The sequence below is a fragment of the Coloeus monedula genome (assembly GCF_965178545.1).
Source record: "Coloeus monedula genome assembly, chromosome: 1".
Taxonomy (NCBI): Eukaryota; Metazoa; Chordata; class Aves; order Passeriformes; family Corvidae; genus Coloeus; species Coloeus monedula.
Window position 1 is genome coordinate 130,759,199 of NC_138781.1, and position 144,179 is coordinate 130,903,377.

Sequence of the window (144,179 nt, forward strand, 5' to 3'; positions counted from 1 at the left end):
ACTAATGACTGATATTGCCATTGATTTCTTATCATCATTTTTAATAACTTGATATATGTATATATTCATGTATATATGTATATGTGTATATATTCACTTTATTAATCATATAAACTTGCTATTATTGATTTTTGTGCTATTTGTGCTAACCTGCAATAAGGTAGAGAAGTTTAGAGGATAAAAGTCTCCATGTCTTTATGTATTACGGAGTCCTACAAACCACAGCTGTGATCCCCACCCACCCACAAGCCTCATAGCCCATCAGGTTGTGACATATTCCCAGGCATGTGCTTAGTTTCCCTAAGCATGCTCCATGGTGCCTTTGGGAATACAAGTGAACCTACAGGTAAGGACGTGGCAAAATGTTTTGCTGGATGTGCATGAAGCTGTAAAAATCAGTAACATCCCACTACAGATAGGATCACATAGGAGGTTCAAGAAAGGGAAAATACAGCTGCATTAATCAAATGGCTTGTCACCCACTGAAGATGTTTGAGAAGAGGCTGCTCTCTTCACTCAGATTTGTGGTGTTGCAGGGTTCAGCTGCTGAGCACTGAGCTACTCACAAGGCCAGAAGCAGCAGGTGATCTGAACACTTGTCCACTCTGGGACAGAAGCTGGGGAAAAGGGACTGTTTACCAGAACCACCTCCTCTTCTCTGGCATGGTGTTGGTTTGTCACTACTAAAAGTGGAGGCTCAGGGATTTAAAGCATTTTGGTGGTCATGAGTAGAAAATAATTGGCACAAGGTCTCCTAGCCTAGCCATGAAAAAAGCAAATTGATGGGTAATAGTTAAATTAGTATTTATCAAGTTAAAGTTTAAAAATTTAAACTTTATCATACATGAATTTGTACAGGAAATTTAACTTTTCCAAATGTGGTTTTTTTTTCCTTTATATATGTGGATATTGACTAGGTAATAAATATGTATGATATAGATGCATTGAATTTTCTCCTCGTGCTATCTGGAGTCATTTCTGTGGCTCCTGAATATGGCAGCATGAAATCAGCAGAGTTACACATAGAACTACCTTGCCCATCTTTCCTCCCCTGCCTTCAGTCACCTAATTAGTTCAAATTGAATCAACTACAATCTGGCTTAACATGACGAAGTACCTGCTGTAGGTCTCTTCAGGCCCACCTACGTACCTGCTGTGAATGTGTTTGCTTTAAAAAGCAAGTGAACTGAGAGCCAAAATTAAACCAAACCAAAAAATTCTGTTGCACGAATCTTCCGTTTACCCAAGTATCTTCCTTCTAATGGAAAGCTATTGCAAATTGTCCTCTCTATCACTAGCTTGCAAGATCTCTGTCACCATAAGTCAGCCTCCCAGCCCCCCTTTACATGCCCTTTTCAAAACTAAATGCATCCTGTCAATGGTGTTGCCACCTGAGTTCATTAAGTTCATGCTGTCTCTGAAGTCATTGATAGAAGATATTGCAACAGGCCAGGTGGGAGTGGATTTACAGTTCCTGCGCTGCGTTTGGAAATGCTAGGGATAAATTTTCACAGACCGTAATGGAAGAGTCACACATCTGAGACACTGCCTCCATGTGTCATCATGCATATGTTGGAAGATATGAAGCAACTGGGGAGAAAAAAAGCCTTCAAATGAAACAAATTTTTAATGAGCATGCTCAGGTAAAGATGAACAGAGCAGAAAAATCTGTTTTCTTTTATTTGATTTGCTGTCTATGTTATCTCAATAGCTGTAATTTGATTTGGGGGTTTTTATTGTAACTGATGCCACTTTCAGAAAATCATTAGTCTCTTTATAGGTTAAACTGTAATTGAGTTTTTCCCGCTTTCTTATCTTCAATTTCATCTTCTATGCAGATGGTGCCTTTTCTTGTGAAAGTCAAGCCAATTAAATAGCTTTAAATATTTTTGGAAAAACTGACTTTTTAATTATTTTCATAGATGTTCCACTAAAATAAAATTATTTTTTAAAGAGATGCAAATATCTGCTTTCCAGGAAGCTCACTCTAAAAGCTTTACTATGGATTACATCAGATCCACAGGGCTCTCTGTAGGTACAGACCCTTCTGGAGCAGAGCTATGTGTGGAGTTGGAAGTAACTTCATTTAGTGCTCATTTCAAGTAAATCAAGTAAATCAAGAGATATACTTTTGTGGGTTTTTTGGGGTATTTTTTTTTTTTCCACTTCTTGAAGTTGTGTCATTCTGAAATGGAAGAGAGGAGGGTATCCTATCCCAAAAAACTCCAGTGAAGAATGTTTATCTGAGAGAGAGAATGGGGTTGTGATTTCTCTCTCTGCTTCCCAACCTTTGAATATTTTGTCCATAATTCTTTCATTTAAATAAATTTAAAAAAAACCCTAGGCAATCAACTCTCTATTCTGGATTAGAAAGGAGATATAATCCACTTGACTTCAGCTGAGATGCACTGAAGATTGCAATGAAAACTTTGGGAAGAAGAAACAAACACTAGTAACAGAGTCTGCTGAATTGGAGGAACTAACTAGAGTATACAGTTGGGTGGCATTTCCTAAAATCTCAAGTATTAGGCTTAACAGTTGGCAGGTACAAGAGGCAGAAAGAAATCCCTCTGACAGAGTCCATTAATTATTAATTTCCCATGATATTTAAATAAAAGATAGGAGAAATTAACTAAACTGGAAAGTGTACTGGTGGAAAACATATTTTCTCTACTAATTGATTCATCTGACTGAATAGCAGTGTTTTTCAGTGCCAGCCACACAAATGACTGTTGATGGCAACCATTAAGTCCAGGTTTCCACTTCCTTTCAGTGGGAACTGCTATTAACATCTAAGTACCTACAGAAGCAAAGCTTTTAACCTCCCCCTGCTATGACAGTTTGTCATTATGAATTCCATTTCAACACAGTGAGCTGAACAAGGTGCACAGATGAAGTGGGGTACAATTTACTTTTACACAGCTAACACATTGCTAATTACAACTAAATAAATATTGAAACAGGAATTTCTAATAACATTAACCATTACTCTCTTTTAAATGTGTTTTGCTGGAGGACTGTTGAGAACTGTAACCACAATTTCAAGTATAATGAAGCAGAAATAAAGGGTGTTTTTATTATTTTTAGTTTTCAGTAGTGAGGTGATTGTTTGCCTACAAAAGGCCAATGCAAACATCCAGTAAAGTTGAGGGTTATTCCATTAATAATAAATAAAGTCATCCTGATGAACTTTTACACCTGAACTTACTTATTTTAATTCTGGAAAAACTATAGAAAATTGAAAATCCCTACAGAGGCTTTCTAAATACCTCTATAGATGTCATCATACCTGTTTGTCATGAGAGCTGAAAAGAATGACATTTCTAAAACTAGAAACATTCCCTGCCGGTACTAATATAACTCGGTACCAAACTAGGATCTCCTGTCCCTGCTGCTGTTGGCCTGTTCTGGCCAAGTCCCTCTCCTACCTTCTCCAAGATCCCACACCACAGCAATCCCCAGGTCAACACATCTCAGCTGGGACCCTCTTTCCACAGCTATTTGTCCTCAGCCAAGACACCCACGGCCAGAAACAGCTTTAGGAGCTTTTCTCTTGTCCAAAGGGAAATTTGCAACTGAGGAAGGAAGGACAATGTAGCTGTCTTGCAACACCATAGAGAAGTCATAGTAGAAAGGAGATATACCATACTGATCCTCACTAGAGTCACTTATTTTAATTCACTCTGACCTCTACTAAAGGGCATTGCAGACAGTACAGGACACACCTCTCCTTTCACTACTTGCTTTTAGGAAGCAGAGTATCTTGGGGCCCCCCCGACAGCCTGTGCAAATGTACTCGGCAGCGTCCTTATGTTCTGCATGGTGCGCTCTGGCAGGGCATCTCCAGATGTGTTACAGGGAGGGCAGGAAAGTCTTTTCCTGAGAAAAGTCCTTTCCTGGGAGACAATGCCTCTCAACAGCCACACTGAGATAAAGAGTGAGCCTTTTGTCAGTAATGCATTGGCACTTAACCTCTAGGCCACTGCCTTTGTAGGCAAGGTCATAAATACAAATAAACTTTTTAACTTTTTACAGGATGTGGCACAGAGACCTGTGAAACCTTGAAATGAGGGGATGAGTTACCTATCCATGCTTGAGCAGATCCTGAAAAATATAGTTTCAATATCCTATTGTACAGGGACAATACAGACACAGCTACTATAGTTCCTTTACATTATCACAACGCATTTGGAGGCAACATATTGAGCTTGTGTTCTCTTTGGAAAACATAACAACTGCATCTCAAAAATCATTAAGACCTCCTTTTTCTGTGTCTGGGTTTGTTGTCCCAGGGCTGTATCTGCATACGGGTTAATACATGAGTGCCCAGAAGATTATCTTGTAGGCTTAAAAGAAAGGCTTTTAAAAAGGCATGTCCTAATTTATGACAGAAAAAAACACAGGGGAAATTACTGTAGCCTTAAATGCAGTATAATCTAAGGATTTTTATGGCATTTATCTTATTTTAGAGTTTAGATTTGTGATCTTTTGTGATACATACCGGTCTTCAACACTGAAAAGGAGGGAATATTAATTCTGCTGGCACAAGTCCTATTTCACACTCCTTCTCAAGTCACAGAAAAACAGAGCCAAAGTCCTCAAAAAATTTTGGAATAATTCTTCTAAATAGTTCTCAGCTATTGTATCCCATAAAAACTACAGGGAGCAGAGCAGGATGGAAGTGAGCCGTGGAAAAAGGAATGCTCGCTAAACCAAGGGAGCGCTGGGCCTCCTCGTGTTCCCCTGACTCCGGCTGCCATCTAGTGTTGTGCCGGGAGCGGTGAGGGGCGCGGCTCTTCGGGGGTTTGTGCATCTTCCCCAAGACCGCCCACCGCCTGCGTCCACGGGCCGCATAAAACAGCACGGAACCACCCCTCCCGGGACAGCAGCAGAGGAAGATGTAACCCAGAAAGCTGAGGAAGAGCGCCTATGAAATTATTTATCAATATTTGCAGTACAACCACTTCTAAATTAAGTGCTTCACATGGTTGTAAACGTAGTCTCTGCTGAGCTAAGGAGGGACATAACAAAATGTAAACCTTAATCTTCCACTGCATGAAAAGGGGAGGTTGGCTTACTTATTGCTGTGGCACAGCCATTGCTATTGCATTTTCTTTGTCTTTTCGTTTCACTTTAAGGGGAGTACAGAGGGCCCAGTTCCCAACTAAAGCAACGTTTGCACAGAGAGAATCACCTCAGTGTAAAAGTCATCCCCGGGATTGTGCAAGAGTATGTATGACACAGTGTATGCAGTCAATGTACCAGTCACCAAGAGAGGCTATAAGCTTCTGGAACAGGATGTACAGTCGCCATTATTTTTTAGCGTCTTAATAACTTGAATTGTGCTTGAAAATTAGTTCTGCTTTGCTTTGGGAAAGAGCATTCCATTCTTTAAGCCATTCTCCTCCTCAAACAGGCGGGAGTTTGTAGCTCTCATACAGTGCCATAATATGCTCTTGGCTGAGCACAGGCCTCCAATTTGTTTGTTCCAAATGCTGCACACGGCTTTGAAGTGTGTCAGATTTTCTTTGCCCTGTTGTTTTAGCAGGCAGACAGCAGATAGTGGGCACAGAGGACATGTCAGAAGCTCCTGCTGATCTTTAAGAAGCTGCAGATCTTTGTGTGAAGATTGTACAAACTGGAGAGTGATGTGACAGACTACATTCACTGTTGTTCTTGGTGCTGGACAAGCAGTAATTCAGAGATGGAATGGATTTTGCCATCCAGGAGATCTGGCTGACACTCTTGAGGTGTCACATCATTGACATCCTTGTGATGCTTGGAGTTTGTGCAAATAAAGGCAGCCGTGCCAGCTGCTGTAGATCCAAAACTAATGTACTGTTGGAGAGCTGCCTGTCAGCACTTTAGCAACAGGATCAGATTTGTGAAGGAAGCAATTACCTCCCTCACAGGTAATGAATAGAACTGAATTAGCTGCTGGCTTTAGGAGGATGGAAAGAAGCTTGTGAAAAGAAAGAGATGTTTGTTCCTTATTTAAAATGCTTCATTACCAAGGCCGCAGGATGACATTTTGTTCTAGTCAAAATGCCCAGTTCACACTGACATTAGACTAAGTAAAATTAAACCACAGCTTTAGGTCACAGATATTATGAGGGATAGTCCGTATTCCACAAGGGAAGGGGATGCAGAGGAGGGATTTTCTATGGGGCTATTTAAGAGGGCTGGACGAGATCCTGAAGCCTTTTGTGACTTTGGCAATATTTCATGCTGGGAAAAGCTCTGCAGGATTGAATCTACTGGAATACTCTGCTGTGCAGCTAGAGCGAAGCTCTGCAGGTCATCACAGGAAACAATCGCAAATTATCAGCAAATCAGTAAATGGAGATGGCCAGTGATGGGTGGTAGCCAGGACAGCAGGCTAAGGATACCTCCCCTCCTGCATACACATCAGTGGTAGAAGTCACCATTACCTATTGTGTAGTACTAATTGTTTTAGTGTCAGGCTAAAAATCAGTCCCCTACTTCGAAGACCTTTGTTAAGACGAGCAGCAGGCTCTACAGTAACTATATAGTGACAATGTTGGCCATTTAAATTCTCAAAGTAAAGGCAAAAGGACTGGTTAAATTTGCTCATGTAGTCCTTTAATTTCCAGCAGTATTTTTTTTATTTTTTCACTTGCTCCAGTTGCTGACTCTGTCCACTTGATCTTCTTGCACCTGTAAGTTTTGAGTGTTCTTCACTCAGAGCTGAGGTTCAAACCACAGTGGTATTTGCCAGCTGAAGTCCTGGGTTGTTCACTGAAAAGTTGTGCAAGAAAGTTTCCTGTGTACTGGCCTGTTGATACCTTCATGAGGAATATTCATTACTTTAATCTGACAGTTTGTCTGTTCAGTCTGTGGTAACTGGCCTTTCTTTCCAATTGTCTCATTGCCCAGCAAAAGCTCTTGTAAATACATAATTTTATCTTAGATTTTTTTTTTAATAATTTAAGAGGATTAATTTTGCCCCTCCATCTTTTAAAGCAACAAAATCATACTTTTTGTAGTTTTGAACATTCAGGGACTACCTCATATATACTCTCAAAAGCATTTTGCATACACAGAAATCTTGACCTGTTTCATTAGAAAAGCTGGTCAAAATCGCAGGCTAGAACAGAAGCAAAATGTCTAATCTTAGTAATTACATTTCAGTGTCCTTTCACATGACAAAAGAAGTGGCCACATATTAAAGAGGTACCTGAGAAGATAATGCTTAGCAAAATAGCAAATTAGGATTTCTGATCCTCCTCAAAAGGTGGCTGAAATTAAAAAGAAAGAAGACAGTTGATAAAAACTGCCATTTAGAGAGTGAGCAAAAAAAAATTGCACTAATCTCCAACATAAACAGAGTGAAGAAAGCCAAGATAAGAAATTAATAAAAATTTTTCCTCTGATAACATCATAAGGAAAGCTAACAATGAGAAAGCTACATGCTTCAACCAGCTGACAGATCTCCAACACAAATGACAGGCAAGATAACCCATAATGTTTGAGTCTGAGGTTGAAAATGATTAATGAACCATGATCTCATTGGAACAAGGGGAAATATTTGCTCCAAAAGCCAACTGCAGGTGCATACATAATCCCACATACAAAGGCACAACAGTTTTTGATCTATGCACATCAGGGGCGAAGAAGAAAAAGTGTTCAACTCAGAGAGTTTGAGGCCCACAGATCCAGCCTGATGGGTCACAGCACTGCAGCCTGATGAATGCTAAGAAAGGAAGCACAGCTGAAGCCACACTGCTGCTAAAGTTATTTATTTCTAACATGTTCTCTCATCTTAAGTACTTTTTAGACATATCTCCATTTCACAAATAAAGTTATGCAGATTTTGTTAAACAAAAGCCACAGAAATGGTACAGAAGACATTAAAAAATAACCATGTTCCCACACACATTGTTTACAGCAACAAAGTTACACTGAAATGCTCAAAAGTTTTCCATCCTTGTCAACAGGAATTTAAAAAGTAAAATAATTTTAAGTCTGGCTTTTTGGGAGGACCTTTAAAATAGCAGGCTGACCTCATTAACATTAATCATCCAGCATTAGATACATCTTAAAATTAAGTATTTCTGAAAAATCTGCAGAAATCAACTGATTAAAAACCCTGACATTTATAATATGCACTCTGTTGAAACTTCAGTATACCGTTTTTCAAAATAAAAATAGTGGGACAGCAGTACAAAAAGTCATACTTTCCATTGCTGTGTCTTGACTAAACAACCAATGAGACAACTTTCTTTTCAACACAAAAAAAAAAAAAAATCAGTCTAAAAACTGATCTGAGTGACATCTTTTTTTTAAAGTGCATTAATTATTTGAACAGTGCACTGATGCTTTTAACAATCTTAAATACAAAAATGCAGAGAACCAGTATAATTTTCAAAGTTTACAAAAACTGACACCTAGAATTAAATCACTAATATTTCTTAATTTATAAACCCTTTAGGTAACTGTGTAACTCTCTTGGATTTAACGATTCCTTAGACTTCAAAACACACTCATCCATGAAGAAACTCAACCAAAATTAACAAAATGAAAATCATACTGCATCTTAATTTCAAGTAAGTACATTTGGTGCTAGGCGTGCTCAGACCTTAATTCTGGAAGATGCACGTATTTTCTGGCACAATAACTATTACTTTTGAAATTGCAATGGGTTTGCAAGTGTACTGGCCACATACGAGGCTAAAGAAGAGACTGTGTCTATCTACCATCAGAAAGGTAGGATGGCTACAAACCCAATGATACCTAAGTACTAAAAGCTTTAAACTGTAGCCAAAACTATGAGCAACTAACAAGTTTGGAAATGTGTGAACTACCTTTACAAAAACTGCAATGAGGTATGGAAATGGATACCACTGGAAACCAGACAGAGAAAGACTGGATAAACAGTAATGCCTTCATCTTTTTGGGTTCAGGATCAGCTGTGATGATGTGGTGTTAGGACAGCAGTTTTTGGTTTTGTCACTAACAGAACTAGAGATCTTTATTGATCTATACATCAAAGAGTCTCTTGCTATGTGTTCCAGTGTATACTAGTTGCATATATTTGCTTCTTTTTCTAGATTTTTATCTAATTGTGATGTTAAATAAAATACTCAACAGTTAAAGCTTACTTACAATATTGTTCAATCTCAAAGCTCTACTTAGCAGCCACACCAGTACTGAAAGACTACCATCTATTCAAGGTGTAGAACAACCACCATGTGGGAATACGAGACAACATTAGAAAACAACATTTAAGGTCCAGCTTTGGTGTTCAGTTGGTTGCATCATCTCTTCTCAGAGGAATTACTTGAAGTGCTTTCGCTATTCTCTCTCCGATAGCTTGACTGCTTGCTGCAATTATTCTTCGAGACATCAAATCAAATGGTCCACCTAGAAAGCAAAGCAAACAAAGCAGCCAGTTTTATATATGGAGAAAATTAAAAGCTGGTATGAAAATAAGCACTGAAAAAACTAAGTGTAAATTATACATTACAATTTAGAACCAAGTTTTGCTGGACAAAAATGCATTTAACACAACAGGTATCTCGTATGAGCTGCATTTAAATTCTCTTCGGTGTACATTTACTGTCTTTTTTCACTTTTCCAGGAGTCCAGCCAAGGCAGTAAAGGTTGTCTTGTTGCTTAAGAACATAAAATTAACCTGTTCTTTATCTATTGATGGGTTGGGAACTGTTCAGTAGTGGTTGCTGGAAAGAGGACTGAAAAGAACTTCTTGGCTTCTCATTTCAGCTACATTTTGCTCCGTTAGTCATTTAAAAGGGTAAAGAGTATTATGCAGGCCCACGTATTCACCTGTTACATCCAGCAGGACTCCACCAGCTTCAGTAATAATGATTCCAGCTCCTGCCATATCCCAGCAGTGAATCCCCATTTCATAATAGGCATCAGCTCCACCTGTTGCCACAAGGCACATGTTCACAGCTGCTGTACCAACAGCTCTAATGCTAAAGGAGATACAAGATGTTGTTTTAACTGAGAAGAGTTTGCAAAGAAGTTACAGTGTCTGTGTACACTGCACAGAGAACGCAGAAATGTCCTGATGAACTGGAGAAAGGATGATGAAATGCTGCAGAGAAACATAAAAAAATGGGCAGGAAGTGTTGCTTAAGTAGCTTGAAGAGTTTTCAAAATACAGCAAATTTTCAGAAATTACATTTACAAATTCTGTTAATCAATTTTGGTTTAAATACATCTTAAATCATTTCTTAAACTACAACATATCGTGGAAGATAATTTCCCATGAAACACTAACAGATAGTCTATTTTGCTCTTTGAATACAAGAATTCAAGGAGAGTGTATACTTTCCAGTGCTGAAAAACCATTTTTGTCAGTTTCGCTGGTGATGCTCAGTAAACATCTCTGACTTGCCAAACCCTCTAACAGTAATCACAAAAAATAAATTACACAGCATAAATTTGGTCTGGTTAACTTCACCAAATCCTTGTGTCACAGATTCCAGTTTCTTTTGGAAGTGTCAATGCACTTAGCCAGTAAGTGTGACTTGTGTAAATGCTGCAGTTATTTCAACTAACAGTAAACTGTACATTAAATTGTAACTGATAGCAGCTAAACTACTGCAAGATGCAACTTAAATCAACTCCAGTCTCAAATTATTGTTTACAAATAAAATGACCAAGTTGAACTCACGACACTCCTAAAACGTGTTTCCTACTTTCACCCTAACATATATATTCTTTAGCAGCATCGGAAGACTTTCTGGAAGTAGAAAAAATCTACATGTTAAGCATGTCAAGTGTCAAAACAAGAATCCTGAGAATCTCAGCATAATACTTGTTAGAACAAACATGAATATGGTTGAGAAACAAAAAACTGTCTGCTGAAACCAACTTTATACAAAATATTTTGTGGAAATTAGACTTTGGTTTATCTGGAGAAGAGGAAGCAGGGAATGCAACCAAAATAAGAGCAGTTCATGGACAATTTAAACTACTCAGACAAAGTAGTATGGTTTTGAAAAAGGAAAAGGAGATCTATTTTTGTCTCCTGAGACATACATGTATATATATATTAAAAAAAACAACAACAATTTTCATTACTACAAGGAAAGGAAACTAAGAAATGCAACATAGCTTCTGTTCATCCAGTTTTATTCCTTGTGTGTTTCTAGGGGAAAAAAGTGCACAAAATTGCACATAATTTTTTAAACTAGTAAATATAACACTTTGCAGTCCTACAAGCCCAAACATGCTTTGCTTCTCAATACTGATTGTTAGGGTTCTCTTCCATGTATCTAAGCTTGAAAAAGCTAAACACAGTTTCTCTGTGGAAGCTACTAGACAGAAACATTTAAACCATATTTCACATTTAAGGTGTCAAATATAACACAACCAAAGCTTTCTATAAATTATCATATTTACAATAGTAACCATTGTCAGTACATATAAATACATATAGAAAATATAAGTGTCTTACCCATGAATAGGAATACTGAGAAGTCTTTCCATATTAGAAAGAATTATTTTTATAGCCTCTGGATCACGATTTGACCCCAATTCTGTTACTAAAAGGGATTTTGTAATGTCTGGAAAAGAAACAAAACCTCACTCTTCCAACAGCACAACTTAAATAGCCACAGTGACTAGCAGAGTTTACCTCATTGCTTTCTTACAAGACTGAATAAAAGTGAGGTATCTTAATAAAATATTACATATATCAAACAAATAAAGATCTTATTACTTGGAAAATGGCAGGAAAATATAAAATACAATGAAAAAAGCATAATCTGCTCCAACTGCACATATGCATTAATCAATGACATCACTAAATAAAATTCTATTGCTAGAAAAATTAAAAGTCTTGAGATACTTAAAGATCCCATTTGAAGCACAGATTTTACTTGATGTAGGGTTGTAAGCATAGAGGAGTGCTACTGACTTAAACCTACAGGTCACACCTGGGAGAAGTTGAATTGTTTGGCAGATTTGTTACACTCTGAAGAACAATCTCAAACAGATTGCAGATATATAGGGAATTAAAAACAAAGAAACAAACTAACAAAACAACAATACACACATGGGGAATAAAATCTTCAATTGCCAAGTCCTGATTTTGCACAGATGACATCATATGCATCAAAGAGAACATAAAAGGTGTTTCTTTTGGCCCATGGCCAAAGAAAGTCTTGCAAAACAAAACTATGAGCTAAGAAATACCAATATATCCAGGTATGAAATTTCTGCTGTCTCATTTGCAATCTGGTAATTACCAGAAAGAAGCTACTCAGTTCAGCTTACCTTCTTGGCCCGATACTTGAAGTTTCTGACCATTGCAAAATGCACCTTTTCCTTTTCTGGCAGTATACATCTTGTCTTCTACACAACTATACACAATTCCAAACTCTATCTGCAAGAAAAAATACCTTGAGGTTTTTTTCCCTGTGTTCCTATTTACTATGAAATAGGAAATTACAGAACTTAGTTGTAACTAGAAACAAGCAATTAATTTGGGTTTGATTAGATATTAAGTAATAAAAAGTATACCTTTTTGTTTACAACAAAGCCAATTGAAACTGCCACAAATGGAAACCTACAAAACAAAACATTTCACTAATTTATAGTGAGATACTAAATTTCTTTCATTACCATGCTTACTCTTAATAAAGACAGTGTTCAGTTAAATGTAATGTATATTTCAAAAACAAACTTGGACTATATACAACATAGGTTTCTGGAATTTGCACAGTTTAGCTGAAAATAGAGCCAATAACACTTATTACCATTTGAAACACAAACTTTTCTATGCACAAGGGGCTGTTATTCCTGTTACAGCTGTTCCTAGCTTAGGGACTGTTTTTTACAGCCAAAGAATGCAAACAAGCCTCTATGCTACTAACCTTTCTCAGAAGGAACAAGCTGGTCTCATAAGAAGAACCAAGTTACCTCTGCCCCTACCTCCCCGTTTTCCACCAAAGCCATGACCAAGACAGATACTGAAGAATGGAGGAAGAGTGAAGACAGTGGGACTATGTAAGACATGGTGGATTGCATCTCAGTCTAAGTTTGAAACAATCAACCAGTTAATTTTTTTTCAATTCCCAGACATTTGCTTTTGTTCTTTTGGCAAAAAATACCAACTTTTAAGCCTGCAGATTCAGTAGAATGGGTTCTTTTCTTGTAAGTTTCTGAACATGTTATTTAGCAGGATTCAGAAGCTGTTTAAAAGCCATTGTGCACACAGGAGCAGTCATTTCAAAACTGAAATCAAGCAGACTCAGAAAAGCTCACTGGGGCCAAAATCTATCACATTTAAAAGACATAAGGAATAGGCTGTCAGCATTACACTGAAAGTCCCCTCCTCATCTTGGTGCAAAATACCATTGATAATTACTGGCAATATCTTGCTTTCTTCTTTAGCTGGGGCTCCTAGATCTCAACGGATTTGAAATTTCTTAGAAATCAGCACCTGAAGCTGTTATTCCCTCTCTGAAGATGCTGCAACTTCTTACTCTGAGTCCTGCTCCTGTTGAAATCTGCCCATCTATCTTTGGAATCCATGCCAAAGGCTGCTGACCCCTGCTATATAATACAGGCCTCTTATGGAACAACTGATGTAGGTAACAGACCAAGACTATTAAAATACTCACAGGAATATTAAAATGCTTACAAAAACTGCCCAGTAGCTCTCAGTAAGTAGCAATTTGTAACCATTAACAAGTTCATAGTATCTCTTTCAAAGCAATTTAAAAATTTAAAACAACCTTACTTTCAGGGAACTGGAGAAAGAAAAAGGATTATCAGTTGAGGTTGCTAACAAAAAAATGAAAGGTGGACCTGTGTACAAAGTTGGTAGTTCCATCAATTGGGTCTATAATCCATGTGGGGTTGTCTGTCAGAATGCTGCCCTCTCCAGCTGCAACAGATTCCTCTCCAATAAAGCTACAGTAGAAACACATTTAAAAGACAGAAAGAAATTGTTAAAAATGTATTAATTACAACACTGTCCTTGACACTGAAATTCTTAAAAGTGAGATGAAGCTTGGAGTACCACCAGCGATCATACATAAAAAACTGAGAAAAACATTATTTATCCATAAAGCACCAACCATATCTGACCAAGCTTGCATCAGTATTTATGATGTCAAGGATAAGCACAATATGTGGCAAAAAGAATTTTATGTTTCAATATAGAAATAATACCAGAATTTAGCATTCAGAACATTGACGTTTTCATAATTTTTTTCCAGTAACAGCATCATCAAATTTTGTTCAAAATACCTATAGCTATTTACACCTTTCAGCTTATTTGTGCTACACAACATTATTTTTTAGCTTGTGTTTTCAGTGAAAAAAGCCTTTGTGGTCTTGTGCATCTGGTTAGAACACTGCAGCAACTATTAAATTTAAAGACTGATTTAAACCCAAATATGATAAAGTTGTTAATCTCAAAATTTTAGTTTTACAAGCATGAAAAAACAGTAATATAGTAATGGAATGGAAATTCAAACCAGTTTCTGAAGAAGGGTGAGTGCATGCTCAGCCACAGTATTAAACCCCAGAGACACAGAAGGCACAGTGCTATAGCACTCCAAAGTTCACAATTTTTGCTGCTCATGAAAGCATTTGTTTTGGACTGCAAAATTATTAGAATGAGTCTAAGTGGGTGGAATTCTTTTCAAGGCCTTTTGCAGGCTGTCACAATTTATCACACATTACTCAACCTATGAAAAGTTTGCAGCAAACACATGCTTCCCTCCACAAACATAAAAAATGAGAACTACCGAGAGGTAACAAACGAGGTCCCTTTAATACTGATTAGAGTTTTATGATTAACTACAGAAGTGAAGATGACTAATCAGAAAGAAACAGCATGTTTCCAAAAAGCAGCAGACCTTCAGAAAGATGAGACTGAATATAGCTGATGAGTAATTCACTAGAAAAAGAAGTTCAGCACCATTATGTCTAATGCAACACTGGCTACCTAAAATAAAAAGAAGCTAAAATATTCAAAAATGCTTATCAGTGTCACAGAAACTGTTATTTCAAGGTCATTCCACAAGTCTGTATGATTATACTAATTTGGTTACTGAACTTTTGCACCACCTCCGTTGCCCCAGTTCTACACAGATTTCTTATATTCCACATATACAGCTACAGTAACAAAATCTCCAAGAAAATGCAAGAAAAAACCAGCAAACTGACTTTAAGGAAACTGTATTAAACTTGAGCCATTGTGTCAAAATGCTAAAGACAGACCCATGTAAGCAAAATACATATAGATCACCCGTCATGAATACATTTTTCAAGGAGTGGAGGATAGGGATATAGAGAGAGGCAGGGGAAGAGGAAAAAAAGGGAAGAGCAATTAAGAAAGCAGTATTTTGTATGACAGCCTTTGTGTTATGCAGAACAAGAAGATCCTGTCTTCTTTTAAGGATGTTTTATGTTGTCAAACTGTATGAGATTTGCCAAAGGCACTCGGTTCCACAGGACCCATCCCACATAGACAGCAAAGGCACATTAGTTTCAAAAGCAGACAAGAAATCTGGGTTCCAGGTCTCCTGGGGACACCTCTGATTTTCCAAAGCAATAACCAAGAAGTTTCTTTCAGTTGGCTCAACAGCAAATGAAGTTCAGTCTAAGTTTTGTCTCATGTCAGTAACCTGGGGACACCTTGTTTTGTTGCTACAGCCCTGTGCAAAACTTCAACCTGCTAGTACTCTAAAATACTTAATTTATTGAAGGTAAAGGAGAATGCTGCAATTTTCCAGCATGCCAGTTGTACTAAAATTTTACCAAGCAAAATCATAAATTTTCCATTTTTTTTCTGTCAAAAGCATACTGGTAAACAGCCATACCTGTGAGAAGGATACTTTTCTTTTATCAAAGAAATAATGAAGTTTTCTACTTTTTGATCAGTTTCTGTCACTAGATCTACAGGTGAACTTTTAGTCATAACAGATATTTCTTCTTTGAGTGCTCCACGGATTATCTGTTAAAACAAAAACAAAAAAAATCTTTCACTGTTAACAATATGGAAAATATTAGTTTTCAAAAAAAATCTGAGCATCATTTTTACAGCCATTTTCTATACTGCATATACAAAACACAAACACAAGCAGTGACATGGATTTAACTGCAGGAGCTGAGACTTGCATCTCTAGTCCCTATTCACTACAAAGTTTTACATGGCTTTAAATCTAAGTACTATAGGAAGATCTCCAGGTAGATGAAACTGGGGTCCATTTTGTTAGGACAAGTTTTAAATTTACAAATTTAAATACCAAAGTTGAAGAAAACACCTGACACTGAGCTCAAATCAGCTATTTTTAGCCAGACCCAGCAGTTATGATCTTAAAACTATCAGTATCAGCTTAAGCAGGAATCCATGCCTCATAGCCCACAGAATTATTTTACTATAACTCAGAAAGATTTTCTGAGGGAAGACTTTAATGAGGTCGTTGCAGCGACAATGTTGCACAGATTTTGCAGCTCCAGGGGACAGAATTAGTACATGTGTCATCTTGTCTGGCTGCCACAGCCTTCAAATGTACCAAGTAGAACTACTAAGTAGAACTGAACGTTTGGTAACCACTCCTGCTGAGGCTTTGCCAAGATGTACGAACTTTTTCTTGTTCTAAGCCGTCTTAGATCTCAAATGGCAAAATGTCATCGCTGTAAGGGATGGTTTTTATTTACAGAAGCAAAGCAGTTAATGAAGAGAAACAATCATAGAGTGGTTTGGGTTGGAGGGAGCCTTAAAAACCACCTAGTTCCAACCTTCCTGCCATGGGCAGGGACACCTTCCATGGACCAGACTTAGAGCTCCATCCAACCTGGCTTTGGACACTTCCAAGCACGGAGAGAACACAATATGGTATTGTGTGCCATCAACAAGCCACTGTATAAAGCTGATTGAAGTGTTCACAAGAAAGAATGTCACCGACTTTCAGGCGGTAAAATAATAAGGTAGACAGGAGTTGTTTAAGGGTGATGCTCTTTGTTTACCACAATTCTGAGTTTTATTTTTTAAATCAAACTCAAGGAACCAAAGTTACTCCTTAGTCTTTACGGACTTTAACTCCAGGCCAAGGAAAAGCACAAAGTTGTTTTCTTAAGCTAGCCAAATTGCAAACATAAAAGACAATCTAATCTTGCACTTGACCATCACAAACTATTCTGCCCATTTACGTTTTTGACAAAACACTCTTAGGAAGAGATTCTAACATCAACCTCCTTCAAAAAGCTATGTACATATTAAACTCAATAAATAACGTTATTATTTATAAAGAGCTTATACATACCTCCCCAGCTTTCCTTGCTAAACCAACTGCATAATCCATACATTCTTGCCAGGGATCTGCCATCTTTCCCGAGATAAAGAACCTAGCAAAAGGAGAGATCCATGCAAAAAATTGTTACGTCTTCTTTGTTTTCTTTTTTTTTTTTTTACAAACTCGAAGTTTCTTGCTTCACCTGGTTTATTTTTAAGCACTGTTCAAGTGAGCGCTGAGCGCACGCCCCGCCCCGCCCCGCCGCGGGGCTGCGCGGTGCCGCGGGACGCGTCCGGAGCGCGGCCGGCACGCGCAGCCCCCTCACGGCGCCCGAAATGGCGGCGGCCCCGCGCGCCGCACTCACCGCCGCCGCCGCCGCCTCCGCCGCTGCCGCCCCGGCGCAGGCGCAGCGCGCGAGGCCACGGGCCCGCCTCCTCCGCCGCCCCGCTCGGTGGCGGCCGCGCCTGCGTGTGAGGGAGCCCCGGCCCGCGGGCAGCCGCCTCCGCGCCGGCGCTGTCAAAGTTTACCGGGGAAGTGTTGAAATTAGACTTTGATGTCGACTTCTTGTTAATAATTGGACGTGGCAGGGCGGAGATACCGTAAATGCTCTCCCATGGAGCACGCGATTGAAGTTTATCATAGAATTGAAAGGGTGGTTGGGGTTGGAAGGAACTTTAAGGATCATAAAAGCAACCCCTCTGCCGTGGCCAGGGACACCTTCCACTAGATCAGGTTGCTCAGAGCCCCATCTAACCGGGCCTTGTTCACTTCCAGGGGTGGGGCATCCACATCGTCTTGGGAAAACTTGTGTCAGTGCCTCAGAAACCTCACGGAGGGTGAGTTCACGGTGTTCAACGAGTTTTGAAAGCAATTCGCCGTTCAGCTGATGCATTTTAAGTATTAATTAAAATCATACAGAGAAGAAAAACCTTCCAAGCCTGACAGATACCAGTTTCATTTTTTCCTGTGGCCTTTTGAGCTTATTGTCTGTCATCAAGCAAAGGCAAAACACTGAGGGCTTGTCTTGTCCTCACAAATTGCAGCTGATGTAACTTACTGTTCTATGTAAAATGGTGATCTGGGTAAACAGGGCAAGGGTTGCAATTTGCTTTATGCTTAAAATAATCATAAAATGTCTACAACACCAAAAGAAGCAGTCTATCCCATTGCCCTAATGCCAACCCAAGGCACAGCTGGGCCAAAGGGGGTTAGTTTTGTCCTTTCCACACCAGAAGATACAGTTTCCACTCTGACCGACCCTGCTGTGTGGGACAAGTCACTGTGCAATTCCACATTTCCTCCTTCCCTTCTCATAAAAAGGAATAAGCCTGCTTTTTAAAGTATTTACAGTCATTAAAGAACTACAGAGACGATAAGTTGTGGTTTTATTGATTATTTTGCAAGTCGTTCTTTGCAAGGTTATACGAAAAGCATACAGCCCGTTCAAAGAGGCACTTTGGCTCAGATTCGGTTTTTGTTGAGGCAAGCACCTGAACACGCCCCAGTACAACTTATATAGGACTGCATGAGTGTTATGAGAAATGGCTTTTTTGACATCATTGATTGTATACTTAACATTACAGCAAGGGTTTTACAGGAGATTTCAAATTCTGCATTCACCTTAAAATCAGCAGAAGTAAAACAGGAATGCCTGAAGTTCTCTCCTAACAAGTATAAGAATTTTCCTAATCCAAACCACAATTTCTATTCTGGCTGAAATGAAATTTTGTATTTTACATATGAGGCTACTAGGAGGAAAGCTAAGCTGCAAGGTGTATTTTTATGTGTCACCTGATAAACTGAATGAACAGACATGACTTATTGATAAGAAGTCTGCGAACTAGACTGATCACACCCCAGCGTGCATACTTTTCTAAAACAGACACCGAAACAGAAAATGCTGAAAATAAAAGTATGAGAGATTACTGCCTGCTTTCTTAGTGTGATGTATTCTGGTTTACTAAAGCATTGCCCAGCCGATCTAACAGCTCACGTATCCACGCAGAATTGCACTTTGGGTGTTAATACAGTCCTTTCCAAACTGTTGCATATCTTACAAACATGCCAGGCAACTTTGTAGCAATGTTTGAACTGGAACAAGGCCGGGAGCCGCTACCACAGCATCTCATAAAATGTGAAGCCTTGACCTTGTGCATTCTCTAAAATTACAGCTAGAACAACCAAAATGCTTGATATTCACCTATTTTTGTAGTTTGGGAGAAAACATTGTTTATTATCAAATCAGCAAGTATTTGATAAATTCCTCTTCTCACTTGCATAACTTCACATACATTTTCTTTGCATCTCCTAGAAGTTAAAGTTTTATTTATTAACTTTGAAGTGAAACAGTTCAGCACCTTATAAACACAGGCCTGTAAAATTATCAGTGGTTTCAAATGCCAAATGACTCCTCCAAAGTGTTTTCGGTTTTTTTTTTCAAATGCAGTTGTTCAAATGCATTTCCCTATGAAAATGTGCTAGGATAATAAGTTTTAGAAAAAAACAACAAAAAATGCTAAGTAAAGATATGTTTGAATCTAAACAGGTGAAATGAGAGCAATTCTAGCCTAGGCAAGATACTAAAGGTCAGAGAAAGTTTCTGCTTTTGTTCCTAGCATCATTGATTAGAGTGGAGTTTTCACCTCTCCTCTACTATTTATCTGTCAGACTAGCTTAATTTGGTTTTGCTTCTGTTTCTGAAAACTACGTGGAATGAGCTTCTGTGTACCATCTTAGACACATTCCTGGAATAAGATGATAGTGAAAACTTTTTGGATTACTATCAACTGTAACTTGCCATGTTTGTACTGTCAGTTACAGGCTGATAGCCCTTACCCATTACTGGCGATTGATGAAAGCAACGACCCTGGTAAAACCTTTGAGGTCTCCCCAAAGATTAACTTCCTGCATCCCAAGTCTATCTTCTCTCTATTCACAAAAAAGCGTTATTTCAATTATTTTGCCTGAACTGCTAGGGCAGAAAAATCAGGGGCAGGAGGAAAGGTGTAAGTAGAGAATGGGGATTTTCTGCTAAAAAAAAAAAAAAGAAAAAGACCCTGTTGCACAACAGCATTTTTCACTTGCTTTTGTAGCAACAGTGTGGGGAACAAGTTCTGTTTAGGGCTCTTCCCAGCGCACTGGTTCCACAATGCTGGTTGGCCTCTTACAGCATATTCTGACAGCAGCCTAAGATAAAAAGAAAGATGAATAGACAGTTGCAGAGGAAAGGGAGGAAAATAAACAACAAGAGAAAAGGGAACTGTTCCTTTTGTAGTGGAAAGCAAGATAACAACTGGAGAGACAGGCAGGGGAATGCAGAAAAATGCTCCTATCCTTTCTGCTGGCCAGAGACAAAGATTTCCAAAATATCCAGCCACTGAAAGCCCTTTCCTTCATGGAAACCAGGAAACACCTTCCTTTTTGTGGCATCCACACCACATCCAGTAAAGTAATTTATCCATACCTAAGTCATGTTAAAACTACAGTAAAGAGTACTGTAAAGCAAAATAAGTGACAGGCTTACTGAGATCTTTTATCCCCCACTAATCACACAATGAGATTTACAAACAGGAAGACACCTGAGTGAATTTTCTTTTGCTTCATAAAGCTTTCCTTCTAAATGTCATTAAACTATTACAAGAAGAAAGCGTGGACCTGGTGTATGGACAGTGCTGGTTTCCAAATGCAATGAAACCTGTTCTTGTAGATGTAGAAAAGATGCTGCAATAGTGTATTATGTTTCTTTCCTTCAGAAAACTGTCATACTGCAAGTTTACATTTTCATTATTTTATTGAGACATACTGTCCCCACCACTTACACAAAAATAAATACCAAATTTAAGAAAACATTCTTGATATTATACAGCTCAATAGAGCAAGAATTTATTCTAGAATGTGAGTATCTGTAATATTAGCTACTATAATTTTCCTTTCAGGACATAGGTCTTCTGTCAGTCAAGCAAATGAGAAATTGATGGGAATTGTGTCTTTACAATGGAAGATAGATTCTGGCATACCAGTGATTTTAAAAGAAAACTGGACTTGCTTGAATACCATGCTTCTAAAAAATATTGGATTTTTTTGTTTGTGAAAATTTATTGAGTGATAAAGTAGGACTCTGGATCTTCTATAAACAGAACATCATTATCAAGATACTCCAGAATTATATTCCCTCCATTGTACAGTGGATAGTCTTTATCAGATAGCCATGTTTCCAGTGTGTGTTCAAATGGCAAAGCTTCTCCAGAGGCAGTATGGCATAACCTCAGCTTCTGTAAGAAAAATAGCACAGAAATTAACATCAAGATTTCCCTATCCAAGATGAAAGAAGTGGAGTGGGAGAGGGACAAAAGGGTAAAGAAAACTAAAAGCTAAATACAACAACCTAGAAAATGCTTGTTATTGCTGACTTACCTGGGATGTTGATTTGTTGTTGTCATTTTTAAGGCTTGCTAAGGAAGCTGCAAAATCTACTACTTTGCCAATACTCCACTTACTGCAAAAAAACATGGGTTTGCTTTTCTCTTTGTTTGTTTTTGGTAAAAATACTTGAAAGTAAATTCTTTCTGTCTAGAAAGACATGAAAAATAAACACAAAAATTTATCCACAGAAGAAACACATCATTCCAGTCACATACATCTAGTAAGTTTTAAGTAAAACTTAAAACTTTTTTTTTAAGATTTTCAGTAAAAACCCCCAAAATTACCAACTGAAATTTGTTTTATTCCATCAGGACAATTTTACTGCAAAACATAAATGACCAAGATCATCAAATCCAGTCCTCTCCAGCTGCAGGCACATATATGATGGACAGTAAGTTCTTGAAGGTGGAGAGAACATCTTTTCCCACCAATCCCAGAGCACAGTTATATACAGACAGACATGAAAAAGTATCTGCCCTCGTGAGGAAAAGGTGAGTTTGAATAAGCAGTATTTGTTTTTGGCAGCAGTATAGTGTCTCAAACTGGAATGCGAAAGCAGTTAAAACAGAGCAGTTCACTGTATTAGAAATGCCTGCTTCACAAACCAACATTTAGATCATGACCAGCTAATCCTTTATCCTGTACTGTATCCTCATTTTATGTACTAAACAATCTTTCTACTAGACTGAAAGATTTTTTTAAGAAATGTCAAGAGTAATCTATGAGGGAGAGATTCTGAATGGGATTGGGGTAAAACATAGCAAGCATGACTACTATGTATTCATCATTTATGATCATCCTTGCTGAGTCAAAGCCAGACACTATCAAACAAGACACAAGTCTTTTTAAAGGATTTATTTATGTGTTCCCTAGGAACATATGGAACGACCTCAACCATGTTCATAAAACTGACTCTGAATTTCAACCTGTGCATTTTCCTCTAAATTTGAGTGTTCTTCACACAGAAGAAAAGAGAATCATGTCCTGGAGCTATCCCTCTGAAACATCAGAAAATATTAGCAATTGGAGTAGACTGAGCAGTAGTTTCTTATTCAATTGTTAAGGTAAAACTGGAACTCCCTTTTGCCTCCCTCCATCCCCCAAAACCAGCAAATGCAACCAGGAAACCTAAATACATTCAGTATGGATATTCTCTGCTGGAGTCAGGGGAACACCAACTGGGCTATTAAAACTATTGATGAAGAAACAATGCCAGGGCCCCAGACAGGAGGTCACCTTTTCTGGGGACCAAATGGATTGTGGGCAGGAAGTAAGCCCCCTGGTCCACTTGGCAAATTAATTATGTTGGACTTCTCCCTTGAACACCCAAGGGATGGCGTTATACCCTTACTGGAGATAAAATAAGGAAGGCTTAGGGAAAGCTTTTGCTTGTGGTAAAGCTGATGGTCTTACCACTCTGGCAGGATTTAATCAGTGGTTTGCTGACACTCCCATGCCCTCTACTGTGTAGTCTGACAACGGCATTCATTAAAAAAAGAAATCCAGGAATGGTGTGAAGATCACGGAGTTGCCTGGGTGTTCCACCTGTCCTACAAACCTCAAAGTAATGGTGCAGTCACAGAGTGGACTGGTCCACTAAAATGAGCTCTAGGGCAAAGCTTCCATAAGGAAAATGGGGTAAAGCCCTACTTAAAATTGTCTGATGTTTAAAGTAACCAGCAGATACCCACCAGATGCCCAGTGGAACAAGCTCATTTTCCTGCTCTCCAACCAGTAAAATGTCTAACAAACCCCCACTGTCAACCCTTCTCTTTTCTCAGGGTGACAATATTCTCTTTTCTCAGGGTGACAATATTCTTATTAACTACCCTATGAAGTTTAAAATACCTGTAAGTATTTTATACTTCCCTTAGTAAAGGGCACATGGAAAACAGTTTCTAAATGGGGGCTCCATTTAACTTTCACTAAGCTTTGGATAATTCCCAAGAGTGAGTAATTTCTTACCATTTCAGATAATGAATGGAACTTGGACAGGTTCTTTGGCCTGAACAAACCTGGAGTGTGCCCAAGGAATCATCACTTTACCTTTGTAGAACACTCAGCTGTGAAAAGATGATCACAACACCTACTGTATTGTACTGACCCTCATCTGTACCTCCTTCCTCCCTATTTCATGAATGGGATAATAATTGCATCATTCAGTTTATGAAAATCATTTCTCTAATGGGGTTTTTACACATACAAATGGTATTGTATATACAACACCCTCAATCTTCAGATGCTGATTCTGGGTGAGTAGCTGAACCTGCACCTGAAACATCTTGGTACCAATCTTAGTTGGCACAGTCATCCCTCAACCCTCCAAATTATCAAACTTTTAAGGCACATTCTTATGAAAAGACTGTGTTGTCCACTACAATGCCCCAACATATGAATTCAATCTGGGTGGGAAAACCAAGCAATTACATGTTTCAGGGCTAGATTATCTGAAATATTGATATTGCAAGCCAAGTATTAAGATATGACACAATCTGCAGAGCGTCCATGTGATAAGGAAGCACAAGCTAAGATGTGCTATAAAATTCTGTGCTGCACTACTTCAAAATTGTGCTACAGTGATTCTAAAAATTCTGTTCTAGTCTAATAATAAAATTCTATGCTCTGCTGATCATCAAATTCTGCTAAAATAATAAGCTTTAATACAACTTAATGCTGTCATCATTCTGCCAAGGATCCCCAAAAGACCCCGTCTGTCCCTGCGGTGCTATGTGACAGCCATGTAGCAGGCAAATATATTTCTGCTATAAAATAATAGAATTTGACTCGACTGCTCTGAACCCCACACAGACATCTTACAACAGAGATAAAACCAGTGAGATTGCTTTTGGGTACCAGCCTGAAATATACATTTAAGTGAGTGTGGTCCTGAAAAATTAAATCCAATACCAAGCTGAGGGAATTAGATGATCAAGCAATTTAGAAAACTTTCCATTTCCTTTGAGAATTCAATTATTGAAAACAAACATCACTGACCTGAGGCAAGGACTTGTCCCCACATGCATGCATTTTCAGTTTCATTAATGCCACTTTTGCTGCTGTCTCACTGTTTTTTGCTCCTTTACGTTTTTTGCTTTTTGCTTCGTCACTTTTTTTAGAATCTGAGAACAATATTATTCCTGTTAGTGTGATCATTCTGACTGTTTCCTGTGCATATTGTATGACATAGACCCACTTAATCTGTTGGGTCTCATTGTATCTCCAAGAGTGCCATCCCTTTTCATGTCTATTCATATCCTCCCAAGGTCATGTATCAGAATTTTTACAGTTCTAGCAGAATTCCTTTACATTGAAAGGTAGATGAACACTATCACCAGGTAAACACAGGCTGCAAAAGCCAAATAGATACAAATTCTTTAGTTTCTACACCTGTGGCCATCACAGCATTCATATGGCAACAGTTTCAGGTCCTCCTTTCTACACATAACCCCACTGTCCAGCTGGGCAGTGCTGTTTATTCTCTTTCCCATCCTCAAGCTTCTTTAAATCTGCAAAACATTACATTGTAGAATCAGAGTTTTCTGGCCATCTTGATTGTGTAGGTCTGATCCCAACAGATTGACATGCACATTTGACACAACTGCATTATTCGCACATGAATGAACATGTAAATAATAATGGCTAGATAAAATTCATTATATTATAATATTTGTAGAATGACACCAAGACAATAATTCTGAAAGAAACCTGTGCCCTATATACTCTTTTGAGATTCTCTTCATACTGTTGTTTTTGTTTTGTCTCAGTTTAGATGAACAGTCTTAAAGGCTGACATGTAAGTTTAGGGCTATTTAACAAAGGAACACTCATCCTTTCTTCTTATTTGGTCAAACTTGACCCCTCAAAGGAGGTCAGAAGCTCAAATAGCATTCTGAAGAAAATACAAGAAAAAGAGTATCTATCCCTCTGTACTTGCCTATAATATGCTGAACAAGCTGCTGGGTGGCAGCCATTCGAGGTTTTGGTGTGTCCAGCTTCTCACATTCATGGTCCGATTGATGACGATGTCTGTAAACAACAACATAAAACTTGTATTGCCTGTTCCATACATTAATTAATGAATATTGATGTTTAAACACTCTGTTTCACTCACCTGAGGCAAAAATGTTTTTCACAGTAAGGACATAACACCGGCAAAAGCTCTTTTCCATTGCAGTCCTTGAATGAGCACGGGTAAGATCTGTGCTGATCAGGTTTCACAGAATTGTTTCTTATATTCACCTAGGAATAAATACAAAATATTTTGTGTAAAGAAACAGATACTAAGATATAAATAACCATCCCAGCTTTCTAAAAAATATGTGCTAGCTCTCCATTCTATGGGCAAACCTGGTCCAGCTGTTCTCTCCTACTTTTACCCTGGTTATGTTTAGCTCAGAGGTAGAAAAAGAATCATCATTGTACTCAAAGTCTATTTACTTCTAAGAGACAGAAAAAGTGTAGATTCACTTTTTAAAGCTTTTCATATTCTCAGTTAAATAATTCATACTTATACACCATATGCATTTGTCTAGTCTGAAAACACACAGCTAAGTCACATGGAATTTTAATTTAAGGCTGTCACATATTATTAGATTACCTCAGAACACCCATGAGCATCCCGGCTCCTGTGCTGAAGGCTTTGTGGAAAAAGAAGGAAAATATCACACTGTTATCAACATTCCAGGAAAAAAAGCCTGCATGTAAAAACATTTAAGTGTTTAAAGGGTAATCTGACAAGTTTTATCATGGGAAAACTTCAATTAGATAATGAATCTTCTCCCAAGTTTTTTCTATCCTATTTCAATTCTTGAATGGATAGATCATATTCTTTCTCAGTACGTAAAACATTTACCTTTTGGAACTTATGCCTCAAGGTAAACAAACCATTTCAAGAGAATGAAGACATTACCATGCTTAAGAGTTCAGTTCTATGCAACCAGAGTTTGTCTGTTTTAACAAATTTTCAATCACCTTCCATAACAGCAGAAATCCCTTGAAGGCTTTTGATATGTTAGAAGTGAAATCTGCCCCCAGTCTCTTTGAGTTTCTCTCAGCTGCCCTCTACTAATCTGAAGTGTAAATCAAAGTGCAGGCCCTGATTTCAAGCTTGCAAGAAACCTCAAAATTTTTTCTAGAACACAACATAACCAGCCACCTCCTTTTATGACAAGGTCACCCATTTAGTTGACGTTGGGAAACCAGCAGATGCATTTTGCATTTTAGCAAAGCTTTTGACACTGTCTCTCAGAGTGTCCTTCTGGACAAAATGTCCAGCACACAGGTAGACAAGTCCATAGTATGATGGGTGAGCAACTGGCTGATGGTTTGTGCTCAGAGAGCCACAGTTAATGTGATTGCTTCAGGCTGGTGGCCAGTGGAGTTCCCCAGGGCTCAATTTAGTGCCAGTGCTCTTTAATATCTTTATAAATGATCTGGATACCCGTTAGGGCTACCAACCATACTAAACCATGAAAAGCTGTGAACTCCCCTGAGGGTGGAGAAGTCATACAGAGAGATTCTGGATAGACTAGAGAGCTGGGCAGTCACCAACTGTATGAAATTAAACAAGAGCAAGTGCAGGATTCTTCACCTGGGATGAGGAAATCCTGGTGACCAGCATACAACGTGAGGAAATGGAAAGAAGCTATGTCACGGGAACTTCAGGTTGAACATTAGGAAAAGGTTCTTCTCAGAGAGGGTGGTTGGGCACTGTAACGGGCTACCCAAGGAATTGGCACCAAGCCTGTTGGAGTTCAAGGATTGTCTGAATGACACTTAGTCATAGACTTTAGTTTTAGTCCTGAGGAGTAGGGAGTTGGACATGTTGATCCTTGTGGGACTCTTTCAGCTTGAGATACTCCGCGATTCTATGAACTTACCAAAAGACACCTGAACAGCCATCACATACAAAGGGAAGAAAATCTGAAACAAAGAGATTTGTTTTCAGTTAAGACAACATGGGTGTTGTTTTGCTAATAGTTTCTAGCTTAATTTTCACATGATTAACTTTTGCTTACCAACATCACTGAGTAGATATCTTCATAAGAATACTTAGCAACTGCATCTACACTTTAGCTAGAAGTGGCTTTTGTTAACTCCCCTAATTAGTATTACAGAAAAACATACGAGCAGGTAAATTATATACATTCCAGAAGTTGGAATTAGGCTTTAAATTCACTTTTTTTTTTTCAATATCAAGCTATGACACTGGAACATTTGGCTATCCATCAAAGTTACTAGTTATGTTAAAAACTGAATTTATTGCAAGACCACTCAGAACCCTATTTACTGACACTGGACAATTTACATTTTATTTTATGGGTTACCAACTGGAGGAGATGCTGGCTCTTAGGAAAGGAGAGCATCTCCTCCACTGGAAAGTCATGATGATCCTGCCCCTTCTTCACATCATATCGTACATACTGTCCTTGGGTGACTTAAATTGCACACATTTCCTAAACCTCTGTACGCATCCCCTGCCTACCACATAAATTCTCACAGATAAAATCACTTCACTGTCTGCCGAACTCCACCACATCACCAATGACAGCAAATGCCAGGTCCAGCCCATTACTCCACTTCTCCATCCTTCAGATTTTATGTTAACAGACCACCACGGAGCTCAGGTCACGATCTTCACGATCCCTTCATCTCTGAGTGGTCCCAACAGAAAGCTTTCGCTACAGGCGGTTCTGCTGCTTCTTTCTGAGAGGTTACATTTCCAGTAACACTTTCCGAGATCAGTGAAGGCAAGCAAGTGTGAGGAAGGGGCAAGCGGGCTATTAACCACCCAGGCACACAACCGGGGCGACAGGCGCTGGCAATGGACCGTGCAAGGCTGCAGCGGCACAGAGGACTCCCCGAGCGAGGGGGCACCCCTCGCAACCCCCGCACCGCCCCCGGCCCACCATCCCCGCCTCCACCAGGACCCGCCGCGCTCTCCCTTACCCAGCTGGCGGCAGTCAGGCACCCCACAGTGCTGCCCCACCTCCAGCTCCGCCATGTCCGCGACACGCAGGAGGCGGAGAAGAGAAGAGGCGGAGAAGAGGCGGAGAAGAGGCGGAGAAGAGGCGGAGAAGAGGCGGAGCCGGGAGCGGCCGCGCTGCGGAGGGGCCGGCGGGACCCGCCCCCGGGAGGGCGGGACAGAGGCGGGATCGAGGGAGATCCACCCGCGCCGGGCTGAGCCTGAGCCCGCCCCGCCGGCTCGGAGTTCATCATCGGGCTCAGGGCAACCTGCGCTGACCAGTCCGTGTCGGCCCAAGTGACGCTTCAGACTTCAGTGAGCCTGGAGCCGCGGCTGGTGCTCCGCGGGTTGTTCCAGGGGGGAAAAAAAGGCACGTTTTGTGTCTTATTTGTGTCGCTATTTGCATCGTCCCTCGATGCCTGTTCCCGGAGGCAGAGCGGAGGTTGACCGGCTTCCCGAAGCATTTCGTGCACCCTGTAACCTGTTGGTGTCACTCAGGTTTCCTTAGCGGCGCACCCACCACTTTTGTAAAAAGCCACATTCCTTCAGAATTCAGGGTTATTTTCCCAGCCTTCACCCACGTGCACGCCTGTGCCCAAGTGTGATGCCCTCCCAAAACACCTTTATGCAGCATGTCTCCAATTCTGGCCTCTTCAGTACCAGAGACATCGAGCTCGTGGAGCGGATCCAGCAGAGCGCTACAAAATTGATCAAGGGACTGGAGCATCTCCCTTCGGAGGAAAGACGGAGAGTTGAGCCTCTTCAGCCCTGAGAAGAAGCAACTGAGAGGGGACTTCACCAATGTCTATAAGCATCTTAGGGGAGGGTGCCAAGAGGCTGGAGCCAAGCCCTTCTCAGTGATGCCAAGCAATAGGAAGAGGCAACAGGCAGAAACTGACACAACAGGAATTTCCACCTGAATATGAGAAAGAACTTTTTTATTGTGTGAGTGACCACACACTGGAACAGATTGCCCAGAGAAGTTGTGGATTCTCCCTCTCTGGAGATACTGAGCCGCCCGGATGCAATCCTGTGCCATGTGCTCTAGGATGACCCTGCTTGAGCAGGGAGGTTGGGCCAGATAACCCACTGTGCATTCTGCGGTTCTATGACATGGGAAAAAAGAAAGGGGGAAGCATAAACTCGGCAGCCGCCTAGGCAGCGGCGGCCCAGCCCGGGACCCTGCGGCTGCCCTGCGGAGCTCGCCGGCTCCTCCCGCCGCTCTGCCCAGCTCGGCCAGCCCGGAGCCGCCCCCGGGCCCGCCCCGCCGCCAGGTGCGGTGCCGCCGCCGCCCATGGGCTCAGGAAGTGCTGTCACGGCGGAGGTTTCTGAGGACCGGGCTGATCAGACCTTTCCGTCGGCGGGTGCCGAGCCGGGATCGCCGCCATGAGCAAGATCTCCAAGTTCTTCAAGGGGGGCGGCTCGGCTGCCTCCAAGGGCCGCGGGGGTCCCTCGCCGCAGGAGGCGCTGGCCCGGCTGCGAGAGACGGAGGAGATGCTCAGCAAGAAGCAGGAGTACCTGGAGACGCGGATCGAGCGGGAGCTGGCGGTAGCCCGGCAGCACGGCACCAAGAACAAGCGAGGTGAGTGAGGGCCGGGCCCCGCGAGACTAAATCCCGGGGCTGGAGGGACTCGGGTCTCGCCGGGGCTGTGGCTGGGCCGGCTCACCTGGCTCCGCAGGCGTACAGTGTGATTCGGCTGTGGGCTCCGAGCAAGTATCACCACACGCGAGGCGGGATGGTGGTTTTGGGTCTTTGGCATCTGTTAGTGTTTAATGAACTGTGGATTCATATAGCGGGATGGGAATTTGTTATTCCTCACAAAATTTAGTGTCTGTGGTTTCCTGTGTGATTGTTCTGTTCGTGCTTTGCACCACAGTCGATGCAGGTATTGGCTGTATACACAGAGGGCAAAGTACTGCTGCTCAGCGAGGGGAGGGAATCGCTGTTTGGGGGCTCAGCATTGGCTGGGCAGGTGGCAAAGGGGATGAGGGATGTGAGGATCTCCTCTATATTCATGAATAAATGCACATCATCCCTATTGCTGACAACTGAGGAACAAAGTGATGCAATGATTCGTCCAAATCATGTAAGAAGTATATGTGCAACCAAAAAAAGAATGATAGCTTAGAGCATTAGTGACTGGTCTGGGACGCTGTTAGCTACGAAGGAGAGGATGCTAAGGGGTCAGGACGTCTGGCTCCTGTGTATACTGATGTTGTCGTTCCTGGGAAGCAAGTGATGGTAGTCAGTGTCTTGGGGATATACAGACCTCTGAGAAACAAGTTAATTACTTCCTAAAGTCACAAGGAGGCCTATTTGTCTACTCTGAGCTGTATTTTAATTCAAATGCTTCAAAACAGAAGAAGAACATTTTGAATTAAAATTTGTGATGTAACAAGAAAGTAGGTCTTTTGCCTGCTCTTTCTGTTACTCAATAATTTAAAAAATAATGCCATGTTACTTCAAACTTGTGAGGAGCTGTGTGTGTTAGAGGTGTTTTGGTTAGCCCTCTAATGTATTTGTAATACTTTAGTATTTAATAATTATTAGCAAAAGGCAGTTTAACTAAACTAACTTTTAGTTAGAAGGGATTTAAAATCATGGGTCAAGATGGGACAGATTTGAAGGCATGGTCAGGGGAAGTAAAGTCAATTCAGCAGCACAACTGAGCCAGCTGGTCGAGAGCATGGGAGCTGTCAGTGTTGTCCCAGTCCTGCCTTTTCTACTCCCCTGGCTTCAGCTGGAGTGTCTCTTGGTTCCTTGTCGAGGTACTGGCACCTCTGTGCTGTCACAGTGAGCTAGTTCAGGAAGGTGATCCAGCTGGAAGCTAATTTGCTATGGAACAAAGTGACCAGGTAGCTCCTGGGGCTGAATTCATTGTGCAAAAGCCTGAGCTGCGGGGCTGGTGCAAGAAAACAGGCTGGTTCCTGTGACTGTAGCAATTCCTGGTTAAATCCAGACACGCTGTTCTGGAATTTCATTCCAAACCCCGGACTATAAACTGGCACATTTGCAGAGAGAAGAAGCATTTCCTGCCTCGCTGCTGCCCTTGTGCTGCTCCCTTCCTTTCCCTTAGCAGAGCTCCCTGAAGGGTGTGTTTCAGAAAGATGGATGTTGTAAAATATTGTGGTTTTCTTTGTCTGGGTTATTTTTTTTACCCAGGATAGTTTAAGTTCCACTTATCCAGTTGACCTGCTAGCTGCATGAGTGCTCGTGCACCTGCGACGGAGAAGGTGGTGCACAAACAGGAATGAGAACTTGTTGGGAAAAGGTGGATCTGCTTCTCCTTCAACTCAGCTGGTTGATGGTGGTTTTAGGTGTGTGTTGGCTTTTTGCTTCAGGCATGCAGCATTTGATATGTGAACGTTTTCTCCCAGATCGTTGTTTCCACTGCAGTACTCAATATGCAATTGCCCTAGCTTTTTATCTGTGAAATTGTTCATGGAGTCATATTGCAAATGGATTGTTGAGCTGATCGTGGTTAAAAATTACGCTTTTTATTTTGTCATTTGCTCAGGGACCAACAGTTAAGGACAGTAAAGAGGCAAGAGTAGGGCAAAAAGTGCAGTGTGGCAGTTTTTATTCATGCCAAAAATGGTTCTTAAACCAAAATGGGATAGTCTAAGTACAGCCAGAGGAGAAACAATATAAACTATGTATTTTTAAAATATAACCTTGCTGTTCCAAACTGCTTAAATTTAGCAGGATAATCAGTGAACTTAAATCCCCAATAATATGTCTTAACTTGATATGTCAATTGCTTTACAGTTTAATTACTGTTGATTTACATATGACAGCATATTAGCTGGTGTATGGTACTGTATAGCTCAGAGAAAATCTGTGTGAACCGGCATCTATTGTAATATTATGTAAACATACACACAAATGAGAGAATAAAGGTTTTAAATCTCCATTGCCTTGTTGAAGTGAATGTTTCAGAGGGACATCACTGGTAATTTTTAATGTTTTGGTTTTTTTTTTTCTTAATTGCATCTATGTAGAAGCCTATGGAAACTAAAATGGGGCTGTCTGCAACTGGAGCAAGATGTATGTAGGGATAGAAAATGCACCAAATTAGCATGATCACACATGATTTTTAGGTGCATGAGTCTGAGTCACACCAACACAAGAGGGAGCAGATTCAAGCACCAGCAATTTCTCATGACTTCATATGACTCTTGAATGTGTTTCATGGGACGTCAGTAGGCTTAACTTGAATTAAAAGCTGTGATGTGTCATTTGTGTGCTAGATGTGAAACATCACTGAAATACTCCTGGCTTTTCCTTTATGAAATATCTCTGCAGTTCCTGTACCTAATCTGAAATTAGCTATACTTTTGAGCTGATACATTTCCAGCATTCTCCATTAATATCCCATTGTAGCTAGACCACTTCAGGTTTTTTTGTTTGCTGAGGTTCCTCCTGCAGAGGTTATGTCATGAGAAGCAATATTTTTTTCACAGTTAGCTCTGACTTCTAATATCTCTCTTTTTTCTATCTCTTGCTGTACTTTTAGGGGGTATCTCAGTTTCAGCCAGTGCATAGCTGCCAACTCCATCTACAAATTGGCCTTTCTTCTCCATTATTTTGAAGGACATAGAGGAAAATTTAAAGAACAGGAAGAGATACTGAATTTTTGAGAACTTTGTTTAAAAGGAAATGTGTTTTCTGAAGCAGGCCTGTAATTTTGAAAATAACATATACGTGAATGTGTGTTGTTTCATCCCGGTGTCTTTCACAGATCCTAAAAAACCCCAAAAACTTAATAAAAGGAATAAAGTTAAGATAAGTCATCCAGAATAGGATTAAATCTTAACTATAAAGAACCACATAGTATTACTGAGGATAAAACCTATGAAGAAAGTTGGAATAACAGGGAGGGTTTCACAAGTAGATGCTGCTAAAGACATTGTGTGTTACGGTTGGGCAGGGCTTATGTAGCCGTGTAGCATTCCTTTTCAATGAGTTAGGTGTAACCAGCAGGCTGTGTTTTGAGGGATAGGACAGTCATGCCTACGGCAGGCTGTGGGACAGGTTGGGAGTGAGGCTTTCTGGCAGGGACATAAAGGAAAGCCCTTAGTGGGTCTCTGCTCCGTGAGTTACAGTGATTGTTCTCTGACTTTAGTGAGCACATTTCGAGTGTCTTGCCATGAACTGGAATGCTTGTAACTGGTCCAGCTCATTGTTGTTCTTGATTTAGCTCCTCAGTTGTAACTGCATATGGCTTCCTCCACAAGGCTTTATGGAATATGGATGCTGATAATGAGCCTAATTAGGGTCCTGTGATTTTTATGGCCTCAGCAGCATTGTCTTCAGTTGTCCCTGGAGTGAGGGAGATCAGAATCTGCAGTCCATCAATCCCTTGCAGGCCTGAGGTGGAGGTTTGTGAACTGTATCCAAGAATGAGATCCAGTATTTTCACAGTGGTGTTATATTTTCTGAAAAAATACTCTTTCCCTACTTCACCAGTTTCCTCATGGGAATTATAAGGATTATTAGACAATCTTTTTATTTCTGCTTCAGAAGATGAGATTGTTGATACTTTCTGTATTGATGGGTGTTGGTGGTGGGCTTGACAGGTAAAGGGGGTATTACTTCACTGTTGCTTTTCAATCTGATCTGTGATGGAACCATGAGAAGGGTGCCACAACTCTTCCTATGTCATTACTTCTGTTTGTCCGTTTGAAATCTGCATATTCACTGTGGCCAGGATTCCAATTGCCCAGCTGGCCATTTCTGCTTCCTTAATAAAGTGTCAGCATTGTAGTTACAATGGAAAAGTGCCCTTCTGTATGCTAATAAAAGTAGTTCATTAATATGCAAACTTAAACTGACATCTGTTGTTCCAGACACCTTGACTATAAAATAAAAACTATAAAATAAAAAATAAAAGCAGTGGTTCCTAATCTGTGAGCTGTATCGTGCTTACTGGACTTGGGAGTAGAGGAAATGTGCTAAAGCCCAGCCAACTGCTGACCATTATAAAATTCAGGAGTTGAATTGGCTTCTTTGGAGCACAGCGGAAAAAGTGTATGAGACTGCTTTTGTTTGTTTTTTCATGGAGAAGCCCTCCACCTCTTCCTGAATGAATTGGGGTTAGTTACTCTTGCTTCCTCAGACTCTACCTCTGCTCAAACTCATCCTCCCCAGTCTGTGTTCCTACTTTGAAATCTTTGGAACGAGGAACACCATTTTTCAGTGCCATTCTTAGACCATTAGTGAAGTGAGTTGTGTTTTCTGCTCAACTTCATTCTATTTTAATAGATAATGTTCTTCTCCCGTTTGATAATTAGAATGTGGGAGCATTATAAAGCAGAAGCATTTCAATCCTGTAAGAGTTGCACAAAGATTTTAAAATGCTTGTAATATGCAGTAGAAAAGCACCAAAAGTTCTTGATACTCTGTGAAACACAGAAAAATAGATTTCAAATAACAAGGAAATTCTCATAGCTATAGGAGCTACTATAGCAACATACTCTGCAATAAAGGGCATTAATTTAATACAAATCAGGAAAATCGTATAGTGTGGTGTGAGAATTTATAATGCTTTAGTTGATAAGGAAGGAGTATGAATTAATTTTCTATGAAGTTCTGCTAGTCATGGGTAAAACTAAAGAGAAGGAAGATAATATGTTGCACCACAATAGTTAGGAAAAGCTGTTTATGAATAGGTGAAGTCATAGAGAGTTTAGCTTCTCCTGTGTTTTCTTGATTTGGGTGTGGTTTAATTAAATGATCTTCAGGATTTTGAAAGCAGCTGCTCTGTGTGTAACTGAGGAAATTCATTTTCCCTGTGAGCAGCTAATAATAACAGCACCATTGCAGAGTCCCATTTCTGAATAACACTGACTAGAAAGACTGCCCCATGGTAGATTCTTGCTCCAGCTGAAGCCTTTCTGCATCAGCTTGTTAGTGCTCCTCAGTCCACAAGGCCTCGGAGTCCTTTCTGGCACAGCTGGTGTTATGCACTGTTTCAGACTGCTACATTTGTCTGGAATCTCTAGCTTCCTAACCTAGGAATCCCGGATCAAATTTGATCCAATGGCAGCTAAGAAAGGAAGTGGCTGGTGTCCTAACTCTACCAATAATAAGCATAAATAAGTAGGAAAATAATAAGTAGGTAAAGATTGTTTGGGAGTAGATCAAAATTATGTATTTTAGAATTGCCAGTGAGAATTTTACAATGCTTACATTTGCTGTGTGCATGACATTATCTGGTGTTTGTGCATCTTCTTCAGAATATGCATGATCTTTGAACCATCCCCCAAAACCTGGGAAATTCTTGGATTTGAATACTGTGATTAATCTGTTGGGGTTGTGGTTTGCTGTCCTGAAATATTTTACTGCCGGTGGTGGAAGGCCTCTAAGCCTGTGTGAATGCCTCTCCTTGTGCAGCTCATGAGGAGCAATTTTGATCATTGATCATTGATTCAAGCATTTGTCAACAAAACATTAATTTTTTTAGTGTGTTGTTACACACCATAAATCTACGTGCCCTCCTTGGGGGGATCCTAATTTAATTTGAAAATTTGTGTACCCCAGTGTCAAGGTTCAGTGTTATTGCACATGGGCAATTATTTGAACAAAATGGCAACAGTAGCTGCTCCTGTTGGTTGAGTTTGGGGGGCTGCACGGCTGCTGGGGCTTGCCAGCTCTGAATCTGTTTAAAAAATTAAATGTAAGAGACAAGGGAAGGGATGGGGGTGTTAATAGCATTGAAAGAAACCAAACAGTGGGTTAACTCACTCTCTTGGTTTCATTTGGTGGGTTTTTTTCGCCTGGCACATGTGTAGTTTGGAAAGGACTGTCGTCAGGAAATGCTTGTGGCAAAATTGTGTGTGTTCCCACACCCTGTGGCCAAGAGAAAGTCCTTTTCTCCTCCTGCTTGACACGAGCATTTATTCTGGTAATGATTTACTCTGGGCAAAGTACGCTGGTCATATCTTAGTGAATATAAAAGACTAATCTTGACAATTTACAAAGATAATGGAGTGTAGCTGGATTTCACTGTGCCCGTGTCTACAAAGTTCTTTATGTTTTCAAATTCTAAGGTTTAAAGATCACATTCCTAAGTGATTGTAAGAAATAGATGAGCTAAAAGCTGGAGAAATTAAAATCCTGCTCTGATCTAACCCTTCTGTCTAGCTGGGCCATTTGGTCTCTCCATTGCACTTCACAGTTACTGCTGCTGAGACAAAGTTTAGAAAGCACTATTGGTGGAATTGTGGTTATCATGACAGATCTTCATACGCTGTCTTCCTTAGGTTTTACTTACATCTTGCAGCTTCTTCTTTTCTTCTTTCTTCTGTTTCTGCTTTCTGACTACTCTCTGATGTTTTTCTTTTTCCTTCCCATCTTCCCTGCTTTGCCTCTGTGCACAGGATGGAGTTCAAGATCTCCCACAGTGGAGGAAGAAGCTGCTTTTCCTTGTGGCACTAAAAGGAGTTAATCTAAAAGAGGCTTCCCAGCATGTTCATGGAACAGCATGTTGGTGATTAACAGGCTGCTGATCTGGTGTGGTCAAAGTTTGTCTCCCTAGTAAGGTAGGAGGGTGAGAATTATAAATTCTGCAGGTCAGCTTGGTGCTGAACTACTTGTGCTTGCATTTGCTATGAAAATACACAGTACACTTTGCCTCTTCCCATTCCAGCTGCCTTGCAAGCTCTGAAGAGAAAAAAGAGATATGAGAAACAGTTGAATCAAATTGACGGGACACTTTCGACCATTGAGTTCCAGAGAGAGGCATTGGAAAATTCCCACACCAACACAGAAGTACTCAAGAATATGGGTTATGCTGCACAAGCTATGAAAAAAGTGCATGAAAATATGTAAGTGTTTTCTAGTAGCTTCCAAGTTGAATTTACTAACCACTTTCAAATTATTCTAGCACTACAGACTGTTGTATCAAGTTAGATAGTTTTGACTTCATTTTTGGTTTGGGCATCCAATGTCAGGAATGCTTTTGGTGCTGTAGTGTTTTATTTGGCAGAAAAGTATATTTTCCTAACAATAAATCTAGAAGGAAGTTCGCTTAACTAGTGAGATCTGTTTTCTTAAGTCTGTCTTGGCAGTGGAGAGTGGCCTCTGTCCCTGGTTTGCCTAGAAGAAAATCTAGCCATAGAAACTAGGTGGACTCTTTACCTCAGAATCCATAAGCTGGACTGTGAGATTCAAAGTACTAATTAGACCTGACCCCCCCTCCTCCCGCTGCCCCTGCATAAAAAAGAATTACCTTCTTTTTTGTCATATGTCCTATATTGTTTCAAGGGGTGTTTTTCTGCCTGAACAAACAGAGTTAAATCACAAGGGTTGTTCTGGGAGAAGTAAACAGGAACTGAAACAATAATCAAGTTAACAATAAGGGGAAACCTTTAAATGGGGTACAATTCTGTTAAGTTCCCCCCAGTTCTGGTGAAAGCTTAACATCAAAAAAGATCTATAAAATCATAAAATAGTTTGGGTTCAAAGGGACTTTTAGAGATAATCTTGTCCAAACACCTTGCAGTGAATAGGAATATCTTCAACTAGATCACGTTGCTCAGAGTACATCCAATCTGACCTTGGATGTTTCTGGTGGTGGGGCATCCACCATTTCTGGGCAACCTGTGCTGATGCTTCACCAACCTCATTGTAAAAAACTTCTTCCTTGTATCAAAACTAAATTGACCCTCTTTTATTTTAAAGCTATTACCTTCTGTCCTTCACAACAAGCCATGTAAATGTTTATCCCCATCTTTCTTTAAACCCCTGAGTACCGAAAGCCCTGTAAAGATGCTGACTTTGGGGGTCTGCCCATGGGCTGTGACTGTCTGACAGAGGTATGAGGAGCACAGAGAGGGAGAGACACACTCTGCCGCAGTTTGACTTTTGTTATAATCCCAACGTGGAAGTAGCTGGACTGGGTGTAGGTGAGGAAAATTATTCCCTGTGAATTCTGCTGTTTACAGAGTCACGGGCATGAAAATAAATTAGGGTCTGTTCAAGTGAGTCTGTTCTGTAGGATTTGAATGATATATCTTAAAAAAAATGTTTCCATGTCACCTTGCTAGGGATTTGAACAAAATTGATGATTTGATGCAAGATATCACTGAACAGCAAGATGTTGCCCAGGAAATTTCAGATGCTATCTCAAACCGAGCCACCTTTGGTGATGAGTTTGATGAGGTTAGTACTTCAGGCCTGTAAGTTTTAACTCCATAGTTATTTTGCTGTGCAGTGGTTTGTTTCTCAAAAAGTGTGGATATGAAATTCCTTGGTTCCAGCTTACCCTATCTAGGACAATTGTATAATTTTTAATATAAATATAAAAATTAAATAAAATGATTAATGTATAAAACACATAATGTACTAAATAGAAATCTATAGATGTAAAAATATAAAAATTATTTTTATTTCTGTATACATTTTAAGAAAAGCATTTTTTACTACACTCCTGTAGTTATTTTTCTCATTTGAGTCACGGAAGAATGAGGTCACTAAAACATGTAATTTGTACTACTCCAAGTGGACACTGAAACATACAATTTTTTGTTGCTCCAAATAGACATCCGTTTGACTAAATGCATGTCCCTGTGTCATGGACAGGCTGCTGTTCATAATTCTGAATATTTGGACCATTTTTTAAGGTTGTTTGTGGTGCTTGGAGATGCAGGTCCTTTCCCTGTTGCCCAGACCCCAGAAGCAGATCCATTTGGTAAAAGTAATACCTGTTGGAGGTAATAAGGTGTCATTCTAGAGCTCTTTTCTTTTGAAATCCCCACAAGGCATTTAGGACCTTCTCAAAATTTGTTGCAGTAGTTTTCATCCAGTGCCCCCAGATTTGATTTTGTATATCTAAGCAGGATATTATTTATTTCTGATCCTGTCATGGCTGAGGACTCAAAGGTCAAGGATACTCAAATTCTTGTCATCTGTGGAATGCAGAGATGGGTATCAAGCTCAGTATCACAACCAGTTTGGTTTTGTTTTTCAATTTTGTTTCAAAATGACCAAGCACTAAGGATCATTTGAAGAATGGCCTGAATACTCAAACCATTCACTCTATTCCCAACTAATTGGTTCCTATGTGCCCAAATGGACAACAAAGAAAAATATAAATGCTGTATCGCACATATTTGCTTGATTCGGAGGTAGAGGAAGTTCCATTCAACAGTTCTAATTCATTGAAAGTAAGAATGATTCTTTGTATTTTGTTCCCATTACCTGCTTTCCTGTATTTCTACTTTGAATGTAAATAGACTTTCCAAGAAACATTTAGTCATTACTGGCACAAGGAATGGGATTTGGCCTGAGCTTCAAACAATTGAAAAACATACTGTCCATCCCAAACAGCTGTACAGTGTCTTACTTTTCATCAGTGCTTAACTTTTTTGGAGTCTAGGCTTAGTAAGCATGTTGTAGATTGACCTGGAAGTTCCTAAGAGATACTAGTGGAAGCTGACGTGCATTGTTCCTGTTTGGGAAATAAGCCACTGTCACTTGGGGCATTTGCATAGGAGCCTAATACTGACAGTACTTGGGTAGTAACTGGTAAACCTGGTTTGCAGGCTACTGCAGCTTAAGAGTGCTGGAATCAATGACATAATTGCTGGGATATAAGGTGGTTTGTGTTGAAGGATGATATACTTTTTTTTTTGAAGGATGTTTTTTCCAGGCTCTTAGATGTATTTTTTCTTCACATGTGTGCCATGGGTGTAAGGAGACCATGGAAGCATGTGATTTCTCCTGCCCCGGACAGGCACAGAAATATAAGGGTTCTTTCTCCCTGGGTTGGCACAGTGCATGTTTGCCTTAAATTATAAAACCAAGTAAATCTAGGTATCAAGTTCTGTGGTGGCTATGCACCTATGATTTTAACTTCTACACTGGTGATAAACAAAGTCTAAATGTGTAGGCAAAGCCCATTTCAATACCTAGTAGCTCCTACTTTACTACTTTTCTGACACTTCCCCCAGCCCTCTCCAGTTGTTTTTGCCCATTGTTTCTTTAAAACCATTTTACCTATGTGGCAAAGGCCCATTTCTCTACAAATATGTAACATTTGGCTTCCTTTCTTTGGGAAACGTCAGCCAAGGAATAGTTCCTTGATTTTTTAAAAAGTGTACAGCCTTTTTATTTTTAGCATTGTATGAGTGGATTAGATCATCTGTCCAAATCAGCCTCTGCACCTAAAAGCCCACGAGTGCTGCGTGCTTCAAGAGTGGATAGCAGGACCCAGGAGGACAGTTTTGATTCCAGTGCTGCTTTGAAATCACATATAATCCTGGATTTGTGTGATAAATTATGCTGAAGCATAATGTTTAATGACAGTCTGCCTTATAACCAGTGGAAGGTGTTTGCCTTTTAAAATGGGAGAAATGGCACATTAAAGTTAGAATCCATTGAAACGTACAGGCTCTAGATTTGGAACAAACCTGAGGACAGCAGAGAGGCTTTTTACTCCCGTATTTGCCTTTTTGATGTGTATTGTACTGCTGTTAGTTTTGTTTCTAATTTTATTCCTGTTTCTAACTTCCACTATCTTATTTTCGATGTTCAATTAAGATTTACTGTTATTGTCCATACTTAGTAAAAATTACACTTTTAATATGCTGTTTCCTGATATATCCTTTCAGGTGTAAACTGTTTTTCAGTAGTACTTTGCTTCATGGTGGTTAAATGTGTCCTTGTGTGTGATCACTGTCTATATTTGTAAATAATGTTTCCCTTGAATTTAGGATGAGTTGATGGCAGAATTAGAAGAACTGGAGCAAGAAGAACTGAACAAGGGAATGAGAGATGTCAGGTTGCCAAGTGTTCCATCCACATCGCTGCCTTCTCGCCCTGGTAAAATGCCTGCTTGCCATTTTACATTTCTCATGATTAAGCCATGCTGTGAGAGAGGGGAGAGGAAGACAGGGTTTCAGATCTCCATTTAGCTATTTTTTAACTTTTAAAATGTTATAAATTCCTTTTCCTATTTTTGTATCTGCTTAACAGAAAAAGCAGAGTAGAATTCCATTTTGCTCTATGAAAGCCTTTAGGACCAAATTCTCTGTAGATTTGGGGAGACAAACTTGTGGAACTTGACCTTGCATATATACTGATAAATCTCCTACTGAAATGTAGTAAGATAATTAAGGAATGATCCTTTCTGCCTTTTTTTTTTGTTGTTTTTGGCAATAAAATCCTTAGTCTCTTTCAATTAGAGTCTGACCTAGATTCAAAATGTTTAGGTCATAAAGATCCAGCTTTGCAGGGTAGTGGTTTGATATTTTCCACTGGTATTTTAATTAAAAATGAAGGAGGCAGCAGGAAGTACATATTTAAAGACATATTTTCATTCCTTTGCTGTCTTTCTACTGAATAGGCTTATTCCTGGTATTAAGCTGTAGTTTTATTTTTCTGTAGTTCTGCCCTGTTCATTTTAAATTAAGCTAGAGGCAGTTAACTTCTACTACGCTTTCCACTGTCAGTTGACAGACTTACTGTGTACTGACATTAGTAAAAGAATATAAATACTTGATGGTAAGGACAGCACACGTGACACAGGTTGTTTATGGTTTCTGCTGCAGAACAGGTTACCTAGACCAGCTTGACACAAATACTGTTATATGTGTTTTGGCAGATGGCGCTTAAATCCTGAGAAGCAGTTTAAAATGTTCAGACTGAGACTGTGGCCTCATCTACTGAAGTCAACTGCAAAACAGCTAGTAAAAAAAAAAGGGATTTAGTGAAAATTCAGTCTGGCCATTTAGGATTTGCTCATACATTGTCTTCCAGATCCAGCTGTGCCAGTTGACATTTTTATTAAACCCAGACCACCTCCCTGTGTTTCTCACTATTTTAATTTTTTACTTCATCCGTCTGTATGGCTGCTTCAGGCAAGATGAGCTGGTTACAATTAGATAGTTCAAGGCACTGAGAAACTGGTTTATGTTTTCTGAAACTTGCTGCTTACTGTTACACAGCAACAGCAAAATCAGAACAGTCGATATAATGCTTCTAATTGGAGATGCATGTTGCCCTCCTGATTTTGAAGATGAGGAAACTGCAGTGGAGCAAGGCACAGTGACCTTCCCCAGTCACACAGTGAACCAGTGACACTTGCAGAATAGGGACTGAATCTGTGGTCTCCATGTACTTCTCCCACCTTTAGTCCCTGAAGGTGGTAGTTGCAGTCCCCTCAGGATGGCAGCTCCTGGCCCTGCAGCTGCCTCCGGGGGGAGCCGGCTGGCCGCTGTAAAGGGGCACACGTGGGTGTTGCACCCAGTACCAGCGTTCCACTGGTGCTCAGAGAGATGCCAGTCCTGATGTGCACAGCCCACAGACGGAGGAGGCAGCCTGAGGTTCAGCCCGGGCTGTTGGGCGTCTAGTTTGCAGCTCAGCAAATGAAGACAATTTGGGTGGGGTTTTCGTGCAGTGAAGGCAGATGATGAGTGTGAGGAGATTTGCATACAAAGGGACAAAATGTGTGTGGGACCTGATACAGAGCTGGGAGTTGCTGCTGCTGTGAACGCAGCAGTTAACTGGCATCACCTGAGCAAAGTAAGTTCAGGAACTTCTTTCTCCGTTTTAATAAATGACACCACCCATTAAAATGGGGTGAGTTCATTCAGAGACTGGGCTTGCATGTACAGAACCTCTCAGCACTATTTGGAAAGGTAGCAGGATGTGCAGCTGGCCAGGGTAGGTCACTTTTGCCCATTTACATGGTGGTGTGAGAACTGACAGCATTCTTGTGGCCCCTTTCCGGCTGTGAAAACTCTTAGATATCAAATGTTTTTTCTGTGTGAGTCTTTCAGTAGGAATTGCATCAGACCTATATTGTGAACTTTAGGGTTCTGTGGGAAATAATGATGGGGCAAAACAGTCACATCTCTTATGAGCTTCATTCCTGTATTACCCATGTTCAGCTTGCTACTCAGTAAATTGGTCTGAGATCTTCAAACTGAAGACTATGCAAGTCCTCATGCTAACAGATAGAATGGTTCTGACTGTTACATTAGTTGATGGTTATTGTCTCTTTATCTGCAGCATCGACCAGGAAGAGAGCAGAGGATGAAGATGAAATGAAGAAGCTGGCTGCCTGGGCTTCATAAGAGCATGGTCTTTTTATAACACCAAACATTATAGTGCAGATGTAAAGAGCTGTAATGCTGTTTTATAAAAGCACTCACTTAGTGTGGTTGTATTTCATACAGGCTGGGTTTTTTTATGGCAAATCTTGCTAAGACTGGTGTTACCGCCATATTACAAAGCTAGTTTAAAAACCAGCAAACAAAAGAATTAAATAGTTGCCTAAACCTTCAGGCATTAATTTTTTTCCAGCCTTGTCAAGAGATTTGTTTTATTATTAGTATCAGTTTTTATTAGGTACTATCTTACAATATCTGTTGGTTTGTAAAACCTGTGTGCCTCACTTCTGCTCAAAGCTTGATTAATTTTTGAAATGAGAAAGTTAAGGAAGTCATCAGGGTCCTATAACTAGAGGGTTATTTGGTTCAGACTATTTAATATTAGCAAAACAGCTTAATACATGTCCTGACTTGCAAGTTCTCTGAGTACAAGAGCTAATAAATATTCATTTGGGCATGAAGATTCAAACAGTCTACCTGGAGCAACTTATGTTGTCCTAGATATTAAGAAGAAACTCTACTGTAGGGTTTTTGAAGTGGGATACGTTATTTGTTTTAACTGGCCAAAATGTCCCATGGACTTCTATAGGTCAACTTGAATTTTATTTTGGACTATTTCTGACTTGGTTACAGAATTACAGTGATAAAGGAAGGTGAAATGTCTAAGTTCTTACAGATTCTTGACAAACAATACTCATTTTCATTAACCCTGTCAAAAACTCTGAAGAGATTTGACGTTCCTTTGTTCTCCTCTATCTTGTCCTTTTAGGGTGAGTCTTTACTTTGTATGATAATACTCATCCTCAAAGGAAATTAGCAACACATTTTGAATTATACCATTTCAAAATAGTTTTAATTTCTGAGCTTTGTTTCTTTTCTCTTACTCAGTTTGTGAGTAGAAATAATACCAGTGTGTTGCATTTGCAGTGCCTTTTTAAACCCTGGTTAAAAGCTGATTCTGGGTTACTTGTAAAGTTGGTGTGTTACTGTCCAACTAACAGCCTTTTAGCCGAAGGAGAAAATGCCACTCTTGAGTGCTAAACTACTACATGTATGGAGAAATCGCTGTTCAAATACAACCCAAAAATTAAATAGGCTGCTTTGTACTAACGAAGTTTATTAAATAAGTCTTAAGCTCTATGCTAGTAGCCTGCTGTCAATCACAAGGAGATAGTAAAACACTGTGGAGTTCCTAGGAGTGTAGGAAGCAGAGTCCTTAATCTAGGTTTCTTGTTTTCAAATGAATTTAAATTTAATGATGACCAAACCACCTGGGGAATAATGCTAAACTTCGTTTCTGTGGATCTTCAGCAACAGAAGACTGGCCCCTTCTCCTGCAGGCTTTAGCCTGTGATTTGCTGTGTGTTCAGCTTCAACAGCCTACAATAGCCTTCAGCTTAGTGGATTTTAGGTCAAGCATCAGTAAGTATGTGTTTCTAGACATGGCCTGCTCAGAACCTTTCAAGTTGAGCCCCATGCATGAAACCTAAAATGTATAACCCCTGTGGAGAGATTGACTTTTTCAGAACTTTCATTCTCTGTGGAGGAATTGGTTTTGGTTTGTATCTGTATGAGAGGTGAATCGAGCCTTGCTACTTTACTTAGGATAATTTTCTTCCTGGAAAAAAAACTAGGTGTGTTAATTCTGTCCTAAAATTTGGAGGTATCAAGAAAATTTTCCCTTTTTGCTGAGAGTAGAGCAAGTCTGGAATTATTTAATTTTTGTTTTAAATACAAAATAAAACAGAAAAAAGAAAGAAAGAACTGCCTTAAATTTAAAAATACATTTTGAACTCTCAAGGAGTAGGAAACCAAATACTAACAAAATGCTACTTGGTTTTAATGCTTGCTGAAATTCAGCATGAGATGCTAGCTGAAAGCAGGAATATTTAGTAAAATAGCAAATATTCTAAGTTATTTTGAATCTGTTTGCTAATCTTTCTGGCTTGAATCCTATGTTCCAGGTGTGCAGTTCATGCAGGTCTCTGAATCGGGTACAGATTGTGTTAGCACACACTGGTTGTGTGACCGTGCAAGGCTGGCAGTGTGCTTGTGGACACTTCTGGCACTTCTAAATAGCATTTCTTTGCCAACATAGTGCCATAGTTAGCTTGGAAAAGCTGGCTTCTAGCCTCTGTTCTTGGTCAAATTAGTAGTTTAACCATGTTTGGCTCTTATGTAGCACTTGGCATATTTGAAGTGCTCTACAACCTAATAGATCTCTAAGCTCCCATTTTGAAACTAAAGTGACTTTCAGTCTGCTTTGGAAAATATGGGCCTGCTGTTTTTGTGTAAGAACTTTCCCTGTGAACACCCCTCAGAAGAGAGAAAGAAAACCTATAGAAGGTCTCCTTTGCAAACCAGTGTTTGACTGCTGGCCTTCAGCAATGTTTTGGCCAAGTGTTGATCCTAAAGAAACTTTGGGTGTCTTCAGCTTATTAATCTCAGACCAAGCACTTTAAAAACAAAATTTTTGGTAGATGAAGAAATGAAACTGGATATTCAGGTGAGCTGCTCTGAAAGCTTGTGTATAGTGGCTGGTGATGCTGAAGGACAGACTCATGTACCAGTTCACAGGCCAGGATGTGTGGTTGGTGAAGTTGTACTCAGAAGCACTATAGTGATGTAATGACAGAAACCAAAAGACACCATGGACTTGCATAACTGGAGTGTTTGTTGCCATATTTTTTTGGGACGCCAGTTTTCTTCAAAGGCAATGGGGTTGTAGGGATTTAATTCTTAATTCAGCTGAGGGAGTGGCTCTTTCCTGTGTAAATTCAGATAAGTGGGACAAATGGCTCTTTCTTTTTTGAACATATGTCTCTCTTCATGCCAAGATGGTATTTGTTTAGTGTGTAAGCAGTCGAAAGTGAATCGTGTCAACGTGTTATTGTCAATGTACCCTATTAACTGGAACATATTTTACAGGACTGTGGCAGCAGATGGTGTACTATAACTGACTTCCTTTCTTGTTGCTTATTTATTCTGAGATTGGGTTGTTTTTTTTTTTTCCTCCTAACAGGCTTAGACACTTTTAACCTGGATTACTTTAAAAAGAGGAAAATATATTAACAAAAAGTAAAAAAAAATCATATATGTATATATATACACACTGTAAATAAATATTTTAGTGTCATGTTTGTGTTACATGATTTTATTAAATTTCTTTTCCTATCAGGCTAAATTGTAAGTATCCTCTTTACACTGTCATTAGGATATAGTGCTCTTTTAAAGGATGTGAGAATATTTTGAAACATTTTTGATGTATTAATCTTTCAGCAGCAAGCTAGAATTCAAGAATTCTTTGAAGTTGATTTGGTTTAAAAAACCAACCAATAAAAAACCCCACCCCAGTGTAAGCTGTGGTGTTTGGGCTGCATTCCTTCACACTTAACCATTGTGCTGCAAGAAATTCTTCTATTTTAATATATCCAAAATACCTGCCTCTCCTCCCTCCCCTCTGACGCAAAGATCTCATCATTGTTTCAGAAATATGTGTTTTTCTATTTCCAGGCTGCATTTGAAAGGAAGAATGATCAGGTCTTTTAAAAATGAAAAAGAAAAAAATATGATAGGCAAGGAAGAAGTGAGACAAATACAAAATGCATTTGTTCATTCGTCTTACTAGAATCTCTTTAAAGTCTGTTTGTGTGTACAGTGTCTCACCTTTTGTGTACACACACATATATTTACATGTATGTATGAAATTCTGGAGCAGTGATTTAGGACCACCATTCATTATCTGGTGTGGAAGGGTTTCAATTGCTTGGACAGCTTCTCGTTTCCTCTTTGTAAATCCTAAGGGCTTTGTCACAAAATGCCAGGGAACTGCTGTGGTACAAGCACTGCTGGCTGTGTCTGCAGCTGTGGGTGGTGGAAGAATAGGATGAGTGTGTGTGGGAAATATTTAGAAAATCTCACAGTCTTTCATGATGTAGAGTTTATATTATTTTAATTATGTATTTTTTTTTTTTTAGAAACATACGGAGGAAATTTTAGTCTCAAAAATTATTTAGCACCAGGGATTAGCTTGAACATTGTAAGAATTACAAGTAGTATAATCTCATGTAGCTGTCATATTTTCTCACATCTATCCCCATTGCAGAGACTGTGGAAAGACTCACCTTCATAGCACTGTTCAGTCAGGTGTATATTGTAGGAAAAATATAGCTGGTTGATGTGAATTTGATCATAGTTTAAGTGGTTTGTTGTTTTGTTACCAGGATGTAATTACCTGGTCACCACTGACCTACTTAGGATCAATATCTGCAATATCTGCAGATAAAACTAGATGATATAGTTATGAAATGCTAACTGTGCCTAGAAATTTCTGAACAACCTTGTGTACCTAAGATGGCTGTGTCTGGCAGGGTCACACCGGCCCCTCTGCTGCCCTGCTCCCCTCCTCTCCTGCAATACTACACTTGTGTTTATGTGTTTTTCTTGTATGTCTGCTTAGCTGACTTTTCCCCCCTGCAAGTTTTCTGATAATTCCCTCGTTGCTGTTTACTACAGTTGATTGTCATATTCCTCTTTACCAAGACAGACTTTGGGCAAATGCCATCTTGGGGAGTTTGGGCTTGACCCTCACCTAGCCTCTTACAGCCTGTGCTGTTTCAGTGGCCACTGCTACCCAGGCTGTTTTTAGGACAGCAGGGCAGTGTAGGTACCCCTCAGCTGGCTTTCTCAAAGGGCAGGCATCCAATTCTCCTAGGATTGAAAGGCAAGTTGAGGATCTGTGATTTGAGCTAAATTTCATAAAATAGGTGGTAGGCCAGTTGCCTGAGCTGGTGGTCTGCTCCCATGGAGGTGATGAGCATCAGTACCTCCCATTCCCATTGCTGTGACATCAGCTTTCACCACGTGAGTCTCGTGGGGCAGGATTTACATGGACACCCCAACTCTACCCTGAGTTTAGCACCCTTTTCTCAAAAAATTAAACATGCACTTCAGGAGTAATGTGTTCAGATACATTTAATTTATAAACATATCCAGATATCTTAGCTTTACTTTTTACTCAGCTTACTAAAGGGACCTTGGTGCAGCTGCTAAACTAACTAAACTCAGCTGGGACTGCAGATGTATAAACACGTGCAGGGTTGTTGTGTTACCCTATACCTACCTGTTGTACATAACCTATGTGTATACGGGGTGTTGGAGTGCCTGGTGCGGCTGCTTTGCTGCCCAGCAGCAATGGTGAGCTCCATCAGCAGCAGGGCTGGGGCTCTGCAGACCTCCAGGAGGAGCTCTGGGTTCAGCATACAGCAAGAAACTCCAGCAGGCTGGAAAGGCTTCAGCTTTCTCACAGGACCTGATTTCAGTCTTCCTGCTCATGCTGGAGGAAAAGGCCTGCCTTGAACTGCTGCTCAGAAACCAGGGGGGAAACCCTCCCACTCTTCCCACTCCTCCCACAAATGTCCACTTGGTCAGAGCTAAAATGCTCTTTTAAATACTAACCCACCTTCTCAGCTGCTTCTCTGGCTTCTATCTCTTCTCTTCTCTTCTCCTCTGGCTGCCTTGGCACACAGCTTTGTTCCCTGCTCTGGACTGATGGAGGAGCTCAGAAGCAGATCTTCATGCAGCACTTCACCAGCCCCCTCTCTACACACTCAGGCCAGGGCAAAGAGCTAAGACCAATCTCAAAGCTTTCAGTTAAAAGTACTCATTTTCAAGAAATTTAATACTGGTTCAGTGATTTGTGCCTTGCAGTGACCAGCTGCAAGCTGGATGTCATTGGAACACACTGAGGAGACTGAACTGTGAGAGGGATTTCTTGGTCAAGTCTGTCCCAGACCCTGTGAAGGTTCAAAGCATGTCTGTCATTGTGAGGTGATGTCAGCACTACTTTGGGTTAGGTGGGAGCATATGGGACATGCCTTTAGGGAGGTATTGCAGCTGCTGGTTTTGAGCCTGCTGATGTCATGTGTAAAATTAATCACTTTGATTTATTGAGGATTTGGATCTTAAAAGGCAAGTTTACCAAGGAGTGGGTTTATTTGGCACAGGAAGTTCATCTGAACTGACACCTTCTTATGGCTGTAATGCAGAAGTTTATAGATAAACGTAGGTTGGAGACACTACCTTGCACTTTTCAGGTTAAAACCTTCAGCTCCCAATGCTTTTCAAGCTGTCAGCAAAATATTTTAGTCAATTCAGTTTACTGAGCTAGGGAAAATAAATCCCCCTCTGTGAACCAAGTTCTGGAAAAGGTTTGTAACGGTACTAACCTGAGAACAAATAGTATCTGTATTGTAGCAGACACTTGTGGTTGAACACAAAGGATTTTATTTTATAAAGACAATAGGAGAAAAAAAATGATGGGGGAAAATGATAACTAGTTGAGACATTAATTTATGTAGCCTGAGAATCTGTCTAGAGCACATATTGTGTCTGAATAAAGTGAAATCTGAGTCAACAGCTGCTTCACCAGAGCAGAACATAGAAGCCTCTTTGTTGAGAGAAGAAATCTTATCCTGTGACCTTTGGATAATCATGAGTCTGGTGTAACGTCATTTGAAAAGTGAAAGATGTTGATCTTTGCATGGTTTTCTAGATTCAGATCTGAACCTTGTATCACAGGGGATGCCAGTAGTGAACTACAGCATGCCGACAGCAAAAATAGATAAAAGCAATTATTTGCACGTGTTCTGTTCCTCATGTTAACAGCAAAGCTGAGCTGAATTTTTGATTGTTTAATGCTCTTTCTTAATATATTTGCACATTAATTTTGCTGCATTCTTAACATTTTTTAATTGCCTGTTTAGGTAGGAACAACTAAGTCAGATCTGACTCAGTTCAAGAAACTCATTTTTTGGGCTGCTTTTGTACATCTAAGCAGGAGCAATGTCTCTATAGGCACACAAATATCTCACTGACTCTTACTCATTTTTTTGTAAAAGATTACATAGAGTGAGACAGTTTTCTCATCTTCTTTTTCCAATGCAAGTTATTATGCCCTTGCCAAATTCAAATCTAAGAGGAAGCTCCTGGTGTTTTTGTTAGGTTTACAATTATCCTACAAGCTATGCTGCAAGATTTCTAAATTGATCCTGCACATCCACACACAAAAAAAATAAACTTCTCAGGGCAAGACTTTTTCTAAATGTACAAAGCAGCTGCCATAATCAGGTAGAGCTCTTGCCTGTTGCCTCTGCTCGTCCCTGTAACAGGTGGATTTATCCTGCAGAATAAGGGGGAAATGGAGACCCCATCACACCACAAACACTCCACCCCATAACCTGGTTACCAGAAATGCCTAGAAAAGAGCCACAGGAAACTCGGGAGGAGAGACCCTGTAGTTTGCCACATGTCAATTGCTTCCTAAGCTCCATCCATCCATCTATCTATCTATCTATCTATCTATCTGTCTGTCTATCTATCTATCTTTCAGACATGCAAAGCAATAATGAGATTTTGAAAGCTCAGTGTGCAGCATTCTCCCAGTAGGTGCTTGCCAGATGAGCAATGCCTGACAAACTCACATTAACTGCCAAACAACCGACCAAGCAGCATTTCATAGTCATCCTCACAGCTCTGGCAGCTGTGGTTTCTTCTAGATGAAAAGCATTAATGCACATGGGATTGAAAAGACAGAGGCTTGTTTCTCCACCACATGCAAGCATCCTTGTGTGTTCAATTTGAAAAGAATATTATAAATCTAGAAGCAGCGAATAATTTATAAGCAAGGATATATAAACCTACTTGAAATCCAGTTGAGATATCCCAAGACAAGAGTTCCTGTATTGTACAGGCAAGAGTCTCACTGGATCAGCAAATCATCTAATTTTAACCTGCTGACAAGTCACAGGGATCAGCAGTAACACTAGGACTGCACCAACTTACTGCGCAATTAGGGCGAATCATGTAATTGCTTTCTTCCTCAGGTTCCTTATTTGCACAGCAGAGGGAAATACAAAACCTGTCTCTCAGATACAAAGTGGGGACAAACTTTATTTGGAGAGCACTCTGGTGATCCTCAAGTCAAAGAAGTCCCGAGTATGAATCAGCAAGCCTTTAGGGTCTCCATGAAGAGCTTAAAAGGGCTAAAAAGGGGAAAGGTCTCCATGAAGATCGTGTTGAAAACCAGGAAAACATAGGTTGGAGCACTGCTTTGAAGGCTTAGCAAAGGCTTAAGGTGCAGAACCTGGTAACTTCCCTTGAAACAGGTGACACTTGGCCACTGCTGAGAGCTGATCCCAGAATCCCATTTATTAGGCCAGTGCTTTAATCAGATGAGCCCCAGCCTCTGCTAGAAGGCAGACCCATGCTGAGGGTTTCTGCACTGTGGGGAGTGATCTCTTCTCTGACAGATGCTGCATGTCCCTGTCTCCCAAAGCCGAAGGGTTCAGCCCTGGCTAGCAGTGACTTCTGAGGACTGAAATTAATAATGCAAGTTCAGCACTCCAACGTCCATGCCTCCTCTTTCTCCAGAGCCAGGCTGCCCTGCTTTGCAGTTTGCAGTCTTTGCAAGCCATACCAGAATTCAAGCCTGGGCTGGATGCTCTGATATCCTTAATGAGACAGAAAAGGCCCAAGTCATACAAACAGGGGCAGGAAAACAGTGAGGGTCTGGGTCATACACAAGAGAAATGCATTGAAGACTACTTTTCTCAATGTTGGGTAGAGGTTGAAGGTATAAAAGGACAAAGCAAAGCCTCACCAGTTTAGTTAGAACATCACTAGCTTTCCTGAATTTTAATTTCTGTGTCAGGTGCTGTTCTGTTGCAGACAGACTTCATGTAAAAAAATTCTCATTCTCTTAAGTAAGAATAGCCCACACATCAGGCTTTCTGACTTACCCAGCTAAGCAGAATTACATTTGAGAACTCAGCCAATTACAGAGCTCCTTCAGCCTTCCTGTTACATGACAGTGAAAAATGCTTGTCTTGGAAACATCCTGCTTGTGCACATCCTGTGCTCTGGGCAGCATCAGTGTTAACTCTGCCTGACGCTTGTAAAACAGGATTCCTCCATCCTAGTATCACTTTATTTTGATGATGCTGGATAAACCTGCAGTTTGGGGCTTTTAAATATGCCCACCAGAAGAAAAAAGATGCTTTGTATATGACATGGGGTTATGCTCAGATAGGTCTCATGACAGCCTTTTCCTGACTCTAGAACAACCATCAGAATGGTTCTGAACTCATCAACCCAAGGAGAAATTGCAAGAGAAACATTTTGTATTCCAGTATAACACTCAGGCAGAATAATTCCAGTATAACACAGATTACAGAATAATCTGTAAACTGACCAACAGTCACTATTACTCTGAGCATGGCATAAATTTTTCATTTATTATCTATTACAACATAAGGCTACATTAATCTTTGATTGTTTAGCATAAAGGACTGCATTTTCTCTATTTTTCCACTCTTCCAAATCTGCATAGTTGCATCAGGAACAAAAGGTAAGTAACATCTTGGCAGATCAAAAAGACTGAACAAAAGCCCTGGGCCCTGTGTTTTCTTTGCAATGCACAGCCTGAGAAGGACAGAACACAAAAGGTTGTCCTTTGAAACAAGACTGGGATAAAGGTTAGCTCAGTGAGGCTGGCAAAGAAATGCCAGTGCTATGGTTGAAGGTGGAGAAGGCGTTCCTGAATGGATTACAATTAACACAAAACCTAAACCACTCACAACACAGAAACTAACATTTAGTGGGGGAGAAGCAGTTCTGGTCAACAAATGAGTGAACAAATTTTTATTTTCAAAGGGGAAAAATGCTCAAGTGTAAACTAAGGACAAGGCAATCCCCTCTTTCCCTTCTATCTTTTCTCTCATCTTTGCTCTAGGAGGTTAAGATCCTATGCACTAACAATGTGTTGAAGATCATAAAAATGTAGAACCAACTCCATTGGTCAGTACATTGACTGCTCAGCCAGAGTATAAACTCTTAGAAGGGACATCTTTTGGAGATGGCTGCATTCTCAGTTCTTAGATTCATTATCAGATTCAAACACGGATGTGAGGATACATCAGTTACCCAAGCCTCCCCTAAAGCAAGTCCTGTATTTTATAGGAAAAATATGTATCTAGTTTGGAGTGTTGGACTTGTCTAGTAATTGGAATGTTCTGATCTCTTACACAAAGACTTAATTGAAATACAGAAAGAAATAATAGGAAGAAAGACCCCTAAGACCTGGCATTCCATAGAGTATTTCCTATAGGATTCTTCCCTTCCTTGGTGATTTGTGACCATGGTCTATCTATTTGTGTTATCTGACATTTCTAAATAAACCTGATTGCAGCAGCAACTTCAGAATGTAACTTTTTTGAACTCCACCCCTGTCCCCCAGTATGTATCAGAGCCTGCCATAGACAGAGGAAAAACTCCTCCACCAAACCACATGAAATTTCCTATAGAATGCTCTACTCAAAATGAAATTTTTTCTAGTAGAATTGCTGCTCCTTCGTAGCTACACTTCAAAAAAGGAATAGAAACTGTACAGAAAAAAAAATGAAATTACTTAGTGTTCTAATGAGATGCAGAGAGTAAAAACAATCTGGGGCAGACATACCATCTAGAACAGGAGTTTCCCTGGTCCTTTTTCACTTCAGCTGTAAGACCCCAACCCCTTCCCCTGACAACAAAGATGCTTAACATGAAGAGCAGAGCACAACAGCCCACTGGGAAGTGCACCATGGAGGCTACTCTCTCCTAACACGGTCAGGTGCAGTTTGGAGAATTCATTTCCTCCCCTCCTTGAGCCGGTTCAATTGGGACTTTTGTACTCACAGCTAATGTTGTGTGTTCTACACCCAACTAATGGTTGTCCCAGTGGGAAGGTATGGAGTGGGAGTTTACAGGGACTCATTCTTGATTCAATACTAGTCAGCATTTTCACTGATTTAACAGTACACAAATCAAAAGCAGAGAAGTGGCGTGGGCAGACGAAGTGTTCTGGAGGATAAAAAATCCTGCAGGATTAAAAGATGTAGTATTAAAGACAAGCAAACCCCCAGTAAGATTAAACTATCACTATGTACTAAAATCTAAAACTAAGTGGAAAGCCCTATTGTAAATCAGTGGCTGAACTATTAAGACAATCACCTACAACAGAACAGAACAATGTGTTACAGGTTGCAATTCTTGTAACTAGCTCACTCTGCTACAATTCCAGCTTGAATATTCCTCTGCACTTTTGGCAGGGCACAGAACTCCACTCACTGTCAATTCTTAAGAATTAAATACTGGAAACTTGGCTTCTTCTGTACTAAAAGTGCAGCAGTGAGTGAAAAAAGAAGGAAATACAAGGAAAATAGTGCCAGAATGCATGCAAGTGCACCAGAAAAAAATTCAGTATGGGATTGACTTGGAATACCTTGATCGATGTTCAAGGCCATGATGGGCTGTCCACCTCAAATTCTGCATGTCCTTCAGGGGAGATAACCATTCATTAACCAGTAACATAGCTGAAGTGATACCACACTGCTGCTGAACAAATTCACTTTTACCAGCTCAGTTAGTTAAAAACAAAGTCTCCCTAAACAAAAATGTCTATTCATATGATACTAAATACTTTGGGTTAGCAAAATACCTTTTAAATCTTGAAGTTTTAATTCCTTTGCCCTCCCATGACTAAACTGTAAATTATATTAACGCTTTCTGTAGTGTCTAGATTTGCAGATTTACCTGCTGTACTTTGGAAATCCCTGGCATGTATGACCCAAGCACCTTCTCAATATTTTTAAAATGTTTATAGTTGTAAACCTAACAATATATTAATAGACAAAGTTTGAGCTTTTCAAATATGTGACATCTGACACAAGATTTCATGTATTTTCAATAACGTGCCAAAACTTTATTGAGTTCACCCAGCATCTATGAGGACTTATGTAGGATATTAAAAAAAAAAAAAAATCAGTTCATTTTTTTACTTTCACCTTCAACAAAAGTACAATAAGGTTTCTGGTGTCACAGCATTCTCATTCATTTTCATGCAGACAATTTTTGGTACAAACGGGACTCAGACCAAAGGCTGAGTACATCTCTGAGGTAAGAAATAGTTCATTCTAACAGTATTTTATCCTTCTACTAGACAAGACATTAAATGTTTTTTTCTACAATGCAAAAAAGAAGACAGGTGTTTTGTCCATAGTTTTATTTCACCAGGAAGGTTTATACAGTTCTGCATAAAGGTCATTTTATGCACACCCTGAAGTACAAAGCTCCCTTTGAAAACTCCAGCACAAAGACACTGCATCTTGACAACATTAAACAACGATGTGGGTGGTATAGGGCAAAAAAAAAAAAAATTAAAACAAAACAGCATTCTTCCAATTGGAAAAGCATAATAAAACAAGGCACTTTCAGTAAATTAGTGAAGAACAGAAACATGCTGTATCAAAGATTCCACAGAACTGAGCCAGAGCACTGTAACAAAATTCTGCAGTAATGAACAAGTAAAATACAAAAAGGCACTACACAATCCTCTCCCTGCAATTCCCATTTCTCAACCAATTAGCCAACTGAACTTGGCACAATGGAGTCTTAATTATAAAGTGCATCTCCTGTTTTAATACATTTTGAAAAATAGGCTATACAACATAGGTACCAACATCCCCATGTGTACAATATATTGAAACAAAAATACACTGCAACTAGATTCAATCTAGTTATGAACTGTGCAGGAAAAAATATGGCTTCTTTACAAGTCTTTCAATAGCCTCCATATAATCTGGATATTTTTAAACAAACATGAATGCATTAGCAAGGTGGTAAGAGGTAGTGTTCTGAGTAAAAGGCAAACTTACAGATTTTATTGTTACATGGGTATATAACAAAGGTATCCCAGATTTTCAAAGCAGCATTACTGAACAAAAAGTATTACAGCATGCTATCTTGGGATGAAGATACACAGTGTTTTGGGGGTCTCAGATTAGTTCTTTCAGCAAAAATGACCATTTTACAATGTCCAACTATGATCCCATTTTGTAAGTACTTTTCTCTTGGTACTGGAAGTTTTCCTATTGCATTGCGTTAAAATTTCCAGAGAAACTTTCTTCAGCTTTAGAATTTAAAACCAACACGTTCTCCATTCCTAAACACAGACGAGTCCATTTCTATTTCAGCAAGCATTATTTTATGGCTATAAGAATATGAAAACACAAATACCAAACAGATGAACACATCAACTGTGTCACAACAATGGCAATATATGACATATGAATTAGATGTGTTCCATGATTTGATGTGAAACTTTTGTCATTCTGCTAGGAAAGTCAGCCAAATTGTGTATGCACACTATCTAAACTTTAGCTGATTTTAGCCCTTATTAGACTTCAATATATTAAATATATAAAGGCTAGATAAAAATTGAAATCAAAGCAGCATTGGGTATATTTCTTACATTAATAATTTGTAAGGATTTATGTAAACATTCAATATGTGCATTCTTGCTCTTTGCTGTAAATTCTTCACAGCTACTCTATGCTCTTACCCACGGATACATCCCAAACATGAACCTTTCCCAGGTAACAGCTGCTGCTCAGCTATTCCTCATCTGCGGTATAGGCTACTTCAGCAACTTCAATTTCTGGGACAGAATTTTCAGCCAAAGAGCCACTCCAGCATGGCTCATGGTTCTCTTTGTCTGAGCTGCAACGACAAGATCAGTAAGTGGAAACTGGTATGATTTTCTATACCCATTTTATGCAGACAATCCACAAAACATTTACAAAGCTTTTTAAACTTATTGTTTATTCCAGATCTAAAATTATCTATCCTGAGGGCCTTTATGCAGCAGAGAGGTGCAGTACACAATGCTGAATTTCTCAGCTGTGCGGAATTAATGCAAGACCAAACATTTCAAAAAACATACTTTAAGAAGAACTAAAATACAAGTAGAATAATAGTATTTACCAGCTGTCCTCACCCAGGGTACCCTGGTCTGCTTCTACTGCAGAAGACTCCACCTCACCACTGCACTCACTTTCTTCTCCTGACATTTGACGAGTCATTTTTCCTAAAGATAAATCCCTACAACAGATAAGAACAGAGTACCACCAATCCATACAGCAAACATTTGTCACTGAAGAACTGTTTGTTTCATTTTAACCGTGGCAATTTCTGCAAAAGGACTGAAAGTAACCTTTCAGTCTCACTCCTGCACGCCCCATTTCTTTTATTAGTACAGAGATGGCAGGGCTTGTACTGGGTAGCTATTTAAACAGTTTATTTGCTCCAGCTACTTATTCCTCAACTAAATTCAGTCCTCTCAATCTCTGGGCCACCAAGATGATTGTAGGGATGGAACACCTCTCCTAAGAGGAAAGGCTTGGAGAACTGGCATTGTTCAGCCTGGAAAACAGAAGGCTTTGGGGTGACCTTATTGCGGCCTTCCAGTACCCGAAGGGAACCTAAAAGAAAGATGCAGAGAGATTTTTTACAAGAGCCTGTAGTGACAGGACTGTTCCCCCAACCAGGAATGGGTTCAAACTGAAAGAGGGTAGGTTTAGATAGAATATTAGGGAAAAAAAATCTTTATTGTGATGGTGCTGAGGCACTGGAACAGGTTGCCCAGAGAAGTTGTGGATGCCCCATCCCTCGAAGTGCTCAAGGCCAGCAGGTTGGATGGAGCTCTGAGCAACCTGGTCTAGTGGAAGGTGTCCTTGTTCATGGCAAGAGGTTTGGAATTAGATCATCTTTCAGGTCCCTTCCAACCCAGGCCATTTTATCATTCTCTGGTTGCATGACAATTTAGTACCTTTACAAAATTCAAGTCTCAGAGGAGTGTGTATGACTTCAGGCAAAAAATTACAATCAGACTAAGCCACACACATCTTGCCTAAATGGCAGAAGGATTATAACCAAAACACAGTCAGAAGGAAGACAGACAGGATGATAAAAAGATTTCTCCAATAGTTTCTCAAGTTTCTCACTGTAACTTTACAAAAGCATGAACTAAGTTCCAGCGCACTGCATTTTCTCATTAGTGATAAAGATAATTTTTTTTCTTAATGGCAACACAAGATAATGGTCCAACTAGCTTGGCTACAAATGGGAATATGGTCACGTAGAAAGACCAAATAAATCCTTTTTTCCAAACCATTTCTCTATGTGGAAAACATACATCAATTTGGCACTGAAAGCTGGGACTTGAACTGGAAACAAGAGCTTGTGATCCATTTTGTGTTTGAAGTGATACTACTGTATTTCTTTCCCTTTTAAAATTGCTCTAACTACTGTTTTTATTGTTTTATTTTAATGCCTACATTTTAGGTAAAGCCTTAGCAGTATTCTGTAATGTGACTACTGGCCTATGTTTGAGCCAAATCCAGCAATACGTAAAGGCCTACAAGTCTCAGGACTTGTCCAACCGTCCCCTCCTACCTCACATCCACTGCAGGTACCTGGCCTTTGGAGTGTGTAGGCATAAGATGCTTAATTCTTGTTGGGCCATCAAATAAAAATCCTACTTCAACAAGGCCAAAGACAGACACATTTCTTTTGGGTTAATTTCCTATCAGACAAGCTGAAGTTCTCAAACAAGATCATAAGTTTACTTGGTAATTTTTACAGCTAGAAGTCACAGAAGTTATTTTCCATCAAAACTACTTGGCTGTCTTTTAATAATTTTATATGTCTGGGACCCTAGCAGTGTGTTTGTGTACTTAAAAAACATCACCTATCCTCAGGGAACACACTAAAAAATAAAATCACTTTTTGCTATTCCTGCCTTTTTATTTTCAGTCACACAGAATTTCCTATCATGATGTTTTAGCCAAATTCAAGTTATTTAACTTTTCCCAACTATTGCACTGTTTAAGCCAGCAGCATGTAATAACTTTCTCATCAAACAGGGCAAGCATCTTCCAAATGTAATTATTTGCCTTCAGGAGTAAGCAACAAACTGAATATGGTATTCTGATAAGAATTTTCAGACAGCCACAATAATTCCATTTAAATCCTTTTCCAAAGGTAGCTCACTAGAACATTGTAAGGTGTGATTTGTTAGTCAACCTGGATATGCTGGACTCAGCAACCCTACGCAGTATTAAAATAAAATTTATTTTAATTTTTTTTTTTTTAATTTCTTCACTGCCCCTGGTCTGACACACACAGAGGGGATGTTTTTTCAGCTGATCTCCTATTAGGAAGAAATTCTTTACTGTGAGGGTGGGAGACACTGGAACAGGTTGCCTGGAGAAGTTGTGGATGCCCCATACCTGGAAGTGTTCAAGACCAGGCTGGATGGAGCCTTGAGCTACCTGGTCCAGCAGAAAGTGTATGATCTTCAAGGTTCCTAAATAATTCTGTAATTCTGTGAAGTTCTAATGGGACCATAGGAATTTACTCTTTTGCTAAGGAAATGCTGCAATACTGACTCAGCAGCTCTAATGAGACACTGGATAGCACAACATCAATTCCTCAGCTTCTGCTACAAAATCTAGCAGACAGGCACCATTTTTCCCTTAGGTTTAAGTGGACAGTCTCTCATGCTATTTAAATTGTACCTGCAGCATCTCATTCCAAGCAATTCACAATAAAGGTAAAGACATTATTACAGACACATACCTGCTTGATCCCTATGCTCTGTCAAAGCTTTGAGTACAGACAGAATTTTATAACTAAAAGCAATTTTTCCACTCATCTCTAGCAGCGCATTTCACATTTTCAATACTTCAAAAGCAGAACAGAATCTTGCTCTATCTTTACAGGATTTAAAGGATTAGGAAACAATCACAGTTACTTTAGAGGGAAAAGTTAGGACAAGTTTCTCAGTCATTTTTACTGAATAGCTTTTAGCCAGCATATGAGAAAGAGCTTACTGAAAATATTGCTCTGTATGTGGTTATGTAGAGAAAATGGTTTCCAAGATACAGCTGGTGCTTGTGACTAGACAGAGAAAATGCTTTAATGGAGATAAACTCCTGAAACCCTTAAAATTTCTACATACCTAATTCTTCTTTCAACAGCATCAATATGAAGTTGCTTTTCAGTTAATAATTTCTTCAGTGATTCAACCTCCCTTTGTTTTTCAAGCAGTTCTTTCTGTAAGCGATAATTTGTTTCCTCCAGAGTTTCACAGAAAGCCTGAAAGACAAATTTAAGAGCATCTTCAATTTTACTTCAGTGGACTACCTTTATTGATTTTTCTCTTAGAAATATCAACCTGTAACAGTGTTAGAGCTGCTTTTCTTCAGATTGATTACTATAAAAAGCTATGCAAATTTTAAACTAGATTATCTTAATAAAATAATGCTGCTTTGCTTTGAATGATGAATTTATGCTGAACTGCAATACAAATACTTTAATCACATCGTTTTTGTCTCACAACAAGAGAGACTTTAGAAAAGTAGTCCCTGATTTTGAACCTTTTTGCCTATATCGACCATAAACTGAACTCCCTGCTCCCTTTTCTTGTCATAAAGTTTTGTTTCCACATGACTTGAAAGTCAGTTTCAAAATACCTATATATTTCCATGATGCAAGGAATATTTGGATTAAGTACATGTTCTTTCCTTACTCAGGATAAAGACAAAGCTGTACAGTTTTGTACCAAACACCTGCTATAAATATGAAATCATGACAATCAGAGGACCAGTTCAAAAGTATTTTGAAGAAGTTTAATGGGATGCTGTGAACACTAACTGCTCAGCCATAACAAATATGCTGTGCTCCTCTGCTGAGCATGACATGCATGTATCACACCCCCTGATGGATCTGACAGTGAGCAATCTCAAAACCTAATGTGAAGAGCCTGTGTCTAATGCAACATCCTGCAACTGAATGCAGGAAGTGACACAGGCATTGGCACAGAGCCTGCTCATCTATTACTGGAAAGCACAAGTCTTCCACCAGTAATGTGCAATTCTGATTTAATAATTTACATGTTCTCTATAAATAAGAGCCCCATGTGGGAGGCTTTCTTGGCTTAATATTACCTACAACTAAACACTAATTCAGAGTCTGCTGAATATAAACATTTTATACAAGCTTGGTTAAGAACAATGTTGTTAAGACACTGTTTTCCTAAAGTTTTAAAACAGGCTACGAACTTTAAGAATATCCTTTGCTTTAACTGAAGCAGATTGACAATCTTCAAAATGTTAAGTTTTCCTGTAATTATACAATACAAACAAATGAGGAATTTTCAATTCAATAATCCTATTTTTTTCCATGGAATTTTAATTTATTTTATTGACACAGATAGCAAATTTATCTGTGTTGACAGGCACTTGAAGACCAGTCATGAGTTAAGCCATAGCTTTATTCATGTCTACTAGAGCCAAGAGCACGGGTCATGCAATTCGTTCTTCACACAGCATTTGTAGTGATTGCTTTAGCTATCACTCTGGTTAAGCAGTCATCCCATGTCAGCCAAGCCAATTAAGTAAATTTTACTGCTCTTTGTAAAAATATTCAAGGTTGCTGGTACCCTAACTGAGAATTGGACATTATTTCCTTAAGAATGTAATTAAGTTTATTATTTCAATCTCTATTAATTTTCTCTGTTCTCGTTTCTTTTCTTCTTTGCCTCTGTTTTGTGAGTTCTTTTACTCAGAGTTCGAATTAAAATGCAGGAGACAGGGAGTTTATCTTTGCACTTAGATGTTTATTATTTTCTGATCTATAGCACAGCTGCACGGGATGTGCCTCTTAGTTAACAAGGTGGAAAATGGCCCCGAGTTCTAACTTCCAAGGTCTTTTAAGGTCCAAATCACCCAGTTATGGAATGCCAATTAATTTGTTTTTACTTATAATCCAATAACTGTTCATGATGTGCACTGCAGGTTTTTTGATGACCCAATACCAGAACACCCAGATTTGTGAAGAAGGAGAAAAGAAGAGCTAATCCACACCCCAAATCCTCCATATTGTTACACATATCCCAGAAACCTAAATTCTCTAAACCCAGGGTTCCAACTGATGCCTTTTCCTGGTCTGAAAATCAAGAGTCATACATGGTTAGAAGGGGAAAAGGGATTTTACCTTGGTATTTATTTTAAGGATCTTTAGCTGCACATGTCCAGGTCACATGCATCGAGATGCGCCTTGCTGAGCCTATATGTGTTCTGGAGAGGACCTTGGGGTCTGGGGCACACTGATCCCTAGCTACGAAGCTTCTAAAATGTTTAGTCTCTTAGCTTGACAAACAAGTCCAAGAATGTAGGCAAAAAACACTAGGAATACAGAAGTTGTAAAAAGGTAAGGAGAAAAAAATATATTCTGAAGCAGAAAAGTGAGCCAAAGGTGAGAAAGGGAACAGTGTGTAATGAGCTATCTTGCTCTTTAGACAACTGGACACCTGGAGTCTAGAACAATTTTAATACCCAGGCCGGAATAGTTTTCCCTGTAATTCTGAAAGGACAGCTGGGAGACAGCTTTGCTTCCTTCTTTAGTGGATATGAAACAGAGATGGCAGGGAAAAGATCTGTGGAAACAACTACCAATATGACCAAAAAAAAAAGATTTAGTGAATATTTTGCCTACTTTTCTGTGATTAGATTTCTAGGCCTAATCAGCTTCTAATGGAGCAGGTACCTGTATCCCTCCCCCAAAAAAGATAAATGTGTTTTGGCAAGTCCTTGGAATAACAGAATAGACATAAACCACATAGAAGATATCCATATTTTGCATTATCAGGAAAACAGAAGATTTTTTTCTGCAATGCTTTAGATGGTAATAGAAAGGCAAAACAGAGTAAGTTTTCAGGTAAGTTTAAAAATGAACTCCAGGAGTAAGTACATGAACCTCGGTGCTTTTCCTGTACAAGGCAGTTCAGGGAAAGAAAAAAAAAAAAACAACAAACAGCAAGGAATGGATATGGATGCTTTTAGCATGTAGGAGTTTAGGCTCCTAACAATCAGAATCAAGACAAAAACCATGACCACAACCATAGATTTCAGGTTGAGCAGACTTCAATCTCTTCTAAAACCTGCTTGGAAGAAAGAATCCACGGGAAACCACCTTGGAGGAAAGAGCCGTCTAGGAGAGCTATTCGGTATTTAAGGATCACCTGCAGGGTCAGTAAGTACAGCTCAACAAGCAGGAAGTCAAGCAAAGGTTGCAGGAGGCCTGTGTGGATGAGGGAGGATCTCCTGAGCTCAGACATAAAACACAATTCTACTAAGGGTGAAAGCATGGAGAGGTGACACAGGAGAAATGCAAGGTTGCTGTCTAATCTTACAGGGACAGGATTATGGAAGTGAAGGACAACCTGGAGTTGAATCTAGCAAAGGCATGTGAAAAGAAACAAGTACAGAATCAAAGAAGGGAGATGCAAAACCTTGGACTTGTTGTCTTGATTGGAAAGATCAGCCTTGAGAAATTCCTTCCCTGCATCCAGAAGGAAGGGCAAGACAAACTTACCTGCAGTAGGGGAAGACCAGGTCAGGGAACACTTAAACAAATTGGACGTACTAATGTCCATGGGACCTGAGAGGTTGCACCTTTTCACTGTGCTGGCGGCCAGCCACTGGAGCAGGCTGGAGAGAGAGGCCGTGAAGTCTCCTCTGTAGAACATTAAAAAGCTGACTGGACATGGTCCTGAGCAACCTGCAGTAGCTGACCTCACTTGAGCCAGGAGGGTTGGAATAGATGATCTCAAGGAAGTCCTTTCCAACCTCAATCACTCTATAATAAGGTGGGGTATCTCTTGGAGAATTTTACGACAGCTGTCTCAACAACTTTACAGAAATGGGCAATAGCTAAAACCATAACAGCACAGCTATTTTAATGGTTTGATTAAATTCCAGTGGAAGAATAACACAGATTTCACCACAGTATGCATGACTGAAATTTCAATGAAGAAGGCACTTAAATTTTTTTAATTATCTGAACAAATAATTACAGTAATTTTTAAAAATTTTGATCAGCTTAAATAGCAATGATGCAAAGCAATTGTACAGAAATCAAATATGAGCTTGTGACACAAAAAACATACCAAATCTTTCACATGCACACAAGAGCCAAGGCACTCCTACATACATGCAAAATAAACCGGTAAATATAAATTTAGTTGAAGGAGCATCATTTAACATTCAGAATTTCTGCAAGCATAACAATGTATGCACAATTCTAAACTACAGTTTTTCTATAAAGCAAGAAAACTAAGATTATCTGCTCTAGACAGCCCTGATACAGCTCTGCATGACAATGAAACTTACTTCTAATAAAGTAGGCTGCAGCACACAGCATTATTTGTTCAGTGTACTCATATGCATGTTGAAAGGACGCTGGTTTTCTTAGTTAGAAAACTACTTAGTTTTCTGCAAGAACACTATTTTTGGTGGTGAGAATTAATCCTTTAAGTACATTCATTACATGAGAAGGCATCCCTTCCCATGACATGGGTGTTGGAAGTAAATGACCTTTAAGGTTCCTTCCAACCCAAACCATTCTATCATCCTATGATTCTGTGATTTTATAGCAAGAATCATTTCCCTCCAAGACCGGAAGTCTAAGGTATAAGCATTGTAACAATATGCTGATTGTAAACTTATAAAATCTCTCCTTATATTAAGTAGTTGCTTTAAAAAACAAACTTCATCCATGGCTCATAAAAGGCAAAAAAGAAGATACATTTTGAGACAGAGATGAAGTGCAGCAGTCAAAGATGAATCAGTGTGCACCAATTATCAGACTATGCCCATTCTAGAAACACATCCTTTTGTGATTTTTGTGAAAGAACAGAAACAGAAGTGTTTCATTCCATATCATTACACGGATCTTACAATATTCTAACACACCTGCCTTTTGCATTCGGTTTCTATCCTACTACTTAGCACTTACCCTGCTCTCTTCTAGACTGTCAAAAGGACCCGGAGGATCATCCAGACAAAGAAATTCTCTCACTGCAAGGCTTTACCAAATAAAAGAGAGTCAATTACTTGGAAGTATAAAACCAGCAACAACACTTAAAAATGATCACAAAATGGAGGTATTTCTTTAAATGACAAAAACTTACATCCTCAAATTTACTCCCAAGTATTCAAAACAATGTTAACAAACTATTAAGTCTCAGTTTCATGTGTTGACCAGGGAGAGTACTTAAAATGTAACTTAGGAAGATGAGTAAGAAATTTTAGAACATGATTTTTCATGATTTTTAAAATTTTCGTAAAATTTGTTGCTACATGACAACTGACAAGTTTATAATTTTGGAATTGAAGAGGTCTGAAAACTTCTCCTGGAGAAAAATAAGTATTATAAGATGGATGAAAAAGTATGCTGTTAAAATCCATATGCAGATCCCCTCAGGAGGTATCAGGGGATTTAAGCATGAGTACTGAAACATTTTCATCTGTCTCCATTTTGCCAAGTTCATAATCCACTGACATATATACATAATTTTTATGTATACAGTATATATTTTTAATATAAATAATAAGTTATAAAATAACAGAAGACAAAATTAATATGCCAAGGATCTACTAAATAGCCATCTCTAAACACACATTTCAAACTAATGCATTCCACTTAGAATTGTGTAACATCTCTGTGTGTTTTTTTGCAAAGGCCAGAAGAAGGAAGTAGGTGTAATCCTGTGGTTTACTACAGAGTATTTCAAGCCTCTGTCTCATTCAGCCTTCCAAATTTAGATTACTTTTCACAGAACTCCTAAACATCTCCAAACATGTCCGTTCAGTCACCTTTTTGAGACCTTCCTGCTCGGTTGTATTCATTCTTCTTCAAATAACCTCAAATCAGAACATTGTATTCACAATTAATTAGCAAGTAGTAACTTAGGAGCAAGGCTGTGCTTACACTCACTACTGTAAATCTTTAAATCATCTCCTACTGCAATGAATGCACAAAAATGAAAAATGTGAATCCAAACTTAATTGCCTGTCTCTTCCTCCCACCTGGGTCCCATGGAAAGGTGAGGGCAAAAGGCAGTAATTTTCTGCCTTCCACTCATTCTCTCATTTGAGGTATTCTCAGTGTACAAACACAAGAAAGGAAACTTTCACCTAGCTACCATCCCGATCAACCAGCTTCAGGTCTGGCAAGCAAAATGAGAAGAAATTTCTTTGAACACTAATCATTCATTATACTATCACTTTTAGTTTTAAAAAGACTTTAAAGAATATTTATCTAAAATACACTGAGCATTTACTTTGTTGTTTCTTTACCTAAAATAGGCACCTGATGGCATGAACATTTATTTGCAGCCTACCTTTGCACTGAGAGTCGGCTCTGAACCTGCTCTCCCCTCCATGTGTTACACCTCTTCCTTTCATTTAACAAATAGAAGATACTGCCTTATAAGTACCACAGGGATCTTTTCTATCCTGAGACACAGCTTGCTGTACACATGTGCTGGCTGAGATCCCTGTCCAGGAAGGAGCCATGCCAGCATTAGGGAGGGCAGCAAAGGGCAGTGCAGCACATGGGATCCCTGACTCCAAGCTGACCGAGTTCCTCCCTTCCAAGCTTCTTATACAGGGTGGAGACAGAACAGCTCTGTCATCTACAGAAAGCTGTCATCTATATAAAGATGATGCTTCTGCTTAGCGGGTTAAACGTCTTTCTCCCACTTCATGAGTTATATGAAATTTTCTTGAACACATTTAACTTTGTGGGTGGATTTCAATTTGATCTTTCACTGAATCTTCAATACAATGCAAAACATGAGAACTCTATAGAACACCAACAAGTCTATAAAACACAAACACTAAATTTAGCATATACCTGCATATACCATCCTCCATTTTATCTTTAAAATACTTTGTGAATCTAATTTTAATAAAAAACAGGTATACCAAATGTGGTTTCCTATCCCTGAAGGGCAAATTTCCCACTGTCAATACAGTACATAAAGCATAAAGAGAAATAAAACAGACTTCCCTACAAAGAGAAAAGGCTTTTCTGGTTTAGGTCTGACCCAAGCAGTTTGACTTATCTGCGAAACAGGAGAAGTAAATGGTGAGCTTTAAAGGAGAAAGCAGGGTCAAATGCTCACCACTACTCCTGTGTACAAGTATTAATTCCCACTAATAGTAAATTCATTCTCTGAAAAGTGGGTAAAAATATTAGATGGATCAAATCTCCCCCATTCTAATCACTTCTTGACGACTTCAGAGCTTCCATAGATCCAAACATTAGAATCGTATCAATATGTCATAAAGTTTATAAAAAAATTTTGTCTTCATGCAGAGCCCTACATGGACAGAAGTTCTCAAAAACACATTTCAGTTAACCATCTCTTCATTAGCCAAAATACAAACTGATTCCACAAACGTTTTATTTTAATTCCTTTTTGTATCTGACAACCATTGCAGTTCAAAAGTTACAGTTTGGAGTTTCTTGCCTTAAATTATGACAAACACTATTTTGTCCAGTATGGTCCCTCACTAAGACACAAACAAGCCAGCTGAAATGCTGAACTAGCTGCAACAATATGAAGCATAAAGACTTCAGATCTATTTAAGCAACTCCATTCCACTCACTAGTGTGTCTCCAGCAGCATAGCAGAAGTTACATTTAGGGACTATTAGAGACTGATTCCTTTTCTTTTCGGCACACCTATTATTGTGTAATTTAATTATTAGGAAGTTTTTAAACTTCTCAGCTGCATACTTCACCCACATAATCATATTTAATAGCCACTGACACAGAAACTCACAGGTTGAGCCCCATTTCTTTTTGAAATCATTTAAGCTTTGTCTCTGACATCTCACAACAAAGCTTTGCCACTCAGCATGACAGACTCCAGCATGACTATGAATCATCAAAATATTAACATTCTTCACTCACCTTCCCTCTCTCCTTTGATGATTTCACATGCCCTGTTTAGCCAGCCCTTGCCCAAGACAACAGACTAAAGAGAACTCTTCTTGCAGGGAAGTTTTTCTGCAGCTTCACCTGTTCTTGCTTGCTTTCTCTGTACCTCTAACAGACACCTCCCTTGAAACTGAAAGCTGTGTTTTAGCACTGAACTATGTGGAAGTACAATTCAGATTCCCAGAGCAGTAACTTTTTTTTCCCCTTTTAAGTTCCTCTAATGATTTGAATGAAACTTTCTGACTATTGCTGAGTACTGAACTGATTCAGAAAACTAGTGGTATCAATATCAATAGTTATTTTCCAGGTTGCAAAAACCAGTTGAGTTTGCAGATCTGTATGGGTGTACTTACTGACATTTTGTACTTCAAGACACAAAAATAGACATTAGTCACTCAGTGCCTCAGGATCCTTTTACAATAGTTTGTGATCTCATTGTTCATTCCATTTTCCAGATAATTTCAAGATGTTCTGAACATCAGTGTCTGCAACTGTGATCTAACATTCCACAGGTACTACCCTAAATTTCCATCAATCCTTTTCCTCTTGTTTTTTAACCATTTTATATGAGCCCTGTCACAACTACTTGTTTGTTAGATTTCCCTCTACAGGAGACACTATTGCATTTTTATTTACCTGCTTACCACTTTGGGGTTTTTTTACTACAAGCAGTACCAAAGTCAGACTGATGTACAAATCCCTATTTTCCAGACTCAGCAGTTGAATGCCCTATAAAAACATGTCAAATGTAGTAATAGGCCTTCTACTAAAAAGTAAAGTAGGTATGAGCATTTTATGGTCTCACACCACAGCTTGGCAATTGTACAATTTAGTTCCTTTAAAAGTCTTGAGGGAATTAGGTTTGCTTTAGAAAATTTCTTACTCTTTGTTTTGATTGAAGTTTCAGATGATGACAGGTCCTCAGACTCATTCCTCAAAGAATCTCCAGTACAGCAACCTTAACTTTTTTATTTCTGGTGCTGGAAAAGGTTTTAAAACTGCCTTGCCTCCAGCAAGTTGCCTACTTAAATTCTCTTCTGGTCTTTAATAAAATTATTTTACATTTCATTTGTCAGAATTACATTCTCTTAATTTTCCTGCTTTGGAAGAATCTTCCACTTTGTATGAAAAAAGATACTGTTGAAAGAAATCTTTGCACTTTGCTACTTAAACACATAATGTTTTTTAAACTATTAAGACTTTGTTGATTTGTGGTTTACATTTACTTATGTACAGGAATCTATAAAGGTACTCCTATTACTATCATGTCATATCAATTAGAAACCTGTAATTTAATAGACATTTTCAGAACTAACTGCATAATAGTATAGGTACTCTCCATTATGAAAGTCTAACACTTAATCCTAGTATAAATTAACAATATAGCAATTCTGTATTAAACAGAGAGATGTTTTAGGAGTAAACATGGGATTATTCTAACATTTTAAATACTACAGCTTTGAGTTATCCCTGTACAATTCAGAATACTGCAATTCCACTTTTTTTTTAATGCTAAGATGAGACTAGTTTAAAAGGACACTGAATAGTTCACATAATGACCAAATGCACAACATGAATGTTACTGAAATTCCTCTCCACACTGCCCAAAGATACACTGCTGGAGTCTAGGAGTTTTGTAAGATGAGTATGGACAGGAAATAAGCTGCAAGCGCACATGTGAAGTTTAATCACATACCAGTTAGCAATATCTTTGTGAGCTACTAGGTTCTGGAGGAATGCCTGCAGCCCCAGCTGTCGATCTTCCAAGAAGTCAGGATTGTAATTATCCTTGAACCAGCGCTTCGGTGGAAGGGCCAACCGAAAGCCTGGAAACATATCTTTCAGCTGAAATTGAAACCAAAGACAAAAAAAAAATTAAAAATTCGAGAAAAACACTGATTTTGTCACAGGCACTGATTTCACTCAGATTTACGAGGTATTTCTGACTACTGCTAAGTTCAAGCACAAGGTAAGTCTCAACCATAAGTATGATCCAAACTACAATTTAAACTGTAGGCACAGTTCTGTCACTTGCTGTGCTGCCTTATGCAATACAGTGCTTTGTATTTTTCCTCAAATTTAACACATAAAAATAGGAATCAAAACCTTTGCTTTGTTATTTAATGTCTGAGCCTGCTATTTAAAGCCTTTAAGACTGTAAACGTAAGAAAACTGTAAATAAAAAGTACCAGATGAATAATAATTTCAGTGGTATTTCTTCTAAAGCACTCGGGGATAATAAGTACTATATATATGCATATATATAGAATAAAACCCCATTACAGATCTACAACTCTGCCAACTCGTCTTTCTTGGGGAGCTACAAGAATAAATTACAACACTTGCATGAGGTACTTCTTGTAAAGAGTAGTTCTTTGTACACCCAGAATAATAAAATTCCAATATGGAAATATGGCTCAAACCTTAGTGACATGCAAAATTGTATTTCTGAGTTACTTAAATAGCAATGGGGTATGGCTGCCATCAGGAATACCCAGAATTTTTATTTGAATTCAAAAATAAAATGTACAGGTGAATGAAAGCATTCAATTATACAACAAGGAACCTGTCCAATGGTGCCAATTATTTTTCTAGTATGCATGATAATCAAAAATACTTTAACACTGATTAAAAAAAACAATTATTCAAAGTGATGCTTGACAGAAGAATCTGGGAGAGGATTTACAACACAAAAAAGCAAATAGGTTTTACAAAATCTTTACAAAATCTGGTATCTCAGCTGCCACAAGAATTTTTTCTTCTTCTGAATACAGGATCTAGCCAACTTCTGTCACAGATGTTCTGCAGAAAATGCTAACGGGTAGCTCTTTCACCAGATTAAGTTTTGGAAAAGTTAGAAGAGATGCTGCATTTCAAACAGTCTCTCTATGCACTTTAAAGGAAGAACCACATTAATTTATCACCTTTGCTCATGTAAATATTGCTCCACAGCATGAGGTGCTTTTTAAACATCACAAGTATTGCTTATTCAAATAGCTCGTGATAACAACTAGTTCCTTATTTACAGAATGGTTTATTGTCAAAGCCTTGCTCTTTATTACTTAATTTAATTATTTAAGTATATGTTTTCCTCTTACTGAATTTCATCTTGATATTAGACTCTTCTTTATATCTTTAAGTTTATCTTTGGTCCTCCAAAGTTCCTTCACCTCTTACCAAGTTACGATTAATACCATATATATATAAGAATGTATCTGAATAGAACAGAACCCATAGAATGCAACAAAACGAGTTCCTGTCCATTGCATAGAAGACCACAGATAACCATTGCTGGGAAAGCTTTTCAACCACACAGATTTCTGCTTAATGGTACTTTTACTTCTCTGGTCACATAGACCATGCATTTTAATTCTAAGGAGAGAGCACTCCTATCCACAGATTACTCCTTTTGTGGATGATGGGTGTAAGAGCCAGCTGCTGTCAGTGGACTAATTTTCAACAGCACAGTCCTGGAGCATTATTTCTTGAGCACTCCTTAGACACAGCAGGAAAACCTGTGGGTCAGACAACTTCTGGCCAGGGCTGCTTGCTTGGAACCAGAACCTTTCCTACATCACCATGTAATGCATTACACATGTCATGTGAGTCACAGTCTTGGGGAGAAATGGCAAACTTCTTGGTTCTTAACACTGGCCATTTCATGACATGTTTTCAAACTATTAATACGTTACTATTTTTTAATTCTCTGGTATTTCCTGAACGGTGTTATGTTTAAGGTCCTAGAGTTCACACTTCTGTATTATAAAAAGTATAAATGGTTTAGATGTATACTGAAAGATGAAAAAGCTTCAGCCAGTGACACAAATTCAAAAAATAGAGAATTTTCCTTTAAACAGAAATACTAATACCTAGAAATAATGCTAGAAGCCAAATATTTTTGCCAAAGATTTGATGGCAAAGACTAAGGGCTTCACTTGTAAAATTTAAATATTTATTCTAATAGATATTTAGGCATTTTAATTTTTCAAACCGCTGATAACCACACTAAAAGTCAATGGAGGTAAGCCAATTCTTGACCTACACCTGACATAGCTGATCAAAATGCAAACTGTTGTCTGACTTGACTTCCAAAATCTGAGGCGAAATACCAGGATCATCATCTCGAAAGAAGTCAGGCTTTTGCCAATATCAAGACATTCCTCAATTTAAGACAGACTGTACTTAAGACAGGAATTTCTTCAGAATGAAATCTCTAAACTAAATCACATTCAGCAATTTAGTTTCAGACTCCACTGGTGTTTCAAAGGCAGTCTAGAAGATATTCAAATAGGTCAAACCAAGAACCCAGACGAATTTTTAAGTTCAAGTCCATTTTCAAAACTTCAGCCAAATTAAGTTCTTAGCTGATGAGGCACATTAATCCAAAGTGATAAGCTATTAAAAAAATCCCTTACTGTGGATAAAAAAGGGCATGTTATAAGGTTCATGTTGAAACATGATAGAACACACTAGCAGAAAGTGTGTTGAACTGGCAATGACAGATTAATCTTAGGAGTGAACAGTGGACAAAGAAAAGTGCAATTGTTTCTCTACTTTTGATAGCCAAGCACAATTTACCAATTGTAAAAACCTGTGCTTTTCAAACAAGTATTTTTTCCTTTCAAGTATTCTAAAAATATTAAGTTGTTGACCCAGAATTCCTATTGATCTGGTGTTTCCTCCTCCATCTTTAAAGATCTGACACAGTATTAACTTTGAAGACACTGAAAACAACTGAAGACTGACCAACATACAAAGAACATACTTATGTTCATAAAACTTCAGTTTTATCATGAACAAAAGCAGAGTTTGTTACACAGAAAAGGACTAAATAATTACTGGATCATTCTCGCAAGAGAATACCAGCCCCTAGTTCTACTTCCATGCAGGGAATAAATATTCAAGAGTTAATTTCTTTTGCCATATAAACTAGGAATAAATATAAAGTTTGATGCAAACAACAGCTTCGGATAAAGTTGTCACCTCTCCTTTACACCAGTGGTAGCTGTTTCATGTATCTTTGAAAAAATAGGGAATCATATTTTTCCAGTCATTAATACAGTATGTGTTTCACATGCATTAAAACCAGAAAAAATAGAAGTGACAAAAATACAAGACATGAAAGAAGTGAGGTAAGGTAGTTGAGAATTTACCAGTGTATAATTCCCACCTTGTCATTAAGCCTGGAGAAATCTGTGTACCGTCTGAAAACCACCCAGCTCTCCTCTGGACTTCTCTTTACCAGAATTTTGTATACCTGTGTGCAAAGACAGGAGTATCAGAAAAATGTGCAAAACTTCACACTGCATTGTCTGGAAGGATGAAATGATCCTTGGTTTCTTAATGAAACAAAACTTGCGGATAAAAAAAAATCTTAAGAGTAAAAGAAAACCAAATAATGATTACCAGTACAAAGAGTTTATATTAATTTCAGAATTTAAGAAAGAAGCTTCTGTAATTCCTAAATAGATATAACTATCTGTCTGTAAGAAAGAATGTATTGCCCTGCAGAACAGAAGTCTTGGTTATTAAAAAAGTAAGGGAACTGTGTTTTAGTGATCTACTTTAACCTTTGCAAAATTATAGTTTTACTCATTGATCCTTGAGGCCACTATGTTTTTAAGACGACTGTTAATAATCAAGTACTGAGTGTGATATTGCTTCAAAATGTCTCATCTGACTTGCTTCACAAAGAAAAATGATGGAGAATAAAACGACATCCTCCTCTGCATTTGTCTTGAACATTAAGTTTTGTCTTTCCAGGCAAAATATGACTTCACTGGAAAACTGCATCAGAATGATTACACCAGCACTGTGTAACTGAAGTAATGGATTCTTTGAATCAGATTTTGCAAAACAACAGCACAGCAGTACCATACTCCTACTTAAAAGCAAATGGATAAAGAAAAAACAACAATTTTCTAGAAATTACTTTTTAGGAGGATTGATATTCCAATGCCTAAGCACAATGAATCTAACAACAAACAACTTCAACTAAAAAACATTAAACGAGTGTTACTTTCTCCAATGTAAGGAAAGAGAGGTTCTGCAATTGCATTAGGTTATTCTTCCCAGTCTGTATGTAAAAAATATAATACAAGAAAGATATTTTTAGAATCATAATGATAAACAATCCCTCATGTAACCAAATTCTATTTAAAACCTTTTCTACTCTGTTACACAGTAAAATCTTTTCCAGTATTTCATGCTGTCATAACAGGTTGTCTTAGCTGATAAGAGTATTTTTCTTGTTGTAGTCCCAACATGTGACAACCCCTGTGTCAGCTAACTTCTGTACAGGTCTGAGACTATTTCTAGCAATTTTGTATTCCATAACATATTAAGTTGCAGATAGTTACAGAAACTACAGATAACTACGGTGCAAATCAAAAGCAATTTTTCAGCAAGTACTTCTCTTATCTTTGTTTTAAACGCAATTTCACTTTCAAGAAGCATCATCTGTGGAAGTCATGGATTGTGTCAGAGGAAAAAGTTATTAATTTTTAGAATTCAAGCTGCAGGACATGCTTACAAAACTATGATTAACATATAATTTTTCTGCCTTGCATTTTATGTATAAATGCTTATCCAAATTTTTATTACTCTGCTGTCATACTAAAAGTATAAACAGTTTTATTTTCATAAATAAAATAAAGGATTAAATGTAAAATTGTGAAGACTCTTTGCTAGTACACAGTAAAACACAGAACAAGAAACTTTGGAATATGCATGCAAATTGACTGGCTAATCAGTATTCTACTCTTGTATTCTACTGAAAGTTCTGCAAAAGCATTGTTTAAAAATATATATGAGGAAAAAATGGAATAATTTCCAAGTAAACATTAGATAACTTAAAACCAAATATTCACCAATTACAGTGAACTTAACTGTAACAGGGAGTGCAATCAACTTGTGATTACTGGCCTCAAAATTATGGCCAACACGAAACAAACATGTTTGGTTTTCCTGCCAAAGTTAGAAAGGTGGTTGGGTGTTTTTTGGCTTCTCTTTAAGGTTTGCAATTAATGAATAAGAACTAGAATATTACAAAACCACCTCTCAGTTCCTTCATACATGATCTGGGGTAAAAATCACAAATTAATTCAACAAATTCACTTAAGTCCACTCAATCATGAATGGCTTTATTCTATAAATTAAAAAAATCAATGAAAATACACCCATATGTGGTAACATTCTGTGGCTGATTCAGCATCTCATTATAATTTCTACTTGGCTAAAAAAAAAAAAAAAAACAAAACCTCAAACAGAAAAAAGGAAAAAGAAAAAAGTGCTAATTGAACATTCCAGGATTGTGAATTCACTTAAGACCAAATGTTTACAAAGAGATGTTTTTCAGCCTAGGTTTTCTCTCCCATAAGCTTCAGCAACCACATACTCTAACATGCACCAACATCTAACTCCTTAAGTTTGGACATCATTCAGCCTAATCAGATTCTTATTTTTGGGAATTATGAGATGCTACCAACACTAAAAAAAGAATTCAGCAATTGAGTTTCCTCTCTTTTACAAGTGATTTTAATTCGATTTCCAGTCTTCCATCTCATTGTTTTAGCACTCCAAAAGCAACCCAAATTTCTAGGACTAATTACTTGCTGGCTTTAATGCACAGCTGCAAACCGTACAACATGCAACTGAAAAGAAACAGTTAATTGTGTGCTTTCAGAAACTAACACAGCAATAGAAGTGAAATAGGGAAGAGCAAAATGCACTCAAGCATTTTACAATGGAGGAATGTTTCACTTGTTCTGTGACCTGGCCTTCCATATACAATAAGGAGACAAAGCTGTCATTGTTAATACAGAACACCTTACAGGCACACTGGAGTGTCTTGGCAATGTCTTCAAGAAAGACACAGAGGAGTTGGAACAAGCCCATCGAAAGGCAACAAGCTTGTGAAAGGTTTAGAGGGTAAGTCATCTGAGGCTGAGGGAGCTGGGGATATTTATCCTGGAGAAAAGGAGGCTCAGGAGACACCTTATTGCTCCCTACAACCACCTGAAAGGAGGCTGTAGCCAGGTGGGGGTCGGCCTCTTCTCCCAGGCAGCCAGCGACAGGACAAGAGGAAACGGCCTCAAGCTGCACCCAGGGGAGGTTCAGGTTGAACATCAGGAAGAATTTCTTCATGGAAAGGGTTGTTAAACATTGCAATGAGCTACCCAGGAAGGTGGTGGAGTCACCATCCCTGGAGGTGTTCAAGAAATGACTGGATGTGGCACTTTTTGCCATGGTCTGGCTGTCAAGGTGGTGATCAAAGGCTGGACTCTATCTTAGAGATCTTTTCCAATCTAAATGATTCTGCGGTATTTTCAGACTAATCCTTGTCCATATAACTATACTGATTGTAGTTTTAGTTTTGAAGGTTAATATTTAAAACAAATTTTTTAATCTACGTGTTAAAAAAAATTCTGCTCTTCTCTTATGCTATCATGTACAAAGATGTTAGAAACTGAAAATCTCAGGAAAAGACAGGGTATCATTCTCAAGTAACTAAAAAGCAGCATTATTTAACTTTTTGCAAAAAGAACTTGATTTCATTAGTACTTTAGCTGTAAAGTCGTAAAGATTCTGCACTTCTCTAATCTAAAAGAAAACAGGAGGGAAAAAAGTTTGTAATTTCCTTCTCCTTACCCATTTCTGATTGATGTTGCTCATCTTAAGTAATATAATTAATAATCAGTAACGAACAGCTTCCATCAGTCCCACAAGCACTACAGTATTATCTCAAAGAAATATTTCAACCACACCCACAAAAACAAATGTAAAAGTGCATTGATACATTTATGGCATGGAAAAAAAATGAACTGCCAGCTACAGTGCACTTTGAGAAAAATCAATACAAACCAGTTAGGCTGCTGTTCTGGCACAAGAGATGGCATAAGTGACTTCTCAGTCTGTCTGCAGAACAGGTTTCCCCTTACTAGAAACTAAGCTGGGCAAGAAGTTGAAACCCACAGGTGTGCACTTTCACAGAAATGTTTTAAGTTACTAATAACTGCCAAGGGCAAACATCAAGGTTTCTTATCATGCATTTCAAATAAAAGACTAGATTTTATTTAAGAAGTTTAACTACACAGAACTTATACAGGTTCAATTTCACAAGGAATTGTAATTGTGCAAGGAATTCCTGACTTTTGCAGCAGAAGTTGATAAATGAAGCAGAACCAATTCCTTCTATTCCACATACACAACTGCAGGAAAGACTGCTTTCTAGTCCCAGTCTTCCCACCTGTATAACAGGAATGACACTTTCCTGTCAGGAAGTACTTTGAAGTTAAACCGGTAAACATCCCCGAACTGCAGGATTATTTGCCAAAAGACAATGCAAAGCACATTCAGTTGTTATCTTGTCATTCCAGGATCAACTATACTATGCCCAAAACTTACAGTGAATTTTGCCCTTTCCTCCATCACCTCATAGCCCAGAATAGTAGGTGTGGACGGTCGATCTTCCCAGCTCCTGGAATCTGCATTCTGCTCTATTTCTTCTACAGGCTGAGTACAGTATTCTATGGATGTATCCAGACCTGTAAACTTAGTCCTAACAAGCGGACTGCTACATGCAGATGATGTGGAACCAATCTGGTCAGGCATGCTCATCTTTTTAAAACTATCAACTGTAGAGTCCTCCAGCTGTCCTTTTGAGGAGCTTGAACTCGTTGAGATGCTCCCAAAGGAAGAACTTCTTTGGTTTCTGTTTGTAAAGCTGGATGATGAACTTCCAATAGGAATAGGAACAGGAACATATGGTGTTGCCATCCTTCATATAAAAACCCCTCAGTTTTTGGTCCAGGAATTTAAGCTTCATTCACTGTATAAACCATTTTTTGTCTTGTTTTCAGGAACAGTACCTGCAATTAAGGACAGAAAATATTGCTGTCATTTTTAAGTCAAAGCAACACTAAGAGCTTTGGAAAAAAAATCTGTATTAGCTCTGAGATGGTACACAGCAGTATTGATGGTAAAACATTTCCACAAACAATTTGGCTTTATATAAAATGGTGCTTTTCAGTTGTATCTCAACCATTTGACAGCTTCACAAGAGTTCTGTCTTCCACAGCTACTAAAATTAAAATGGCAAAGAAGTAAAGCAAGATTACAAAAGAGAAAAATCCCTTTTGTCCTTTATGACTTAAGTGTTATTTAGTTTTATCCAAAGAATCAACAATTTTTTGGCATATAAGAAGGAGTAGTTTAGTGACTGTTTAAACAGTACAAAAGGTTTTCTTAGAATTGATTCTGTAAGACAGCCACTGCAGACTACATGAGCCAAACACACAGGCAACAATATACACGACATGAATCAAAAGACATGACAGCAAACAACTTAGGTGAAAACATATTTGCATATTACACACCCACTGAAACATAATAGGTCTGTTTTCAATGCAATGTATTTTTTCAAAACAACTCTGTTGTATGTAATGCTGCAGACATTTGTCACAATGTTAAATGGGCACATTTTCTGGAGTCTGAATTGGAGCAGTTAAGTTTTACAACCATGCACATCAAAAGCAGGGTTGTTACAGCAGGTAGTTTTACCATTCCATAAGATTAAAATGCAAAAAAAAAAAAAAAAAAAAGAAGTGTACGGAAAAAAGATAAATAAACAATTTAACAATTTAGTATTTTTTCTTCAACAAAACCATTTCAAACGGGTCTGTTGTGTGCACACATGTACATTTCTGGAAAAAAAGCAAAATAAAATTAAGACCACAGTATCAAACTGCCAAAACAGCACCATCTCCTCATTTTAAGAAAGCACCCAAAGAAGAGCTCTTATAAGATGCAAATTAAATACCACCTCTTTGGATTAACAGGATTTGAGCCATGATCCATTTCACCCAGAAATAAACCAATCAACCAGGAGGCTACAGGAAGCTGTGAAATGGGAAACCGCCAACCTGATTCACATCAGACAATCAATCACCTACTGCAGCAAAACCAAATGAGATTCCTAATTGCAAGGGTGAAGTGATGCTTTCACTCTCTTGCTCTAAATTAATCCTAGAGCACATGAATAAAGAAATAAATTTTAAATGAAACAGCACCAGCAAGACTGAAAAATTCTCTTGAACAAATTCCTTGAGTGAACAAAAAACCAAACTTAGTCATCTTTTCAGCTACATCAGGAAGACTTCACACACTCTCTGTCAGAAATTTCAGGTAACTTGACCAGGAGAACAATTTCAAACTGGCAGCGGTCTCTTGGGAACATCTCTACTTCACTGTGGAATGAGGCTGGACACTGGGCAGCATCTGAGGGCACTGAAATGTCAGTATCATAAACCCCTGCTGACTCACTTAGCTGGTCAGGGACGGGATTTGAAGTATCCAGCAGCTTCTGTTGCAGCACAGTCCTGTGCTTGGTTGTGTGAGTGAAGCCACAATTCAGACATCTGACCTGCTTCAGCCTCACTTAGTGTGAGAGAAAGCAACTCACACCTGTCTCCGTGACAAGACGTTCTCCTGGAGCTACACCAAGATTTAAACCCCTTTTTTCACCCACATCTCAGTAAGAAAATATATTTTCTGCCTCGAACAATAAACTCTGCAATAATTTTTCTTCAATGCAAGGCATGAAGCATTGTCTGATAAATTTTCTCTAGCAATATTCTCTGAACAAATATCTAAATGCAACACTGAAAAAGGTAACTCCTTTTTTGCTTGCCACTTCAGTGACTCTTCCATTTTACCAGCATAAGGAATTGGGAGCATGCCCTTAAACAATGTCCCACCCAGCTATGTTCTTGGAAGGTGTAGGATTAAATTTCTGTAAACAGAAGAAGAACCTAAGTGAATCCACACTGCAAAAACTCAAACAGTCTATACATAAAAAGTGAATATTCTCTGTTGCATGACTGGGAACCTGGAGCAGAAAATAAGCCCACATCTCAGGGAACCTGCTGAAGTTCACTCAGTAGTTTGTGGAATTTTAAGATGCAAAAAAATACTTGTGCTTTTCATCACTTTACCAAAAAAACCAAACCAAACCAAATCCAAAACCCCACAATGACACTTTCACCAGTTACAATACTTGTGAACAGTGTCTTTCGTAGAAGAACTTCTTCCTTTAAAGTCAAACACTAGTCAAGAACTTACTATCTTGAGCTGGTTTACTTACTACATATTACTCTTTAATGCACATCAATCTCTGAGCAGCTGCACCGATTTGGCAAGCAAGAGAGCTCAACACAGACGATCCTGAGGATAAAGCCCTTGGTGTTGGGAGGCCAACACCTACACCGTATGTGCTTCAGCAGCTTTCATTTCAGACCAGCTCGAATCTGGTACCACTGCCTGGATGCTTATTAGCAGCTGGACTGCACTAAACCTGCTCCCAGGGTACATTTTCTGGTTTAGTTTCTTTTGTACTCTGCAAGGCCACCCCAAATTGTGAGTCAATGCATATTAAAGATGATGATGACACTATTTTCATCTGAAGGACGTTCTTGACTCAATTTGACACAGGAAACACACCCACAGACAAAAAAAAAAGGGCTGATACTACCAGTGTCACATGCAGAGTCCTGTAACTTTAAAGAGTAACAGAAAAATATTCTCTGAGTAACAGAAACACCTGGTCAAGTGAGCAAATGGCACACTGTGTCACTTAACTTGAGTATTTTTTTTGTAAAAAAAATTTGAAAGAAATATACAAAAATATTACTATACCAGACTCACAAATACATCTATATTCATAATACAGATGTAATTCCATCTTCAACTGTAAAAGTATCACAATTTCCCAGTATGTAAAATATTTACATGCTCTGAGTTACAACAGAGTTCAAAACCACATCAATCTGCACTTTATGAAGGCTACTAAATATTAGAAAAAAATACAATGCTCAAACAAGGGTCAAAACCCTAGAATCAAGCCTTATCTACAAATATAGTTTACTGCCAATACATGCAATAAAAGGAACTGAGAACAATTTCGTTTAAAAAAAATCCTTTCAGACAAACCACGTCACTCCCTACTTACCTCGGCACAGGGAGGAGGGTCTATGTGCTCAGTTTGCTCCTACCCCAGCTGCACAGAACCAGCAGAATCATTGCAGCACACCAACTTTCAGAGCAAACCGCTCATGATACCTAGGAGATAACCCAGAGACTGCACTTTCTCGTCTAGCTATTTACTTGACTTTTTGCAAGAAATTTGCTTCCTGTTCGGAACCTGTATTTTGTTTAGTTTGATTCCCAGCTGTGAGTCAAGAACGAAAAGAAATGGAAGAGAACATTAGCTGGAAGCGCTGAACTGCGAGATCAGAAACAGGATAGGACAGTCCCGGGAGCCCAGCCGTCACATGCTACAGAGCAGCATGACACCAACTTATCCTGGTGTTTACAGCAGGCACCTCCCTTTCTGCGGGTGAAGCAAATAAGCTGCAATAAAACCACTTTAAAAAGGGTTTGCCTGCAGCTTGCGGCCACCGCAGTTCCAAACCTTTTTAAACTAATGGCTTGTATATTCAGTGAGAAACTGAGTAAGCCACACGATTCAAGGATAAAAGATTAGAAACGAAGCATTCCTTGCTTAACAGTTGTAATTGGATTTAGAAGACTTTTAGCTATGCAATACTATTCGTGATCTCGTTACACATATTGTGCCTCTGTTTGGACAACGCAGACAAGCTGACTTCTGATGTTTATGGTTTAAGTGCAACTGAGGAATGTCAGCTGAAGAACAAGTACAGTACATAAAGAAAGAACTTGCTGACTTAGGTTTCATGACTTCTTTGAATAATCATTTTGTGCCGACTTCAGCCAAGTTACCTAACAACATTTTTTTACTTGCTTATGAACTCAAAATGAGGGGGGACTATTTCTCACACCTCACACACACAGGAGTAATTCCTGCCCCAAAGAGTCTACTACGGAATCAGAAACAACTGCAGGTACCTTGCTCCCAAAACCTGCACATCAGGGAGCGCTACTTCTGACGGTAACCTGACGGTTCTGAAACAGAGGAGAACCAAACCAGCCTGGTCGGCACCGCTGAGAAGCGCCCGGCCCGGCCCCGCCGCCGAGGGGCCGCGCGCGGGGAGCGCCGCCGCCGCTTTACGTAACTCCAGGGGCGGCCCCGAGCCCGCGGCACCGGAGAGGCCCGGGGAACCCTCCCGGTCCCTCCGCACGGCTGCGGGAACCGGGCAAGAAACAAACACCTGGAGGCGCGGCGAGACGCCGCCCCTCACCCCCCGCCCGGGGAACGGGGCGTTCCGCCTCCGCCGTCCCGTCCCGTCCGAGCGGGACCGGACCCCGCGATGCCACCGCCCGCGGCCGCCTCCGCACAGGTGCGCGGGAGCTGCGAAAGCTGCGCGGAGGCAGCGGGGGCCGTTCTCGGCCGGCGCGGGACGGGCAGCGGAGAGGTACCACTCCCCCGGCCTTCTCAGGGCGGGCTCTCCACTGCCTCACTCTTTCCCTGCCTGCCTCCCTGGTTCCCCGTGCTGGCGCTCCTGCTGCCGGTGCCCTGCCCGTGCCCTGCCGCTGCCGGCCCACGCAACCGCCCCGCTCACCTGCTCCCGCCGCGCGCGCCCCGCTCCGCCGCGCCACCGCCGGCCCCGCCCCACACGGGGGCCGGAGCAGGGGCGGGGCCTGCCCGGAGCGGCGGGAGGGGCGGGGCCGCGCAGGGACTACAAAGACCGGCGTGCCCCGCCCGCTGGTGCGGCCTTTCCTTTCTGGTGCGCAGCGCGCGGTGCGTTTCGGGGCTTGTAGTGCTGTGCGTCGCCGCCTAGTCCCCTGGGGGTGGCCTGCGTCTCCGCGCAGGGTAGGAAGGCGCGGGCGAAGTGGGAGTCTCCGCCTTCCTGGTTCTGGGGGCGCAGAAAAGCCCTTGGCCTTTGCGAGGTGCCGGCTGTTAACGTGGTTTTACGCAGCCCTGCCATAGAGCCCCGCTGTACGGCGAGGTGCCTGCGCAGGGCAGCGCAGCGGTAGTGGAGCGCCGTGTGAAATTTCACGGATAAAAGTCATCTGGGAGTTTCCTGGGGAATGGAGGGTGGAAATCACTGTTCTTAAAGAGTGGTGGGAATAAATCAGTATCTTGCTATCTCATAGTGACTTAGGGTATGTAAACAGCAGTGTGATACTCTGGAGAAAATGAACACAATACAATTTCTGTTAAAAAAGTACATTTTCTTAGTGCGTTTAACGTTCTTTATACATAATTTTAACATGTGATACCTGCTGCCCAAGATCTCTCCTGTGTTTACTGCTCTGGAAAATATTGCACCTCTTGTTTGTGCTGCATAACGCATCTCGTTTATCATAAACTCGACACCTTTTGCAGGGCACGGTCACACAAACAGCGTAGCAAAACTATGCTGTAAGGTGATCTGGGCTGTGGCTGCAGGCCACTACAGGCCTGAGGTACTGTCCGTGTCAATACATACTCCCCTGGGGGCTAATTTTACCACCGGAGTGTAATTCGTTTGTTGGGATTATATTTTTAGGATGTTAGGGATTTTTTTTCTGTGCTGGGTGTTTTTTTTTCCCCTGCTCTGTCACATTGTTTCAGCAGCACATTAGATGGTCTGCAATTAATTTTGGACTTAGTGGTTTTTCTGGATGCTAGTCTTTCAAGAAATATTCTCAGGATTTGGCAGGGTAGCTCGTATTCATCATGAGTAGAATTAATACATTCAAATGCATTTGTGAATGACTAGTTCAGAAACCATGCAATGGGAACTTTTTTGGATCCAATTCTGTTTCAAATATGTAGTACTTGGAAGAGACAAGCACTAGATTTTAAAATGCCATATCAAATCTGAGGAAATTGATTAAATTACATTTTGGAAATTGCACTGCCAAACCAGATATGCTGAGCATATAATTATTATGAACTTCAAACTTTATCTCACTCAAGATGAAAATGTTCCTTAACACAGAACAGCAGAAAAGAAAAAAAAAAGTTAGAAACAAGAGAATTCTGATTTCCAGTTGTTCAGAACACTTTTTTTCTATAGAAGTTGGTCATGTTTGATCATTACAGTAATTTAGTTGCATATCCTGTTTAAATTTATTTAACTGTAAATAGTTACTGATTAAGTTTCCTACCTATATGAAGCTACTTTTTAAGAAAAATGAGGTTTTTTCCACATCTAGAATAATTTGATTGTTAAAAGTGCACATTTTTTCAGTTTGCTAGTCTGCTTTCTTAACAGTTTGTGACATGTTTTTATTGCATAAAATTTTTATTAGCCCTCCATTGATAGTAAGGTCAGTTTTTATAATGGCACTGTTGATCGAACAGGAGTCCTATCCCATGCCCTTTGAAGAGAACAAGATCTATTTTGTCACAGTGAGCAGGTATAGAACAAGGCATGAGGCTGAATTTCTTTGGTCATTTGGACGTTCCAAGGAACTCAGTGGGATTTTTTGGCTGCTGAGGAATGTGGGCTCATTGCTTTTATGTCACAAGGTTCTATCCGCCCGCAAAATCATCAGGAATGACTGTTGGTTCACTGGCGGGAGAGAAACTATGCAGGGTTAAGGTAAATTTAAATTGGGTCTGTGCTCCTCCTGGTTTTCTCTTTGTAGCAGTTCTTCCCTGTGTACTCCGGCTGTGGCAATCCGGCTTGGAGAAAGAGCGGCTTTTCTTGGGCTGCTTGTGTAAGCAGAGAGGGCTGTGACTCCCATCGCAGGCGAGATGAGCCACCCTGTGGCAATACCCTGCAATTCGCCTTTGTTGAGGCGAAAGGACGACAAAACTAGTTGCTGAGAGTGTAAAACTGTGGAAAGTATTTGCTGGCCTTTTTTTTTTTGCACATATTGGTACCAGATGTCATGTGTGTTCTGCCTTCACTTGCTTGTTATTTAGTTTTCCAGTGGGTGGGTATATATATTATAGGCCTGATCAAAATCTGTGCAACCATTGTAATCCGGTGTGCCAAACCCATGATTTTTGCTTGCTATCTTAATTTAACCTTGTTTAGGCGCTAGGGCTTGCAGAATCAGGAAAGCCTATTAACGTAAAATAACTTTATGCAACCTCTGTGAACTTCCCAACACTATTCTCTGCTGGGAAGAAGAATGCAGGAACTGCTAATTGTGTAACACTAGTGGTTCAGCAATGCCACCTTCTGTTGTAAAAGAATAAAACCCAAGAAAATAATCCTATAGGTGAGAACGCTGAGATAATCTTACTGAATTAAATGCAGCTTCTTTTGTGCTAGTTGAGGCATAATGTGATATGTTTTCAAAGTCCCACCTGCCCCCACGATCCTGTGAAACACTGAGGGTAGACTTTCAATCAGGTGATGGGATTTAGGTACTCAAATCTAATTGCATTTCAATTAGATGTAGGCACTTAAATTCCATTGTAGTTTAGAATGCATGCATTCAATCCTGTTATATTCCAGTGGGATTTAGACCTTCCTCTCCTAGGATACTATGAAATCTGTGACTTGGAGGATATTTGTTTTGTGACAAAACAGCCAATTTTCTTTCTCAGATGTAGAGCCTTTGGTGTTAGAAGTGATGGAGCTTCTTCTAAAGGCAGTTCTTTAATTCCTTCCAAGTCCTAAAAACTTCACAACTTTAGAAATGTGCAGCTGGATATTTTGAAAGTAGACATAAGCACTGAAACTGGGAATTTCGTATTGGCAGGAATTTCATGTGGGCATCCAGATCCTAAGTTGTGATCCTTGTAATGCTTTCAGTAGTTGCCCTGTCATTCTAATGTCTGCACTTCAGAGGGAGTGTATCACTGTGTGTGGATGTTGTATTTTAATACTTCCTGTGCCTGTGATGTCAGCACATGTTCAGAAGGACCTTGACTTTTGAAAAGCTAATAAACCATGACCTCTTTCACATATCCTTTGAGAGCTCCTGTCCTTGGGAGGTAGTAATACCCCATTTCGAATATCCAGAAAGGACACGGGGAGATGTAGGAGATAGGATTTAGATTCTGTTGTGGGCTGGCTCTTTGCAGATTTGGTCTGACTCTCTGTGATTCACTGCTCTGTGGCTGACTGCGTTCAAGTTTCCTTTGAAATCATTGTGGGGCACCTCGCTTGTGCAGTGTAGGCTCCTGGAAGCCTGCAGTCCTTGTTCAGAGCTTAAAGTGGCACACAGAGGACTAGGCTTTCTCAAATTCCATTTTTTATTAACTCTAAATCTTTATGGTTTCTAGCTCAGGTTTTGAATTTCAGACTTGACTCTTGACCACAAACTTCAGGTGTGGGATACTGATTACACCTTTGGCACCTAACTGATTATTTCCAGCTTGGTAACATCTGTGTGGTATCTTTTGACGCTTGTCATTAACCTTATTTGTAATATCCTGTTACACCTAAGTTGGTTCCAATGTGGTATAATGATAATGGTCCATTTATGGAATAAAAGTAGACTTGATAGGCTTTTTGTGGAATACCAGGTTCACATGTGGAGTTCAGCTGTTGTGAACTATTCTGGTAATTCACTGCGCTACAAATAAAGGTTTTCTATTCAGGTATGCCTGTTGTGCCTCCCTCTCATATGGGAGTCCTTAAGTAAGAAAGCAGAAGCCTCTAAGGAGTTAAAAAATTTCTGCCTGTCAGAGGCTGGGTCTGCTTTGAATTATAAGGAATATTTCTCTCAGGGATTGCATCTGGGTAGAGAAACTCATGGATGCTATGGCCAGAATTTTCAGATGAATGAACTATAAATGTGAACTTTAAAATAATTCGAATTATAACATTTGCTTCTGTCCAGTAGCAGCTATTGAAATGCCTAGAAAACTGTGTCCTTCCTTCTTCCTTCCTTTTTATTCTCACCATTAACATTTTCTGCCCCTGTCCTGGCTGGGTATATCTTGCTTCAGCTTTAAAATACACAAGTAGTTATGGTCACCAACTGCTAATAATGATGTGTCATTAATAAATAGAATTATAGAATCATCAATGCTGGAAGAGACCTTCAAGATCATCCAGTCCTACCATGCACCTACACTAAAGTGTATCACCCAGCACCAGATCCAGACACTTTTTGAACACCTCCAGGGAGAGTGACTCCCCCATCTCCCTGGGCAGCCTACTCCGGTGTCTGGCTACTTTAACAGGGAAAGAAATTTTTCTAGTATCTAATCTGAATCTCCCTTAATCTCATTTTAAGGCCATTCACTCTGTTCCTCTCACTGCAGGCATGGTAGCTGAGAGCAGTCCCCACTTCACCACAACTTTCTTTCAGGGAGTTGTAGAGAGCGATGAGGTGCCCCTTGAGCCTTCTTGAGACTGAACAAACCCAGCTCCCTCAGCTACTTCTCATAAGACTCATTTCCTAGACCCTTCATGAGCCTTGCTGCCCTTGGTTGGACACACTCCAGCACCTCAATGTCTCTTTTGAAGTGAGGGGCACAGAACTGAACACAGCACTTGAGCTGCGGCCTCACCAGTGCCAAGTACAGGCAGACACTCATCTGCAAATAAGGAGCTGGGAAAGCTGGAATTGTTGAGCCTGGAGAAGGTTCAAGGGTGCCTTGCCCATGTGCAGAAATACCTGATGGGAGTGTGCAAAAACCTTGGAGCCAGGCTTTTCTCAGTGGCACCCAGTGACAGGAGAAGAGTCAGAGGGCACAAATGGAAATACAGAAAATTCCATCTGAACATAAGAAAGCATATTTTTACTGTGAGGGTGATCAAACACTGGAATAGATTGTCCAGAGATGTAGTTGCTTCATGATATTTAAAACCTGACTGGACACAGCCCTGAACTACTTGCTCTAGCTGACCCTGCCTTTAAGCAGGGGCTGGGCTAGATGATTTTGAGAGGTTCCTTGCATCAGTACCCCTTCTGTGATTTTGTGAGCTTACAGACCCTCCATCCTGCTGTTGCTGCAGAACAAAAAGGTACACGTGCCGTTTCTATTTCTGTTTTCTTAAAAGCATCTACTCTTCAAAGAGTATGGGAGCAAAAATTGTTCTCATTTGCTGTTGTGTGATGAAATAAAATTCAACTTGTGGCAAGTTGACAGGTAATCCTTGAATGTACTTTCTGATACTTTTTTTTTCTGAATAAGGTATTTTTTTCTTGCCTTCTTTTTTCTTCCCTGTAATCATTGTGAAAAGAACATTGTAAGGAAAACCCAGGGAGCAGAGAATAAGGAATTATTGTTAACTGAGTAGACTACATGTTTTCTTTTCAATCTAAATAAAAGTATTATGGCAGGGATTACAGGCATTTAGATTGAGGAGTCATATTCACGTATAATAATGAGTTATTTTCCTGCCTGGGAAGCTACAAGTTTAAAAATAGTTGGTTTGCTCTTTGCTAAAAGTAGTGATTTTAAATGGTCTTGCTTTTACATCATTGCACCATTTGCTTGCTTTCATTGCAGGGAGGAGGTGGCTCTTTCCCAGTAATACCCTTTTGGATGCAATGGTACCCTGGGTTTTAATGTGACATGACAAAGCTTCTGGTCCTTTGATACAGCTTTTCTTGAAGGTTTTGTTTTTCCTTCCTAACGCACTACACCTTACTGTTTTGTATGGCACAATGTATTTTAGCACTGATTTGTGAGAGTCTGAAAAGTATTTCTTTCTCTGTGGGGTAAGGAGAAGAAACTTGGTCTTGTTAAAACATGAGCAGGCACATAAGTGAGACAGACTGTTGTTTCCAGTGTTTCTCTGTGACCTTGGACAAATCACTTAAATTTCACTTTATTGTCAATTCCCAGATTTTGCTATAGGCTCATTCAGCAAGCTAACAAAGTTGCAGTGAATATAATCTTCTAAATCTGAAAGGCATCACTATTACTCGTGCAACTCTGTGTTCTGAATTTAAAGTGATGCTTGTCTTTCCTGCACAACACAGCTCTGTTATAATGCTTTCCTTTTGCCCCAAATCACTAATACAGCCCTACAAAGGACAGCGTTCATTAACTGTATCCTGTACACAAAGGATATAAGTTTCATTGTTTTTTAACAATAGCACAGAAACCTTTCCATTTATTTCCAAAGTTCAAATAGCTGCAGTGGTGTGAAACAGCTTTGTCTCAGAGAAACATGTGTCGCATTGATATGGAAATGAGCACACCCTGTGCTTCAGTAAGTGCCAGGGTGGCAATGTTCAGTACTGCCACACTTAAGTAAGCTTCTGCATTGTGCTCAAATTCTGTGCAGCCAGCCAAAACTCTAGCAGCTTTTCCTTCTGTGTTAGAAGTAAGACTTCGAAATAATACTGCTGTACCTGACATCCACACATGTAAAGTTGGATGGAATCATGCTCTTATCTTTTTCTTGTGAAGCAGCAATATGGAGTTAGTTTTAGATGAATATTATATAATAGTGCACTTCATTTATGGTAAAAAACCCTGCAGATAATTTGGACTTCTGGCTTTGAAGAAGAACAAAATCTCCTCTTCAGAAGAACTTTGCTTTCTGTTGTTTTCTGTTCATTTGGCCTTTTGGTCTCTTTCTGTTTCTACTCTGTGAAGTGCAATTAAAGGGTACGTTGCACTCTGACGTTAATTAAGCATTAACATTTGCAGGCTATGCTAGGGCCGGATCTACTATTTAGTGGTTATTGTTCTTGCTATCTTGCAGAGCCCACAGGTGTGCTAAACATTTGCAGAGACATAGAAAAACATTGTTATTGTCTGGATGGATTTGTAACTTTATATTGAACACGAAGAAACAAGTGATAATAAAAAACATTTCAGACAAGTTGATAAGAAGGAGCAAGAGTTATCACAGGAAGATCAATCACTTACTCACCTGAGGCCTTGACTTAGAATTTATTATCAGACAGTATTTATCATGATGGATGATTACATGGAGCAGACTTTTTGTAGGAGAGATGATGTCCAGAGGGAATGCCTTAGCAGATCTCAGCTGTGTCAAGTTTCACCAAGTAAGCATAGTAGGAAACCTCCAATCACAGAAACTTTGAGGCAAGGCCACTGCATAGTGTTTTCTGCACTACTTGTCTTGCTGTCATCTGGAAATGGTTCCAGGGTCTGCAATGTTGATACCTTCCTTCAGAACTGTCCACATGCCTAATTTCCCAATGAATGTAAGAGTATGGGAGGGAAGCAGAAGCTGAGGTGGTCCCAGCATGCTGGTGGGATACAGCCATGTCTCACACCAAGACTGGGGAAGAGTCATGGGTACCAGAATCTAGAGGCAGTAGTGGTAGTTTCACCTAGAAACATAGACACAGCTAATTACTGGCATATTGCAGCATTCCCTAAAACTCAATAATTCTAAATGAAGGGGAAAATCAGACAATTGGACAAGTGAATAATATCCCATATGCGCTCATGAGGCCATCATTAGGATGCCTTTCGAATGAAAACATTGCTGTGGCTGGATGTAATGGGCATGGCAGGTATAGGGTGAGATGGCAAAAAACAAGGGTGGGTGTAAGAAAGATAAGCAATGTTCAATGGAGATTTGCTCTCAGAACTGTCACAGGCATTTCAAAGGAGACATCATATGTGATGGAACAAAGCCAATATTAGAATGGTCAAGTTTTAATCAGAAATCAATATTGCCTTTCACCACTACAGGCATTAGTACCCACATCTCCACAAATGCATACTACTGGCATAATAGAAAAAAACTCCTTATTTTTGATGGTGTTACTTTCCTAAGTGTTCCTACATGGTCTCATGTTAGTCTGGCTCACTGTATGATAGTGAAATTTCGACATTAAGACCTTGGCTTATTAGGTCCACAATTGACACTGCAAATTGTTTTAATGTTTTAATAAAGATATGGAAAAAAAGAAGAAAAGTAGTTAGAAAATTTGAGGTATAAGTGGAGTTTTTAAATATACATTTAAAAATAAAATCTGTAAAAATATGCAATACAATAAAAAGTAAGAAGTTTTCATTTAATTGGCATCCCCTAATTGGTTTCCTTTGTATATAAAAAGGTTGTAGAAAGGAGTTCTTCTAGTGAAACTGTATCATATGTAGTATTACAGATTTTATCAAATGTCTTTTTTGGAAAAAGAAAAATGTACTTGGAATGGATTCAAGGTTTTGTTTTCCCTAAGCTCTGATGTCATTTTGCTGGGAACCAAACAAGACAAATAGACATAAAAGGGAAGAGAACAACAAAAGCTGATGTTGCACTTTTTATTGTTGATACTGATTGTTATCTTGCAGCTTCATGAATTAGATTGACAGGTACACTATACCATCTCTGCATCCAGCCCAAAACCCAGGCTAACCTGCATCAACCACCTTTCAGAGCATGGGCTGACAATGAAATAAAAAGAGGTTCTGTGTTGGTTGGCTAAAACAGATTTCCACCAAAAAGAAAAAGTGAAATAGGAAAGAACAAAAATAAACCAGAGCAAGAAAGCAAAAAGAAGAAATGTTACATATAGGACCCAAATCCTATGTTCTGGATGGTGTTGCAGTGAAGAATTTTGGGACAAAGGGAGCTGGACTTTTCTTACTCTGTACAATGTAGAATACAGGATTTTATACCACAAGGCTCCTTGCCTGGTGTTATACGGAGCTTCTTTGGTGTGCAATGATATGTGTGCTGTAATTTGAATGTAGCAATCTGACTATTGTGGAAGAGAGATGGTTGAGAGGAAGCATAAATAATAGCCTATTTCTTCCTGACATGTAGATCATGCTGCACATTAGATGATGAAGATATTGCTGTCCTTTGATATCCTGTGCTCTCACAACAAATTATTGTACATCAAAGAAATGAGCTCTGAGTCAAAATGATAGTAAAAGTGATGAACTAGAAAATAATGTAAAGAGCTAGTACCTATGAAATTACTGCAAATGTCTAAAGAAATGGGGTAAAGGAAATTGCTCTCAAAGTTGTTCAAATAACTTAAGCTGCTGTCTGAAAAATAAATAATCTGGGAGATGACTATTAAAAATGAAATGTGATTAGAAGCTGAAGTTTTTGAAGCACTGTATCTGATACTGCATTACAAGCCATCTTTCCTTGACCTCCTTCCCCGAAGAAAGTTTTAGAAAGATTATAGTGGGGGCAAGTAGAGGGCAAAAGGATGGCCAATATCATAAAGCATGTTTCTTATCTAAATCATTAGTCCTTTCCCAGCCAGGTCAATAGTGGCTTGAAGTGTCATTGCCAGGAGATTATTCAGTGGTCTCTGTGGTATGAATTGATTGTTTTGTTCTCATTCCTGTTAGATATTTACATAAAAAAAAAAAAAGATTGCCTGGAGTGATAGCACCCAACTGATACCAAGGAATGAGCAGTGGTTGAGGATTCACTGCAGAGGGAAAACTGTAGTTAGCATGACAGACAGTCCTTTTAGGAAAAAGTTAAGTGAGTAATGTAGAGTGGTCAGGAAACTTGTCCTTTTTGCTGACTAGATTCTTGTGCCATATGGTCCAGTGTCACATCAGTGGCATGTCTTTCTTACCCACTCAGGAACAAGTCTTCCTCCTACTTTTGTTTAGCCATCTAAATTTATGTTCAAAGTGGATTTCCCTAATAGCCCATACTAAACAAAAGCATTTTCAGAGGACTTTGGTTTTTCTAGAGATAACCGTTTTTTGAGATTTTTTTTTTGGATCATTTACCTAAATGTTGGACTCCATCCATGGCTGGGTCTCAGTTTTGTTCATATGGCCAGAGAGGAAATGCATCTTAAGTAAAATGACATATGGATTAAACTTTTCCGTGAAAGCTATAAGATTAAGAGCAGAGATGAGCAGAAGATGTATTATGTATTCTGGGGGATACTCGTCCTGTTAAAAAAAAGAAAAGCATAAGAGGAGAATGTGACATTTTAGTGAATGTTAATTATTCATACTGAAAATGTTAGTGATGAAGCTCACTCTGAAGACAGTTTTCTGTTACTTAAGAGCATGGACTTTCCATGACTTCCTGCAGTGAAAGCTTGTCTATAATAACTTTTCTTTCAGGGGCCTCAAATTAGTTCTTGAGGTGTCTATTTCAGTTCTGGAATCAATAAAATGGGAATAACAGTGCTTTCTATCTCCCTCAAAAAATGTTTCTTAAGAATTCAGTGTTGAATTATAGGTCAGCAGTGGTAGGTATGTGCTGTATGTGTTCAAAGGCCCAGACTAGCACCAAGATCTCTTGAAGTGGGTGTTACAGACTTAGATACCTAACTATCACATTTCTATCAGCCAACAATTTTAAGTTAGAAATTTTTCAGCTGCTGCTTTTGAGCCCTCCCTTGTGCTTACTTTTTGGCCTTAATTTAACTTTTTTTTTCATTTTCAGAGGGAAAATACAGAGGAGAAAGGTTACTTTAAGCTGTGCTCTTGGTTATATATTTGGATATTATAGAAAATTGAAAAACAAATTATTGCCATGTTTTATTAAAGACCCATGTGTCTGGACCAGCTGTTTGTTCTAGAGCCAGTGCTGCTAATGAGGAAAGAGGTAACTAACCGTAACATGATTGATTTTTGGGTGAAGGTCCATCTTTGCCTCTACCCCTAGCAGGTGTATGTACTTTCTGTATTGCAGAGAATTCACATTTTCTGTATTGAAAAGAATATATAGCCTGTCCACTACCAGGACTTAGGGAAGAAAATATGCTGGTGAAGACCAACAGATCAGCTCTCTTTCTTAACGACCACATCCACCCTTATTTAAATGTATCTGGACAAGTGACAAGTGAGTTTCTTTGATTATACTTATTTTACTGCTTCTATTGCAGTAAAATAAGAAACTGAAACTGTGAATTGTGATTGCTTAGATAAATGCACTGCAACACTGTCTGTTCCCACTTTGGCTTACACTTTGAGGAATACCTCATTATATTTTTCAGCGAGGTACTATTTTGTAATTTGCAGCATCAGTCTCAATTGTGTGAATCTCTACACATATCTCAGCAACCTCTTCAGGAGGGATGGGTATGGGTACCACTTCCTTCTGCTTTCCAACAGTGAAAGAATAGTGCTCTCACAAAGCTGTGTGAAATTAGAAGACTAGCTTTTTCTGTGCTAACTCCCTATTGTTATGTGCCATTTTAGTCAGTGTGGTTAAAGAAGAGGATGAGGCATCCCAGCTTTCTGGGTGGCCTGAAAAAATCTGTTATCTCCCCTCAGGTTTTCCACAAATGTACTTGAGCTTTCCTTTAAGTATCATATCTGAATTTGAGAATCCCCATAAAGGAAAGGAAGATTCGAGGAATCTCTGAATGCAAGTTTTAAAGGCTGGAAATAGGACTAATGGAATCTCAGTGGGTGTCCCAAAAAGATAATGTAGTAGTTTGTGCTGAAGAGCATGCTGTGTGATTTGCTGATGAATGCTGGGATATTTACTTAGATGTAGGATCAACCACATGTGGAGCAGATCAATAATTCAAGCACTTCTCCTGGGTGAAAAAATTGCTATCTTCCTGTAGTTGGGTTAGTGCTGAAAGGTGCAACAAGCTAGCTCATATATTTTCCATAGGATTTTTTAAATAAAAGGCAATAAATTTACTATCTATTCTATAAAGTCATCATTAAGAAAGGGACAGTGTATAATAAATTGCCCATCATTTATTTTCTGAAAGGGTTTCTAATGAAAGATTAGCACTAACTGAATTTAATCACACTGGGAAAAAATTGACAATTTTCCAAAACTTTTAGATCTTGTTCATAGTTATTCTACTTTAACACTTTCTAGATTTCTATCTCACCTGCAGTATCTCCACTATTTTTTAAAATTACTTTTTTCTAAAGATGAGAAACTGCTTCTTCCATTATGAACTGTAAGTGTTTATAGGCAAAATTTTGAATCTTGACTAACTAGTCCCACTTACAGAACAAACTTTTCCTTTTTTCTACAAAAAATACATGGTCATATTAACTGTCAGCAATGTATATTGCTCTCCTTACTGTCTTCCTCCATATTCTCCTATCTGAGCATTTTCCTGTTCATCAGAAAAAGTTTCGAGATTTGGAGATTTTGGGGTGTTTTTTTTGCTGCTAGTCTCATTCTAAATTTATCCCCATTTCATTGCGTATACTATCTGCCTGCTTAGTTTAAACTCTTCTGTTCTTGATTGCATTTGCTGTCATCTTTGGCTATGTTTTCAATTAATTATAATCTGAAATATTTGCCATTTCTCTTTTTGCTTGCTTTCTTCTCTGTTTCTTTTCTAACCCTTAAAACTAAAGCAAAGCAAAATTTACCTGATCTTTAGTTAGGTTAACATCCCCAAAAGGAAAAAGACATTTTAAAATAAGTGGGTTCATATTGGTTCTGAGAAAAGTGTCTTCTGTTTCTACTTAATTTGCTTCAATATGTTTGAGTCCATTATATTATTTCCATTGGGGAAAAAACAAAAATGTAGTTTATTGCAGAGTAAATACACTGATACATATGAGTTTGCATTTGAGACAATTAAATACCCTTTTTATCCATACAAACAGAGGATGCTTTCAAGGACAGTGACAGTAAAATCTTGGCACCAGTCAAGTACATGAAATTGACTGATTTCCTTTTAAAAAGTCTTTAAAGATTTCTCTAGACGCTTCTGTACATGTCTGCAGGCTGAAAAGACTTCTACCCTCAGAAACTCTCTGTAATGGACTGAGACATCAGGCTTTTTAGCACTAATAACACCCTGTCAAATACTTGATGGTGGAGGGAAGGTCAGTTGATCGCTCAGCTGGCTGACCAAGTCACAGTCTTAAGATTTCAGGGTAGAGGGAAAAATACTGCTTTTGTTAATGCCTTCTCTCACCTTAAGGTGCCAAGAAGTCAGGTGATGTGAAGCCAATCTTTTTAGGAGATAGTTTTTTGCCCAAAGCCACTTTTACATTTCTGCCTTATACTTGGTTCATGTTTAACTCTTTTAACCTGACCTTGCATACCATTGGTAGAACACAAGCTTATTTCCTTCAGAATGAGTTCTCTCAGGCGATGCTTATATTTTCAATGGCAACTTTCTCTTGCTGAGTTTTGAGCCATGGTTCTTTGGGCCTCAGTCATGTCTCAATGTTTATGATAAACTTTTATAAAGTTTGTAATAGAAAGCATTAGGAAAGCTTACATGGTCTCAGTGACTCCCACTGGTGGTCTGTAGGTGCAGGGTGTTCAGTCTGGACTGGGCGTAGACGGGCGGAGACGGTGGGATCTCTGAAGTCAGATCTCGGAACATGAGGTTTATTGCAAAGGGCGTGGGTACAGGGGCACTGCTTAGAGCTGCAGCTGGCAGCTCTGAGCAGGCCCAAGAGAGCAAGAGAGTAAGCGGGTAAGCAAAGAGAGAGGGGGAGAGAGAGGAATGAGGGTGAAGAAGTAGTGAGAGAGAATGTGTGTAGAGTATAATAAGAGTGTGTATAGTAAGAGTATCTGAAGTCCTGGTTACAATACAATAAATCATCTTCTGTACTGAATATTCTAATTGTCACTAACCAATCTAATACAAGATACAAATCCTATAGCATTTACATACAGCCTATAAGAGTTCTTATATTACCATAGAGTGTTACATCTTAACTTCTAAAAACTACTCTTTGGACCCCTTCTGCTGAGCTAGTAGGGTCTGCTCTGACCCTTGGACCTGCCTGCAAGCAGAGGGTATTGTTCAATCAAGAGGGGATTACCTTCAGTCGGCCATACCATTGTTTTCCAGTTGTTCAGTAACTAAGACTTGGTATTTCAAAAGTGGCTTTCATTTCGATGTCGCCTGTAGTTTTCATATTCCCAAAATCTTTTGTCAGGCAATCATATTTATAAGGCTTTCCTGTTTCATCTTCCCCAACAGTGGTCTAAGGGCTGGAGCTGCTGTTGTTGTAGGACATTTTCATTCCCCGCTTTCTCTGCAAGGATCTATGTCTGGACAGTTGAACCTCTGATAAAGGAGCGGAGTACTGTTGGGTTACTTTTATTCCTGTTATTTGGCCGTGCACATCCATTAGTCACTTGTTGTCGGTCTGCTGTGCACAGGAACACCACCTGTGTTCATCATTCGTGGTCTGTACCTTGCTAATGACTGTGCAGTATGCATGCATGGTGCTGGTTTTGATCTGACATCTGTATTTGCACCCATTTCAAGGTCCTTCTATACTGCCAGAGCAGTGCAAACGGGTGGTGGTGGCAGGTACCTACAGATTAAACCCCCCTTAAACAGGAAGGGTTCAGTTCTGTCACCCTGACTCATTTTAGGTAATACCTTGCTCTACAAGTGCTGGTAGGTTCAGTGCATCTGTTTATGTGACAAGGTGAAAGGGAAAGGGTGGGAAAGGGTGACAAAATCAGGTGGTTTGCAGTTGAGCCCAGCGTTAGGATATCAACTCTGTTACAGAAGAAGAGCTGTCATAAAAGAAATGTTTGATTATGGGAGAGAAAGACCAAGTCAGCAGGATAACATACCTTGAGGAACACAAACAGTAATTATATTACATTGTTTGTCAATATTCCCCTTCTGTAATCTAGAGCTGTGTTGGCAAAATTGGCTGCAGAGCTCAGTATTAACTCTAGTGGGTTGCTGGCATCCAGGTAAACTGGATGGCTTAACTAGTGCAAACTGAGTGCGATTGGTAGCAGGCAAACAGAGGGCAATTTGCCTTCTATTATATTTTCAAGGATGTTCCCCATAGAAGAAAACATTGCTTTGAAATGTATTTGAAATGTATGTGCTTTTGAAAAACACTTGCATCCACAGGGCTCATATTACCTCTGAAAACTTGAGAATAAAAGTTTGAGAGGAATCTCTGTGCGTAACAGACTCTACATTTATGAGCTACATTTTCCCAGCATGCGTAATTCTAAATATTGAATGATGGCAATTACTAAGGGCATTTGAAGAGTGAGACATTGAGGAGTGTTGTCATATTATATTAGTTATGGGTAATAGCTGCTGACTTTGGAACAGTGATGTGAAAATCAGACCACTTCAGAAGCTTAATTTGAAAGCTGGGAGAGTCATGCAAGGTGACAGATCTGTACCAATGTAGGAAATGTCTCGGAGGCAGATAACTGCTGTTTCATGCATAAGTAGTCAGAGTCCCAATATTTTTTCTATGCAAATCAATGTCAAAAATTCAGGTTAACCTGATTAGGATCATCTTGCAGGAAAGGATTTTCTGTATCACAGATAAGAGCTATAATTACATTTTAGATGAAGAAAAGTTATGAATTCCATTATTTACATAATATGTTGAATCTAGGAACCCTAGGAAAGTTCTTAGTATCAGTTATTGTCTGTATAGAACAATTCTTGTTCAGAGAAACAAATGAGGAAGGTGCTTTTCTGTGAATTTAGGAAGGCAATTTGAATTGGTATGCATGGTGTGCATTTGTGCTGATCCTCCATTATGCATTTCTCATAGATGTATCACTAACTCACCTTACATTTGGTGAGAATACTTTGAACATTCTAGCAAACTGCTTGCTCATCTTTGGTAGTTTGCCTAAAACAGTGTGATCTCCATAGCTAATGATGCTTAAGGTTTTTTGTTGCATCTCATCCCTCATCTACATGGGGTCACCTTTGCCATTTTTGAAGAAAGACTCCCACAAAAGAAGGGTGTTCAGGAGACATTGACAGAGACCTGCAATATGTCTTGGGTAGAAAGGAAGATTCTGTCTAATCTGTGCTATAAGTAATAAAATGTGGCCAGGCAAATAATTTTTCTTCTCTGGAAAAGTTCAAATAAACCATAAGGGAGATATTATGAACTCATCCAGCATATAAAAACCCTCATGTTCTCATTCATTCACAAGGCGACAATAAAGAATTTGTTTTGTGTCTAGCATATTTATCATTTTTGGATGTCAGAATTATTGCTTTCTGTTATCACTTTAAAAGATTTTCTGATAAAAATCTTCCAAGGAAGATTTGTATTATACCAGGAAGAGAATTCTTTTGCTATCATAATATAATCTATATTTTAGAATGGAATTAACTGTATTCACAAAGAACTCTTTGTAATGTCTGGTCATCTAGATTAGGAGTGTTGCCAATGTAAACAGAATTTTCAATTGGGAAAATTTTATAGATATGGAATTACCATGGACTATGTAGTGGCTTCCTGAACACAATAAAGTATGTAAGTGCTAAGATTTTCATAAGCTGTGCCTAGTTAGGAAGAAGTATATGTTGCAGTGAGGCTGGTTTGGTAGGTTGTTTTGCTCAATATCGAACACTCAATGGTCTTGGCAAATACATAATTTCAAAGTTACTTCCCCTGATTTGTCTCAGTTTGCTACCTCATTCTGCCTTTCCAAACAGAGAGACTCCTATTTCTAGAATGGATCTATTTGCTATTTTCTAGAATGATGTTATCACCAACATCAGTCCTTAGCTGATAAATCCAAACATTAATGCAATTTTTTGACCATTGTAAATTATAGAAATGCTTTTCTGGATGTGCTCTTTCAAAGTAATTTCTTTGCTTCTTTTTTCCAGTGCTACTCTTTGCTTTTGTAAAGCCTGATTTTCTTTAAGTGATCTGATAGAAAAATACATGGGCTGCTGTTTAGATTATTGCTCACATTATTTTAGGATTAAAATGGGAATGTGTTTTAGTGTGCTATTGAGTATTTACAGTGATATGCGTCCTTGAATATAAACCTTTCTTAAGAATGTAAAAGGAAGGAAAAGCAGAAAAATGCACAAACTTTGAATATATGAATTCCTATTGTTATGTCTTGTATATAGTTCCATTCTCTAAGTAGTAAGGGTCATGCTGATTTTAACTACACAAGAACTGTGCAATTTTTAGTACTTTAAGTAAGGTTTGCTTTTGTGTCTTTAGACAGCTCTGGCCCCTATTTCTTTACATTTCAAGCAAAGTATAATATACCTAAAATTCAGAAATAAAAATAGAACATAATATGCACTGAAGCTGTATCCGTTATATGATGGTAGGTGTTGCTTCTGACAAGATTGATTGTGCTATTACCTGGCCTACTTGAAAACGACAGGAAACTAGAATTTGGTGCATTTGCATGTACTTGGAGAAAGTACTTTTAAATTAGGACAGCACTGTATCATTTTAAAGCACCGAAGAGTAAGTAATACAAAATCAACCAAGAGGATAATCTCTGACATTTACAAATATTTATAATGGCATTAGTTCCAAATAAGTTAGCCGAGGCAATTTGAACTTGTATACCTGAACAAATAAATAAGCATGGCTTGCCATCAGCTTTTTCAGAAAAGTACCCCTATTGCTGTGGAGCTTTCTGCATCCAAATAAGCAGGGAGATCTACCAGATTTCTCTGGGGCTCCCTTTAGTTGTCTGCTTTATTAGGAAGCATTTCACAAACAGGTAAAAATGTTATGTCACAGAATTTCTGGGCTTTCTGGAATTTGTGCTGCAGTGTTTTAGAGCTGGTCTAAAACTAATGGGTTTACAAAAGACTTGGAGACAGGGCTTTGTTTAATGAAATGTCCCAGATTGGCAGGTCTGGCACTAGTTTTCCTTGCTTGCCCATGAAACAACATTGTCTTTATGCAACTCAGTGCAGTGGTTAGAATGTGTTGCCTGTGTGAGCCAGACCTTGCACTTGACCCCAAACTGACTTTGCCAAATTCACTGAACTCAAGCCAATGCTGAAGCAGTTTTCCACAAGCTCTGAGGAGTGCACGAAAATACTAAATGAGCCTGTGCAAATTTTTAGCGTGGGCAAAGTGAAGGTAGGAAGGAGAGCTAAGCATGGGTGTGCCTGCTTTCGCTTAGCCTCTGTCCCCTGCCAGAAGGCCAATGGAATCCTGGCCTGGATCAGGAATAATGTGGCCAGCAGGACCAGGGAAGTGATTCTTCCACTGTACTCAGCACTGGTGAGGCTGCACCTTGAGTCCTGTGTCCAGTTCTGGGCCCCTCAATTTAGAAAGGATACTGAGGTGCTGGAGCATGTCCAGATAAGGATGATGAATCTGGTGAAGGGTCTGGAACACAAGTCCTGTGAGGAGCAGCTGAGGGAACTGGGGGTGTTTAGCCTGGAGAAAAAGGAGACTCAAGGTAGATCTTATTGCTCTCTACAACTGTGTGAAAGGAGTTTGTAACCCTGTGGGGGTCAGTCTCTTCTCCCTGGCAACCAGCAATAGGACAAGAGGACACAGTCTTAAGCTACACCAGGGGAAGTTTAGGTTTGACATTAGGAAAATATTTTTCACAGAAAAAGTGATTGGGCATTGGAATGGGCTGCTCAGGGAGATGGTGGAGTCATTGTCCCTGGAGGTGTTTAAGAAAAGATGGGATGTGGCTCTTAGTGCCATGGTATAGTTGACATGGTGGTGTTAGGTCACAGGATGGACTTGATGATCTCAAAGGTCTTTTCCAATCAAGTTGATTCTGTGATTCTGTGACCTGCAGTCATATGCTATGGCCATATGGGGATCAGAAATCCTGATTTTATGGTCAGCATGTCCTTATGGAAAATAAGCTCACTGTGGCACAGGTGACTGAGGCAGAATGAGTGTGCAGAGTGTGGCTCAGGGAATGTGCTGTGCTTTAGCCTGCCCTGTGATTCTGTGGGCACTTAGCAGGGTGAGCATGGCTGCAGGGCTTTGGTGGTTGCCATCAACATGTTTTGCTGCACAAGAGGCAGAAGCACTCACCTTTGAACTAAAACAATAATTCAATTCCCCACTTACTCAATTGCAACCTGTCCTCAGGGGAAATCTTATTTATTGAGATGTCATCCACATTATTCCTCAGGAAAAAATATGTGAAGAGGAGAAAGAGGTGTTTGAGTCAGCAGTCTGAGGGTCAAAGGAGTTTGAAGACTAATAAGCAGTCATTGCAACAAGTCATGCTCAGAGACTCAAGTGTGAAGCGTGGAGCTGACCACTAGCAGAGACCCTTGATAGGACAATATGCATCAGGGTCCCAAGTCCCTGCATCAGCAGTGCTCCTATAACCTCTAGCCCTCCAAACTCAACTCCAAAACCTAAATATTTGCCCTGAGAACCGTAAGATTTAAATTAACCTGATGTGGTGTTCAAAACTAAAAGCTTGATTTAAAAGTAGGAAATTTACAGAAGCACAACTGAGAGTTAAATTTGTCTTGTGAAGCCTTTATTTCTGGTCCTAATGTTTAAGATGGAAAAAACCCAGCTTGACTTCCTGTTTCCCAGAGTGAATTTGTAGGCCTGAGATTTAGAAGCAAAAGTAATTTTGCTGGTATATTGAGATATTTAACCTGCATATCTATAAGAGAAGACAAAAATGCAATTCTCACAATGCTTTGGTTGCATTTATTTAGAGGAAAATCCCATTTAGAAACTAGAAACAGTGCTAAATGCCAATTGTAAGATGCATGCTTTAATGGTGATTTCCTGCTACCATCTGTTCTGTAACAAAAAGGCAGTCTCAGTTTCTGGGTCAGAAACAAGGCTCTGGTAGTAATTTTGTACTTGGAGGATGTCATGTGCTTTAAACCAATTCACTCCTGTGGTGCTGTGCAGTAGGAGATCATCTGAGAAGTTTAAGATAACCCAGGACAATTTAAATCACACAGTTTTAGCAAGGGTCTGTTAGTTTTAAGCACTAGCACAATTTGGCTGAGGACTATGTGTAGATTGATTCTTCAAAGGTTGGTGCACATCTAATTAGGACCTGGAGGCTTGCTGGAAATGGTTTTATGTTTATTCTTTTTCAAGACTTCTTTATAAAAGTTTCTAACTGGGTGATACTTTCTAGTTTATACCAAACTTTTGTAATGGTGAAATTTAGAGGACAGGATGATCATCCTGTCTATAACTGCAACTACAGCCTCTTGGAATATAAATCTGTTGTCCCATTCTTCATATTATTGATCTAATGAATAACAACTTTTTGTAAAAGATGCCACACAAGTAATCTTCTGAGTTAACAGCATACTATATATCCAAAGTTTTTACAACCAAGTTTTTAGAGGTACCTGAAAGGGCAAATGATTCCATTGCCACAGTGTGTGATCTAATGGTTTTGTATGTATGGGGTTTTGTGGGAGCTGAAAGACTTGCTTTTTATTACCAATTTTCTGAAATTACTCTTCTGACCTATTTTTTTTTTCCTATTTTTGTTCTTTTTCCAAATGAAGTTCATATATTCTTCATGAAAAAAAAAGATACCAGCTGTTAAATGTTTTCATTTGCCGGAGTACTGCTTTATCGGGTTTAGTTTGGGTTGTTTAGAAGAAACCCAGGAGATCAATATTTACAAATATCATCACTTTGGAAATGAATTTTGAGTATTTTAAGTAAGGGTGGAAATGTCTTGAAATTGGCGTAAGAAAAGCCACCAGCATTTAGTGAGGATCTAGTCTTCCTGTGTGAAGTCTTCCTTCCTCTCTCTACTGGCAGCCTAGGGAATGTAGAATCCCCAGTGTGTCTTGGAATTCACTTGCAATGGAATGTTTCATCTGAGAATAAAGGAAACCCACAGGACATACAGGGTGGTCCTAATTGCCAGTCTGGTGTTGGCATTGTCACCCATCTTCTACAAGAGTCAGGGAGCACTGAAATTCTACATCTTCTACACAAGACTCGAGGGAACCTGAGATTACAGCCCCTGCTCCTGGGGAGTGGCATGTGCTTTGCCTGGCTGGATCGCCAGGTAAGCATGGACATGCTTCCCAGGGAATGGACTTCACTGACCCCTGTTTCCCTTCATCTGTGGAATGAGTGGGCATCTTGGAAGCCCCTCTGCCTGTCACCAGAGCCCATGCTTCCCGGGATGGTGCCCTGTGGGCTGGTCCACCATCCTGACGCAGCGCAGTGGGCCTGTCTCCTTCCTTCCCATACCAGTGTCAGTAAATCACTGTTGCGGGTTCGGTTTGTAACCGGGTGGAAACACCAATTTAGTGTAGTGGTTTGGTCCAAAATACTCATTACTGTTTATCTGCTGTGAGATAAGAATTAGGAGAAATGCAAAGCAGGTACCAAACTTGAAAGAATATATAGAAGTTTATTAACAGACCTAAAAGAAGAGAGAAAAGAAAAAAAAAAAAAAATTATACCACCTTCAGAACTCTCCTCCTCCCCCCACCTTCCTCCCTTCTCCTACTGACAATGTGAAAAGACAACCCTTAAGATGTTCAGTCTGTTTACCACTGCCATAATAACCTTGTTTAGTCCATTTAGAAAGAGAAGTCTCTTCTTGCTCATGCTATGAAAACATTATCACAACGAGACAGCCACCCACTTCCAAATATTGTTCAGTCCATTTAGGAAGAGGAGTCTCTCTGCCTGCGTGTGAGTCCCTTCCCCCGACTTGCAGCTTGTTCAAGGTCACACACAGATAGCAATTGGTTTTCCCACGTTCGAGGGTCCACTCTTGAAGTTTTTTGGGGTACAATTTTAAGGCTGAGCTGTTCAGAAACAAAACCAGAGGCCCTTCTCCTTCCCTGGGAGCAAAGGGTCTTCCTCATCTTCATTGTTAGGACTATCTCTGGGAGCATCTCTAGGGACTGAGGTTTTCTCCTTTCCCATTTGGAGCAAAAGTCCTCATCTGGTTCATCTCTCCCTGTCCAAACTTCTCATGAAATTACAGCTGCGTCAGCATCTGCCTATCTCAGCGCAGGTGCTTTTGCTTACGAGCTGAACACTCCACCCCCCATATCTTCATGGAATTACGACGGGATACTCTGATATATCATAGCTTCACAACAGAATTTCAGCTTTAAGCATCTCCTCTCTCTCTTCCCTCAGGTTTTCAGCTCTTCACAGCAGTAAAAAGGGTTAATCTCACCTCGGCCTTGCAGCTTTGCAGCTGGAATGTTGAATTTTTCTTATCGAAATGGAGAGGGGGGAGAGCCGAGCCGCTCCGGCTGCCCACGGCAAGGCAGTGGGGGGGGTTCCATGGCTGGAACAGGTCCATGGCTCCAGGATGGCCATGGCCCAGCCTGGCCTGGCCCAAGCAGGGCCTGGCCGGGCCCGCTGGCCCCCACACGGGGCCTGCAGCCACCTGTGCCAGCGCCGGAAACGAGAGAGAGCTTGGAGGGGGAGTTTGCCTATTCTTAAATGTGGATCACAGAGGTGGTCACAACTTTAAGTGACTTAGAGAATTGTCCATATTCAAACTGGCCAGCTGATAGGTTCTATCAGTTCCCAGAGGAAACTGTAAGCACCCCTTAGCAAGGACATCCCTTCCGGGACTATGCTTGCTAACCTATGACAATCACTTGTAACTATTCAGGGACTGGAGTCCTTATGCTTGTCTGTCTTGTCTTGTCTTGCTCTGGATCTTCACTTTCAGGTTCAGTGGTGGCTTCCCAGTGCATTTAGCAGCATAATGTTGATATGTGGACTTAGTCACCTAATCCTATTATGCTAGAAACAAACTGCTTGGATTGTGGTCTTCGACATTCAGTGCATTTTCTGGAACTTTTTGAACAATTTTCTGTCCTCTTTTTTTTCTTCTATTACCCTTTGAATGGTAGTAATTGAATCCTGTCTTTATTCAGAGAAACATGGTCAGTGGCTCAGCAAGGCTGCACATACCACAAACACTTTTGAGTTTACCTTGCTGTATTGAAAACTGAGGACAGAATCCAAATGGAGAGATTAGAGTTAATCCTTGGAAGTACAATGAAGTTCACAAATTGTTTATTTGACAATTTAGTTTATTTGTGTTGTAGTGCTAGGTTTGGTTTAGCAAGCTGCAGCTTTCCCTGGGAGCTCAGCAGGGCTTCTTAGAGCAGGGCAGCCATTCTGTCCTCCCATAGCCCATTTCGGACAGATCCGCAGTTTTGCTCCCACCCACTATCAGCTCTACAACACAGTGACGGCAAAGGAGGCGAGAAGGGTCCCTCCACAAGGGTTTTAGAGGATCTTTAATCTTACGTCTTGTCTCAGCGACCCCCAGAAGCCGAGAGACCTCATTATCCGGGTGCAGGGGGGTTTTGTCAGATCGCAGGGGCGGTACATGGGCGGAGTTGGGGTACAGGAACCAGTAGCGAGAGCCCAAGGGAGTGGCCAAGGCTAGGGGCAGGGGAAAGTTTGGGGGGGGGGGGGGGGGGGGAAACAATGTGAAAGGCATTTAGTAAATGAATCAGTGGGAAATACAACACAACATATTTGTCTAGTTGCTGCCATCCTATATAGTCCACCTGTTCCGTCTTGATAAAGTGATCATTAATTGTTCAGAAACATGCCTCAGTTTTTTTCTGTGCTGGTGCACACAACTAATGCATGTCATTAATGCCATCCAGAGGGAGCAGTTTGGAAGATGAGAGGATAATTTACTCACCATGTGCATTTAGTCCTTAGCTCCCTTGCTGAGGTTCCCCTGCTGGTTTGGATTCTGTTTTCTTATATAAACCTGCCCTACTTGTGATAACCAGAAATGTAGTGAGCATGCTAGTTTAATGCAAGGATAGGATGGTACAAATTCTGGTTTGTCTTTGGAAATCAGAAAGCTGAGTTCTGTTTTAATCTGCAGACAGATGCCTAGTTCTGGCATTGCTACCTCAGTATGAGTTGAGAGCTACATTAGGAAGCACTGTGAGATAATTACAATCACTAAAATATGAATAGACTTTAATTTATAGTAGAGAAACCAAACACTTTGTACAACAAGTAGATAATAGTCATCCAAATGCTCAATAAACATCCAATAAGTGGGAAAAAAGCTTAAAAATCAGTTGATGTACAGTGATGTACATCTTATTAGTGTAGTCTGGTCTGTGCTAACACCATCATAAGCAGTAGCAGTCTGTAGGGAATTTGAGTAGATTTCAGTGAAACATTTAGGATGAGGGGAAAAGTCCTCCTCCTTCATCATCACTGGAGACACTGTCCAGAGGATGAGGCTCACCTGGAACCCCACGTCTGCCCTTACTGACTGGCCTTCAGGGAGTTTTTCTCCCCCTCTCTGCATTTTCCTCTCTCCTGTTCTATTTTCTCTTCCCTTCTCTGCTTTTGCTTTTGTTTTTTTTCTCCTCAAGATTACTTTGTCTATTAGAGTCGATGTGTGTCATCAGCAGTGGATCCTGCTAATAAATCTTTGTGTACATTCCCCTGCCTCAGCATCCTTTGTGCAGCAGGGAAATTGATGATCAAGGCTGAAGGAAAAAGCTGTAAGAGAAAGTGAAAGGTGGTAATTCAGACAGGTGAAAGCTGAACAGGAAAGAGGGGTCAAGGTGCAGGACTTCAGACCAGACATAGTGCTGGTATGGATATGCTCGTGTGGTTGTGCTGATTTCTGTTATCAAGATGCTCTTGCTGAGGGTACAGTTTGTAACAGGAAAATTATGGGATGCTTTCAGCATTGTCTACAAAACTGCAGTTTTTCTGGGATAAACACATCTGTGCAAGGACACCGGGGCACTGGTATGTCAGGCACAAGGACTCTTAGTGCCAGCAAATATTTGTAGGGGACCAGAGTGTGTCTGTGAATGTTGAAGAAAGCAGGATGCCCACAGAGGCGCAGGCTTGCATCCTCAGCAGGGTCCAGCATGTTTCCTCTGACAAAATGGGATGCAGAATGTGTCAAAGTTCTTCTTCAGCCCCTGAATCACTCTGGCCTTAGTTTGCTTAAGTGTCTGTTAAATTGTTTCCCCTCCTTCCTGCTGCAGCGGGTTCCGGACACTGTGTTATCATAGAATCACAGAATTGTTAAGGTTGGGAAAGAACTCCAAGAGCATCGAGTCCACCGTTAACACACGCAGCAAGGGGAGCATCCCAGTCAGTGAGCGCTCCCGAGGCTGTGTTAGCCCAAAGGCTGGCTCATGTGCGCGTGCCGCAGAGCTGAGATCCCCACTGTGGGGTGAGCTGGGCACTACCGCACACCGCAATCCCTGCCTCTGCCTGTCACTCCCAGCAGAGCTCCCAGCACCCATCAGAAACCTGTCTGCAGATCTGTAGGACCAGGAGACTCTGTAAAATGACCTATTTCCACATTTGATATTCCTTTTGCTTAGAAAAGCAGACTTAGCTCGATCCTTATTTTTAGTTTTGTTTCTCTTGTGTGTATGCTAATTGTATATTCCATGGAAAATTATAACTTGGGGACATTCACAAAGAGATACAATATCAAATATAGTGTTATTTTTTTCTATTCATAAGTATTTGATAGAAAACAGCAGGTGTTATATTTTGTCTTGGAGCAGATAACATTCAAGGAAGAAGGAAAGAAAACCTTTCCTTTTCCCATGGGTGCAGGACTGATAAATTATTCCAATGATAGATAAGGTGAGAACTCACCCAGGTAACAAACCTTTGGGAAAGAAAATCACATAATAGAAATAGTGGTAGTAATAATAATAAAAAAAGATGAATGTATGCTTTCACTGCTAAAATCTTGTTTGGATGCAGAGCTCCAAAGCTTTGCATGTTATTCATTCTGAAAGAAAACTTTTTATTGCCCTTAAATTAAAAGAAGCAACAAAACCAATCTACTGTACAAATGGAATGGATTTGAGGCTTTGACTGACAGTAGATGTCCCAAAGTCTTTCATTTTTGCTTGCTTTTCTACATTCATGTGTGGCACAAAATACTTATATTCCAGTATATAAGAAGAATGTGTAACTCCAGCTGTCTTTGCATCTATCAAATAGGGAGAATAAATATCCAAACGCTTCTAAGACCTAAGAAAATTTTCAGGGGAGTAAGTTGAAATAAGAAGAAAGAAGCCACATGCATCTCCCTTTTGTTTCCATTGGCCTGCTCTTGATCATGAGGAATATTCCTTCAGCATGTTTCTCCCACTGCTCTTGAGCTACTCTTAGTATTTAATAAATACATCACATACCCAATGAGTTGTCGAGATTCATTCAAGGTTCCTGGTCTATTACACAACATCTCTAAGCACATTCTCAGAGTGCCTGGCTTGGGAATTATGCCACAGTTTCTACCCCAATTTTTTGGTCACTCTGAACCCTCCTTTTCTTTGATGCTCCTTGGTCCATTCTTGGTGACTTGCTGGCTGCTTTTGCCAGGGTCTGCTCTGCCAGAAGCTGGGTCTGCTGTGCAATCTGCTGTCCGGTGCCTGGGGTCTGCTGTGTTGCTGCAGCTGCTCTCATGGGCTGGGGGATGGTGAGAAAAATCCATGTGGAGAGGTTCACCAGTGAAATCCACACCTAGACCCTGGGTAAGACAAAATTTACCAGATGGTCTGGGCATTGGCTAGAGTCTGTCATTGGAATAATTCTGTCCAGAACAGCTTTTATGGACTAGATCATGGGCTCTGTGCACAGACTTAACACTGTTTAAAAAGTTTTGTCTTGTTCACTTCACCCAATCAATCAATATGAGAAAAAGAAATTATTCAAAGTTGTTTGTAATGAAATACAAGAGAATTAACTCACAAAATGGGTCCACATTCTTATATATTCATGCAGTCCCTTGCTGATTATATCTTTTATTGATATCCATCTGAATTGGTGATGAATCTCTTATGTGTATTCTTCACTCCAGTGTAATTGAGCCTTACCTATCTCAGGTATATTTAGATAACTAGCTGGCTGTGGTGCTGTGCAATTGGTTTTAAATTAATGCTGGATAGCAGAATAGTTGCTTGTAGCACAAAATAATAAATGGAAGCAGCTTTGAGGTCTGCTCAGGAGCATTTTAGAGATCATTGTTTAATCAGACCTTGAGGAATTGGGCACAGATCTGTGCAAGTCAATGGAATTGCTCATGCAGAGCTGAGTGGGGTATAGTGAGCTACGAGCTGGGTTTGCAAAGCTTCTGAGTGCACAGAACACCATCTGAAATAAGTCTTTCTTGTTGGTCTTGGTTGAACATAGGGAAAGCTTTAGATACTTTGAAATTTGCTAGAAAATAATGAATGCAAAGGTGAAAAGCTGCTGTAATGGAACAGAAACTATTAAGGTATTTAGGACACTAAAAGTACATAATGGTAAATAAAAGTCTGAACCTCTGCTTTCCTTGGCCTGAAACAAAGACTTAAACATAGTTGTCCCTCTTTTCTGAAGTCAACACAACACAACATAATTTGCCATTTGGCTCTTCTGTTAGGTCATTCTTCATCTGCCCTCTGACATGGAAAACAAATCTAAGACATGTTTCCAACACAAAAGTATAAATACTTCATTCTGGAAATCTTTGCATGAAATGTTTTGTTAGAAATTAGGTTAAGCTTAGCATTTTTTTCACCTAGCTCACTAGTTCATCCTTTTGCCTGAGTAAGGCCTCTGACCTGTGTCTTCAAAGCAACTGAATTTTATGTTAGGCATCTAGTGACTCTTTGGAGGTAAAAATGAGTGATAACTTGTGATTTTAAAAGTTGGAAGTTTTAATATGGATGTCAACACAGATGTTTAGATTTGATGATATAGCGTGTAGAAGCTCATTGCAGCTTCACCAGTTATGTAAAAAAACTCCATTGTATTTACCCTGGGGAAATGATGCCTCTCTGCTAATGTCTGTATATTAAAGACAAGGATGGGCTTATTAGCAAAATACTCAGGATCTCTTTCTTGGACTGATGGATTGTAAATAGGCTCAGAACTGAATTAGGGATTTTGTGTTGTGTTGCCATTCATTAAGTAGACTGAAGTAAAAAGAAAGGGCTGAAGGTCTGAGTTGCTTGGCAGGCAGCAAGGGAGAAATCCTGAGCTTGCAACTCTGCCATTCAGTTTAAAAATGTTGAATGCATCTGACAAAACGGAACATTATTCCTGCCTGTTTTAATTCTCTCTAAAACTTCTGCAGTCTGACTTTCCCCAACAAAATGTGAAGGTTTCCCCTCTTCTTTGGGCATGTCGTGGAAGATACCTGTTGTTCCCAGCTGCCTTTGAACTAACTAAGCTGCAGCTCAGTTAACAAGACTCAGTTTTCCCAGTTGTATAATTTGAACTGGTCAAGCAAGTGAGAAGAGGAATAAAAATAACTGAGCCAGAATTACATTTTTGTGGCAAAATTTGACATAAGGAAAATGTCCTTTTATGGGTTCTAGCTGAAGAGGAAGGTATATTTTGCAAATGCAAAGGAATTTTTGTTGAACCATTCTTGTCCATTTTTCTTGAAGTGGAAGGAGGGAGGCAAGTTCTGAAGCAATTTATTTTAAAATCAAAATTTGACTAACAGGTTGCAAGGAATAAAAAATAATGAAATTATTTGTGTACTTGGAAGGTTTTGTCAGTTATTTCCTTTGATGTCATCCTCTGTTTACCTGAGATACTATACTATACTATACTTCATTTTCTTGACACACAATAGTACAGATGTTTAACATAATAATTCAGAAATTTTTAAATAGTAGTATTTTAGTAATATTTTGTGGACCCTAATGATGATTTTGAATTCTTACAGTCTTGATCTGTTGATAGCTTTTTTCTATCTGATCAGTGGTCCAAACATTATAAAATAGGGATGCTATAGCAAAACATTTACACTGACTTTCACATTTTTTCAGTGATGAGGGCATGCTTTCTTATTGTTAGAATATTGCATTTCACCTTATTGCCTACTCTTCTATCCAGTTGCATACTAAAATTACTTTTTAAATAGATAAAATATTTTGATGTTAAAATTATTAAAATTACTAACAGTAAGACTAGTGCTTGTACCAAGCTCTGCCACAGACATTTTGACTGGTCCTGAGTCTCCTTCTCTGTCTGTTAAAAGGAAGGAGGAGTGTTGGTAGTTCCTCCTTTCTCACATTCTTCTTCTATAAGAAACGTATTTTGCAGAGTGTTTAAATATAACTTAGATGCCACCATATCAGAAATTTAAGTGCATGCTTTTAGCTTTGCTTAAAAGAGCATAGATATATGCTATTTAATCCTTTCCTGAACCAGGATCATGGACTGAAGGTTATTCAAGGTAAGAAGCACCCTGAGTGTGCCTGGTCTTGTACCCTATATAGGGGCACTTGCAAGGAAAGAGAGTTCAGAAGGCTTGATTGGTACAAATGGTTGTGAGGGGTTGTGTTTAGTACAAGGCCACTTGGATAATCACCACACACTGAGAACATTTTGTTTTGTCTTGGGCTCTCTTCAGAGAAAGGACTTTTCTTCCTGTCTGCACAAACACTTTCACACATTGGCATCACTCTTTAGGCCGTTCTGGCACTCTGGACCTACATCAGTTCTGCTGCCACAGCGTGTCTGGAGGGTGGGCTGAGGTTTCTATTTATCACACTGAAGGATTCATTTATGGTCTGCTTCTTTGATTTTATTATGATTGTACCAGGGTTGTATGTGAAACTGCTTTGCAATCCTGTTAAATTTGGAATGACTTTGTCCCTCTGTCCTGCAAAGGGGGAGTAGCAGGTGCTGTCAGAAACTACTGAGACATTAAGACAGTGAGTTCTTTCCTGTTTCTGTCTTTCTAAAGTAATGGTAAGCTGAAGAGCCCAGCTGGGAGTCAGGTCTGGTCTGGTCTCTTTGCCAGTCAATGCTGACTGTGAAGATGGTGTAAATAACAATCCTAAATGCCGTCCTGGCAAACATTGGCTTTATTTGTAATCTGTGTGGAAGAAGGATACTTATTTCTTTGCAGAATTGGGTTGGTTATGGTTGGAGTTGGTGGAACAGAGGGTAGACTGTAATTTTACTTAATCCCATGCTTGAACATTAAAACTTCTGGGTTTTTTTCCCCTGGGGAGAAGATTACCTGTTTGGCTTAACATTCAGTGGCATTTACACTATGTCTGGATGGCTCACATAATTTCATTTTAAAGTCTGAAACTAGTTTTGCATTTTGAATCCTCTTTCTTCCCCCAGTGCTCAGAAGGGAGCTGGAGATTGTTTTAGCTGTCTCATAACCTATGAGCAGTTGCATTATGTTTAGTTTTAATCAAGTTGTGTATAAACAAAATGCTTGCTCTTAGGCATTTCTCCTGAACATTGAGGAGCTAGGATTCACATTATTCCGCAGGAAATATGAATTGATAAACACACATTTTTCCTCAATATCTGATTAGTAAAAGCCATGTGAGGGTAGTGAGGATTAAAACTATCCGAACAGCAAAAGAATTAAAAATCTGCTAATATTTTAGTTATGCAGGGAAGAGACTATAACAAACTGCCTATCCCTTCTGAAAAAAACTTATTTGTATTTTAAAAACTCTTAGTTATAGTCGGTAAAGCTGAGTGTTTCCTTCAGGGACTTTGTATGTTGAATCTGATTTGGATCAACTCTGTGTGGAGCAAGGCATCCTTCTGGAAGGCAGTAAACACACCTACATTTATCTTTCTTATGGGGAATCACTCCCCCCGCCCCAAACTTCTTAGAAAGGTACTGATGCCTCCTTTTACTTCCTTTTAGTTCCATCATTTTTAACCCGTGTTCCTTGGTATTTATTTTCCAGTATAAACTGTGTGTGATTGATACTGTGGGGTGACTAAAAATTAAAGCATGATGTAACTAATTCTAATTGCACTTTCATTTGTAGCTCAAGCTGTTGTCTCCTTATGTCCCATGAGATCAAGATCTGTCATCAACTGTGAAGCCAATTTCCATCACACATTTTAAACAAGTCAGAGAGAGTAATGTGTGCAAATCTGTAAATTAAAAACAAACAAAAAAAAGAGTTCCTCTCAGTGTTGGAATTAATTTCTTCTTGTTTTTTTCTCCAGTCCCATGTACCATGGAGAAAGTGTTTCATTCCAGATGAGTGGGTATGTGAAAGGGTGTGTTGTCCCTTTAGACAACTTGGTTCAGTTTTGAGTGTAGATGAAAGCATGCTTGACATTTATTTCCAAGACTGTATTAGCAGGCAGGGCTACCTATTCAGTGCCTGAGTTTTGTTTGTGCTGAGAGTCAGAGCAGATACACCTCAGAACCCTTTCTTACATGTCCTAAAGAAACTGCACTTGGATTTCATTGACATAGCATATCAGGCTTCAGCAAGGTAAACTTTTTTAAAGACTTATGCATATTCAGTAGTGGATGTCAGTGAGTGGTCTAGTATATTTATTGTGATGGTGAAAATGGAAGCTTTCAGAATGTGTTGTGGAATTACTGTGCTCAGAAGCCCATGGAACAATACTGGTTCTTTTTCATACCATACCAAATCATCTTTAGAATACAGAATTCCAAGGTAGGTAGTTTTATTGCACAGATATAACTTCAGTGAACCATCAAAAGCCCATATCTACCTCTGGCAAATTTTGTTATTGTTCCTAATGGACAAAGGATCAAATCTTTCTGGTATGGATTCTCTTCTGCTGTGTGGAAAAGGAAAAAAAAGGAGGATTGCTCAGCTGCCATTATTGGTGGTGGGGCAATATGAAGCTCAAAGCTGAGTGTTTTGTGAGTTTGCAATAGCTTCCATACTGCCAGGACTGACTGCGTTCCTGTCAGTCCCCATTGCTGTTTTTAGAGATTTTTCTAAAGATGATGCTGAGAATCTGTTTCTTCTGAGAGCTCCCTTTACCTGGGGGATTATGAGAAGGAGGGAGGAATGTAGAACTCATTTCTGCACACCATGAACATGACTGCAAAAGTAGAGCATTTGGCTTTACATACTGTAGATATATTCAGCTGCTTCTTGCCCTCAGAAACTCAGAAAATATATATATCAAAGTTAAGTTCCATGTCATTTTGATGTCTGCTCATGAATACCCTGAAAAAGTGTCATGGTTTAACCCCAGCCAGCAACACATCCCCCCACACAGGCTCTTGCTCACTCGCCCCTGGTGGGATGGGGGAGGGAATCACAAGGGTAAAAGCGAGAAAACTTGTGGGTTGAGATAAAGACAGTGTAACAGGCAAAGCAAAAGCCGTGCACACAAGAAAGGCAAACCAAGGAATTAATTCACCACTTCCCATAGGCAGGCAGGTGTTCAGTCATCTTCAGGAAAGCAGGGCTCCATCACACATAGCGGTGACTTAGGAAGACAAGCACCACAACTCTGAATATCCCCCCCACTTCCTCCTTCTTTTCCCCAGCTTTTTATGCTGAGCATGATGTCATATGGTATCAGATATCCCCTTGGTCAGTTGGGGTCAGCAGTCCTGGCTATTTGCCCTCCCAACTCCTTATGTACTGCCAGCCTGCTCACAGCTGGGGCAGTGGGAGAGGCAGAAAAAGCCTTGACACTGTGTAAACACTGATCAGCAATAACAAAAACATCCCTGAATTATCAACACTGTTAACATAGCCCCACACTGTGAAGAAATTTAACTCTACCCCAGCCAAAACCAGCAAAAAAAGTCATCGCACTGTTGGCTTTCAGTGTATTGTGAGCCAGAAGTCTTCTTTCCCAAAAAATACGCAGGCTAAATCCAACAGAAGAAAGAGATGATGTGTGGGAAAGACATACAGCATAAATACCATCACTGTGCACTGAATTCACTGACTGCCAGGTGAGGCCCTAGGTAATTTTACTATTTATACCAGTTTTTGGAAGAAATCAAGCTATGCAGAGTGGGACTGGTTCTGGTGACTCTGAGCCCATTCCTCAGCTATCCCAGACCTGTGTGGAGCTCTTCCCAGGGGCAGCTCTGTCATTGCTGGAGATCACAAAGGGGCTGCCCTCTCAAAACATCTTCATTGAAACACAGATCGAAAAGGACAAACTTTTGCATAATACCTGGTTATAATATGTGATTGAAATTTTTAGCATGCAAAATTTTTGAAGGAATAGAAAGAGATACTTGTTTTCCACCTCTACTTTATAAGCTTAACCATGCCTATAAGCACTGGGAACGGGTTGACCTTGGAGTCATAGATGATCCTGAATATGGAAATTTTTTTTTGTTGTATTTTGGTAGACTGTCTCTAGCCCTGTAGTTCAGGGCTTGTCCTTGTACTGGTCTCCTCCCTTATCTTTCCTGAGCCTGAACTATGCTCCAGAAAATAAATTTTCATGTGGGGAAAATGTGTTTCCAGTCCTTTAGTTGCAGAGGCAACTTTAAAAGTATAAGTGAGTTAAATCTGTGTGAGCTCCCAGGCTTTCTGGCTAAATCTAAAATGAAGATATAACCAAGCTGTCTTTGAACTGTGTAGAGCCCGTATAGCAAGGACTGTGTGCTGAATTAAAGTAGCTAATTAGCTGTGATGAAAAGCTGATACACAGGGCTGGGTCAAGGCAGCTGCCTTGCTTCTGGACTGGCTTGTTCTGAGAAGCCTCGGGGTTCTCTCTGCAGCACTGCACCATGCTGAGCAGGCACACCTCCAGCAGTGAAAGGTTGTACAGCTGCAAGCTGCCGCTGCTAATCTTATTGAGGGGCTGTCAGAGACTGCATCCTGGCTCCTGGTCAGGCTCTGACCCTGGAGTGCACAAGGCTGCTTCCTCTTTTCATCCCTTTGCTCTGATTTCTTCAGAAGTGAAAACTAAGCAAGGTCCAGGAGGATCCCAGATCTGCAGTCAAAATCCTGGAGTATGCGCTGTTTTTTTCTTGGTAATTAGGCACAGCCTCAGGCAGCCAGGGTGGGAGTGATCTCATTTAACTGAAGGTGTTGGAAGGTTAGATATCAGTTTTGGACCGGTTGGTCATCTCAGAAGGAGAGAGGCAGGTACTTCCAGTGAATGCTTTATCTCCCCTGGAACAGATGAGATCCTGCTCTGGAGGTGTCTGTCTTTCTCCATTGACTGCATAGAAGAAGCCTCAATGGTAACATTGAACTTGATGCTGGTCTTTGCATCAGCTGGAGTTCAGTGAGGTGCATCTTTTGATATTTGAAGTTTAGCCTCAGCCATGTGCTGGAACATTTGATGTTCAGGTAAAAGAAGAGGCATATTCCTAGTCTGAAGATCTGTACTACCTAATATAAATAACAGCTTGTTTATTGAAGTGATGAGAAGGTGATATGTGGGAATAAACTACCTGAGACCATGAAAGAAAAAAACAAACTAAGAAATTCTACAAAGCCTAGGAGTTCAGACAAATCAGTCTATGAATATAGCTGATGCAATTGCACAAGTAACTAAAACTAGTTTCTTATTAGATAAGTCTACATATTATGGGTAGTATTGCAGGGAGTATGCTGCTTTATTTTCCTTGGTTTGACTCTTATTCTAGCTGTATATAAACCAAATGTCTTTCTAGTTAATTTCCAGTAGGTAGCAGCAGTTCACAGAGAGTATTTTTTTCTTTTTTTTTCCAGTGAAGGTGCATGTGAATCAATGAGGATCTTAAAATGTTTCCTTTCCACTCAGAAAGTTCAGTGGCATTTTAATACATGCAATACATGCTGGTTTTGTCACCATAGCTAATTTCTGAGGAGTATTGATGAAGTATTGAATTTATCTTGAGACTGAGCCAGTTAGATACACTTTTATTCACAACACCAAGGAATAAAAGAAAAAGAAGAGGAAAACAGGGCTTTTCTTAGTCAGTTTTTGTAGGTTAAAGTTACATTAAGTTCATTAATTGAAAGAGCGTGTATTTTCCTTGGAAACTTGATTAAACTCAACATTTGTTTTAGGAGCAAGAATCATGAATGATTTGAAATGTCCCAATAAACCATGTCTGACTTGTTGAACCAAAGTCCTCAGAGTTCCTGAGTTTGGTGCACACCCTGGTTGTGGCAAAGGGATCATTTCAGGCTACTAAGTTGGAATGGCTGTGTCATCATGTACCTGTATCTCTTGAAGAGATTGTAGGGACCAGATGGGAGCATAGAGGTGTGCTCTCACAGGAGTTGATGCTTCTTGGCTTCAGCCCCCAAACAGACCCTTTTTGAACTTTTTTTTGAGTAGATTAAGAGCTGATTTTGGGGAAATGATGAGAAAAATGACATTGTTACTAGATCAGATCTGTAATCAGATCCCTAGAAGGTAGTAAAATAGATTATGAAATCACAAAGCAAGCCATTAGCATTCTTATGTCAAACTGTACATTTATTCTATCTAAATTTCAAATTATGCTTAACACATTTTGATTTGAATAATTTCTTTTGTCTTTCCATTTGTATAGGTAATTTTATCTACTGTAGGTTTTTCAATATGTTCAGAATTAAAATCGGTACTCACTTGTAATTGTCTGAAACTCCTGCATAGCATTTCTCCTCGGTGAAATTGGTTTCAGTGGGGTTTGGCAGAGGCAGCATGCTGTGTACAAGCACCTCACTTCCAGTAACCAAAGGCAGTTGCATAGAAGTTAGTCTTCTTTCATATCTGCAGAACAATTTTGGGAATCTTAATACAAGTCTGTGTTCTGAAAGTATGCAAGATCTTTATTCAGCAGATTAATACAAGATGAAAAGCTTTAAAATGAAGGTCAATTTCTTAGCTTTTTTTTTAAAGTACATTTAGTTACTGCAGTTGCTGTTATGTATTTATTGCAGCAGTGAGTTTAAAGCTGAGATGTTATATTCATGGCTTAACTTTTAATGTTTTTTTGTCTTCAGACCTTTCATGAGTTGTTAGGAGAAGGATGCTGCATATGGTGGAGTCCTTTACTGGGCAAGCAGTTCCCCTGACATAAAGGATGACAAAATCTGACTGAGTGGAAATAAGATTGAGTTATTTTTGAATTGTTTGAAATTCACAATTGATGAAGTTCAATACAAGAGACTGATAAATGACTGAAATCTTCATTTCTGGTACTTGGCCTAAAAATACCTGAAGGCCAAAGCAAACAGCTTAATGTGCAGCATGCTCAGGACTGAGCCTGGTCTGAGATTTGCTTTATGATGATCTGACCTGTCTCTCTGGCCTATCCTTATTCCAGTTACTAAGCAAATGGATTAATTATTTGGGCTTACTTTTTTTCATGTTTTTGAAAACACTGAATACATGACTTAGCTTATTTGCATTAATCAGCTATATTAAAATATTAGGAAAATGTGAACTGCTTCTTTCTTGTACAGTAATCAAACACTGATTTCATCATTTCTCGAAGCTTGGTTGGATAGCCACCATTGAGCTCTGCCTCAACCACTTCCTGTGCAGGGACCCCACCATCTTTGGGCTAGTGTACAGAGCTCTGATTTTAAGCAGAGCAGAAAAAAATCCACTTAAACATTTAAAATAATTGTCCAAAAATGTGAAGGACAATTGAAAAAGCTTTGAATTGGTGGGTGTCTTTCTCGGCTATGTTTATCAGAGCTTAATTGCACATAATTAATAAAAATTTTTGCTCAAAAATAAAATGGTAGTCAATTGACCATCCAATAATTGAAAATCCTAAATTGGTCAAATTTGATCCCAGTAACTAGATCCTTATTCCATTATTTTTAATAGAGTGACTGAACCTGCCTCATTTTTCCTGTTTCTGCAAGCTATTAAGCAGTTAACTCCACATATAAGCAGGGAATAAAATACATGAAAAAACTTACTTGGAGGATTCTTCCATACCGTTCTATAACACCTGTGCAATTTTTTTATTCTCAAGAAAAATATATTGTTGATATAAATTGATTTATTCTCAAGCTCCACAGATACATTAATAAGCAGATCTCTGTGTGGCAGAGTAGACTATACATTTAGGTGACAGCAGCAGTACATTTTAAGTGATTTATTCTAAGTCGATTTAATTACAGGAACACATTAATACATAGGTAGTATCAAGCTAGATTGGAAGACAGAGACTGGTAAAAATCCAGCCAGCTGGTTGCATTTTGCTATTGTGGAATATATTGATTAAAAGGAGAAAGTTAGAAGTAGAATGAAACTAGAGGAAAAGTGAAATTAAATTTTACATTAGAATAGTAAATTTGATGTTTAGAATGGCTTCTGGCTATCAATTCAAAATCCAATCCATATGGAACAGGGGACCCTTAGAATTTAGAAGATTATAAATCCTCACTAGTGATTTCTTTTCTCATTTTCATCAGCCCTGCCCCTGAAGATTGCTAAATGCTTCTCATGAAAGGAAGAGACTTAAGCCACAAGTATTCACTGAGCATTTATATTTACATGTAGTATTGACTGGTGATTTTTAGAATTTGTGTACACCCCTCTCAGAATGGAATATAAATCTCTGTTATTAGCAGAGGCAGCTTCCATGTATTTACGTGTCTGGAGTTCCTCACAGATAAACTTTTCATGATTATTTTGGTGAGCAGCAGCCACTGCATTTAGTGAGATGGCTCAGTGATATGGGTAATTCAGCACTTACCACAAGGGGAAAAATAAAACTCCTCAGCATAATGGGTAATGAATGTGTCTGACTTCAGTGACTACAAGGGGCGGATGGTGAATCATCTTCCTGCAAGACTGAGTATAGCTTTTTTCCCCCAATACTTTCTGACATCTTTCATACTAGAGAATACATAAATCTTTTTTTTTCATGCACCTTGGTTTTAACAGCATCCAGCAAGTTATGCTGAACAAATCACTCCTACTTGATGTCTGTTTTTAAAGAGTTTATGATTCTTTCAGATTATCATGCAAGCTATTAATTGTTACAATTCCAAGTGCACAGTTTCTTCTATATTCACATAGGCAGTTATTTTGCATTGTTTTAAGGAAGTGATTGATTGTAAAAGGCATAATACGTTAGGCCCTCGATGTTACCTTGAAAGCTACGGAGTTTTCCCTTCTTGTTTCAGAATGGAGGCACATAACTTCTCTCCTAACAGCTTCAGAATTCTTTCAGTATACACAGTGCTAATTTCTTCTGTTGCTGACTGCTGGTTTTGCTTTCTGTGTCCAGATGAGTTGATCTATCCCTCAGCAGAATACAATCTGTTCACTTACAGCAGGCAATTTTGTATCAAAAACATACCTTTGAGTTCTGACAAATTTTTTAGCATCTGTCATGCAGTAAAACACTATCTTGGTCCATGTTCTTGCTCTCTCTCAATCTTACCCTCTCCCTGTGTTGAGCAGATTCCTTTTTCAATCTCTTTCTCTGTACTTCCAGCACTCTTCAGCGTAGTTAGTGGTGTATATCTGTGATTGACTGCTGTTGGGCAACATGACTGCCACTGTGCTGCTTGGCTCTGGACAGGACTGCCATGTGGACTGTGTCACACATCCAGTGACAGCATTTATAGTGTTTTCTTGTATGATAATGTAAAATTTAGTGTAATTGTTTCAGTCTCACTCTTTGGTCCAGAAAGTTGCATAATTGGCATTAATTACTTATTAGTCTTATTTATCTGGGATAGTCTTCTTAGTGTAATGAATCGTAGCCCCTGATGAGGTCCCACAAGACAGCATAGGGTTTAGAAAGCAAAGGGAATCAGGTCTTGTTTTTGACTCCCACAACTCTTCTGATTTTCAGTGCCAAATACTGTCAACCTGCAAAAAATAAGCATACATATATTACATTTATTCATCTGCTCCTCTTGATTATCTCAAAAGACATGTCAGTCTTGAGCTCTGAGCTGGATTCTTACCTGCTGACAAGCTGATGTGGAAGTCATCTGAGTTAAGAAGAGAACAGATAAGGTCTTGATGCGTCATCTCAGTAAAGGCTTGGGGTAGGAGCTCATGGGAGCCATCCAAGCTGCAGGATCTAACTGGCAATGTGAGCCTTTATTACCAACCTAAATCCTTTCAATGCAAGTCCTAGGTGCAATTTGTAGGTGAGAGATCACTTGACTTTGAAAGTTTTCCTGAAGGACACAGCTCTCACCAAAATGCAGTATAATAGCTCTGCTTTGGGACTCTAAAAAAAAAGGGACTGTCAACTTGGTGAGAAATTGCTTATAGACAGAGAATTTTTCTTAAAGCAAATTGATATTTATTGATCATTCCTTTTACAGGAAGAAAAATGCTTTGTGTAGAGTCTTCACAAAAGGCCCTTCAACACAGAACCAGGTGAAGTAGCTTTGTTCCTCTCTGGAATGTAAGCTGATTTTATGTTTTTTCTTCTTTATCAAAACCCAGTTTTTCTCCATGTGGTTTCATTTTCAGGGTCAGGGCTTAATAGGAATTTGTGGCTGAGATTTTCTCCGCTTCTAGTTTCCACTTTAGAAATAAATTATATTATTGTGATTATATAATGAATTGGCAGTTATTGAGCTCTTTAGCAGTTGCTAAAAATATAAACTAAAACCTTACAGAACTTACTAAAGGATATTAAAAGATCTGATTTAAAGGAAAGATTGTTTTCTTTATCATTAAAATTTCAAAACCCAGCTTGATGTTTGATGGCAGATCTGAGTGCTTAGAGAATGACAAAAATTGTTTATATCAGTGTTTGTTGAGCTTATCTTTTTAGCTAAGGAGAAACTAAATATAGTGAAGGGTAATGTAAATTAGAACTAGACCAGAAATTACATCAAGATTTTGTTAATTTGGGATTGAGTATGGAACAAATAGGAACAGAGTATGAAGTCCTTGTTCTCTGACCTCCTTCACAGGTCTGCATTCAGAATCACTCATGAACAAAAGCTTCTCAACCAAAAGCTTATTACAACCAAGTATGTATACTAATGCCTTTGAACAAATGGAATTTTAGATCCAGAAGGCTGGAGTTACATGGAGACTCGATCTTACATTAGGAAGATCTTGGCTGATAACCTTCTAAACATCTCAAATTCCTAGCTGTGATTGTAGTAAGGCATTGTATATGTTGTAGTGGTGCTGAGTCAGCAGCACTCTGTGGAGATTACAGACCTATTATCACCTGCAGAAAGTTAATCCAGCAGTGCTCAAGGCTATAGGAGTCTAGCTTTTTTCTTGTCACCCTAAAATACTGATCTGGAAAAGACGCATTTGGTCTTAGTCCTTGGCAATCCAGCTGTCCATTTTAGCTACCCACTTGAAAATGTAGACCAAAGCATTCTATGCACTAAAATTAACTGTGGTGAGATCACTGGACATATTACTGGTGGTTTTATAGTTTTTGCATAATCTATTCTGCTGATTTATATTATGAGAAATGATTGTTCGGAGTATCGGAATTCGGAGAGTGAAGCTTTAATTTTTTTCTGTCCTCCTTCTGCTACCCAGGACATGATTGGTTTCTCTTTGATTCTTTCTTGGCACTCACATTCTTATTATTCCTCTTCCCTTAATGTTGATACATGCTTTTTGTTTCTTTTTGACCTTCAGAAAAACTCTTTTAAGATGATTGAGCTTAAGGCAAACCGAGCGTGAGGATGTGTCTTGAATGAATGCTGCCCAAGGGAGTGGGGAGGGTGGAGGGACAAGGCAGCCTAGTGGAAACATTCAGTGTATTTCTTAATTATCTCTTCACAAATTGTTTTTCAAATGGTTCAAAAGAAGAACAAATATTTTGGGCAGAGAGCGCTACTTTATTAATTTTCAATTTAAAAAAAAATTTCCCTTGAATGACCTCATGGGTTATTTCTTCAGTTGTGTTTATGCAACATTGTCTCTTTGGAATCATAAAGATGATTTCTTTACGTAAAGAACATGATGAATTCACAGTGTATTTTTAGCCACATTTGATCATATAGCCAGACATGCCTGAAGCACAATAACATTGGTGCTGGCAAAACCCAGGTAGTTAAACAGGTAGGCGGTAAATATCTACAGTCATTGCTTGAAAGCTATCAATTATTTGTGTTCCCAAGTTTAGCTGTTAAACTGAATATTTACCCTGCAAACTGAGAAATGGCAGCCAATCTAAGCAAGTAATTTGCTTTTCAGTATTAATTTTGCTTCTTGTGCCAGGCCCTGTAAATGTTTCCTCATGTATCATTGTGACGGTGCCATACATTTGAAATGTCAAATTATGCAGTGTGTGGTGTCAAAAGAATAATATTAGCAGCAGGGAGAGACAAAAAATGCCATGCAGAGAATAAATACTTGTTTTTGGTATCTGCCTTGCCTGGTGTTGCAGTGCTATGGACAGAGTAATCTAAGGGTTGTTCGGATGTATAGAAAATACATCCTTTTAGTCACCCCTTGAGGAGCCTTTTGCTTGTACTGAAAACAAATGGTTTGTGCAGTTCAGCTGCAGTATTTCTATCTTTCCCTATGCTCTTGAATCCAAAGTGAGCATACCAGAAAAGGCAGAAAAGTGCTATTCTTTTTAGTACTTATTTTCCAGTTATTGTTAATTCACTAGCCTTTTGTGAGATATTATAGTGCTAAAGCAAAGTAAGAGGCGAACTTACAGATGACTACATTTTACGTGCAGTGCTTTATTCTGCTCTCCTGCCACCCCATTTACCATCAGATTTATACCACACTAGCACAGCAACTGAAGATTAAACAGGGATTAACCTCTTTGGTTATCCACAATTTCTCACACTATTTGTAGAATTAATATAATTTACCACTGTGTTATTATTGTCCTGGTGGAGTAATACTTCTAATACTTCTATGGAGGTTAAAGAACTCAGGGCTCTGTAACAATCTATTTATAATAATAAGAAAAAGGTGATCACATTAATATTCTCAAGAGGCTTCACAGGAGGAGGGCCATGTTATGTTGTGTTTTGTCATTCAGACTGTGTATTTCTACCCAAAGTAAGAGATTCTGTTCTGTCTGTCCCTGGAGCCAAGAAATTCCAGCTTGCTTCCACCACCCCTGACCCCTTTTCATGCCTCTTCCCACTCTGTCTGAAGATTTAAGAAGGAGGTGCAGAGCTATTTCTGTCAGCATTTTCTCTCATGGTTTGAACATTTCAGGCTGGTGGATAAGTTGAAAGGGCTGAAATCCAAATTTAGTGTCCTTGGGCTTGATTAATTTGCTCATGCTTGAACATCCAGTAGTGTCTGAGCTATCGAGAGTATCCAGCAGCCTCTGGAAGCAAATGGGTCTCACAGAGGTCTTGTGAAATATATACTGGCTCTGCAGGGATTTCTCAGATACTCTGGTGTATCTGAAGTGACACTAAGGCATTCAAGTATGCATCACCACACCAGACCCTATATAATCAGTTTGCAAATTGGAAATGTATCTTCCATTTTCTGAATATCCAGTTCTGTAGGAAAGCAATGAAGAGGCTGGGAGGTTCCTGAAGGGAAAGCAATTGCCTGGAAAGATGTCTAAATGCCCACACTATTTGTCAGGTTCAGGAAACAAACACACAGGAAATTTTAGGCATTTCAACCAACTGCTTGTGTAGGTGTAGGGATGAAGTGGAACTGAACTCCTGTTGTTGTGGTGCTTCTATAACCTTACACATCTTATACAACCTTGTAGATAAGCTCAGGAAATGTGGGCTGGATGAGTGGAGGTGAAGTGAATAGCTGAATGGGAGGTGAACTGGCTGAATGTCAGAGCTCAGAGGATGGTGATCAGTGGTGTAGAATCTGTCTGACTGGGAACCTGTAGCTAGCGGTGTTCCCCAGGGATCAGGACTGGATCTAGTCATGTTCAGCCTGGAGGAAGGTACAGAGTGTATGCTCAGCAAGTACACTGATGTTACAAAACTGGGAGAATGGTCAATACCTCAGAGTGCTGTGCTGCCATTCAGTGAGACCTGGACAGGCTGGAGAGTTGGGTGGAGGGGAACATAGTGAAGTTTAACAAAGGCAAATGCAGGATCCTGCTCCTGGAGAAGAATAACCACATGCACCAGTACAGGCTGGGGGCTGACCTGCTGGAAAGCAGCTGTGGGGAGAAGGACCTGGGGATCCTAGTGGACAACAAGCTGTCCATGAGCCAGCAGTGTGTCCTTGTGGCCAAGAAGGCCAGTGGTATCCTGGGGTGCATTAGGAAGAGCATTGCCAGCCAAAGGAGGGGATCCTGCCCCTACACTTAGCACTGGTGAGGCCTCACCTGTGTCCAGTTCTGGGCTCCCCAGTTCAAGAGAAACAAGGAACTCGTGGAGAAAGTCCAGCGAAGGCTACAAAGATGATAAGGTGACTGGAGCATCTCTCTTATGAGGAAAGGCTGAGGCCTGTTCAGCCTTGAAAAGAGATGACCAAGAGGGGTTCTCATTGATGTGTACAAATATCTTAAGGGCAGGTGTCAAGATGATGGGCCAAGACCCCTTTCAGTGGTGTCCAATGACAAGACAAGGGACAACAGGCACAAACTGAAACACAGGATGTTTCGTCTGAATGGGAGGGAAAACTTCTTTCCTTTGAGGATGGCAGAGCACTGGAACAGACTGCCCAGGGAGGCTGTGGAATCTCCTTGACTGGAGACATTCACAACCCACTTGGATGTGCAATCCTGTGCAACCTGCTCCAGATGAACCTGCTTTAGCAGGGGGGTTAGACTAGATGATCTCCAGAGGTCCCTTCCAACCCTAACCCTTCTGTGATTCTGTTCATATTCACATAATTTCTAGTATCTTTTCAATATTCTGAAGCCCAGTGTCTGAGATTTCCAAAGAGCACAAAGTGCTGGATTTCATTATTGAAACATGTGGCACATCTGTTTTCCATAATCATATGAAATTTAAGGCCTGTAACACAGAAGACATCTGTGAGCTACTGTACACAATTCAGAATGAATACTGATGTGTTAGGTTCCCTACTTTTGATACTTTCACTGGCTCCTAGTGTTTTATTTTGTGATAACTCTTTTATTTTCTATAAAATTGTCTATTTCAAGCAATATGATTCTGTTACATTGTATACATCTAGTTCTCTGGACGTCTTTGAGAATTTATAAAAGCACATTATTGTGTTACTCAGGCTTGAAATATACAGATGTAAGAATACTACACATACTGAATGAGCAGTGTACATGTCTTTGTTTTGTGTATGTTTACCTATTTGAAAAAAAAAATGGTTAAGCATTTCTTGTTTATCTTTGTTATTTGTTTTGATTCCAGTGTGGTTATTCTCTCAGTGTTAAAAGTTGTGAGTCAAACTGGAAGTTGTGGAAATATCTTTGGCTTCGTGAAATGTGAAAAAGAAGTAACGGCATATGTTCTCCTTCTGTATTCATATTCATACATTCATATGTGTCATATTATAGTTGCAATATGGCCATGGGTTTTTAATCTGCCAGTGGCTAAATAGATATTGATAAGAAAGAATCAAGAGAAATCTGGAATATCATTGATCATCAATATCTCTTTAACTGACACTGTAAGAACAAGTCCAAGTGGCAGGAATCCAAATAGTGCTGCATTTGTTCTTAAAAATCTCTGAACACAAGGATTTCTTAACTTCCCCAGCTGCTTCAGCACTTAACTCTCCTTGTAAACAGACTTTTCCTACACCTTACAGAAGCCTTCTTCTTACCAACATTGCTGATTTCTTGTATAGAGGATACACAGAAAACAATTAATCACTGACGTGTTTATGACAGTATTTCACATAATCTCATTATGCCTCTCCTCTGTTTGAAATGAAGTCAATCCTGTTGCTCTATAGTCTCCCCTCATAAATTCTGTTTATCAGTCTTGTTGATTTCTGCTGAACCTAATTTCCTGAATTGTCACCTCTGTGTCTGATGAATCACATCCACATGTCCCAGATTTGCATTTGCCTTTTTGTGTCAGCATTGTACAAGTTGCTGCAGTGCAGTTTATAGCATCTCAGTCCATTTCTGCTAGAGGGTTTGTGGGTTTTTTTCCAATTGTTGATGATGGTGGTGGATATGAGGTACCTCAAGAAGAGTCAAGACCAAGACACAGCTGTGTGAGATGTTCTGTGACCAGACTACATTAGACAGCTCTGCCTCTGGGCAGATCCTGTTGCCTTCTTGAACACCCCAGTGCTGTTCTTCCTAGGAAAGTGGGGCATTTCTTTGCTGTACACTGATTGTTGTAGCTCAGCTGAGACTCTGTCTCATATCTACTACTTGAAATTTGTTTGAATTGATTGATTGTATAAAACTTCCTTCTGTTTCTAGTACTTAGTAAGAGTTAGCTAAAAGGACTGATTCTCTGGAGAATGTTTGCAGATAGTTTTTCCTTGTAGCACAGAAACTGCTGCTGTTTTTATCCAGCATTTCCTCAGAAAGCAGTACCTTTCAACCTGTGTACAGCATCAAACTGTTGGAGTTGCTTTCTGCAACATTGATTTTTGCCCTTGACATTTACAAAGCTTCAACTAGGAAAAATCTCACACAGTCATTATATCCAATAGAATATAGTGGATATAGCAGGATTGTCATATGGATTGGTGAAAGCTTTGCCTTGGTGATCAGTACAGCCAAGAATCCACATGGTATAGCAAAAGTACATTTTTGTATTCCTTGATTCTCCTTCCCCCTGTCTTAAAGAAGCACTGAAAAGATACCTGGTGTCTTCGTTTGACGTGCAGGTGGTTGGCAGAGTTAGTTAAATCATCCTGGGGAATTAGACTCTTTGAAAGACAACTAATACATTATTTCCTCTAAATCTTGTACTTCCTGTATCCATCTTTAATTACAAATATATTTTCTTCCTCTCTCCCTTGTCACAGTCATTAAATGAAAGTGAGAATGTTCATTTCTAAAGTGGTTTGTGTGCCTGGCGTTGCCTGGGACCTGCCAGCATCACAGACAGAGATTCATTGAACGTGAGTGTTTATCCTCTGCATCTCATTCCGCTGGGAGGTAACACTCCTGCCTCTTCTCAGCAGTGTGGGTATGCTTTTGTCATAGAATCATGAGGATTGGAAGAGACTTTAAAGATCACCTAGTCCCAATCTGCTGTACCATGGGCAGGGGCACCTGGCATTAGACCAGGCTGCTCAAGGCCCCATCCAGTCTGGCTTTGAACACTGCCAGGGTTGGGACATCCACAACCTCCCTGGGGGGCTTGTTCCAGTATCTCACCACTCTCACAGTAAAGAATTTCTTCCCAATATCTAGCCTAGATTTCACCTCTTTCAGTTTGTACCCATTACTCCTTGTTCTATCACTAGTTCCTGACAAAAAATCCCTCTCCAGCTTCTCTGTAGGCCCTCTTCAGATACTGGAAGTTTACTACGTGGTCTCCACACAACCTTCTCTTCTCCAGGTTGAACAGTCCAAACTTTCTCAGCCTTTCTTCTTAGGTGAGGTGCTCCAGCCCTCTTACCAACTTCGTGGCCCTGCTCTGGACTTGCTCCAGAAGACTTTCTGTGTCCTTCTTGTGCTGGAGGCATAAGAACTGCACCAGCACTGTGCACAGCACTCCAGGCAGGGTCTCACAAGAGCAGGGTAGAAGAAAATCCCGTCTCTTGACCTCCTGGCCACGCTGCTTTGGATGCAGCCCAGGACTGTTGGCTTTCTGGGCTGTGAGCACACTGTGATTGCAGTTTGTTTTTCATCAAACATCACCACCAAGTCGTCCTCTGCAGGGTTCGTGGCCACAGAAAGGTACGTGCCCTTGCTTCTCCCTCGAGCTGGCGCTGCGAAGCCGCGGTGGTGAGCGCTGGGGAGGCGGCGCTGTGGCGGGGCTGTCCCGCAGGTGGCGGTGCGCGGCCTGGGGACCGCGGCAGCGGCACGGCCCGTCCCCAGCGCAGCGGTGTCGGTGCCGGCCAGTGCCGCCGCTCGTCGGAAAGGGGCGTTTGTGGTCCTGCTTTCCTCCCTTGTTCCATTCGTCATCTGTTCTGCCTTTCTTTGTCCTACGTACAGAATCGTTGGTGTAAGGGGAAGGCTGTAAAATACCTTCCAGCCAGACTATAGCTTCTTTCTGCGTAGGAGTAGCAGAGGTGTTTTTCTTCCTGGTAACCTTCTGGCTGATTCTGGTGGGCTCTTAGCTGCCAAATCAGTCCAGCTGTTTCACTACAAATTCGGACACTGGCTACGTTTTCCAGCCTTGTTACCTCAGTATTTGATATTCGGATGTCCCCTTCACCATTGACTTGGGGCTTATACTTATGTTTTCAGTACATTTAGAAGAACATTCTGCAAGGCATTTTCTTTGTAGTAAGAGTATCTTCATCTTTAAACACCATCAATTTTTTTCCTCACAGAATTTTTCTTTTCTTAATTAAGCTACTTTTGCAGTTAATAGTGATATTTAAAAAAGAAAAACTAGAGAAGCTAAAGCAGACCACTTACTGAAATCTAGAAATCATTATCATAGACTTCATTAGTCTTCATGTAATTTTATTCTGTTCATGTTTGATTTGATTAGAAATGTGAAACAGGTTGCAACATTTGAAGTGCTTGATCTTCTCTAAACCTTCTTCAGTGCTTAAGGAAATCCAGAAAAACCTTGGATTTTTTTTTAGCCTGTATTGTTTTCTGCTGGTTTTTTGTCTGTAGATTTTAGAAACCTTTGTAAGGCAAACAGCAGCTGTGAGTATGAACCATGGCAATGGATACACATGGCTCTGGTAGTGCGAAGTCTCTAAAATGTGCCTTGTGCAATATCCTTTCTGTACACAAATGCAAAGTCCACAAGGTTATTATTTCCAAAGAGAAACAAATGCAAATAAGGCAGATTTGCTATTATAAATGTTGTAATTTGCATGTCTGGATGAAAAGCTAGGAGTTTGACTTAAATTTTGCAGATATAAGTAGAAGGTTCAAATGCTTTCTGCTGTAGGTGTTAACATTTCTGATTTATTGATTTTGATTTTTGATTTATTAATTTTTACTTTTTCTACAAATGCATGTTCCCATTATTGACTTTAAAGTATCTAACACAGGCTGCAATGTAAATTGTAGTGAGTTATTTTAAACAAGAGTTTTACATTATACTATATTTAGGATGGTGAATCCCAGATTTTGAGGTTTGTATAATTTTTTGTCTTTCCTTTTATTTTTTTGTACAAAGCTTTGTTTGTTGACTTTTACTTTTGCAAAGTCACATATTTTAGCCAGTGGCAACTTCCTTTCCCACATTTGCATTTGATTTGTGCTTTTTTTCCCCAAGATTATATGTGGTGATTAATGAATTGACTAAACTATGTATCTCTTTTTCATGTTTGCTTTTAAAGCAGTGGAAAGAAGTTCAAATTAATCATCAGTAGTCTATAAAGAATTTAGCCAAGTTTCTCTTCATCCTGCAGTGAGTTTTTATCACCTGTATCAAAATATATTTATGGTGTCCTTCTCAAACGTGTGTTCTTCTGCTCTCTTACTACAATTTATTAATCTGACAAATATGATGAACGTTCATGACAGCATTGAGGAAGGGCATTCAGCAAGGTTCACTCAATCTCCCTGATTTTACAACAGCAAAGTTCCACAGCAGAACTGCATCTTCAGTGATTTATTATATTGTAGCACTGATTCTGTGACCCATTTCTGCTGTTGTGATCTGTCTTGAGTTCCCAGGCATTGCAGGGCACACCTTCCTGCAGTTTTTGCCGTTGGAAAAAGAGGGGTGTAAAGATGAGCGACTTAGTTCAACCCTGAGTTTCATGGGTCTGTTCTCTGGGGCAAGGCACTGGATGAGGAGGTTACTGCATTTCAAGGAGGAGCATTTCTCATCCTTGAGTGGCACCCAAGCATCCGATAATGATGTGGGAAGCAGAAAAGAGCTGGGAAATTCAGGAGATCCATTTGATTCAGTGCTCTGGCCAAAGCCAGAAACAGCATAATGTGACACCAGACTGATGGCATCTAGCTGTAGTGGTACTCTCAGAGATGGTGGTGATGCAAACCAGAGTGCTTTTGTCTGGTGGCATCCATTAGAGTGCAATAGCCTCAAATAGCAATTTTGGCACAATTTTCTCCATTAATTTATTATTATAACTATAATTATATTTTAATTTTAATTTTTTTTAATATTATGTCATATTTTCTTTGAACTTTTTCTCTACTTTTCTCACTTCCCTTGCTGACTTAAACTGTATTTGAAACTTTTCTAGTGGACTATTTCTACCACCTGCTCTCTGTAGCAATTATTAAAATTATTTGCAACCCCCTGTTCCAGCAGGGGTGAATCTAGCACAGATTTCCTGACTGACATATTTTTGCCTTGCAATATGCCACAACTGGTACAGATCTATAATTTTGTGGGGTTGGGTGGGGGTGGAGGGTTATGCTTACATTTCCAGTTATTTCAGTGTCTTACCCATAGGAAATCATCATCTCTTAGATTTTACAGAATGAATAAAGAGAAAGAGTGGTTCTGAAGGTTCTCTTTCCTTTACAACTTCAGCCTGTGCTAGAATCCTCCAAATCCTGAATATGCTAAATTGTTCATGGCACCGAACAAAGCTCATTGCATGCCTGCACTGCCTATTCCTTCTGTTACTGAGAATACAGGCCCCTTGTTGTTTTGCTATGATTAAGGTGCTGCAGTAGTCTGCCCTGCCTCTGGTGATATTCACCTGCTATAACAAGAAGAATGATTTTCCTACTTCTTGTTCTGTGTCACTTTTTCGTAGTAAATCAGGGTTTTTGAAATGCAAACCCAAGTACTCAAAGTATCAGAGGATCTGCATAGACACTTCATAGTTTAATTTTTGTGAAAAATTAAAAGGAAGTCAGGAAAGGTAACGTGCATATAACTGTGAAGAGCAGACCCTTAAACTGCATTAGAAAGTGCCATAATGCTATAAAGAGATAACTAAACACCCTCCATGCTGATGGGCATACATGTCGGCTGAGAGCTATAGGCAGTTCTGGTCCACTTGTGGCCTCCTCAATTAAGGAGACTTTAAGAACAGTATCAAAGTAACTCCACAGCCAGCAGAAGTATTTTTAGCTTTCAGCAAGTATTTATTCATTTTATAGACAGAAATACTTTCAAAACAACATGAGAGGACTGTGCAGCCTCCACCCTGCTCCAAGTTTCCAAAGCTGTATGGGGACTGCTAACACAATGTCCAGGCCCCACAGATGGAGAAAATGATGAAAGATTTTAAATACAGAGAGACACTTCATACCATGTACTATGAGAAGGGCTGTGGGTCACCACAGTTGCTCTTCCTTTTCTTATGGCTATTATTTATTATAGTTTTATAGCATTAAAAAAAATATTATTACTAGGAGCCTGGCTTTGTTTATCTTAAAGAATTTTGACCTCTTTGCATGTTGTGCAATGATACACATGTATGCATGAAACATTTGTTGTAAGTGCCAGGAGTTCACAGGTGGCACCACTGCTGCTTTGACAGACATTCCAACTGCAGGGTAGTTTTATTTCACTCACTGGGCTGATAACATCCAACCCTGCATACTGCCTCACTTTTGTGGAACTCAACTGCTTTTTGGACGTTTGGAGTTCCGTAGAGTTAAAATCTATTTAGGTGGCATAATCAGAGAGTTACAAGACCAAGAGAGGTGGAGATTGGTTTTGTGTAAGGGTCTTAATCCTCAGAACAGAAAGCCAGCCTGAAGCTATGTGGAAGGAGTGAAGCTCTTGCTTTTTACTACAAGGTCAACTTTAGCAAAGGTGTTACATGAATGAGTCCAAAAAGCTGGCAATTAATGTTTGCGTGGTTGTAACTTCTGAGACACCCATTGCAAATCTCCTTCTGGGCAGACCATGTGCTACTGGAGAAGGAGTATGAGCTCTGGCTCCATCTTCAACTGGGCTAGAGGCTGAGGCTGTGCTTAAGGCTTGCAGTTACTGCCCATCTTGAGACCACTAACAAACTTAGGAGCTTTGAATATAGTTCTGAAAGTAATAACAAGTGATTCAACCCAAAGAAAAATGCAGGAGAGAGATGAAGTTAAAGGTCAGCATAATTGGAACAGCATCTATGGGTTATCTAAATATTTAGATTAGGTGATCTAATGGTAAATTTTATGAATCTTTGCATAAAATGTTTCCTTAAGTTCATTGCTGCATGAAATTGTTTATAGTCATATAAGGAAGTGGAAAAGCTTCCGCTTTAAAAAGTTTCCACCTGAGAATATTGGTAAAAATCATTGTCTTTGCAATCCTTACAGAAACATTTAAAACAAAGTCACTGCCCACTGGAGTTTTCCTTAGTGGAGCAGTAAACTCAGTATGTGTACATGCAGTTTGTCTCAGGGCTCAGCTTCAACTAGAGTGAATTTTCTTATCACACAAAATTTTCTTATCACACAAAATTTTCTGAGTTTATCTTAGAATATTTTCCACATCACATCAGGGTGAGTCAGAGGCTTTCCAAGGTGGTGGAGGGGGAAAAATTTGGCAGTTTAATAAACAGCTTGTTGATCAGCAGAGCTATGTGAGAGACCAAAGATTAAGCTCCCATCATGATTTGCAATAGCAGTTAATTCTGGATTTCAGATAGTCCGAAAGAGTCTTTGGTTATTTGTGGTTGAAATGTTCACTGTCTTATTTTTAGGAAAAATTTAGTACTGAAGCAGAGAAGGCTTTTTTTTTTTTTTTTTTTTTTTTTTTTTTTTTTTTACAGCTTCTATATTCTCACCTAAATCTTTGCTTTGGTCTAGCAACAAATACACATCTCTACCTTTTTCTGTTATGGTGTACATTTACAGTATATTTTTTCTCTTTCAATTTGTCCTGTTTCTTGTGCCTCCTCCCTTGCATTTTCCAGGTGTCTCCTTTCATGATCTGAAAGTGCTGCTGAATGAAGATGAGCCAATAGTTAGTCCAGTCCCAGACAGTCTTTTGTTCAGGTAATTGCTCGGAACCAAGCAGCTCTTAAGTGCCCTGATTCCCTGGCTGAGATTGACTGATGGAAAGATTAAGTAAGGCAGAGATTTATAGCCAACCTAGTAAGAAGAAAGGAAAAATGTAGGCTCATTTAAATAACGTGGTTTTGGTTTTGTTGTTTTTTTTTTTTTCTCTCTCCCCACACTGTATTGAGGACGCATCCTGAATGTTATCCAAAGTCACGTAGATCAGAGCCAAGCTCCTTTGGCTGGAGAAGTGAGCACCCATCCAGCCACTCCTGAGTGGTGCTGGAGCTGTGCTGGTAGTGCACCCACAGCTGATATCACACCCCTCAGGAGAGCTAACTTAAGAAATTTTACCAAGTCTCTCAGAAAACATAATGTAGTTCTTACATTAAAGCCAGCAATTTAGATTTATACCTGATTTATTTGCCTCGGTTTCTCACTTGCTAAAGACATTTTCTAGTATGTATCAGATGACATAATCCATTTAAAACAAATGAAATTGGCCTTGAAACCTTTGTCCCCATCTTATCAGTATGACCACAGCAGATTCTGGGTAATTAAGTTTTGCAAAAAAAAATTACAAACCCCACCATAACCTGATCTATATATGGAAACACCCATTGTAATCCTTGCTAAAAATTATTTAATAACTAATATTTAAATTTTATCAGTCTATATCTAAGAGACATATTTATGAGAAAATACATAAAATATATATTCATAAATATGGAAAAATGTCCTAGGGCTCAACAATGAATCTGATTAAGTGTATTTGCAATATTGCCAGCAGGTTTTTTTAAAAAATCTTTTTAATGAAGCACTGAATAATGGAGAAACAATGGTATGTGTTGGCCTCTTTTTTAAAAGATTAGGATCTATAAAATGACTGACATTTTAACGTAGTTTGGAATCATAGTTAGATCATTTAATGTAAATTGCAATATCATATTCTCTCCTGAGTTATAGTCAGTATTACAACTGTACAGCTCCTGGGTCAGTCAGTTTAGATGACTATCCCTGGTGCAGACCAGCAGCAGAGCTCTTTTTCCTCTTATCCTACTCATCATCTATACTAATTTGTGCTTGGGAGGTGGGGCCAAAGCTTCCCCCTTTTCTTTCCTTTGGACGCTATGTGTGTGAGCAAGAGAGAGAGGAGAACCATGCTTAGAGGTGGTTGCTTTCTCTCATGGCTTCCTCGGTGACCTTGGGGGAAGAAGCCTACAAAATTCACCACATCTATAATTCATAGTGTGGGACATACAGGTTGTGCCTTTTCTAACATGGCTGTTCACTGGCTAGAAGAAACCCTTTGTGTTGACAGTCCAGAGACATTTTGGCTTAAGAAGTCAAAGAGAGAAAGAAAAAAAAAGTAGTATATTTCAGTGCAAAGCTTTTCATTCCTGTGTTATATGGTGTTAATCTTTGGGCTCTAATGTGAATAAGATTTGCCCTCATATTTTTAAAACTGCATTATAATTTAATCTCTGGTCCTCAGACTACTAATATCTGTGAAGGATATTCCCTTAGTAAGCTGTGTGGTAATGATCTTGATGTACAAATGAACACAAATATTCTGAATTAAATGTTGAAGAGATGGAAAGACAACACAGAAAACACAGAAGTTCTTCGACTGATGTAATTAGATGATTCTATTATCTGTTTCAAGAGTTATCCAGCATGATTTATAATTTCTATTAAAAAATATCAAAACACTGTCTGGACTGTATCTAAACTGGCGAAGATCCCTCAATCTTTGTTTTATGTCATTCTAAGAAAAACAGTACATGTTTACCCGTGCACTTCACCCTCTAGTCTTTGCTCAAAGCACAACTTTATCTACAATAACAATGAGGAAATCAATCTTTCTTGAATCCTTAATTTCCCATGGAATTAAATGCCTCTTTCTCTTGAGAGAAATGTTTCAGCTTGTTGGTTGGGTAATCTCTTCACTTTTCGCTCTTTAACCATGTTTTAAAAAAAAAAAAAAAAAAAATACAATACTTCACTCCCCTCTATGACTTTGTCCTCTAAGCCCTATGTAAAACACATCTATTCTCGAAGAGTGATTTACAGTTTAACATTTTTACTTAAAGCAAATGTGGGGTAAGAACCAGCTCTGTCGAGATTCTCATATCTGGGAAACAGCATATCTAAACTTAAACTCTAAGAATTATTTCACCAACAACATATTGTCTAACTATTGCGCTTTAATAATATATATTAAAGTAAAAATAAATTCTTTGTCACTGGGTATATTTAGAAAATATTTTTATCAGATATTCTCTGGGAACAATAGAGTGAATTCCAAGGGCTAATCCAACAAGATAGAATACTACCTTACTCTCTGAAAAAACCTCAAATAGAACTAAATATGAAGTATCTTTGCTTCCAAATCCTGGAAAATTTAATGCACAAGAATGAATGATACTATTTTTTTTTTATATTTGGTCCAAGATATTAATTATCTAAAAAAATTTCATTTGTTGGGATATGAGAATGTTTCCCAGTCTCTGCTTTGACAGCTGATTATTGCAGATGTCTCCATAATAGTTCTCACTCCTTCTTTAAACCATATAAAATGTTAAAGACCACATGGATAAACTGAGTTTGAAGGAAAATTTGGGGTCTAAAATATTGGTTTGGTTCTATAAGAAGGGTCAGGCAGGCCCCTGTTTTATGAACATGTTCTCAGTTCTGTTTATACATGTAGAAGTCTGGAGAGAAATTTGAGGGTAATCCCATGTCTGCTGGAATGTCATTAAATTCATTTTGTGGTGAATCTACCCTGATCTCAGAAGAGGAAAATATCTACCCGACTCAAATTGCTACTGGAATAAAAAAAGTGGAGATGGGAGAGTAGGTAGTATTTTTCACTCATGTGATGTGTCCTTTGCAGGAATGAAACAGGATTTATAGTCTTATAGTGCTATTTAAAGCCGAAAGCCTGTTTTTCCAAGCAGACGTGTGTATCTGCATTTGCAGCATGCCACTGGCTAGGTAAATGGGATCAGCAGTAAGCTGAAACTGAAAGCTGCAGCTGGATGACAGTTGCAATTTTACAAAACGCCTTTTTTCTCCTTCAGAGTCTATGTAGATATGAGTTTCAGCAATACTTGCCTCCAGCCTCTTTTAACTTTCTTTTTAATTAAAAAGCTTAATTGGGAGTAATAAAAATTCCAATTAAGCTTTTTAAATAAAACCCAAAAGCTCAAAGTGGCTGCGGTTGCAGATAACTGCTACTGCAACCCGTGACTAGCACTGCTATTTGAACAAGGCATTTGTTTCACCATAATTAATATTGTACTTTATGATTGTACCTCCACATCTTTCAAAAGTACTGTACCTTTAAGTCTCACAGAGTTAAATATGGGCATCCTTGTGAGTTTTGCTAAGTGCAGCACAGGGACTCAAGTCTCTGGGTTGCTCTGCATATATTCCCCTCAGCATCATGCTGCATGTCATATCTGTAAGCAGAAATAGAAACGGTAACGAGTCCTGATCAGCCAATTTCCCAGTGAATTAATGTGGTTTTGTAGATTGTCTAAAATTCTCAGGACTGTTTACTGCTTCTCCTACAGCTTCATAGGGGTTTTCTTATATTTTTATTTTTCTATCTTTATTATTGACTGATTCCTATCTCTTGTTTTGAAAGCCAACTTGTGTTGGCTCCAGGTACCACTGGCATTAGGTTCACAGGCTTTTCTCATCATCTTGATGGATCCAGGTGGCCTTGTCTTTCATTCTGTTTTTGCTTTCATTTTCTCAGCCATCTGTTTCTGACGAGAATGAATTACAGCCCTGTTTTCCAAGAAGTACATTGATAGTTGTAGCTCAAATGATTACAGTAAAAAAGCTCCCAGGATGGCTTGAAAAGCAAAATATTAATATAGAAAACATAAATGCATGTAAACACTCCAAGAACTTTGAGGAAAATAAAAATGTTAATGTTCTGCTCCACTAGTATTTAATTTTTTAATGATGTTGAACATATTGAGTTAAATGATGAATAGTGTTGGTTAAAGAATGGCCACATCACAACACAAAATGTACCTTTTTTCCCAAATTAAAAGCTTAGTATAGAAATTTAAACCAAGGTTTTTTACTTACTTTTTGCCCTAAAATTTTGAAAAATAGAAGTATTTCTTTCCTCCAACAAACCCCTTGGCTATCATTAGAAGGGATCACTCTTCTTTCTACCTCAGCCTGTTGCACTGGAAAATATTCCTCCAACCCAATGCTCTTGTGCAGTAATAATGTGGTACATACACTAAATGATGTGCTTCTGACAGATACAATGCCCTGTGTCACCAAGTTGCATCTCTGTCCAGGAAAAGTACATTTGGCATAGGTTATGGGAATTGAGAGAGACCTACTGTAGGTTGGGTTTGCTTGACTCAGTATCACTTCCTTTCCGTCAGGGTTTCATCTGCTGGGTCTGGGCTCTGACTAACAGCTTTATTCAAGGGAAACTGGCAGCTTGAATTACAGGAAGGTAGGAAAGATCATGCTTCAAATATAGAACTTTTTTCTTTTTTTTTTTTTTCTGATCCTTCTTTGAAAGCATTTTCTGGAATAAATCACAATATCTAATAAACCAATGGGTCTTTTACAGTGGAGTTTTAAGAGTGTACCAAGGTCTTACTGAATCATGTTATCTAGTATTTCAAATCCTCTTGAAGTTAGTTACAAAGAATAATAGCTATATGTTCAGTCTGAAGAGTTCTAAGATTTTAGTGACTTTGGATTAACAGGCAGATTTCAAACTATCAGTGTTTAAGCTTCACCTTTCTGTCAGTCATTCTTGACAAGGCCAGAATAAGGTAGTAACTGCAGTGACTTTAGAGAGGGTGGTTTTTCATTAGCTTAAGCAGAATGTCAATTAAAAAAGAATTGAGATAAAGAACCAGAAACTAGATTAAGTTTACACTTCTTCAACGATGATAAGAAAAATCCATTTACAGGTTCTATTTCAGACTGAATATACTTTCTAAGGTAAAGGCCCCTTATATTATAGCTTCAAAAGTCTACTGGTAATTTCTGAAAAGATTTAATAACTATTTTGTCTGAAATATTGAAGAACTTTTTAACTGCTGGAAATAATTATTTCTTACCTGTAATGAATATACTAAAATTAATTTAAATTTAATTTCACACATTTTATGACAGAATGTTATCATCTTCCATCATTTCTTCTCCTTCTGTCTGACTACTGTAGGTATTCTCTAAGAACTGACAAAGCCTATTTAAAATGGGAAGGGAAATTTATCTGTCTGTGATCTCTGAATGGGGGAGGACTGCCTGGGGCTGATTTACGGCTAAGGAGTATGGGACACAATGGAAGCCTATATCACTAATTTTTTACTATTTCTGTGATCCATTTGCAAGATTTTGAACAACTTAGTAGGAGTTATGAACTCAGAATTTAGAAGACTGCATGGGAATGGTGCAACATTGGCCTTTGGCCAGGCTTAAAGCAAAAGAGGCTCCTACAGGGATTCACCCTTCCATATATCTTTGTTACTCCTTGTGACAACACTGAACTTTAGAGTTCACATGAAAATTATCATTTCAGGAAGGATCACATAGGTATTTATTACCCTTGACTCACATATTCAATATTTTTCTCTGCCTTCTTACAGGCTCGAAATGTTTTCTCTAATGGAAACTGAAACTGTGATTTAATGTTACTGTGTTCAGAGCCTAGTTAGTCATGGTTTTCTACTTGCCCAGAAATGCAGACTAATCCAGAAGACAAAAGTGTTGTGAGGGATGCTTCCCAGTGAGAAGTGCAGTCTGTGCCACAGTGTATGACAAAGGATAGGAAGGGAAGTTCAAACAGTTTGGGACTGTTAAGCAGCCTTGTAAACACCAGCAGGAGATCTATAATACACTTCTGCACGCATTACAAAGGCAGCTTTTCTATGTTTAATTGTAATCTGAATAGACTGCAGTTTCAGAGCAAATGTCACATAAAAACTTACATACACCCGAAGTTGGGTAAATCATTAATTCCTAGTATTATATAAGGGATTTACTCCTCCTTGCTTTGACTAAACCCTTGGCAGATGAGTCAGGTGTGGGGTTTTCTAGTAGTGAAACAGCTTTCAATTTAGGTCTGTTTGCCATGAAATGGTAAAATACTGGTTGAAAGAACCAGAACTTTCTATCACTAACAAAATAACAGGTAGTTTCTCTTACAGGTAATCAAGTTTTCTCTTATAGGTAAATTAAGAACAGGAAGCAGGACACCCACGCAATCTAGAGGGGAAGTGAACTACCCTTCAGAGACATCCAAAGCCAGGAGAGATGCTGACAAACTCTGATTCTCCTACACTATTTATACAGCCTGACAGAATGAGTCACATTATGCTACTTTTTAATAGCTTTCTCACCTTCCTGAAATGAATTACATGCTTGCAGAGTTTAGACGGTAAACTAGGAGTCATAGCTATCATTAATAGCTTTGCAGGATCCTTAGCGTTCAGTGCTCATGAATCAGCTGTAATATATTGTGACAAATAATCTGTCCAGAGGGACATCAGCATTGCATCTGAAGTACAACCCAGGCTAATCCTGTGAAATCAGCTTTGATACAGTCTGTAAAGTTAGGTCTTGCTATATCTCTCTGAATCAGGGCAAGATTCGGTTGGTTCTTCCTGATAAAGAAAATTTTAAGCAGCTTTTTCAGAAGTACTTCAATGCTTTGGTGTGAGTATTTTAAAACTGATGTTTTCCCCACTCTTTCTATTAGCTACATACACATCATTACATCAAAACCTCACCTAAAGCATGGGCATGATGGAGGGTATTCTTTTGAACACAATATTCCAAGATTTCTTAGTGGTTTTGAAGGTTTCAGCTGAATCAATTTTTTTGTAACCAACTTATGCGATAGATTTTTTTTTTCCATTAGAAAAGCTGGCATTAAAAGACCGTGGGACGATGTGAGGAGCTTTTGCAGCACTAAGCTAAATCTGTAAGGTAACAGCCTGAAACAACTGCAGATTACAGAAAATAGCCCCAGAAGGGGCTCGGAGAAGTCATCTACATAGTGTGCATGCTGAAGCTCATTTAGCACTCTGATTTATTCTGAGAAATGCTCATTTATCCTCCTCTTACAAACTTCCCATAGCACTGGGGAAAGCTATAGATTAACAGCTTTTACCTACCAGTGGAAACCAGAAGTGGTAAAGGCCAGAAATTGTGGTGCTGGCCAGAGAGCAGGTGTTTTTAGCTTTTTTTTTTGCTGTTGGATGGACCTTCAAATCTGTATAGAAGGGAGCCAAATTTAATGTGTGTAAGTTCTTGCCTTTCATTTACTAATGTTAGAGCTGTTGTGTTTCAATACCACAGAAATTTGAGAGTGCTCTAAAAACCTCGTATGGAAACCTCATGTGACCATCTGGTTAGTGCAATGTTTTCCAACCAAACCTCCATAGTTCACCTACCAATGAAGAAAGAAATACCAAAAAGAAGGTTTATAGCCTGTCAAATGCAAGTTTTACAATACAGCTTTTATATTTAAGGTACATTTATGTTTCTTGCTGCAGTAATACAAATGATGATGATGTGATTTAATGGGCTGTTAGCACAATAATGCTCTGTGCTTTAAAAGTGACACAAATTTCCTCCATTTGGAAGTCATCAATGTCTTTAAAGGCAATGAGATGTGTTCTTCAGTTATGTATTTGCCTATTGTCTGATGGTGAATTTAGAATTTTATGGATTTCAAATATATTTTTTCTGACAGCTTTAATTGTTGACTTCCTTCAGCCAGCACCTGATAAATCTATACCAGGGGTTGATACAGACATCTTATACGGTTGAAAATGGCATTTAGCAGTTTGTGTCAAACAGATAGATAGATGTGTTCAGAACCTGAGCTTTCTTTAAAGGCAATATGATGCTGATAAACTGTGTTCCTTCCACAAATGGGCCATTACAAGGGTTAAAGTATGAAAACCAAATCTCTATACATTGGTGCTAAAGAGTTAGGGGTAAGTATAAGGTGTGGAAACAGCTGGTTGAATACAGATTGGGTGTTACCTCGGTGAAATCAACATAGACTTTGCAGTAGTTTAAAACAAAGCCTTGTGATTTGGTTTAAAACAGAGGGTTTCTTTACAGGAGGAAGTAGATCTCCTAACATGCAGGCAGAAGTTTGTCTCACTCTGTAGTATTATGTACAGACAAATTTCTTCTGCCTGTATTTTATTTTGGAGTCAGATCAATAAACAAATCCATTTAGAGCCCCACATCTGTTGCATGTCTTCTCCTCAGGGGGTTGATGCAGCCTTGGGAGAGGCCTGATGGAGCACCTTCTGCACATCCTAAGCACTGCATCTCCTGTGGGATGTGAGGTGCTCATGCTGAGCCTAGGGAGGAGAAACCCATTTCTCCTGTCCCAGAGGAGAGCCAGCTGTGCTGCCTGACCAGGAAGTCTGGTTGGGATGGCTAAACCAGGACAGTTCAGGTATTACTCAGAAGAATGGCATCAAGATACTTATGACAGTACTTTTGAAGTAAGATCAGAAGACACAGGTCTCTATCTGGCAAACACTGTGTCACCCCCTTTCTGCAGGTTTGGGCAGAGGACTGGTGAATTCATTTGCTTTGGGATAGTTTGACAAAGGATCAGTTGCTTTTATCCAGCCAAGGCAGTACTTTCCGCCACCAGGGTGTGGCATTATTGGTGTATCCTATTCTGTCAGGGAACAGGCTGAAGCTGTCTAAATGTTTGTTACAAAACATTAACTAAAGCTTTAACTGCAGGAGAACTATTAATAGCCTTTTTGTTTCAGAGGCTAAAGCAGTATATTTATGGCGCTCATGGACTACTAGCTTGTGCTGGTTTCAGCTGGGATAGAGCTAATCTTCACCGTGACTGGTGTGGGGCTGTGTTTCGGATTTGTGTGGAACACAGGGCTGATAATATAGAGATTCTTTTGTTATTGCTGAGCAGGGCTTGCACAGAGCAAAGGCCCCTTCTGCTGCTCATAATGCCACGCTGGCAAGGAAGTTGGGGGTGCATGGGAGGTTGGGAGGAGACACAGCCAGGACAGGTGACCCCAACCGACCAAAGGGATGTTCCAAACCGTGCGGCATCATGCTCAGTATATAAAGTGGAGGAAGAAGGGGGAAGGGGGAAATGTTTGCAGCATCGGTATTTGTCTTCCCAGGTGACCATTCCACGGATGAGGCCCTACTCTGCTGGAGATGGCTGAACTCTTGCCTGCCCGTGGGAAGCAGTGAATGAAGTCCTTGCTTTGCTTTGCTTGGGTGCACAGCTTTTGCTTTCCCTGTTAAACTATCTTCATCTCAACCCATGCATTTTTAGCTTTTACCTTTCTGCTTCTCTCCCCAGTCCTGCTGTGGGGGAGGGGGTGAGTGGCTGTGTGGGCCTTGGTTGCTGGCCGGGGTTAAACAACAACAGTCCTTTTTGGTGGCCAGTGTGGGTTGCGAAGGGTTTGAGATAATGACAGGTTTGATTGGGATGTGCTAGACTGAATCTAGATCTGTTAGTAGTTAATTAGTAATGAGCAGGGTTCTGTGATTGCTATGCAGCTTACTTTCTCAGGAAAGGGTATACTGGAATCTAGTGCTCATTAGTGTCCACTTTCTGCTTTAGATTTTGCTTTAGCTTTTTGCTAGGATTAGCTAAACCTAACGGAGCCTGTGTCCCCGTGTGTCTCTGTCACCTGGCACTGTTAGTGAGGC

General features: G+C 39.5%; 4 protein-coding genes across 9 annotated transcripts; 1 reads left to right on the forward strand and 3 right to left on the reverse strand.

The window, feature by feature from the left end:
• Positions 1-7,739: 7,739 nt before the first annotated feature.
• IMPA1 (inositol monophosphatase 1) lies at positions 7,740-17,658 on the reverse strand. 2 transcript variants are annotated; one of them, XM_082298328.1, is made up of 9 exons: positions 17,611-17,658; positions 17,277-17,358; positions 15,831-15,964; positions 13,807-13,911; positions 12,517-12,562; positions 12,271-12,379; positions 11,450-11,558; positions 9,808-9,959; positions 7,740-9,384 (listed from the first exon to the last, which is right to left on the reverse strand). In XM_082298328.1, exons 2-9 carry the CDS (start codon positions 17,337-17,339, stop codon positions 9,266-9,268), a joined length of 837 nt encoding a protein of 278 aa, XP_082154454.1. In that variant the 5' UTR covers positions 17,340-17,358; positions 17,611-17,658; the 3' UTR covers positions 7,740-9,265. The 2 variants fall into 2 exon arrangements, with proteins under 2 accessions (XP_082154454.1, XP_082154453.1); XM_082298327.1 differs by lacking the exon at positions 17,611-17,658 and adding an exon at positions 17,449-17,590.
• Positions 17,659-21,065: 3,407 nt separating this feature from the next.
• ZFAND1 (zinc finger AN1-type containing 1) lies at positions 21,066-28,672 on the reverse strand. The gene is made up of 8 exons (XM_082277109.1): positions 28,617-28,672; positions 27,548-27,590; positions 26,266-26,305; positions 25,780-25,907; positions 25,603-25,694; positions 24,663-24,787; positions 21,660-21,815; positions 21,066-21,517 (listed from the first exon to the last, which is right to left on the reverse strand). The coding sequence occupies exons 1-8, from the start codon at positions 28,669-28,671 to the stop codon at positions 21,341-21,343; spliced, it is 816 nt and encodes a 271-aa protein (XP_082133235.1). The 5' UTR covers position 28,672; the 3' UTR covers positions 21,066-21,340.
• Positions 28,673-29,977: 1,305 nt separating this feature from the next.
• On the forward strand, positions 29,978-45,627 carry CHMP4C (charged multivesicular body protein 4C). Its single transcript, XM_082296995.1, has 5 exons — positions 29,978-30,214; positions 37,284-37,461; positions 38,683-38,797; positions 41,350-41,458; positions 43,649-45,627. The coding sequence occupies exons 1-5, from the start codon at positions 30,019-30,021 to the stop codon at positions 43,711-43,713; spliced, it is 663 nt and encodes a 220-aa protein (XP_082153121.1). The 5' UTR covers positions 29,978-30,018; the 3' UTR covers positions 43,714-45,627.
• Positions 45,628-55,543: 9,916 nt separating this feature from the next.
• SNX16 (sorting nexin 16) lies at positions 55,544-83,063 on the reverse strand. Of its 5 annotated transcripts, XM_082288392.1 has the most exons (9): positions 83,016-83,058; positions 81,485-81,594; positions 77,884-78,347; positions 73,649-73,735; positions 70,175-70,323; positions 65,485-65,554; positions 60,647-60,783; positions 57,610-57,726; positions 55,544-57,345 (listed from the first exon to the last, which is right to left on the reverse strand). In XM_082288392.1, the coding sequence occupies exons 3-9, from the start codon at positions 78,253-78,255 to the stop codon at positions 57,240-57,242; spliced, it is 1,038 nt and encodes a 345-aa protein (XP_082144518.1). In that variant the 5' UTR covers positions 78,256-78,347; positions 81,485-81,594; positions 83,016-83,058; the 3' UTR covers positions 55,544-57,239. The 5 variants fall into 5 exon arrangements, with proteins under 5 accessions (XP_082144518.1, XP_082144519.1, XP_082144517.1 ...); XM_082288393.1 differs by lacking the exon at positions 81,485-81,594 and having other exon boundaries at positions 83,016-83,063; XM_082288391.1 differs by lacking the exon at positions 83,016-83,058 and having other exon boundaries at positions 81,485-82,561.
• Positions 83,064-144,179: the final 61,116 nt, after the last annotated feature.

Bases quoted from the DNA above. Each gene is read 5' to 3' on its own strand.
- CHMP4C (XM_082296995.1), top strand. From the start codon at position 30,019: ATGAGCAAGATCTCCAAGTTCTTCAAGGGGGGCGGCTCGGCTGCCTCC. The intron at 30,215-37,283 runs GTGAGTGAGGGC...TTCCCATTCCAG, and splicing joins CGGCACCAAGAACAAGCGAG to CTGCCTTGCAAGCTCTGAAG. The intron at 41,459-43,648 runs GTAAAATGCCTG...CTTTATCTGCAG, and splicing joins ATCGCTGCCTTCTCGCCCTG to CATCGACCAGGAAGAGAGCA.
- ZFAND1 (XM_082277109.1), bottom strand. From the start codon at position 28,671: ATGGCGGAGCTGGAGGTGGGGCAGCACTGTGGGGTGCCTGACTGCCGC. The intron at 24,788-25,602 runs GCAAGTACAGAG...TATTGTTCTCAG, and splicing joins GCTTGTTCAGCATATTATAG to ATTCTAAAAAAAGTGACGAA. The intron at 21,518-21,659 runs GTAAGTCAGCAA...TTTTTCTTACAG, and splicing joins ACAACAAATCAACATCCCAG to AAGCTGAGGTTATGCCATAC.
- SNX16 (XM_082288393.1), bottom strand. From the start codon at position 78,255: ATGGCAACACCATATGTTCCTGTTCCTATTCCTATTGGAAGTTCATCA. The intron at 73,736-77,883 runs GTAAGTTTTGGG...CTTTGCACACAG, and splicing joins AGGAAAGGGCAAAATTCACT to GTATACAAAATTCTGGTAAA. The intron at 65,555-70,174 runs GTATGTGATTAA...TATTTGGTAAAG, and splicing joins CACAAAGATATTGCTAACTG to CCTTGCAGTGAGAGAATTTC.
- IMPA1 (XM_082298328.1), bottom strand. From the start codon at position 17,339: ATGGCAGATCCCTGGCAAGAATGTATGGATTATGCAGTTGGTTTAGCA. The intron at 15,965-17,276 runs GTATGTATAAGC...TTGTTTTAACAG, and splicing joins TAGCAAGGAAAGCTGGGGAG to ATAATCCGTGGAGCACTCAA. The intron at 11,559-12,270 runs GTAAGCTGAACT...TTTCTTTTCCAG, and splicing joins TCAAGTATCGGGCCAAGAAG to ACATTACAAAATCCCTTTTA.